Source organism: Nelusetta ayraudi, unplaced genomic scaffold, assembly GCF_046127955.1.
Source record: "Nelusetta ayraudi isolate G7.1 ecotype Tasmania unplaced genomic scaffold, CSIRO-AGI_Nayr_v1 ptg000160l, whole genome shotgun sequence".
Taxonomy (NCBI): domain Eukaryota; kingdom Metazoa; phylum Chordata; class Actinopteri; order Tetraodontiformes; family Monacanthidae; genus Nelusetta; species Nelusetta ayraudi.
In genome coordinates, this window is record NW_027466210.1 from 907,934 (window position 1) to 1,050,000 (window position 142,067).

Below are 142,067 nucleotides of genomic sequence, written 5' to 3' on the forward strand. Positions count from 1 at the left end.
CTGAGTGGAACTGTTTCGACGGCGAACCCCCCCCCCCCGCCGGTGCCTTCCCTGCCCTGACGTGCCTCCGTGCCCGTTGACAGACATCGACATTTCAACTCTGATGTTGACATTTCTGAAAAAAAGTAAAAAAATAAAAAATAAAAAAAATAAACGTGAACAAATAGACTTTTTTTTTAATTTATTAATTTTTTTTTACAAAATCTCAGATCTTTTGCAAACTCAAAAGAAAAAGTCTCCCAGCAGGACGTGCGGAGACGGTTTTAAAAATGTCTCCTCTGATTGGACGTCTCTTTGAGGAGACATCCGTTAGTTAGCCCTGTCACTCCAGCCGTCCAATTTAAAGGACCCACTGCGCTTCTGAAGGGCATCAAAAGGGTAATGTCTGACTTTGGCCTTCCCTCACTGGCTACTAGTCACTCACACATCCTGGATACTTTTGATCCTTTTTTTTTTTTTTTTTTTTTTTTTTTTAATAATTGCTTTCTTGCCAGTTCCTGACAAACTACACTCAACTATTGCAGCAGGTAAACTTTCAGCTACTTTCACATCTTTTTTAAAAAATTTTATTTATTTATTTATTTATTTTTACAATATAACGCGTCACACTTTGAACATTGTCAGAAATCGGAGATCTTACGGGTTTTTATTCCTTCTCGAGGCTTCAAAAACCTACATCAGACGGTCGATGCATCATTTGGCACGAGATAACATCCGGCCTTTAGCGCGGTAGATAAAATTACGAGGTGCAAGTGCACTTTCTTAAAGTGCAAGTAAACATAGTGCAAGCGCAAGCAGACCAGATCTATGAATCCTGATCCTACAGTACAGCTAAAATAAGTTTTGCCCCATTAAAAGAATACAAAAGACTTTTCTTGTCAGCCAGAAGCAGCAGAGCTACGCTAAACCCAGCTGCTGCACATTACTGCTAGCGACATTTCGCTAATAGCGCCTCATTTATATCCCTGAACTTTGAGTTCATGACTTCTGTTCATGTCTGCTTTTCCCTTCAGTTGCTCGTGCTCTCGCCGACTGCGCGCAGAGGCACTCATGCCTGAATGGAACACCTTGTTTCCCCATTGTAATAGCAAAACGCTCTACTGATAATGACCGGAGAAAAAGAGCATGAATATTAAAATAACGCAATTGCTGTGCTCACAGCGTATTATTCTTATCATACACGTGTACTTTACTTTGTTTTGTCAGACCTCATTAATTTAACAACTACGCCTTGGCCGTGTTTACAGCCAAAATATTTGCGGTTTCTTTTAAATTTGCTCATAAATAGCTGAACACTTGTTTGTTTGTTTTTCTCCTTTTAATGCATTTGCTCTCGGCAAACGTAACCTTTCCCAGCGGCGGCTTCGGTGTTTTCTTCTTGTTTTTGAACGGGCGGCACAGCAGGCCTTGAGAGGACGACGTGTGACTGTCAAATGAGGCTCCGACTATTTCATCACGCGAAAGCCCTCGCTGCACGGGATCGACATGCTTGCGGCAGATGTGTTGCCAGTCCGCTCACGTGACCCGTGCGACTTACCCGCCACAACACACTATACAGTATAGAAATTGGATGTGGAGAATTTTGGTGATTTTCTGCACTTAATGAGCCTTTTCATCATATTTATGATCCGTCTCTTTGCATCTTTTACGCAGCGCCTCAAACGTGACTAATTGGCGGTTTTGGGCGCGTTGAAAGCAACCCCAGAAGGACAAAAACAAGAATGAAGGGAGGTTGACACACTGGGGGGCCAAGTGGAGGATTTTTCTTTTAATGTGACTCAGATCTGATTTCCTAATGACAGTGTGAACGGCACAAGATTTGAGACGTAAAATCAGCTTTTTTTCTTTTATTTATTTATTTATTTATTTATTTTTTATCTCCGGGACACTTTGCCACAAATGAGGGAATAAGTCCCGAACGTAAACGAGAGGCTGGAAGTAATCTCCCAACACCACCACCACCGCCGCAACAGCCCTGATGACAATCTGAGTTTATGTTTGGATCATGGCCCATTACCGCTGAAACCACTCCAGCGCTGGGCACCAGTTCCGCTACTTGAATTATTAGCCTCTTAATGAAATTCATGATTTCCGCCCCGGCAAACGGATCATCCTCAAGTGGCATCGCTCACGTTGATTCCTTTTGATTTACATGGATTCTCACTGCGGTACAAACCAGCCACCAACGGTTATATTTATGCAAATGGGAGAGAAAAAAAAAAAAAAAAAACCCAAAACAAAGCCACTTTGTCTGTCCAAATCACTGCGAAAGCAGAGTTGCGACTGACCCACGAGCCTGCGTGGTCTCACCAAATGGTGTCTGCAAACGTGTCGGGATGACTCAGAGTTGCAAACGGCAAAACAAGCGCGACGCTTTAAGAGCTAGAAGCTGTCCTAACGCGAGCGCGGCGCTCGCAGACTTTCTTGAAAGCGCTCCAGACTGGAGTGGATATGAGCGCACACGGCGAGGACTTGAATACAAACCCTCCTGATGAGGAACTGGCGTGCAAGTAGGAGGAAATGGCAAAAGCAACTCAGGGGGAAGTGGCCCGGGAGGGGGGGGGGGGGGCGACCTGATTGGCTGGGAGACGGTGGAGAAGGGGGCATTGGCTGACGAGGAATATTTGGAGCAGGTGTGATGGCAAGTGGGGGAAGGAAGGAAGGAAGGAAGGAAGGAAGGAAGGGGCAAACAGGAAGTGTAAAGTCTGCGACATTAAAGGGACATTTCGGCCGTTCACGTGACATTTTTCGAAGGCAGGCGACTGTTCTGGAGTTTCACAGAGGTGAAGAATTCCACTCTTCACCAATAGAATGGAGGCAAAAAAAAATATAAAACAAGAACCAAACAATGTGACAGTGACAAACGTCAGCGGCTGTTGTTTCTCCGTTGCCTTCATCTCTGCAGCTGAACAGCAGGAAATGTATTTAAATAATAACAATTATCCTATTCATAAAAAAAAAACAAAAACAACTCGCTATTATCCAAAGCAACGCGAGCATGTTTCGCCGCTAATGCGTTGAAGCACAACGGCGTGAACCTCGCCAGGATCACTGGTGGCGGACACAAACACCTGCTGGGTTGAAAGTTAGCAGACGTAAAAAGGACAACATTAACAGCGCGCGACGACGCACTCACACCGTTCCGACTCTGCGTCAACTCCATTAGGAGTAATTCGGCGGGCGCTGCGCGCAATACCGCGCATGAATATTGCATGAAGTGGCCTTTTAAGCAGCGGCGCTCTTCCCTCCCCGCTAAGCTCCGAACTGCAGCTTGAAATGATAATGTTGCTCCGCAGCTCGACAAATCTCGGCCCCTCTGAGCTGAGGCGGAATTTGTCCAACTGCGGATCCGTCACAAGCGCGCTCGGCTGTCATGCAAATGTCGCCACTGCCAAGTTGAAGAGCACAAAGGAACGGACGAGAGGTAAGCCGACATGTCAGGCAGACCACGGAACGCGGTTATGGATGTCCTGTTATTGGAATGGACAAAAATGGCCTTGTGACTTCAGGACCGCCACTGGCCAATTGTGCTGCTGGTTGAATTCATTTCGAAATTTTCTAAATTCAAACTAATTAATAAAAAAGACGGACTTCCCGTTAAGCGAGGAAAACTTCGGTAAAAGTCACGTTTCCTTCAGACGCAGACGAATTGCGACAAAAACTTTATTACAGACAAAAAACACACCGTGCTCTGGTTTCCCCGAGGTTGGAGTAATTAGTTTATTATTTTGGCCTCCTTATAATCCCTTGTATGGCTTGACAGCAGCGTCCACTGAAAGTGACGTTTTAAATGCCCGCTAGCGTACAAAAAGGCTTCGCTTACGAAATTCGAAGGTCGTACCGGAGACGTTTATCATTTAGACAGTCACACACACACACACACACACACACACACACACACACTGTTTGGCTGAACGTCCGTGATAGAGGTAGAAATCCTGACCTGCGGCCCCTCCGAGAGCGAAAGGACTAAGTTGCTAACTAGGTTTGGATTGCAATTGACCGTCTTGAGGGGAGCGAAGAAAATCTGCATCGACGTAAACGCGACACAGTAAAGAGTTATTAATAGTCGTGATCCTGTGAAAAATATGGAGGAATATTATGCGGAATGAGAGACAGTTGTGAATTAATGCCACGGGTCTTTTTTTTTTGGGAACTAAAGCTGCTTCCTCCTCCTACTACATTTTTTTGTTTTTTTTTGAAGCGCACTTCCTCCTCCCCCCAGGGCCTCGGCCTAGGGGCAGGACGGCGGCAGGTTGAGGGCGATGTCCCTCAGACTGTCCCTCTCCTCCGTCATCTCCTGCAAGTCGCGCTCGATGCCCGACATCTGGCTCTGCTGCTCGCCGGCGGCCGAGCGCAGCCTCTCGATCTTGGCGGCCAGCGCCGGGCTCTCCACGCTGCCCCGGAGGACCCGCAGCCGCAGCGCCGTCTCGTTGAGGATCCGGTCGAACCTCTCCAGCGGCACGCTCCCGTCTGGAGGAGGAGGTGGAGGGGGAGGAGGAGGAGGAGGTGGAGGAGGAATAGGAGTCGGGGGATGTGGTGGGCGGGAGGGGGTGTCAGAACAGATGGATGAGAATCACGGAGAAGAATCGAGATACTTTATCGACCCCCGGAGTCCTGCAGCCTTCTGTTTATTTTTTTTAAAAAAAGAAAGAAAATAAGCAGCATCCATCAGCTGGAACTTCTACAGATGTAATTGAGGGCTAATTGGACCAATAGGATTCTTTACAGCTTACCAGTCCAGACCTGGTAGCATCATCCCCCCCCAGTCCTGACAAAACTGCCACTAGCATTAGCATGAGATTCTTTAGCCGTAGCTAGGCATGCATTAGCTTCCTCCGTTTTCTTCTACTTTATATCACTTTGACAGTTGGCATGCGACTTTTTGCCGCCCGACTGCCACCTGCTGGTGGAGAATCAGGGACGTAATCATCGGCAATTTCAATCAATGCAACGTTAACCCTAACAACAGGTGGTCATCAACCACCACCTCCTTTGGGTTTTCCTTCTGTTATTCTCATATGAAAAGTCGCCCTGGCAACGCATTTGCTTTTACAGGGCGGCGCGACTTCCTTTCTCGTTGATTCTCCGAGAGCATGGAAAATTGATCCGAGTTAACGAGGACGAGAAATGTTTAATTGAATTATTCCAAAACTAAACTGGGGCTTGGCAGAAGCGGCGCCTCGTCCAGCTCCGCCGCGGCCACGGTGTGTTTTCGGGTTAAACGAGGCATAAAAAGCCACCGAGCTCTTTCACTGGTCTGACATTTACGGTGTAATGAAGACGCACGACTTGCATTGATACGGAAGACTAAAAAAAGTGGCGGCGGTGAAAAATCCCCATGTCCGCGGGCCGAACCTACCGATTTTGCTGATTAGCTCGGTTAGCGTGTGAGAGTAGGCCTTCAGCTCCAGCTTGGCCGCCTCCATCTTCTCCTTTATGCTGGTCAGGGACACGCCAGACTGAAAAACGAGGGAGAGAGAGAGTTTTTTTGTCTTGGAAGTCGCTCACGGGATGTTGCAAATCACGATGCGAGGCGGAATGTGTCTTTGTTGGCCACCTCGGGTGGGATCTGCGAGTTTGCCGCGTCAGTTAGCATCTCCTGCTCGGTCAGCTGCAGCAAGGCCGAGTCGACGCGGGCGCCCAGGTGTGAGGATGCCGTCCTGGTGTGCTTGGCTTGGATCAGGACCGCTTTGGATTCCTGCGCACAGAGGAAAAAGACGGGCATCCCGTTTTTTTGTCCCGATTGGTCCCTCAGTACTCACCGGCTTGACAAAAGAGAAACTGCAGGAAGTCAGACTTGGACGCTGGGCGACTTGGCAGGATTTAGCTAATGCTCTCCGATTTGAGTAAAAAATTCAGACTGCCCCCAAAGTCCTCATCATCCTGAGCTGATACTTTACAAAAATCAAACTGTGAACACACACACACACACACACACACACACACACACACACACACACACCTTGGCCACACTGTCTGCCGTCTGCTTCAGCTCCTCGGTGTCGTTCCTGGAGACGCTGGAGTTCTCCAGCGCCGGTTTCAGCGTTTCCCGAATCTGCGAAACCCTTTTGCGGACTTCCGAGATGACCTTTTCCCTCAGGGGTCTTTCCTTCTTCGCCGCAGCCTTCGTCTGGGCCTGCCGACGAGGCCACTCCTTCACCATGGCTGCGTGGACATAAGCAGGGAGAGGAAATCGTCCGTCCAGAGACAGAACCTCAATCAACCGGCGAAATATACGGTAAAAAAAAAAAAAAAAACCCACCAGAAGACTTTGTTTTGATGTCTACGCTGTCAAGGTTGGATTTGGAGGGGATAAAAGCTCGCACAAAAGAACTTCTGAGGAATCTAAATGATTCATATGCAGCCAACATTTCATTATGGGCGGCGGCTTCAAAGCCTCTCAAAACATCCCACCTCACCGCATTTGTCATGCCGCGGCGCCATTCAAGGCACGCCGGGTGGGCTGAAACTTTACAGCGGCGACGGTACCTTTATTCAAATCGTAACCCCGAGCCGCCGGCGCTTCCTATTTGTTTTTCGGCGCGAGGGCTTGACACCTCCGTCGGAGGCGAGGAATTCCGCCGACGTGTTTCGACAGAGGGCGGGAAAAACAGAGAAGAGGCGCAAAGGAAAAAAAAAAAAAGACTCACAATCGAGTTCTCGGTGCAACGTGATCGCGTCCGATTCCACGTCTTTGCCCTCCACCACGGCTGACAGGGCGGCGACCTTTGCCCCCTCGGCCCGGGCTTGCAGCTCCAGGAGGTCGCTCTGGTGCTGGGCGAGCTCGTTGCCCGACGTGTTGAGGCTTCGGTCGAGTGCGAGCTGGGAGGACGGAGGAGGACAGTCGGTGGAAGCGCGAGCACACTTAATGCTAAACATCCATACGAGTGTGCTTTAAGTAGCGCAAATAGGATTTGTTACGTCTGCGTTCTGCATTATGTCGAGGTTTCACCATGTTTTGCATTCATGCGCCGTACAGTGCGGCGTGCTAGCATTTTGCTGGCAGCAAAAGTTATCGAGACTCAACCGGCGGAAGAAAGAAAAGGGTTGAAATTACAACCAACAAGAAAGCGCCGCGTTTCATTCGCTAATTGGCCACGTGGTGCCACTACAGTTGAGCGTGCCAGACTATGAAAGCATTTAAACGAAAATGTCAACCTGTTGACCTCGGAATAATTCCAAATATGTTCAAACGCTTCACCCTCGTAAGAGCTGCAGTCTTTCCACAAGAAGTCTTTCACAATTTTCTCAATAAGCTAGCTGATGCTACTTGAACAAACCCATACAGTGAAAGGTAAACACAATGAAGGTGGTCTTGTGCCAGTTAGTTTTGACAAACAACTCACAGTGGCTCTGAGATCTTTTTCTGGTTACAGTCTATACTGGTGAGCAGCCTAGTGAGAAGCTGGAGTGCATGCTAAGCAGTTTTTAGCTAATTAGCCCGTGGAGTTTTGGGACAATCTCGCAATTATTTCTTCAATTTGGGAATGCCTCGTTCCGTGGGGGAATACCCGATGAGTATTCTGACGCAAAACCACAGGTTCTGCACCGGGAACACCCGCGACTCTTCGGTATTCTCAGCAAGCCGTTTTAGACACTTTTGCCTCCCGCTGACCTTTGTGATGAGCTCGTCTCTGGCCTGGATTTGCAGATCGAGCTGCCCGGCCCGTTTCCGTAGGTCGTCACTCCGCTGGACAGAAAAAGCAGTAAGCAGAACAGAACAAATGTGGATCTCTTGTTAAAGACAATGCCAGACAATCCCCCCCCTCCCCCCCGGGGGCCCTAGCGCTAATTCGCCCCGTCCTGCACCATCCCGTGGCTGTTTAATCACTGCAAAATGCTAAAAACAAATCTCCCCAGTCACCTCGGCCATCCTTGCTGCTGGCCAAATGTTGAATCAAGTCGCGGGGTTTTAACAAGAGAGACGCCGGGATTTGAAACTCCGGGCCACTTTCAGTGACCTTTGATCAGGTCCACCCAGATTCGGTCCGTACCCGGGAGGCGGCGTCCACGCTGCCCTCCGCCGTGCGGTCGGACGGACGTGTCTGGTTGAGCGGCGGCGGCGTCAGGCCCAGCTGATGCAAGGATGATGTGATGTTGCCCAGGGCCAGCTGGAGAGCGGCCGACTCCTCCCGCAGGGCCCGCTGTTGGGCTGCGGTGCCGTTCACCTCTGCTGTCAAGTTCTCCTTCTGCTGCTGCATGTTTGCGATCCTGGAGGCGGCGGCGGGAGGGAAAAGGAGAAGGAATAAAAAGACGCGGTAAACACTTGCGATCGCGCCCGGGACTTCTTGTGTTTGCTGGACGCCCGGCAAAGGGTTGCAAGAGTGTCGTCGGTAATTCGACTCCTCGTGTTCCAGGATGGTTTTTTTGTCTTTTAATCATCTGCACAGCTGGAACAGCATTGATTGTGTTGATTTCGTCAAAGACAACAAAGTCATTCTGAGTATTACATGCATCTATCTACCTGTTAGAGGTGTGCGATTGACTGATTTTAAATCGAAATGGAATTTTATTAGTCAAGACAATGTTAAAAAAGGGAAAATCTTAAAATGTTCCTCTCGCACGCTCCAGACTTGCGCGCCTTTACTTTTTATTTTGAAAGTGATGTTTGGTGACAGACAGTTAAGGTTGTCACTTTATCCACAGGGGGATTAATTTGTGTTTGCTTGTTCTTTTAAAATGAGGACAAAATATTTGAAATAATTTATTTCATTGTCTTTTGTAGTTTTACCAAAAAAAAAAAAAAATTTACTCGAAAATCTAGTTTTTAGAGAAAAAAATAAATTGGGATTTTATTTTTGTCTAGAATCTATCTATCTATCTATCTATTTATCTGTCTGTCTATCTGTCTGTCTGTCTGTCTGTCTGTCTATCTATCTATCTATCTATCTATCTATCTATCTATCTGTCTGTCTGTCTATCTGTCTATCTATCTATTTATCTGTCTATCTATCGGTCTGTCTATCTATCTATCTATCTATCTATCTATCTATCTGTCTGTCTATCTATCTATCTATCTATTTATCTGTCTGTCTGTCTGTCTATCTGTCTATCTATCTATCTGTCTATCTATCTATTTATCTGTCTGTCTATCTATCTGTCTATCTATCTGTCTATCTATTCGGCAGTGGAGTTACAATCTTATTGCCGCCTCTCCTGCTGTCTGTGTGGCTCTGTGGAAGCAACAACCCGCTGAGTCACCTGATATCGGATGACTCGTCTCAAAAGGGACGGGAGGTGCAGCGGGGGGGGGGGGGGGGGGGGGGGGGGGTAATCAATTTTTAAGTTGCTTTGCTCTCGTTGTCTCGTTGTCGCCGGACGGGAAGCTTTTCTTTCTCCATTTGCTTTTTTTAAATTTTTTATTTGCATCATTCCCTCCGGCTTTTCCGGCAAGGGGGGGGGGGGATAATCCTCGGAGCAATCACACGCTCCGAGATACAGCCGGCGTGCGGCAAATCCGAGAAAGCAGACGGCTTAGAGCGACGGCGTCGCCCCCCTCCTCCGACACCGCCGGCTAAACGTCTCATTCCTTAAACGGCGGCCGTGCTTGAGGAGGGAGGCCTCCCTTCCTCCGCTGAGGAAGACGCCGACGGGGCTTTAATGCAGTCAGAGGCGCGACTCCGCTTTGAAAGGTACGGCGGTGCGGCAAAAAGGCTATAATGCGTGAGGGGTCTGGGTGGGGGGTGGGGTGGGGGGGTGGGGGTTGGTGGGCCGCTCCACTCCCTGACGCTCACCGCTCCGTTAGCTTCCCGATGTACTCCTCCGTGGAGTTGTCCCGCAGGAGATCCGTCAGGGCGTCCAGGGTCCGCCTGGAGGCGTTCAGCGCCCGGCCGGCGACGGCCTCCACCAGCTCCGCCGCCTCCCTGTGCCTGCGTGGGGGGGTGGGTGGGTGGGGAGAGACAGAAAAGCGTTAACTGAAGCGGAGGGGGCCGTTCCAGCGAGAGCCGCGTCGTCGTGACGGTCGCCGCCCGAGGTGAGAGCCAAAATGGATTTGGGAGTTGCTGTAGTTTGGCTTGGATTGGCAGCGACTGTAATTTGGGGCCGGGTGATAAAAAAGCGGCAAAGCAGGACGGAAGGAAAGCAGGAAGGAAGGAAAGCAGGAAGGAAGGAAAGCAGGACGGAAGGAAAGTGAACCGGACCAGATCCCCAGATCCCCTCCTTCTTCTGCTCTTTTTTTCCAGTCCCTTTATCTCCAAAGGTCATTCAACAATCAAATGATGCATTGCTGTGCGGTGGCTTTCGCGAGCAAAGGGTTTGGGACACACTTTTTATTGCACCCCTTGGCCTCAACGATACAAACCAGCCGGATGAGGAAAGACTCTTGCTCGTCCATCTTGCCAGCTTCCAATAGAAAGCGCCATCGATTTGGTTCTAAGGACGTTTTTTTTGTTTTTTTGTTGTTTTTTTTTCTTTTTCTTTCTGAGCGATGCTTTTAGTCTTGTTGCCGTCCACCAGGCTAAAACCTGCAGTGCGGAATCTGATTGGATGGTTTTGAAGGTGGCTACGCTAATCACCCTTTCTGTGGGCTCTTCACCTGCTGGCGATGGGACTCAGGAATACGGAGGAAAAACAAAACAAAACAAAACAGAAAAGGCTCAACTCTCACCTTCAGATTGCTATGAATTAAATAACAGCTGTTAGTACGTTGAATTTTTTTTTTTAACATTTCCCCCCATAAAACTTTCATAGAACTCGCACACACACAAAAAAAATGTTTTTTTTTTTTTTTTTTTCTTTTTTAAGAAAATGAATAAATTATTGAACAGATAAAAAGGACCATTGGCCTGACTCGCCTCTTCAACAGGACCTGCGAGTCATTGACCATCGTGTTCCACTTGTTCGGTCCCGATGCCAGCTCAAAAGGAATGACCTATCCGGAGAAAAAGAACAAAGACGGAGAAAGCAGCTCTGAGAAAAGAATGTTTAATTAAATGACAGTCCTGAATGCTGAGTGGAATTTCTTGGAGGCAGAGTGTCCATCTAATAATTCATTTCTCCTCACTGCTGCAGGACAGACTGTGCCCGCCCCCCCGCAGAACTGCTAGCAGTGTTGAATTTTTGCAGCCGCATGTAAAGCAGCTGCAAAAAATCTGCATGCAGCTCCTGAGCCGCCCTCCGGTTGGTTTGAATTCGGCCAACGGTGAGACTGGGCTAGCGAAGCTACGCAACTTGAGCGTCAGACATAGAAAAACCTCATTGTCCCTTGCAGCTCCCGGTTGCGTGGAGAACAGCTGCTCGCTTACAATATGTGGATGCAAAGGTCGACAGGACTCCAAGCGCATATTTTTTCATGTTCACATACTGTAAATGTCGGGGTGGGCGGGCATTCAATGCAAGCACAAAGAGCAGGAACGGGAGCGAAACCAGGGGACCCGGACCAAGACCAGGGGCAAAACCAGAACCAGGACCAAGAGCAGAACCAGGACCAGGACCAAGACCAAGACCAAGAGCAGAACCAGGACCAAGATAGATTTAAACGCTCTGTTTTTTCTTTTCTTTGAATTCTCCATGGTTTTTCCTGCCTGGGTTCAAAACATCAGCGGTGCAAGAGCGACTTTTCTTTTTTCCTTCACTTTGATTTTACAAGATCACCATCATTTTCAAATCCCGACTGGCATGGTAAAGATTAACCGACTACAATAAAGTACATTTCAATGAAATACTTCAGCGGCGGTACAAAAAGAACTGCGTGCGGCTCTGCAGCCGCGGGTTGCCGAACCCCTGGTTTGGCGGAGCTGCTGCGCAGGTAATGGGAAATTAAACAGGAAATGAAATTGCTGCTTGGGGCTTTGTCACGTGATTAGCTTCCGTGCTACGAAGTGGCCGCACACTGGCGAAGAAAAAAAGCACGCAAACAAACTATTTCACGTCTAAATGAGGGGTTATTAAGGCGTTACAACCATAATAGCTTCTTCCGGTCGCTGGTTTCTGCCTCCCTCTTTCTTCTTCGGGCTGATTCAATTCACCCCAACAGGTTGGCGACCTACCATGCTGTCCAGGTCCAGCGTGGCCTGCCGCAGCCGCCCCTGCGACCTCCTGGCCGTGGCGGCCGCCCGGGCCAGAGCCCGACACGTCGCCTGGCTGCCGCCGCCGTCGCCGCTCCACTCCTCCTCCTCTTCCTCCTCCTCCTCCTCCTCCTTCCTCTCCTCCTCCTCCTCCGTCACGTCGAGGCTGCAGTTCAGTGCCGACGCCACGCCGTGCAGCCGAGCCTGGAGTCCGCCGGTGGAGGCCTCCAGCGAGGAGAATTGTTTAATGAAGGCCTCCCGCGCTTCTGGAAGGACACAGGGAGCAAGCGGGAAAAAAAATAAAAAAATAAAAAAATAAATAAAAGCGCAGCTCGGTCCGTCACAGATTATACGCAGAGATATACACTGCATGTATACATTTTTTTCTCTCCTCCCCGATCTCGGTGGGCCGCGCCGCGTTAACGCATTACTCTCACTTACGGACTGGCGCTTGACTTTCATCCTGATTCCGTGTGTCTGTTTGTTTAAGGGAGAAATCAATACGCAATTCCGCCCACATTTCTTACAGTCTCATTTCGTGGCGTCGCGCCGCTTCTCTCCTGGAATACAATTACTTTCAAAACCTTAACTTATGCTCTGCTTGGCTCTCTCTCTCTCTCTCTCTCTCTCTCTCGCTCTCTCGCTCTCTCTTTAATTATTATTTTTTTTTTACATCTGTGCCGCCTAAACTGAGATCTAACCAGTGCACGGGAGTCCTGGTCGGTGATAGATTTTCTCCTCCACGCCCACACAGTGAGTCTGTCACTCCCACCTACTCTTTAAACTGCTAAATGTCTTTGAGCACACAGCTGGTAATTGGGCGTGTGCGTGTGTGTGTGTGTGTGTGAGGTTGTGAGTGTCGGGGAGGTAGATTGTTCGACAACTGTTATCTTGATTGGGGCTCTAATGGCGGCAAAGCGGGGATTAGCGGCGCGGCGCCTGTCATATAAAGGGGGATTAAGTTGGTAAAGCTGTGCCGCCTCCCATATTGTTATGATTTGTCTCCATTTGGCCCCCGCGCGGCTGAGCCCGTAAGCCCCCTTTTCTCTCCACCGCTAAAGATAATGAGGATGTATTGGCATTGTGTTTAGTAATTGGGAAAGGTTACGTCGTCCAAATGCCTCCTGATTGAACTGCTTCGCATTGCGACGTCTACTGCGGCGGCGGTGGCGGCGGCGGCGGCAGCCCGCAGAGGGAGACGCAGCAGACGCTGCAGCCGCGGCTCATGTCACGTTTTTGAAGCACGCATGAACCAGCAGTCAAAAAAAAAATTTTTTTTTTTGTTTTATCCATCTATTTATTTCACGGCAGGGGCTCTGGCAACGTTATTCAGTCAGCATAACAGTTCTGGGGTTTCACAGACCCGCCAGTGTCAATAGCCAGTGGTGGACAAGACACAATCTGGCCCCCTGCTGGCAGCATCGTCAGGTTACAGAGGATGTTGCAGTTCAATTCATCTCAACACCATTATTACTACTACACCGCACTGGCTGGGGGACGCAAACACAATTACATCACTTTTGCTACGTTACCAAATTTTACACAGTTTTGATGGAACTGGTTTGGGGGAGCACACTGCACACTTTAACATACTTCACTACTCCACTCTGCACGCGACAAAGCAGCCTTTTGTTTACAAGCTAAAAACTTGCCAAAGCTGATACACGCTGTATGTCTGCACAGGGACACAGTTGTCCCCGGAGGCTGCAGGAGATATTTGTGGCAAACAAACAGAACCAAAAGGCCTACCTTGAAATGCCAGGAAATCCTCCAAAGCGTTGGGGAGAGTGTCCTCCCGCTGGTCCTGGTGCTGCTGGTGAAGCCATGCCGTGTGATAGCCCAGTAGGTGGTGCTGTTGCTGCTGCTGCTGCTGCTGCTGCTGCTGCTGCTGCTGCTGCTGCTGCTGCTGCTGCTTCCTGGATCTGCCTCGACAATCAAAGCGAGCCAGGAGCTTCTCCAAATCCTGCAGGCGACTCCTCAGCCTCTCCGCCTGGAACGGCACAGAGATTTATGGAACACCCGCGCCGACTGCGGGAATACACAAAAAAGGACAAAGAAAAACCACAAAACAAACGGCGACGACCCGATAACCCAGAGCTGCAACGATAAACGCCCCAGGGAAAACAATTATATACATCTAAGATCTATTTACTTATTTATCCAGACAAGGGGATTGAGATGGGGCTTTGATTGGTGGAACGCCACGACATCCGAGGGTAGTCTCCCCTCAGAAGGCAATGAATAAATGAATAGCAACAACAAGGATAAGGCTAAAATAGGATTTTTCTGTCGGCGCTCGCTTACACTGCTCCGAGTCTTTTTTTATTTTATTTTTTTTTTAAAGAATCAGATAAGAAGCCTGCTGGTTGTAAAATGAGAAGAAAAAAAAAAAGTTCACGTGCAGAATCTCTCCGCCTGGCCTGGACGCCGTTAGTGTCGCTGGCCCACAGCGAAGAGGTGACGATTCCCCGCCGAGGCTTCTTTCCCCTGCGTCGAGCCTTCGGCTCCACAGGTGACCGCCGCTTTCTGTCGCAGGCCAAAGACGCGCACGCTGGGGCTGATAGGCAACTTGAAGCCGTGTCGCCGGTGCGGATGGTTGTTTGTCTCTGCGTGTGGCCGCGGTGCACCTCGGCGACCCCCCCACCCCCGGGTGCGAGGACGTGGAGGGAAAATGGCCAATAACAGGGGAGAAACCTCTAATTCTTTCTCTCTGTGCGCCTCTTCCCTGCTGCCGGCGGAGCAGAAAAGGAGGGCGGCGGGAGGGACGGAGCGGCCATCAGCGGGGACAAAAGAAAAGCGACCGGCGAGGCCGGGAGAAACCACAGCGTGCGACTCGGTTTCAGGTGCGCGGCGGCGAGGACGGAGGTGGAGGTGTGACGGCTGGAGCTGCGGGAGTCCAGAGGTTGGGTGGTGGTGGTGGGGGGGACACCTCCCAGCGCACGGCGCTCTAGAGGAGCTGTGCCGTGTGTTGATACGTGAACAATGTTCGAAAAAGGGGACGAAACTCGACAACATTTCACTCACTGACGAACGGCTTGGATTATTCGGGACTGAGGCCCAGTGATGAGACCAGCTCTGGAACCGTGCAGGTCATCGCAGGGCAAATGGACATGCGCGAAAAGTCACCAAATTTCGCACATAAATGAAGAGAAAATGGCAGAATTCGACTCTCTAGCGCCCCCTAGAGGCATCCAAAAATTAGAAATGGCCCCGAGTTGTTGTTGTTGCGACGTTTTTTCCATAACCTACATTACGCACTTATTTCATGCCTTTACAAAAACAGGCCAGCCTTGTTTGTTTTGCTAGCTGCAGCTCGCAGAGGCGGTTACGTCATATTTTCCCGGACGTTCAGACTACCAGACAGCGAGCCGACCCACCTGCTTCATGACCAGGCCGTAGCAGTCGGGGCACTCCTCGCACTGGTGCGTGGCCCTGTCGTGGAAGTAGTTCATCTCGCATTTGTCACACTTGTAGCCCACGAAGCCTTGGCGGCAGTGACAGGTGCCGTTGCCGCGGCACTGCATGGAGACGGAGCCCATCGGGTCGCAGTTGCAAGCTGGGGTGAGGTTGGGGGGTGAGGCAAACAGGAGTTAGTTCTTCTACCTTAAAATGATCATTTCACAATCGGGTTTTTGTATTACGGACTTGTAAGAGGGAGAATGACAGCACAGTGCCCCCTGCTGGCCTACTCTGGGATCATATAATTGTTAGGAATAATGGTAAAAGTTGCCTGCCGAGCAACTCGGCAAAACTGAGTTTCACTTTGAAAAGGGGGGAGGGGGGGTGTTCCATTTTGTTTCTGCACCATCATCTGCAAGCCGCCACTCTCCCTGTTACGCGTCAAGAGATGGCCGCTGATTTTCCGAAGTCCCGCACCTCTGCAACCGTGGGACGAGAAGCCGAAGAATCCCACCCGGCAGGAGTCGCACAGGGTCCCCTCCACCCCTGGGTGGCACACGCACTGACCCGTGAGCGGGTGACACGCCTCGGACGACGAGCCAATCGGGTTGCACCGGCACCTGAATGAGTCAGGGGGACACAGACTTTTTTTGTCATGGATGTATTATAAGAACTACAGAACAACTTTGTAGGGCGGGAATTATTATTTATTTTTTTCACACTAGTGGCCACTTCAGGTACTGCTCCCAAAATCAGAAAAAAACGGGAATCACCTCTCGCAGCCCACGGCAGGCTGCAGGTTGAAGAAACCGACTTCGCAGTAGCTGCAGTCCCGGCCCGTCACGTGACCGAGGCAGTGGCAGTGTCCGGTCTGCGGGTGGCACTGGCTGGTGAGGCCGGAGGTGCCCGAAGGATTGCACGCGCACGCTGGAGGAAGAAACAATTATTAAACACTGGTAGTAACAACATTCAGAGGTTCGATATCGGCGGAATAATTGGAATTGATTTTGTTGCAGAGGAGAGAAGTTTGGTTCGGGGCTGGGAGAGGATAAGAATTTCTTGTTTAGTCACTCGTTTAAGATGTTTAATCTTTCTTGGCGTGTAATTTGTCATTGTTTAGCTCCGCCTGAAAACACATCCCGTTAAAATTTGCCCCAAACGAGGATTTAAGGCGATATTGTCCAAATACAATCTTTCCTGAAGGGATTGGGTGGCCGCGTGGTGCTCGGCGCAGTGCAATATGTGAAAGTTTGGAGGATTAATTCCGTTTTCTAAACCTGTGTTGCACCGTCGGGGGTAAGAATCTGTGACGTGGGTGAAAAAAATGCAAGTTTTCATCCAAAGTTCTACAGGAAATCTCTGTGAAAAAGTTTCCCCACCGTGATCAAAACATTAATCTAAAGCTTCCCTGGTTCCTGCGAGGATGCAAAAAAAGAAAAAATCCATTTGATTAAATTATCGCCGATAACAGTTAATGACGCACTCACTCATCCCGGGTAAACAAATCACCAGACGCTGCTCGGCAAAGCGGCGTGGAGGCGGCGTGGAGGCGGCGTGGAGGCGTGACCGAAGGATCAAACGTGCCTTTTCTTCAAGGAGATAACAACATTTTCCCTTCATCTCTCTCTCTCTCTCTCTCTCTCTCTCTCTCTCGCTTACTCACGTTTGCACTTCTGTCCGGCCGTCTGGCTCCGGGCGTCGCCGTAGAAGCCGGCCCTGCAGCGCTGGCAGTGCTCGCCCTCGGTGTGGCCCAGGCACTTGAGGCATCGGCCGATCACGTGGTCGCACACGCCCAGGGAGTTGAAGTCCACGTTGCCGTTGCACTCGCACCTCGTGCACGGACGGACCTCCCCGGACTGTCCCAGCGGGTCGCCGTAGTGGCCGTCTTCGCACGTCTGACAGCGGGTCCCTGTTGCGGAGGGGGGGAGGGGGTGAGCGGTGAAGGGGAAGGCGTGTTAGGCTGAGCTGCGACGCCATTGGTTGGAGGTTGGCGACTGTCAACTGCAAACCCCCCCCCACCCCCTGGGTTTTGTAATTAACCCTGAAAGCATCGCTGTGTCGCTTCCCCCCCCCGCCCCCAACTTAAAATGGCAGTTTTATGAAGGAGCTTTAAGGCAGCGCTGCAGTTTTTCTGCCTCGATATTGCAGTTTCAGAAATGATTTGTACGATTCATTGGCTCAGAACGTGACACAGTGGCCTGATGCAGGACTGTGTTATTGCTGCCTGTCTGCCGTGAAAAGAAATGGTCTTGCTAGAGGTTGCTAGAGGTTGCTAGAGGTTGCTGGGCAGCCAGCTGTAATTACATTGTCCGATAGCAGGCCAGCTGGGGGCGCTGTGCATTGACGGCCCCTTATTCGGACAATTTTCAGATGTGAATTTGACCACTCGGGCAACCGTGCGCCATATTTCACCCATCACGGCCCTTTATTATGGTTTCGATAACAAGGTAGGCTCAGCTTTGGGTACAATTTTCAGAACAATGCGTTAAAAAAGCACAGTTTTCCGAACAGCAGAAGAAGTAAAAGAAGGAATTGGTGGTGGACTTTTCAACTTTCTGGATAAGGTCACTGAGCTGGGTGTGTGACACCGCGGCTGACTGGATGTTTTTCTTTACGTAGCGACTCCTACTAATCCTCCATGAAGCCCTCTGGCACGACGAGGTCATTACAAAACCTACTTAAGCTACTATTAAAGGGGCCCGAGGGACGATTAATCACAGAGCGGGCCGGCAAGAAGCAATCTTGGGACCTCAGGGAGACCAAACACCGCAACCCCTCCATCACTTCTGACTGACGCCGAGGCTCATTATTGGCTGTTGGCCGCCGCGCGCGGCCATTTGAGGCGGCCGGCCCATCTCTCACCTGTCTGTCCTCGCGGGCAGTTGGTGCACACCACCTGTCCCGTCTCTGCAATTTGAGCACAGCTGCTCCGGTCCGGGCAAGGGCAGGGCTGACAATCGACGGCAGTGCCAATCAAAGCGTTGCCGTGGTAACCGTCCTGGCAGCGCTCGCAGGTCGCGCCCGCCGTGAAGTCGGAGCACTCGCACACGCCTGGAACAGAGATGAGAGGTGGGGGGTGGGGTGTGGGGAGGGTGGGGAGTGGGGGAGAGCGAGCGGTGAGTGAGTGCAATTATGCGTAGCTTTTTTTTCTCCTTCTTCTTCTTCTGTTTTTTGGCGTACACCTGCCAGCCCTCTCACAGAGTGGAGTTCCCTCCACGACCAGCAGAGTGCGCTGTGCCTCCGAGCCACGCTGCAGGCTGCGCATGCAAATTCCAATGCTTCCAAGACCAATTATATTAACTAAAAAAAAATAGAAAATAAAAAAACACTAAAAAAAACATTTCCTACTGCCCACAATGGAGAGCGGAAGACAACTAAATTCGCCCAGAGTATAATTGCTTTGGGAAATATGAGCCAAATGAAGTTCGGAAGACCTTCAAGAAGAAAAGCAATTCCCCAGTCAAGTGAGGAGATTACCAATTCTATGATGTACTTGAAAACAAACTGTTACTTTGAAAGGCTGTGGGCACAAAATAAATAAATAAATAAATAAAATGAAATAAAAATAAAAATAAAACAACTCACAGCATGGTGCATTAACCCTCCCCTCAGCAAGGAACATTTCAAAGTGATCTACTGGCATGAAATTGAATATAAAACACACATACATATTCCGTTACATAAAGTTGCTGAAAATAACAAAAAAACAAAAACAAAAAAAAAAAACAACACTGTGTTTGTGCGCTTTTATATTTGCATTCAGAGCAGGTCAATGTAACCACGTATTTACATCAGCCCTGAATGTGGTGCTGTCTGCTTGGTGTTTGGTGATCCTAGTATGGCATCACAGCAGCGCTGACCTCTGATTTCCACCAGGAGGAGTGCGGTATTGTGGCGGTCTGCTGGAGTCACAAGACCAGTGAAGTCTCGCTGTAATTAAGGCTCTTCAATTAAAAGTAATTAAAAGTCATTTTCAAAATAATATTAATAATGACCGTTGGAAAATAGTCATTCCACCATATCAAGTGGTAATATGTAGTTCATGTAAGCAGAACCACAGAGCAATGAGCAGAAAAAGAACTGATCTCCTAATCAGAGAATTTGGCATTTACGACCATGAGGGAATTACTTTATTTTGAATTAAACACTTAAACGGCCTTTTAATTTAACAAGTCTTTGGTTGTTTGTGATCCCTTCCGAATGCAGTTGTCGTTGCTGTGTGTGAGCTGGGAATAGCTGGCAAAACAGCTTCTCTTTTCTTTTACTACGTTATAAATATTTTATTATAATATATTATAAAAAATACCAGACGCTTGGTTTTGTTTTATGTCTTTAGAGTCACTACGGGGGAGATAGATGGGTCATTAGCAAACAGAGGCAATGTTTGCAATACGATCTCTGACCACCAGAGGATGCTAAATCTTAGATACCGGACCTCTAAAAGATCTGCTCGTGCCAAACGTGCCAGCGTGGAGGTTACGTCGAATTCTTACAGCCAAACACACTCTTTATTTATTTGTAAAATGAATTTCTGGCGGGAGCTGGAAAATAAAAAGTAAAAAATGATTCCACAAGTGCCTCTCTCTGGCTGCGCATCAGTCAACCGCAGTCGCTCTAAGTCAAAATACTGAAGTGAGAGAATCCTCTGAGCCGTGTGTGTGTGTGTGTGTGCATGCTGGCTGTCTTGGTGCAGCAGCCACGTCTGAATCGAAGCAGTGGAAATCTGAGAAAACACGATGTGGACCTCCGATTCAAGAGCAGGCAAACCAAAAAAGGAGCTCCCAGTGTCAACATTCTTGGAGACCCCTGGAGGGGAGAAGCCGCTATTACAGCGGGCTCCTGCGGCTAACGAGCAGACCCGATCAATTATTTATCGATGGTAATGCATTAATATGGAAGAACGTAATATCCAATTTCTTTTTGTTATGCTCTCTGCATGTTTTTTTGCAACGGCGAGACGTTTCGGTATTCACAAAGCTTCTGGAAATCTGAGTTGCTGCAGTAGTTTAGATCTGAAATTACAGAAATTCTCAATTGACCTAATGGCTCGGCAACAACGTCGGCCACAATATTGGGAAGGAGGTGATAAGCTCCTAATGCACAGGACGTTATCCTGGTCCGGCCTCCTCATGAAACTTTCCCATCAGCCGCTCGCAGGCCGGCACATTTCCAAATCGGCTCACACGGCTGAATATTGCAGTCGAGCGGCTTCTTCTTCTTCTTCTTCTTCTTCTTCTTTCATTTTTTTTTTTTTTGCCTCCAGGTACGTGAGAGTCGATCACCAAAGTCCGGATGACGTCCCACAAAATCCATCACATGCAGCCATTCGCTTGGGGATCAGTTCTGGAGATGGCGAGGCGGAGACTTCCCGCAAAAAATAAATAAATAAATAAATAAAATAAAATCATTAGTTCCGAGCCGACGGACTCTGCGGCGTGTAATGCGAGTCGTGGTCGGGAAGCCGCAGCGCTTGGCCGTGATGACGCTTGGCGGCGTGAAGATGGGGGAATCCGTCTCGCGTTCCACGAGGCGTCGCAATGCCAAAGCGCCGCCGCTCCTCAACGAGCCGGCGGGACGTTAGATTTGATGGCGAGATGGAGGGAGGGAGGGAGGGGCTGACTTCAGCGAGTGTGAAGATGACGTGGTGTCATGTGAGCAGGTCACACTGCAACATAGCTGTCGACATACCCTCTGAAGTTCCACATGTTCAGTCACTTGAAATGAAAGTAAACAAAAGAATGGATATAGAAAAAAAACAACAACAAAACAAACACACTTAAAGTCCTGTAAGACTCAACACTGGCTCGGTGGTGTCCCCTAATAAAGTGGCCCCTGAGTGTATGTTCACACTATGGCACCGTCAGTGGTGTCGTCTCAACGTCCCTGCAGGATTGTCTTCCTTTGAAACCAACGCGTCGGAGGACGTCGCGTGCAAATCCGCACGCTCGCCGCTGTCTGGCGCCCCCTGTCGCTCCTCCGCACTTCACTTCACTTCACTCCGCCCGCCCGCCCGTCTCACTCCGTACCCGCTCATCTCCTCCATGATGCCAAAGCAACGGGAGCGGTGTGGAGTGCCCTCCATCCAATCCACATCAATCTCCCAAAAGCTCCTTTACGACCTGCCGCACCGCCCCCTCTATGCTCTCTGCACACACACGCACACGCACACACACACACACACACACCTTCATTACCCGGTGCACTCCAGCACGTCGCTGCCTCACATCTGCGGGGAGGGAGGCGGACGACGCGGCGGAGCGACATGAGAAAGTGGCTTTTCATCTTCCCCTTTTTTATTGCGCGCAGCGTTGCTTGCGCTCGTGCCTCGTTCGGCGTTCCTCCACAGCGACGGACGGACGACCCCCCCCCTTCAAAAGGCCGCCGTTATTGCTGCCCGTCCTGGCTCTCCACGAGCGGAAGGGAAATTCTGAGGGTTGATTTTGAACAAGTGCGTTGTTGTTTAGACTGCTTCTCCTCGCTCGGCTTCAGACCCTGATTTATTTATTTCTATTCATGAGAAAATCCCCCATTCCGCACCTGCACCTTGGGAGGTCTGTGGAAAGGGCCGACGCGTGGGGTCCCTTGATGACACGTGAGGCCAGAAAAACAGAAGTGAAGCAAACGCAATCCCGCGAAAGGCCGAGACTCCTGTTTTTGGCTTCGCCTCCCGCCCCCTGCAAACCAGCAAACCAACTGCCTTCTTTATTCTCACAAAACGAAGGCGACGTCAAGCGTCGAGACCTCTGCGCTTTTCCACTTTGCTCTCTCGCGCGTAAACACACTTAAGGGAGGATCGAGAGGAGCAAAAAAAAAAAAAAATTGGGGCAGAAGACGAAGAGATACACTGCCAGGCCTCAGGAACTGAAGCTGGGACGGAACCGGCGTGGGGCTGTTTTGATGGCGGTGGCGGGCCTCTAATTTCACACAAACTCTGCTAGCAGCGTCGGCCGCCGCCTCAGATGTGGCTTTTGTCGCCGGGGCTCGACCGAGTGCATTCCACTGCACCCCCTGCAGATGGTTGGAGAAATGCGTGAAGATTCACTTGCATCAGATGTTTGTGGCTGAGGTCTTTATGTGCAAAGGCTGATAAAAAAAATGCTTATTGAGTCATGAAAACTGACACTTATTTTGTTTCGCACTGTGAATTCCATTTTTTGATTTTGTGTATTTAACTTCTTGTAGTTACTCCTCCCAACACTAGGGGGAGGTAAAGCACGGATCAAGCACGGCCATGACATACATTGAACTCAACGTCATTGTTCACATGAGGACCTGCGAGAAGCTAGTAGAGTGACGTGTGTTCCATTTTCACTTTTCTCGAGAGCCCTTTCTGTGTTGACAATTCAAACTTGATAACGACAACAGTGGGCGGAGTTGTTGTTAACGCCGCTCTAAACACCGCAGAGCCGCCGCGACAAATGGCAAGAGTCTCGTACATACGGCGCGGGGCCGAAAACACTTTGTTATTGCTGGAAGACAGATTAGATTTTTTTTTTCTTCCTTTGTTTGTTTGCTTATTGAAGAGTCTTTGGACGTCTGAGGTGGTTCCCAGACAGTCTGACTTGTCTAAACTGAACCGCGTCGAGAAACCGTGTCGGGTCAGGGAGGGGGTCGGGTCGGGGGGTGTGGGGGGGGCGGGGTCTCTGACAGTTTATCTTGCCGTGTATTTCGGCGTAGAAAAAAAAAAAAAAAAAAAAAAAGCTCTGGGCACGCTGAAGAGGATCAGCGAGAGGAAGAAAAACACACAGCAAGAGTCATCCTAACAGACTACATCTGTCGCTTTTTTTCTCAGCTCCGACCCCCCCCCCCCGCCCTGCACTGCCTCTCATATTCCATCACGCCGGCGGCTCACGACTTAGCCTGCAACAAATACAGCCCCACCAGAGAGATTAGGAGGGGGGGCTGAATAAGCCGGCGCTAGCGCCAGCTTCCCCTCTCTATTAGCTCAACCCGCCTCAACTTCCTCCCATAGATTTTTCTAACTAATGACCTCTGAGAGCCGAAGATGGCATTTAAGGAGGCATTTGGGGGGTGGGGGTGGTGGGGGGTGGGGGGGGGGGGTGAGTCACGGCTCCCTCCGTCTCGCTCTAAAGCTCGGCCCTCGCTGTCCTTTTTTTTTTTTGTTGTTCGTTTGCTATTTTTTTTTCTGATGCCCCACTTTGTGCCCTAATTGATGAAACGAGACAGACACTCCGGGGTTACGGCCTTTATAAAGTTGACTTCAACGCATTTGGCTGCCGAGCCCCTGGTGGTCCGGAGGAGGAAAAAAACAACAACAAACAAAATAACCCTTCTGTTTCCCGACCTCCTCCACCAGGCTGCAGTGGGCGTGACATTTAGCTATGCAGAAAGAACAACAACACAACAACACACACACACACACACACACACACACACACAAAAAAAAACCCCAGTAGTGCATAATTCAAAAGTTTGGCCCTGCACAAATGTCAAACGGAGGAACAAGCATCTGCCGCTGCGAACCGCAGCCGGGCACAGGCAAGAAGCTCATTTGAGTCAGGATTTCAGCAGAGGTGCGTGCAGGTGCAGAGTTTTAGCTATGTTTTCCTTTATTCCACACGCGACGTCGCAAAGTGCACGTGCAGGTTGCCAAGGACGACCGGCGGGGTGTGTGGGGGGGATGGGGGAAGCGTGCGGAGAAGCGTCCCTGGGTGCTCCTCGCCGAGGCAGCCACCCACCGCGACGCCGAGCCGTTCGTTGGCCGCTTCGCTTCGTTCTGGTGATTAATGCCGAGGCGGCTGCGAAAGGAAATGGAGCGTCTCCACCTTCCTCTCAACGGAGCTGCCGGGCGACCCTGGTCTCTTGTTCGATCGGCTGCAAAAAGCACGTCCGAGATAAAAAAAAAAAACGAGCGATAGAGGGAGAAATAAAAAAAATATATATTTTCCCTCCTCCAATCTGAAGGACACATGTTTGAGTTCAGCGGTTCCGCAGCAAGCGCAGGCGGCGAGGCCGGGCAGGGATCTCAGTTGTGCTGGTGCTCCACCTCAAATATTAACATTTCCAATCTGTTGTTTTTGCACCACAGCAAATGTTTAGCAGCCCGACCCAGGCAGCGTAAATAAATCATGATTATGATGCACCGTTGGCTGCAGCCAGTGGAGGGAGGAAAAAAACAAAAAAAACCCAAAAGAAAAGCCAACACATACATTTTCCATTTTTTTTTTCCATGGGCACACCCTGCACGATGATACAAGTTGTTTGGTAATTATAAAGCAATTAGGATTCTGATAGGAGGAACAGCCGGTTGGACCGCCCGGCACTTGCAGTGACAAATGAAAAACAGTGCGTCCCTAATCGACTTCCTGTGATCCTTCCCCTTGACCAAAAGTTGGAGATTTATGTGGAGGCCCCGCAGCTTGTTTGCCTCCCACTTCTTCTTCTTCTTCTTCTTCTTCCCTTCTTTTTTTTTTTTATTTTTATTAAAGACTTGCCAGTGGGACAGAGCTGAAGAGAACGTTGCACCGAGGTGGGAAGCGCCATCATCGTTTGACAGAAGGACTCATTTTAACAAGCGTCGCTTCCGGATATTTGGCTGCAATTCCTGCCCGGAAGCTTCATATCAACCGTTTGACACACGGCTCATTTTTTTTTTTTTTTTTGATCCAGTGACTCACAGGACACGGCTGATTTATCAACTCATTCATTCCCTTTTTTTTTTTTTTTAAATAGCACTTGTATCGTGTGACTATTTTAAAAAATGTAACTACAAAAGCAGGATTTGGCAACGTGGTCAACTTCCAAAAAAGAATTCATTAAAAATAAATGCAGCCTCCAGGTTCCAACCTACACAAAGGAGCCAAGAGTTAGCAAGGTGGCAAGTTTCTTCAATTAGCTCAACTGTATGACTGCAACTGTGCACACGTCCATCTTACCAGTTTCTAATAAACAGCTTTATGAATTTTAGGACTCTAATCAACTTTCCTTTACGGATAAAGAGGCAGGAGATTTTTAAGCATTGGAAGCCACTGTGCTACCCCCCCCCAAAAAAAAAATAAAAGCCACCAGAAGTCCTAAACAGAGGCTTCAGCTAAAGACATTAGCCATGACCATAAACACGAGCTCTTGCGTGAGTAGCAAAATAATAATAATAAAAAACAAAACAAAAATAAAAAAAAAACAGCGCTGAAGGCTTTTCTCTGTGGACCGTGTGTTCGACTTTCCTCCAGGTTTTTGTTGGCAGCACAGAGTGGCCAGCCATGGGACAGTGAGGCGTAGCTGATGTCACATGATATTTGCACAAATCTGATTGGTCCCAAGTTTTAGTGTTTCACAAATCCTTTGTACAGGCTTGGTTGTTATGATGGATATCATATTGGTTAAGTCTACAGCCACAGGAAAAGGTTCCATCTGGGTGCACAGAGGCCCCAAATATTTTACAGCTTCCCCTGTGATTTCTTGCTTTATTGTATTTATTTTACATTGTGAGCACTTTAAGCAGAGCCTGAATACTGTATCTGCGTTATGGGGCGCGGGATGGGAAGGGGGAAAGTTGTGCGCAGAGGGAATCCAAGGACGCCGGCGACAAAAAGTTAGCAAAAGAAGTCGCAGGAAGAGCAGGTGCTACCCAAGCTGAGAGGCGGAAGGACGAGGAGGAGGAGGAGGAGGAAGAGGAGGAGGAGAAGAAGCGCAGGAGAGAACAAGCGTGTCAGTGGGAAAGACAGGAGGGGGACGAGACTGAGAGGAGGCACGAGAGACGAGAGAAAATCTGCGAGCTAATTAGACGTCATTAGCCAAGGGACGGCCAACAAGTCTAATTAGCGGGCCGGTGGCGATGATACCAGACTTGCTTTTGGAGCTGACGTGCACGCACGCCCCCCACACCCCGCCTTCCCCCCGCCACCAGCCAACAAAAAAAAAAAAGAAAAAAAAAAGATAGACGTTTGCGAACAGAGCACCGCCGATGCTTAAGGCGCCGTCTAACTGGGTCAGATGGCTGATACTTTCAGGCTGAGGGTACGGGGGGAGTGGGGGGGGAGAGCGGGGAGGGGCAAGAGATGTGGAGATGAAGAGGGAGATTGAGGGGGAGATAAAAGACGGGAGGGCGGGACTCTGGATGGGACAGCTGTCTGCTCTCGGCGGGACGGGTGGTCTCGTTTAAAGGCTGTGAGAGTGGAATATAGTTGTGGGGGGAGACTCGGGGAGGGGGAGGGGCAGGGCGGCGCAGTGCACGCCGGCCCATGTGTACAAATAACTGCAGAGGGAGTTTGGACTCTATTTACACGGCCACCGGCTGCTGTTTATGGGATGTTGCATTTAGATGTGAGTGTGACGTGGTCACAAGTCGGGTGTTTTGTTTTTGTTATTGCTACCATTATTTTTCATTATTTATCCGTACTGCCGTCATTATTGTTATCAGTTATTTGTCGATTCAATGAGGGAAGCAGTTGCTATGTGCCTCCGGGCCAGTGAGGGGCAGTGTGGGACCGTGTCGTGGTGTGAGTGGCTCGAATAGGCAGTGAAATGTCACCTATCCGGGCACGTCGTTCGGGGGTGGGTGGGATGTTTAATGCTAAAAGCCCATTCAAACAGCAGACGACATTCAGGTGGCAGTCACACAGCAGCGCTAGCAGGCTAGTGCACACATATACACGCTTATTTTATTCATTCGGGTATTTTGTTTTGATTTTTATCGCCAATGTGTATTGATTTAAACCATTCACATTCTAAGATGGCGTTGATTTAATGTTGTACGAGCTGGAACATTTTCAAGAGAAAGGGAAAATGCGTTGAGTTGTTTTTGCAAAACCATATAAGATGGAAATTGTTCCCACGTTTGTGTCGAACAGGCAAATGAATATTGTCGCATTGGAGAAAATTGGCCATTGCCTTTTTGGAAACCGCGGCCCATGTCACATCTCCGCCTCCTCTTTTACACTGTTCTACAGGACGGGGCGACAACATCATTAACTGTCATCAGGTCTTATTCATTGGGACCTGTAAACATGAGCAGAAAAAAAACGGAAGAAGAAGAACAACAACAACAATCACTTCTGGTGGAAGAGGAGAGCACAAAAACGCGGAAGCCGCTGTTTAGTATTTTCCCTTGCAGAAGTGACGTGCGCTCAATACAACCCGTCTAGCCGAGCTGCTTCTGTGAAGATTAGCGGTGTAAAACGAGGATATGGCCGTATTAGCGCAGCCGTCCAGCTCTGGGGTTTGAGTGATGGCTTGCCAAAAGCTCCTGAGGGACGTCTGAGACGCGTCCCCCCACCCCCCTCCCACCTCCCCCCCCCCACCCCTCCCTTGAAGTGGCGATGACTGGGTTTTTGGGGCCCCTGGAAAGAACACGTGAAAACGGTCCATTCGAACAGCCGGCATCGCTGTCTGTTCCCCCCCCCAACCCCCCCCCAACCCTGCTCCGGCTGAATGACGGTGCCAGCGCGAAAAAAAAAACGAAAAAAGAAAAAAAGACCCTCTGATGATCCTTCATGAGGCGTAACGCATGCCGAGGCCCTCAGAGGAACGGCTTCGCTGCCCAACTAGCCGCTTTGGATTGGTTTTTATCTTCCGTAATGATACAACACACACCGCCGTGTTCAACACTGGGCACAGCTCACAGCAGTGTTTTTTTGAGGAGCTTCCTCCTTTTTTTAAACGCAAAAATTATACATTTACAGAGATCTCGATTTTTGGGGGTTCTAAAATGTAAATGTCTTTAACTGTTTGGGATCCATTACGTCTTCACTACTAAGATTATTGCGTTTGCATTTGTCCCAGACGTGAGATATGGAGAGGTGTTGTTTCTTGCATAGCTTGACATGTTTCATCAGCACCCCTCCCATACCTTGGGTGGGGAGGGTGGGGCGGGCTGACAGCGGGAGGTGTGGCTTTCCCTGTCAAGACTGACGGGGAAAGCCACACCTCCGTAACACCGGCTGATGTCACGCAATTCTGTGTGACCTTCTGATGAAGACGAGGGCGCCATCGTCGCAGCGTGTCGAGGTATAAAGAATGGAATCCATGCACGGTGACAAATAATGGCAATACAATCACCGCATAATGATTCATTGTCACTCTCCCCCCCCCGAGATGCCTGCCTGTGATGTGGCGCAGTATCTCCTGACCCGTGAGTGAGACACGCACTGGACGTCACCTGGTTTATTCTAATGGAATGTTTTTCAATTCAATTTGCATTTGACAATTGATGGAAACTTCTTCAACAGTGCAACAAAGTCCGTATGTTGGCATGAGGCGGTTTTTAGTCCTTCTCTAATCGCCGCTAATGTGCAAAAATGTCTTATGTGAACAGGTTTTCGGGAAAGATTCCAGCCCAAGCTATTCACGACAGTGTTTCCTGAAATCCTCCCCGCGTCCCTTTGCTGGCTTTGTTCGCCTTTTGCTAGATTTGAGCTCAAGGAACATGAAAGTATTCCGATACAGTGAATCCCAACAAACACAGAGTCGAGCTGAATACAAGGGTTGAGAAGTGCAGTCACTGACTCTGGGGGGGGGAGAAACAACTCTTGTCATTTTTTTCCCCCTCACAAAGTGGTCTGAAAACATTTGTTATTTCACCTTTTTCGCTTTTGGAATATTCCCCCCCCTCGATGCTCACCAGAGCAGAACTACTGCAGAACGGCTCTCACCGCAGAGGCATAGAGAAAAAAAAGAAAAAAGAAAAGAAAGAAACACCTCTCCCTTTCTGACTACTTTCTGTTCTATTTCCTGCAAATGGCGTGAAAATTTCATGTCCTACCTGTCTCGGGGTGACAGGTCCCATGCTGGTGGCAGTTGCACGGCACACACGGTGACAGCGGCCCTTTGCTGGGGTCTTGCCGCGTGAATCCCGCCGAGCACTGCTCGCAAAACTGACCGGCAAAACCCGGCGGGCAGGAGCACAATTCCACCCACGGGGCAGCGACCGACCCGGCCGGACGGGAGGAGACGGAAGCGGAGGTCAGGGTCACACTTGCAAGCTGGGATGTATCTGGGAAGAAGAAGGAGCGAGAAACACACACACACACAAAAAAAAAACACAGCTCGGTTGCTCTGTCATGAAGCAGATGTTTATGGAGGCCTGGTTGAAATGATGGAGGCACCTGCTCTTCCTCAGGAATTAGGGGTTTGTGTGTGTGTGTGTGTGTGTGTGTGTGTGTGTGTGTGTGTGTGTGTGCGTGGGTGTGACTCTATCTTGTTAAGCAGTGGGTTATTAGCATTGATTGCAGAGCTGTCCCTCCCTCCCCCTCTCATTATGGGTTCTGCCCTATGTTTACTGTCACACACACACACACACACACACACACACACACACAATAACATGTTCGCCCGCCCACACGCCCATAAGTGACACACCAATTGCTCGCTCGCGCCCGCACGCAAACACTCGCCAGCGTGGGAATCTTTGATTTAGGCAAATGAATAAATTGCTGCAGTGGAGGAAAGGGAACGACGACGAGGAGACGAGAGCGCGGAGGCATGCGTCAGACACCCGGGGAGGGGTTCGGAGGTCCGCCTCTCTCCTTCCTCCATCTTCACGAATAGCGATGAGGACAGACCACCCTGAACCGAACCCTTCTGGCCTACCTGCAACCACAGGCGCAGAAGGCGAAATGACTTTTGTGCCTGCCGTAGTGAAGGAAAAAAAAAAAAGTGAAGGGGGGGGGGGGGATTGAGGGATCACGGAGGGTCTCAGTGAGGGATAAGCAGACATGCCGTAGTCGGCAAGAGGGTGGCAGGTGAGCTTGTAGGCAGTCAGACAAAGTAAAGGTACCTCGTGAGTACTGGATTTCAGACTTTGATACCATATTTTTGAAAAGTATTGATTTTCGATACGATTTTCAATACCAGCAACCGTGGAAGTTTCGCTGAGGGGCTCTGGGGAGGTAGCGGGGGGGGAGCGCTCGGAGGGTTGGCGTGCGTGTTGGCGGTGCCACACGTCGCCTGGATGTAGTACTGACATATTGACACTACGGACGGAGAGGTCATATCGTATCGTTTTAAATTTTCAGTATCGAAAAAATATTGATATATATCGATATTTTTGACAACACTACTCTAAGTCAACAGCGTGTGAGTGAAGACTAGGTCATAGTTTGGGTGCAATATCGCGAGATTTGAGTTGAGCTAAGTTGTTAGCTGGCAGGTAAGAAGTAACTGGAGGAGATAGTGGCTGTATGAAGAGGCAAGAAGGCTGGTTGGTAGGTAGCGGGTCAGAAGGGAGGTACAAGACTGGGTAGATCAGTCGGTCATAAGGATATGCAGTCGGTGGGCAATGAGGTACGCAGGTAGGACAGCAGGGGTCGTCCGACTTTGAACGAGCCTTGACGGAGCCGCCCCCTCGGCAGCGGTGAAGCCCAGCTCATTTGCAGGGGTGAGCGAGCGGCGAGCTGAGCGGCCCGCCGGCCCTTCCCGTCCCCTCCTCCGCACCACTGGCTCTGGCCTCGGTCCTTCGCCAAAACCCCCACCTCCTCACTCCCATTAGCACGTTGGCGCGGCGGGGAAGTAGTGCAATTAAAAGTGGTTTCTTCCGCTGCAGAGTGTAATTTGCTTGATTAAAAGGCGTTTATTTCAAAGTCAGCGCGCGGCGCGAGCTCTCCCCTCAGACCTCCCGGGAAGCCGTGTTGGACAAGAAGCGATTGTAATTCCGCTCAGGCCCTGTGGTCCGTCGGTGCGCGGCGGTTTAGCTCGATTAAGATACCTGTACCGTAAGCCGTTAATGCATCGGCTCGTCAAAGACTCTGACGCCTCTCCAGTCTCTTTTCTTTTTGGTGGCAGATGAAATGAAATGTCAACTCCGGCTGCTGTAATGGCACACTCAAAAGACAATGCTGTCATTAAAGTAATGCCTTTCCATTCTAAGAGACTATCTGCTGTGTGGAGAGTCATTAAAAGGCTAAAGGGACATGGAGGCGGGAGAGGGGCACTTTGAAATGAAAGTTTTCCACTCAAGCCTGAAGTAGCAGGGCACTCTAGCATCATTTGGGACTGGAGCTGGAGGCCCGGAACTGATCATCGGCTGCGCAATCTCCCACGTGACGTGCAAACAGAGCAGCGCCAACGCTGTGTTTGGCCGCTTGCCGAGAAGGTGATCCAAGCCAACGTGCAGATCCTCGCACAAAACTCACACTTACACTGGGCCAATCCGCGAAACATATGTGAGTGTCACTGATTTCAGGCAACTACTGTTGGGTATTCTCTGAGCTTTGCTTCACTTTAATGCCGCGCTGAATCTCCCAATTAACAGCTCAGACAACAACAATGTGAGAGACGTGATAAAAATTAGAAAGCGCTTTCAAAGAACTAGTGGCAAACATCTGGGATCAAATGCACTGCTGTTTTTCCTTGGCAGACTTGGAAGTGTTCCCTGTTGAGCGCCAAGTCCGATATTGTTTTCGCATCTGTTTTATTGCACTTTCAATCATTTTTTTTTTTGTCTTTTACGAAAGAAAAAAAAAATCAAAAAAAAAACAACATTTGCTGCTTATTATTGCGAGGCGAGCAAAGAATCACGGCGAAATGAATTTGCGCGCAGCATATCGACGCCAAAGGGGCGTCCGCCGTCTCTGATGCAGTCGGAGGCAAACTTACAGTTGTGTCCTCCGGCGTTGCTGATCTTCAGAGCCGTCAGGTTGTAAAGGAGGCGCTGGAAATCAAAGGCGGACAGCGCAGGTCTGAACCTCGGCTCTCTCTCGTGAAGCCTGTGAAGCGAAAAAAGACCAAAAAGCGCATCATCGTGCAGTCATCGTGCAGTCATCTTCAACCCCAAATAAACGACAGCATCAGACGGGTTTTTTTCTTTTTCTCTCCACATAGGCGTCTAATCATCTCCAACAACTTCCAAAATCCCGGAACTTCTCAGGTCGTGCCTGAGTTTTTTATTATTTTTTTTTATGTAAAGCAGTCGACACGCCGTGGGAGGACGGGGTAGGATCGCGCTGACTTTAACACTTGTTCGGGGGCCTTGATAGTTCAGGGCTCTGCCATCTGCTGAAGGAAATGTCGGAGGATGTTCAACGAAGCCGCCGATACACGGCTGACATCTGCCTGTTTTACACCGGGCGCCGCGCTCGCTCTCCGTTTTTTTTTCTTTTTCCCTTTCCCTTTTTTGACGACAGGTGCTGTGTCAGCGCCACGCGGGGGGGGACGACACATTATGTTACTTTTCCTGCTGTGTCTGCAGCCGCAGTGGAAGCAGCAACTGCCAGGACTGGTGTAATTACAGGTAACACAGTGTGTGACGCTAATCAGAAGAAGAATTTTGCCGTCAGCTGCTTGTCAGGGCCCTGCTTGCCTTTTTGGCTGAGGTGAGTCTCAGTGTCATTGGGACTCAATCTTCAGGGACTTCATCTACGATAAGTACAGCACAGTACGGGGACGCTTTTTTGCCAACAACAACAACAACAACCTGGCAGCGCAAAAGCCGATCACTGTTTGACCGCTTGACTGTCACTCACAGCCAGCATTCCAAATCAAAGCTGGTGGTAAAAGAAAAGCAGCCGGAGTCTGGGTTAAATGACATAATGACGTCAACCTTTGGCCATGGACAAGCCGGCGTATTCCCCGGGTTCGTCCCTGAGCCAACCCTTAGGGTCGTGCTCACAAATGTTGGATTCGTCTGTGGTGAATCGTTGCACAAACATGTTATAGCTCCCACAGGGTGAAGCAGCCTTGGTCTTTTTACGAGGCAGACGTTAAATCAGCCCTCCGATATGGCAACACTGCAAGGTTAAGAGGTTTTATTGCAACATGGTGACAGAAATGGCAACTGGGCATCATCAATAAGAGATACTGCGCATGCGCATGTGCATGTGCACGCGGGTTTGGTGCGTCTCTGTCTGCAAAGGCTTTCTCTTGCGTCACGAGTAAAGTCAAGACGAGCTCAGTCGTCGCCATTCAACGGTGGAGAAAACCACTTTTGCCGCAACACTTTAAAGTGCCCCCCATTCTGCTCAGTCCACACTGAAAATCAAGAAAGCTCAATATTGACTGGCCAACTTGTTCTTAATGGGAGTCCGCGGGATGAGGCAGTCTGTCTCGGATCATCCGAGGGACTCTGATTACACTTTAAGAATCCTTTATTTGATCTGGGATTAGCGCTAACGGGGTTTCGACTCCCTCCGAGACTTTATCATTCCAACATTTAACCAGCGCTTTCCAACAATAATAGCCTGCCGATTAACTCCCAGGGACTGATTTTTTTTTTCTTCTTTGTTTTCAACAAAAACAAGGTTGGTAGACCAGAACTTTTAGGAGGAAGTTTTTGCTGATGGCATCAAACAAGGTTTTTTTTTTTTTTTTTTTTGGTTTTTGCAGAACGTAGTAAATAATTAACGTTTTCTGCGTGTGTACGTGTACATATTTAAGTATGCAGTTTCTTTTTAAGATTCACCGAGGTTTATTTCATGTGTTATTATGAATGATGACACCTAAAAAACAATTGCTGTCACACCTTTTGTGTTTAGAGCAGCCAACAATATGCCTTTCCTCGCCATAGAAACACACTCCTTCACATCAGGTGAAGTTCTGCCTACGTATTTTCTGGCCTTCACAATGTTTTATCTCGCACTGCGGCTCTGCTTTAGCATCAAAACATGAACAGGTTTGCGTGACTTACTGCATTCACACGTACGCACGCACGCACACACACACACACACACAGAGGCAGTGGCCGTGGCAGGTCCTCGTTCCTTGGCCTGACACGCAGGCACAGTAATAAAGAGAGGCAATTACAAACTGGGCCTGGAAGCCACGGTAATGGAGCTGGTCAGACGGCGATAAGCACCAAGAGCGAACAAACTCCCGGTCAGGCTTTTTTTCCCCCCCAGTGGAGCTCCAGTGTCCCTTTTAATCAGCGCGCGAGCAGAGCGGAGCGGTAATTAAGGCCGCTCTGCCGAGGATGAGAGGAGATCATCGGGAGAGAGAGAGACAGAGAGAGAGAGAGGGAGAGAGAGGGAGCGAGAGAGGGAGAGAGAGAGAGGGAGACAAACACACAGACACGCAATGGCGGCGGCCCTGGCTGAGAGAGCACACAGAGAAACAAGGTGAACAAGAGGGCGTTAATTGTGCATGAGGGGGCTGCGAAAATACAACACGATATAATGAGGAAACATGGGGAAAAGTGATTAACTTGCACACCAAGGCAGCGTCGCACATTTGATGAAACATTACAGGGGCAAACGAACCGGAGGTGCAGCGAGGGGACAGTGCACACAGGGGGGCGCTGTCACGGTGAGTTCTGTGCGCGGGGAAGCCAAATGAAGCTGAACGTTGTGCAGAACCGCTTCAAGTGCCTGCTGGCCAGAAGGGTGAAAACACTGCCGCTGCAGGCTCGGTGCGAACACAACACAAAGAGACACAACAACAAAATCCAAACAGTCTCTCTCTCTCTCTCTCTCTCTCTCTCTCTCTCTCTCTCTCTCTCTCTCTCTCTCTCTCTCTCTCTCTCTCTCTCTCTCTCTCTCTCTCTCTCTCTCTCTCTCTCTCTCTCTCTCTCTCTCTCTCTCTCTCTCTCTCTCTGTGTGTGTGTGTGTGTACAGCTGACCCGGCGCTCAAAGTCAGTGAATTTTGCCAGAAACGGTCTCCCTCTCCAGGTGGAGGTCGTGACGCTGACGCTGCAGGAGCAACGGACAGGAAGTTTCCCGTTTGGCCGGCCAGCTGGAGAGTAGCTGCTGCCGCTGCTGCTGCCGCTGCCGCCGCTGCTGCTGCTGCTACCGTCACATTGTTCAAACACGCAGCAAGACAGTCGTCACACACCCCATTTAACTGGTTTCAAGGGAAATTGCGTGTTTTCATTTATTTTTTGAAGGGGTGTTTTCCACATTTTCCAACAATTTAGAGAGGAATTACATTCAAGAAATTAGTTTCAAATTAAAAAAACAAATTAAACAAATTAAAAAATGTATTTACAAAAGTATCAAAAAAAAACAAAACAACATACAGTGAGAAAAATATCAAACTAAGAATCACTGCAAAGAGGAAAAACCTTAATTCAACAAAACAATAAATTAGTCAGAGGAGGAAATGCAATCAAAAAGGTACAAAGGAGCATCAAAACTTGACTGACAAAAATACTAGACCTGATTTATGTCACGTGGCAGAGGGAAGCCTGGTCAGGGGAAGGGCGAGCTGACCGAAACACAAGGGAGCAGGGTTTCAAAATAAAACCGCAAGTCACAAGACAGGACAAAAATGACTGAGCGAAACACGCACAGCTTGACAGACGGATTCGTGACATCACACGTCTGGCTCCGCCTTCTCAGCGATGTGTACACCGGTAGTGGGGAATAGGGAAAGCTTGGTACTGAAAGGTACAGTGGGGTTCTACTGGAGGAAACCGCTCTTTTTAGCGAAATCAATAAAGTTCATCTTGCCAAAGTTGCCATGGTTATTGACGTGGTTTCAACAGGCACATTTGCGTAGAACTACGGAGGCGTCCCAGGAAGTGGATGCAGGCCCACTGAGAGTGGTGCTGACCGACAGCAGAACCCGCCCGCTCACACCGCTCCTCCCTCTCGTCCGACCATCCGTCCTCGTCGCTGTACCTCCATATGCTTCTCATTGGCGGGACGTGAAAATGATCTCCGTCGCCAGGTTGGGAACACGACGCCACTTAACAGGTTCAACCGATTTTGCGGCGGAACACCAGCCGCCGTCTGTCGCGAGCCACGTGCGCCTCCCTGCTCATGTTTATTGATGCAAGCGCAGAGGCCTGCGTCCACCCACGTTTTTCAACCCCCCCCCCCGCAACAACATGTGTTCCGCTTTTTTTTCTCGCCCCGTCCTTTTTTTTTTTTTTTCCCCCCTCCCCCCAACCGAATGTATAAATCGAGGCGGATTTGAGCGGATCACAGCGACAGATGGCCACGTTGGAATGCTCAGACACAAATTGGTGATGTGCGGCGGCGAATTGGGGCGGCGGGGTGGGATGCACGAGTGCGTGGCGGAGTGCATCTGAGCGTGCACCTGACGGGAGCGTAATGAGATCGGCGGAGGGGCCCCTCCAGAGAGGAAGACCAAGACTTGATGGCCGTCCCCCGCAAGTTCCAGACCGGGAACCAAAGAGCTTGTTTAGCTCCGACAGTGGGAGGGGGGGGGGTTAATTTACTGGTACCACGCAAAACATCAGAAAACGTCTTTTAAAAACACGAATACGGGAAAAAAAAAAAAAAAAAAAAAAGGACCCGATTCGCCGTGGACGTTCGTGTTTTGCAGGGTTCTCCTCCAGACGGCTGGAGCAGCTGCTGCTGCTGCTGCTGCTGCTGCTGCTGCTGCTGCTGCTGCGAGGACAGAGGAGAGCTCTCCAACGCCCACAAGCCCTGGAAATAAAAAAAAAAAAAAAAAAGCGGCGAGAGCCGAAAGAGATGAGAATGGAAGTCGAGGAGTCCCAGACAAAAGCAGGATAAAGTCGCAGCGAGTGGAGGAGCAGCCCGGCCGCCTCGGCACAAGGTCGCTCCGGCGTTTCTCGACGACTGAATGCTTCTCTTTACTTTGTCGGTGCAGGCGACGTATTTTTCTTTTTTTTTTTTTCTCCACATTTTTTTTTTTAAAAACAGGTCTCCAACCAGACGACGGTTTAATCTCTTTCGACTCACGGCCGCTCTTTTCAGAATCTCAAATTACTATCATTATTTGACAGGCGAGCACGAGCGACATTCTTGGTAAGAATGTTCAGAATAACATTTTTGTGTGCCCCCCCCCACCCCTCGTCCCCCCACCTTCTGTTCCCAGCCATTCATAACACCGGCTAGCGTGCCGGGGTTCACTCTTGCAAATGTTCCCATAAGTCATTCAGTGCACGAGCTTTGTTCCGCGAGGAGAAACACTTTTTATTTTTTATTTATTTTTATTTTGAAGAGTCGCCGTTCGCAAGGAACACGTTTAACCGCGCCGGCACCGGGGTCGCGCCGAACGCCGCCGCTGCGCCGCGACGAAGGCTCCGGCCGGCGCCATCTGGCAACCCCTGGCAACCCCTGGCAGCTGTGTGGCGGCAATTAAAGGATTTACGCCGACGTGACACCGCGTAGCTCGTATAAACAGAGCCACTAAACGTAATAAGGAGTCGTTGTTATTGCCCAACCGGAGCCGGCAGGCAGGAGGATTGAGCTGCTAATCTAGTCTTTGTTGTACTTGTAGCACGGGGAGCTACATTATCTCCTGTAATGGAAATGAGCTGTTCATGCTTAAGCGTTAATTAAACATGTTTTTTTTTTTTTTTTTTAATAGCTTAGCAAGTATCACAGGAACTTATTTTGTTTTATTTGGAAAATAAACAGCCTGCTTTATTGTGTCTGTGCCCTGTGCGCGATCTGATATGGGGTGAGTTGCTGCTCATTATAAACAACAAAACAAAACAATACAAACCAAAAAAAACCCAGTTTACAAAAGTTCCAGCCGCCATCAGGGCCACAACATCAGAATGGAACGGAATGGAAGACAGATTGCAGCAAATTAGGCGCTGGGAGTGCCATTAGGAGTGGGATTACATGAAAAAACAACAACAGAAAAAACCCATGGTGACATGGTGGCCGAACAAGGGAGGTGAACAAACAAGAAAAAGAGAAAAAAAAAAGTTTGCAAGTTGTGCAGTCCCCCCCCCCCCCCCCGCTGATTAGATCTCGTCCACAACAATGCAACAGATCGTCGGGCCGGGGCTCGTTTGTTCCACCTGCTCCTCGCCACCCGATCGGCCACTTAGCCCCCCCCCCCCAACCACCTCCCGAAAAAAGATAAAGGCCTCCGGGAGAGCGAAGAGGAGGACGTCTAATGAGAAATCGGAGAGTCGGAGGAGGACGATGGAGGACAGAAGTCCCGCAAATAGACCGGAATTGGAACGGTGCGAGAACACGGAGGCTCGAGAGGGGAGGAAGGAAGTGGAGAGCGTCGCAGCGGGAGGCGGGTCCGTTTTCTCCCGGAGCGCCGCTCACGAGTCGAGACAAGTTTAGCAAGAAGAGCGACTGCCAGAAATGCAGCTAATTAAAGCGACGGTCTCCTTCCTCCGAAACAAAACCCTGGCTCTTTTTGTGGCAAAAAAGCAAAAAAAAATATATATATATATATATTTTTTTTAAATTGCGTTTTCATGACTTTCAGGTTGGATTTTTGCTGGTGTTCTCTATGAACCCATCGCCTCGGCGGCGGCTGCAGCGGGAAGATACCCGGTTGGAAAAACATCATCAGGTCGCTGTGAGGGAGAAACATTCAAAAAAAATACAGCTGGCAAAGGAAAATCTCAATCAAGGCTCCGGTGTCGCCATCCAACACGGACGCCGCTAATTGATTTTCTTCCTGACAGGACGAGCTAGCGGGGAGGCAGGTGCACACACACACGCACGCACACGCACACGCACACACACACACACACACATACACACACACACACGCACACGCGCCATGAAATCACAAACAACAAGCTGTCGGCCGTCACCAGCAGGAAAAAGTGTCTGACCGCTGGTTTTTGATTGCTGCAATCTGGACCCACTTCCTGAGTGCCGCCACTGTCAGACAGGGGGCGCCGATGCAGAAATTTGATGGGCTTTTTTTTTTTTTTCGTGTCTGTGATTTCTTAATGTCGTAAGAATGAAGAGCACATGCGCTCTGGGACACGGTCCGCGTGTGGGAGGCTTTCGCTTTTCGTTAGCGTCGAAGCGTTGTGAAAAAAACGCCCCCCCCCAAAAAAGAAGAAGAAAATCTGCATAAAAAAAAGCCAGGAAAAAAGAATCCGGGCTCGACTCTGACATCAAATTAGAAAGCGAGCGACTGAAGCACGTGCGAGGCGACTGTCGGCGGAGCACAGATGGACCGTCATTCCCCCTCGGGATTCCGTCCCTCCTACCAATCAAACCGGCCGCTGACAACCACACAACGGCGAAAAAAAAAAACCCCACAACCTTTTTGCTACGACATCGACAGCAACGCTCGATGACGCGCGCAGCGAAATCTACCCAGCGTTGCTCGGTTTCTTTTTTCCTGCCGTCTGCCTCCCGCCCGCCGAAATAACCCAATTTCTCGTATCCGTCTGAAAAGACGTCCTTTGTGTCGGCTGCTAAACGCGCACTGCTGCGGCTGCGCTCGCACAAAGGTTCTAACGAGCAGAACGCAAAACTGTCGCGGGGGAGGGAAAAAAAAAAAAAAGAAAGCCCCGTATGATGCACATTTTCCGATCATTGCTTTACGTTTTCTGCTAACTGAGTGGCCAAGTGCCTTCACGAAAAAAAGGAATAATTGTGTTGGCACGTGTGTTTTATGAAATGTGGAGCAACAGAATGAAAGGGAGAGCCTTTTGATAAGGCAGGGAAAAAGAAAAATGCATTTTGCATCATGTGATAGAAGACGAAGTTCCATCGTGACAAAATTATTGGACTGGTGCGGAGAAAAGGCTTAATGGCGGCCTCGATTCCAGAACGGGAACCAAAGAGCTTGTTTAGCTCCGGGGGGGGGGGGGGGGGAGTTCATTTACTGGTGCTCACGCGGCCGACGCGAGCCGACAGCGAAACACCAGAAAAAGAAAAGAAAAACCGACACCCTTTGCTTTCGCCAAATTTCTCGCCGTATTTGTTTGCTGCTGAGGGAAATAAGAAAGGAACGGAAGGCGAAAGAGGAGAGACTGGAAGTTAAAGAGTCCCGGGGAAGAACGGGGGAAGACGCAAGAGGTCAGCCAGCGTTTTTCTAACTGATGAATGTTTCCCTTTGAGTCTTGGTCGGCGCAGGTGACATGCAAACCAGACTGTTTCATCTCTTTCCACTCCATGCGCGCAGCAGCCACGTGTTGCGTGTGCATGTGTGTTTTCTGGAACGTGCTGGGAGCAACAGAATGACAGGAAGTGTCTTTTTTTTTGACAAGGTAGTAAAAAGAATCTTGGAGAGATTTGGCACAGTGTGAGTTTCCCTTTGGCGGCGCAGCAGCAGCAGATCACGCGAGCACCCTCTCTCCTTCCTCCTCCGCCGTCTCCTCCAGATCATTAATCTCCCGCCCTCGTCCACCGGCTGTCCGCGTTGGCTCGAATCAAATTAACGGGCCGAGCCGGCCGGTTTGCCGCCGCCGCCCGAGGCCACGCGGCCGCTCCGTCATCTCGTGGCCTCGGCGCCGCCGCGTTCCTCTCAGCTCTCGCTCCCCGCCACGACCTAATCATCCGTCCGCGCTGGGCTGCTCTCCGGCGCCCCCTGGGGTGAAACGACCTAGCCAGCCACCGTCAGAAGCATCAAACCGCCACGCGTTTCATCTGCCGAAAAATAAAAAACCCTGCCTCCGCCGCCGCCGCCGCCGCCGCCGCCGCCGCCACCGCCGCCACCGCCACCGCCGGCCTCAGGGCTTCAGCAGGTTGCCACAAATTAAATTTGGGACTTTTTCGAGACCTTTTCAACGGTGTTACGGAGGCAATATGGAACCTATTTCAGGTCCTTATTGGCAGAGATGTAAGAAAAAAAAAAAAAAAAAAAACCTTTAACGAGTGTGTGCGTTTCTTTTATTTATTTTTCATCATGCGACTCTCTGCTCTAATCTTTGCAATTTCTTGCAAAACGAAAAAGAACTAATCCGCATTCCACACTTTCCTGGGGCGCCGACGTGCGGCCACGAGATACAGATCTGTTTGAACTTCTCCCTTTTTTCGCCTTTTTTAAGTGAGCGCGAAGAGTGAGGGCTCTGCTTTTTTTTTCTTCAAGTCGATTTTATGCAAAAGGGAATGGAAATCAAGGCTCCGGCGTGCAGCTAAAACCACCAGCGTAACCTGTTTGGCCCACTTTTCTTGTCTTACTTTCTCGTTTTTTTTCTTCCCCCCCCACCCCCTACAGCCCCCCCATTCCATGTCTGACAAACTTTTTCGTTATTCCGCACACATTTCAAACCACTGCGGGGCGAAACCATCTGCTAAATGTATAAAAATGTGAAAACGTAACTGCTGCTGCTGCTGCTGCTGCGCCAGGAAGACATGACAGCCGGCTGGCGGAAGAGCTGGCTTGTCGCCGCGTTCGCGTCCCCCCCCCCCCCCTCCCCCCTCCCCCCGGGTTCTGCTGGGACCGAGGAGTCGCTGTCAAAAGTGGGTGAGCCGTCCCGGTTTAGTTGGCACCCGGCGGATGGCGTGCGTTTTTTTTGTAAAAACCAAAACCACCCCCCCCCCCCCGCCCCAAAAAAAAACATGGCAGAGAAATCGCAGGGGACAGGGGAGACGTGGAGACAAACAAACGTGGAGCACGGTTGCGCAACTGTCTGCTAACCCGGAATTAACCCACGGAGCGTTTGGTAACCGCTTGGGGATTTGTCATGCGCATCCGTCTGGCTGAGGAGCCCGTGGAAGGAAGGCGTTTTGCGAAAAAAGGGGTGGTGGGTGGTGGGGGGGGGGCACGTCTTGCAAAAGCGACCGGGGTGATGCAACCGGCCTCCTCCGCAGCCCATCGGGTTGGCCTACCTGACTTGGAAGGAGTGGCGCGGCGGGAGTCGGGGGTCGTGCCGGAGAAGCGGCTGGGGCGAGAGGTCGGCGAACACGGCGACCCCGGAGCCTTCCAGCAGCACCGCCACGCCGTCGGGCAGCAGGTCGGTGGTCTCCGAGGTGAAGGTGACGGAGAGCAGCTGGCCGTAGCTGAAGATCTGAGTGCCCACGAATTTCTCTGTGGAGGGGAAGGAGGGAAGAAACAAGGAGATATCATTGTCATGGGACAGAAAGTATTTTGCTTTCAATTGTTTGCAACTAATTATATCATATTGTATTATCTTAACACTTCCAACAGGTTTATATATATATATACATTTTTGAACTTTTATAGAACTTATATTTAATTTTTTTTTTAATTATTTTGAAACTTTCTATATTCCTTGTCAATTGTGAATGAAATCTATTTATCTATCTAATGCACAATCACAAAAAAAAAAAATCTTTGAATGTTTGAGGTGAGCAGAGGCGTGCATGTGTACATGTGTGTACATGTGTGTACATGTGTGTACATGTGTGTGTGTGTGTGGCACAGTGTGAAACAATGCAGGGAGGCTGGACCTGGGCGCCAAGGACGGCAGCCGCCACCACACTTCCTCCTCATCCTCATCCATCACCGACATCCACACGAGGTCTTTCTCCATTAAAAAAAAAAAAAAAAACAAGAAAAAAAAACAAGAAAAAAAAAGGCAAAACCCGCCTTCCATCCATGTGCGAGTGTGTCTTCCTTCCCCTCCAACCGAATTCCCCCTGAAAACGAAAGCGCAAGACACCGTTTCCCAGCGCCGCGGCGTGTTTATCTGCCAGCGGCTTGGACAAAGGTAACAGGTTGCACGCTTGGTTTGCCCGCCTCGTTTCCAAAGCAAAGCAAAGCATAATGGTGTGTGAAGTACATCCTGACCTCCTCTGGGGGTAGTGGTGAGGGGGGAAAGGGGGGGGGGGTAGGGAATGGTTTGGCAAGTGCCGAGGAGACTTGAGTGGGTGATTTCGCCGTCGTTGAGGAGCCGTTGGCGTCCATCACGGCGAGTCAGACGCAGTCAGTCAAAGCTTCCGCGTTGTTCACCGATGGGTGTGGCTTCCGGTCAAAGTCCCGGATTCCTTTGTACGACCACTCATTTTTCAATAAATAAATAAATAAATAAATAAATAAATCATGATTTCTGTGCGCCTTTTAAAAGGAAAAAAAAAAGTTGAATTTGTTTGTTATAAAAAAAAAAAAAAAAAAAAAAAAGACTGCCAGGTGGCACTGCACGTACGCCCAAAACAAAGCGTCTGCGGCAGCTTCCGCTCTCTTTTGCACATAAGCGAGTGATCAGATGAGGCTATAATACTGCTGATGATATTGGCACCGTTCGCCCAGGCCGTACTTCCTTGAAGGTGTCGGAATGCGCTCTTTGTCTCGCCTTCACACACGCGACATCTGTTCACGTCTCTTTTTCCCAGCAAACCGCGAGATCCGTCAGGCGAGGCGAGGCGAGGCGAGGCGGCGCCGCCTCTTAAACGGAGCCGCGCATCCCGCCGCCGTGCTGGCGCCGCACAATCCCATTTGCCACGCCGCGCGCGCGCGCCGTTATTTATATTTATACAAGCAGATGGCTGCGGAGGTGTTTTGTAGGGAATGGGAAACAGTCGGGCGGGGAAAAGGCTGAAAGGACGTGAATAATAAATGGCCGCTCTCTGTTCGCGGTTCAATAAGCCATCGCTCACGTCGACCGCGCCGGCAGGAATCAATGGGAATAGATAATTGCAGCCAATCAGAAGCGGAGGGCGGCCGCCCAACGTGCGTAAATCATCATCCGCAAAGACAAAACACTTTGCCCCAGTGAAATGAGCTGCCACGCATGTCGGCGCCGTTTTCGGAGTCAATACGTATTGATGGCAAGAGGAGGGGGGGGCGGTGGGGGGGCAATCCGTCACTCCGGTTAGGAAAGCGGCTTGATTAATTCCATCAACTCTTAGAAAAGAAGCCGCCTTCAGTGAGTTCTTACTACACATCAGAACATCTCGACGACTCGAGCCCAGTGTGGTGAGAGGCCTCGACGAAGCAGCCAATCAACAGAGAGGCTCGAGTTCAATAAGATCGCTCACACTGGAGCAACGTCAGGCATCAATCAATTAACAAGCCAAGTAAAAACTGTAAGGTCGGTCTATCTATCAATCAATAAATCAATCAATCAATCAATCAATCAATCAATCAATCAATCAATCAATCAATCAATCTACCTACCTACCTACCTACCTATCTATCTATCTATCTATCTATCTATCTACCTATCTATCTACCTACCTACCTACCTATCTATCTATCTATCTATCTATCTATCTATCTATCTATCTATCTATCTATCTACCTACCTATCTATCTATCTATCTACTTACCTACCTACCTACCTACCTATCTATCTATCTATCTACCTACCTACCTACCTACCTACCTACCTATCTATCTACCTACCTACCTATCTACCTACCTACCTACCTACCTACCTACCTATCTATCTATCTATCTATCTATCTATCTACCTACCTACCTACCTACCTACTTACCTACCTACCTATCTATCTATCTATCTATCTACCTACCTATCTATCTACCTACCTACCTACCTACCTACCTACCTATCTATCTATCTATCTATCTATCTACCTACCTACCTACCTACCTACCTACCTACCTACCTATATATCTATCTATCTATCTAACACACATTAACAAGTATTGCTAGCACAAAATTACTGAAATAGTTTTAGTATTTTTTCTATCATGCAAATTGAGGCTGATGAAAATGTGACTTTTCCAAAGTGTCAAAGAAATGTTGGGGGTTGAGGTGCGACGGCTGATGATAAAAGTACCTGTGAACGTTTGAAAAAGCACATTTTTTTTTTCTACATACAAGCCCCCACAGTTGATGGAGAAAATGTGGTCTTTTTTATTTGGTAACATTCTCTCTCTCTCTCTCTCGCAAAAAAAAAAACAAAAAAAAAAAAAAAAAGGCGCATTCAAACCACACTCAATTGGGCAGCATCCGCCGACACACACAGGCCCATCGTTGCATTGCATTAATAAAAGAGCAGGATATGTCTCAGTGGAGCAAGAGTTCTGGGGAAATACAGAACAACCTATTAGCGATAGTTGCGGAGTGATGCTCTGCAAAAATGAATAATTCCACAGGCCCGTCCGTGTTCGCCAGGAAAATAAATGCCAACAGATAACGCCCTTAAAATGATTAACAAGCAGCACACAGCGTGCACCTCTTGCATAACGGCGGGTAATGAGTCCGCTAATGCTATTGTGTGACCAAGCTAATATTCTCTCCTGGAAGTACTCAGTGTTTCAGACGTCGCCTCTGTCTGCAATGACGGAGGAACCAAAGCGCAATTATTCACAACGTTAATAGACCATGCAGAAACGGCCCCGGTGGCGGAGCCGTTGCAAAAGTCATGAATCACCCTGAAATACAGTGAAAGGTTTATTCATGGGTGAGCACGATCCGTTGTCCGCGCATTAGCGTCAATTTGTATTCATTATTTTTCTGCACATGACCAATTCGAGTGAGTTGAAAGTGCAGCAATCTCTCATAGCCTGCAGCGTACATGCATTATTTATGTATTTATATGTCTATATATATATATGTCTATATACATATAGACATATATATATATATACACACACACACACATATAGGTATGTAGAGTATATACAAGTCAAACTAGATCTGACTTTCATCACATATCACCAGGGAAACCTTATCACACGTGACTTAAACACAAACCACAATGCCCCAACCCAGAGCGGTAACTCGGATTACGCTAGTTAGCAGATGCTAACATATACTATTCCTGTAGGCAAGTGGACTGTTTTTTTTTTTAACCGTTAAAACAGGTAAAAAGTCAAGATGACTTCACCTAACCTTCAAGGCTATATGTGGTGACCTGAATGACCGAGAGCCTTCCCGGACATGCTAACACAAGCTAACAAGTCTCTGTCGTAGTTTACAGCTTACTTGCGACTTGCACACGAGTAACTTTCAGAAACTGGACGGGCGGCTGAAGCCACGGGCGCCGGAGCAGCGCAGATCAAAGCTGCCCACTCTTCGCCGTGCTGACCCGCGATGATGGGTTTCTGCACGCGCAGTTTGTCGTCTGCCTTTTTTTTTTTTTTTTTCCGGGAGAAACACTCCACACTGTGTTTGGCAAAGGAGAGCTTGGCAGGTTTTCGGCAGTGCAGCTGGTTGTTTTCCCGGGCCTTTCTGTTTACAAAGCCCGTCTCGCTGAGAGCGTCAGACATTAAGCTTGAATGACTGAGCCACTCGGTGAGTCGAGAGGCCTGCGCTGCGTGTGTGCAGAGGGAGTGATTGACTCGGCGGCGGCGGCGGCGGCGGTGATTGACTCCTCGCCGCTCCGCTTCCTGGTTGTTGTTTTCGATCGGGCGTAATGGAGCCTCGCAAATTTCATGCATATAAAGGAGTTCAACCTTGGAGGGTTTTGCCTCCTGGAAGCCCCTTCCTGGCTGAGAGCCTCGGCAGTCGGCGCTGGTTAATTACAGTCAATCATGTGGCAGAGTCATCAAAGATGCCGACGTGGTGCAGTGACTCAGGACTGGTTGACTTTGGTTGTTTTCCAGAGATCCCCCCCCCCCCCCGCCCCCCCCCAACCCTTCACTTGTGGTTTTCATTGTTTAGACATGGAAACTAAGCAGGGTTTGGATATCTCAAGCAGCAGGCACAAAAATACTCACAATTTTGGGGGAATAAACGTCTCAAAAGAAAGAAGGTTTTAAGGATCAGCGTCTCCCAGAGGATCCCGGACCTGGACCCGGATTCACTGCACTCCAGCTCCGTTGCAAGGTGAACAAAAATATCCCGAAAACACGGACACCCAAAATAATGTAAAAAAAAACATCATATAAATAAATAAATAAATAAATAAATGATATAGCTACAAAGGTGGAAGAAAAAAACATATTTTTTTTATATTTCTGGGTTGTTTTGAAGTGTCTCACTAAATGTCACAGCTTTTCTTTTGAAGATTCGGTTCACAGGAGCGAGCCGACACCGAACCGCAGCTTCGCTTTCCGCCGGGAAGTTTCACCTTTTCACTTATTCCCTCTTTGTTAACTTTTCGGAAAAAACGAGTTGGCTGGTCCCGGCGGTGCTAATTCGAGGGATTTATTTATTTTTTTGTCGGAGGGAAGGCGCTGGAGATCCCGCAACTTTAAAAACGCGACTCCTGTCGCGGCATCTGATCTGAATAATAGCTTCCGTGATGAATCGGCGGCCGAGAAATGATGTATCCATTTAAATCAGCTGCGCGGGGTACAGATGGGGAAAACAAATCAACTGTATTCCACTCTGTTTCAAAATTGCTTGTCATGAGTGCGTGGCTCACACTCACACCCCCCCCCCCACCCCCCCAACCACTACAGTCATAATGCCAGATTAAATGCCCATATAATTTCTGGGGCAGTGACAGAGGAGCGCAACAATCAATCTGGAAGGCGAGACTTCAAAATTAAATCAAGCCCCGTTTCCGGGAAGTCGCAGCTGCTTTGCACGATAAACACCGACCTGATCGAAGCCATAACATTAACCGCCCAATAAAAGAGAGTGTGCGAGCGCAAAAAGGCGGGCGGCCAGCTGGCTGAGCAGTAAGCTGCATCACCTGGAGGTGCAATCTATTTGATCTGAGACCTCATAAAAGTTGGTGGAAGGTTTGTTGATATTCAGAGGGGGACACGCAGCAAAGCTAATATTGGATTAAAAAAAAAAAAAAAAAAAAAAAAAACCCACTGCTAATGTTAATGACGGACTTGCAATACTTTGCTATCGACCTTGCTGAAAGTTGGCTACTGCCAGTGTTGTACTTCTGCTGAATAAAACCAGAATGATCACAAAGCAGCTAGCATTTAGCTGGCACTGTTTAGCCGTTAGCGCTGTCGGGTCTCGTCATTATTTGTTAGTGCTCAAGAGGGCGCGTGACTGCGCTTGCACTAAAAATGCATTTCACACAGTTTAATTACAGTTTTTTTTTTTTGTTTTGTTTTTTTCGGAAGTAGACCATCAAGGTTTTAGCTTCAAAGCTAACTGTGGGCACTGCCACGGAAAATAATTGGTCTTGGTTTGATGCACCGCCATTGTGAGCTTGAACAGACAGCAGCCGTCCGTGTGACTCAGTGCTCTTCAACCGACGGGCGTCGGCGGGGTTAGAACAGGCGGGCTTTTTTTTCTCTTTTTTTTTTTTTTCTTTGGAAAACAGGCAGCGCTCAGATGAGCAGAGTGCAGCGGCGGGGTGGGCAGGGAGCACTTGAGAGAAATTAGCTAGCGGGACGGGGGTGAAGTCAGGACAGAGGGGGCGGTCCTTTGAGAGTGAGGGTATCGCGACTTTTAACCTCGCCCCTGCTGCCGAATGGGACACGGTGCAATTCAGGCTGTTTGGAGGACCCTGAACCCGTTGCTTTGCCACTCGGGAGCGTCGCTCGAGTGCTACTTTACTTTCCGAGTTGGTTGACTTTTTCTTTTCTTTTCCTGCCCCCCTCTCTCTCTCTCCTACTCTCTCTCTCTCTCTTTCCTCCTCACCGCCTTTTATTGAGTGTGTTTGTTCTCTCGCCCCGTCGCTCTACGTGGGGGCCTCTCATTTCCCTTGGCAACATCTCTCCTGTGTGTGTGTGTGTGTGTGTGTGTGTGTGTGTGTGTGTGTGTGCGCGCGCCCCCTCCCTCTACCCCTCACTCCCCGCCGCATGTTTCCCGACAACAACGCCACCGGGCTGCAATAGAGGCTGACCCGGGCGCAGGCGGCACTCAGGCTGTGTGAGGCTCTTACCTGAAATTGCAGTTTGAATCAAAGTGACAGCTCGCCCGGAGCTGCTCTCATGGATCTCTGCTCTCTTTCTCCCCCTCTCTCTGCCTTCATCCCCCTCGACTGAACCCCAGGAACAGCCGTCCTTCCATTAAAATTCTGTGTTCTGCCTCTCTGTATTTTTCTTTCTCTCTCTCCCCCCCCGCCCCCCCTCCTCCTCGTCTCTCCTTCCAGCCTCCCTCTCTCTGCCGCTTCAGGCTTAGCAGGTTGGCCTACCGCCGTGCATGCGGGAAGAGGGAAGAGTCGGCGGCGCTCGGCCCTCAACAGATGGTTGCGAGGACTTGCGTTGGATCGAGTCCGCCCTTCGGCGCGAAAGGCGCTCGTGCCAAGAGGGCAGGTTGCCGCTGTCCAGCACGTTCAAGTCGCCGCCGCCGCCGCCGTCGCCGCCGCTTGGAGGCGGGTCAAAGCCGCTGCTTAGAGTGTTTTGTCTGCAACGGTTCCTGGCAGCTGTGCTCGACTGTTCTTCCGGCCTGCCCGAGTCTCCGGAGGGAGGAGGGGGGCCTGTGTCACCCGCCGAGCAGATGTCCAGGATCAAGAGAAGGACGACGCACTCGCTTCAGAGGAAGAGGAGGAGGAAGAAGAGTTGAAAGAGGAGGAGGAGGAGGAAGAGTTGAAAGAGGAGGAGGAGGAGGAGGAGGAGAAAAGATGGACGGGTGATGATGAGGGAAACACCCCCCCACCCCCCGGAAAAACCACGATTAAAAGCTGTTCCGGCGTCCTCGGAGGAAACGACCAGAAGGTGTTTGTGCCAAATTGTTTCTCCGAGCTGAGAAAACTAAACTGCCTCCCGGCCACAGAAAATCCGCCGGGCTCCGCTGACAGATCCCGTCACCGATGTCTCGCCCGCCGTCTTGGCGTCCTCTGATTTAGTTTTTTTTTTTTTTTCTCTTCCCTTTTTAGCGCCGCCACTTAGATCCCAAGCACTCGTCTCTCGCCGCTAATTCAATTTGAAAAAATGCGCCCGCGATGATTGAATCCCGTCCCGGGCGGGTGACAAGCCGAAAGGGCCCCCGAGGCGAGGCGGAGGGCCGGGCTGCGTTCGCCGGGAATCACAGAAGACGCGTTTGCATACAAGAGTCGAAGCCGAGTTGTCACTCAGAATTATCGCTGGATTTGACGGCCGCAGAGAGAAGAGAGCGCGCGTGTTTTGTTTTTTTTTGTACATTAGAGGGTGACAGAAAAAAAACAAATTAAAAAGTAAAAGCGAGCAGTGGGGGTGTGGTGTGTGGGGGGTGTGGGGGGGGGCGGGGGGGGGGGAGAGATGGGGGTTTATTTTATTGAATATTTCCGCGCGGACACTTCCAAAGCCGCTGTCACGCCGGTCTAATCTTGAAAGTGACGGAGGGAGAGAGCAAGAGAGAGAGAGAGGGAGAGAGAGAGAGAGGGAGAGAGAGAGAGCGAGAGAGAGAGAGACGAAGGCGGGAGAAAATGAGATCATTAATAGCGGCCATAGATTTTGCGTGTTTATTATGCCGGGGAACAACATAAACAGGCGCTGCGCGGGGCAGATAAGCCGCAAAGCCGCACTCGGCCACTGGGGCCGCTAATCTGCGCTGCGGTGCACTGCGGTGCGCTGCGCGCCCCCCCCCACCGGGACCGACGACTTACCACAGAAGAAGAAAAGCATCTTCAAAAAGAATAAATAAAAGAATGAGCCGTCTATATTTACGATTCATTTGAAACGACCAATTTACATCGTTAATGCAATAATGCTCTGCACTTGCATGAGCACACAAACATATAAACTTAGAAATAGTCGTCAATGACATTCCGCGAGTTATGAGTGACCAGCCAGGCAGCCGGGTGTTTGGATTGGTCCTTCCGAGCGAAGACGCCTCCGGATGGAGCCGCTCTCTCTCTCTCTCTCTCTCGCTCTCTCTCTCGCTCTCTCTCTCCCCCACTGTGTGATTGTCGCGCATTGAGGGAACCTTGCAGGATGCGCCGCTAATGGGATTGCTCCTGTCTCGCCTCTGGCCGAGGACCCCCTCCGGCTCCCGGCGTCTTGACGGCTGAGAAGCGGCTGAGAAGCGGCTTAGCGGCGGCGGAGCCCGCGAGGCGGGAAACTGAGCCAATTTTCACTTTGTTGCCTCTCCAGCGCGGCCGAGACATCCAATTCCATCAGGGCCTCCGCTGCTGGGGCGGCCCTGATGGAAATGGCCTCCTGAGTCCTACGGCCAGGCCCGGCTTAGTCCCCTTATCTTCTAATGGCTGTGATAGTGGAGTGGAGGCAAAGCGTGTCCGGGTAACCGCTGCCAAACAGTCCGATAAATCTGACCGGGGAAACAACGGGAACACGGACGCGGTGGCTTTTTTTTTTTGCATGAGGAGCGACAAGCGGGAGAGGATTTACCGTCTCGTAGCGGCCAGTGATGATACCAAATGAACCCTCCCCCCTCCCTCCCGGGACTCGCATCCCTCTTGTTTTGTTCCCTCCCCCCCAACGTGGGGGTACTGATCCGTCGCGGAGAGGAACGAGCGGGAATCCTGGCCATTATTTGCGCTGACTCACCTGGAGCTTTGTAGAAGCCAATATCCTCCTCGCTGAGCGGCAGCAGGTAGACTTCGCCTTCCTTCCACAGCAGGGGGAACTCCCGCCCGCCGAAGAACTCCCCCGCCCAGCCGTCGTGATCTGCCGGAGGGGGAAAAAAAAAGTGGATTTTTTTTGGGGGGTGTATATATATATATATATATATATTGTGTGTGTGTGCGCATAAAACTAAAGTGTATTTATTGTATTTATTTGTGTGATTTTATTTTGAAATCAGCCAGGCAGGACGCCAGAAAACTGTTGTATTAGCGTCAGCATCTCTTGCTTGTCATGTGCTTTCCGCCCACTAGATGTCGCTCAATCTTAAACGCAGGGCCCTTTATGTGCATTTTCTTTCTCTTTATTTCCAGTCTTGCACATGCGAGTCGGGGGCCGAACCGTAACCTTCACACGCACATGTGCGCACATTTTCTCTCGAGCTGTTGAAAAGTCTGATGAACAGGTTCAGAATTATTTCAAGGCAACAAACGGGGAGCTTCGGGTGGAGAAATGACTGCGATGGAAAGATTGGCGGTGATTGGAGGAGCAAACAATCATGCAGATATCCGGCCGCGGTGATTGAGCCGCTGATGATACCTTCCATGAAGTCTGAAGTGATGCCCACGGCCGCGAAGTGATTGGAAGAGGAGCAGGCCGGCGAGTGTCCGAGGCAGAAGCAAGGCTGGCAGCCCTCGGGGTTGACCGGCTGCAGGTTGAAGAAGCCCGGCTTGCACCTGTTTGCCAACACACAGACACAGTTCCCAGAATGTTACAAAAAAAAAAAAAAAAAAAAAATTGTCATCATGCAAGGCTCATCATGGCTAATCAATACCATTTTTTCATTTTTTTTTATTTTTGAAACACTCCGGAGGTTTTTTTCTGTGCGCGCTGGGAGAGGATGACACCCTGAGCGCTGACCTGCAGACGCCGCCATATGGGTGGGACAGAGGACACGGCGAAGGAAGCACTCGCGACACGAGTCGCGTTACACAGGGGAGGCAGCCTGCGCAACGATCCGAGAAATCAAAAAAACGAAGAAAAAAAAAAAGCCAACATGCTAGCAGCGCAGACTTATTCGATACTTAGAGACCCCGAGCTGTGTGCATTACTAATGTCCCGATGAGTTTATCGGTGCTGGCCTGTCTCCTCCTGGAGCGATAAAGAAAAAAAAACAAAACCCAAAACGAAAAAAAACCTGTATTGAAACATACTGGGAGCAGCAGAGATCATCTATTGATGCGCTGAAAAGGAATGCTGTCTGTCCAAATAGTTCAAATGACAACAAACCCCAGAGCTCGTCGCGGGGAGGCCGCTCTTTTCCTTCTGAGCGCTCCGCTGCACTCGCGGGTGTCTGACAAACCGTCTCCCTGCTGAGCCGTGGCGGACTGCGCTGGTTTTTGTTTTACACCAGCAGATAAATAATGTTAAAACTGCTTCCTGCGTGGTTCTGGTGGCAGTCTCAAATGTTTCGCATGGATCAAAGTTCTTTTCGGCAGCTTCTGAATTGTGGCAAACCCTCCCTGCCACGCTACAGCACAAACTTTTTTGCGGCTAATTCACTTGGGACTACACCAGGAAACCGCTATTGCTAGCGCCTAAGCGCCCAGGAAAAGATAAATTACAAACACAGGAAGTCGCTGTGAGCCTAGCAAGGCGCTTCATTAGCACGAGCGCCGCAAAAATAACCGCGTTATTACAGGGCTAGCTGGTCGCTTTAACATTCAAACGGGGTTGGTGACGCACGCAACTCCTCAAGTGGCAGAGATTAGCATGCATGCTAACGGCGACAACAATTGCATCAGCACTATGCATTTCGCACTCAAAGAGGACGAAAGAAGAAGCGAAAGAGGGCATCTTCGGTTGACCTCTGACCTCACCTGCTGCAGCTCTGCCCCTCCACGTTTGCCCTGCAGTGACACCGTCCGTCCAGCGGGGAGCAGTCCGCCACGCTGCCGCTGGCCTCGCACTCGCACGGCCTGAACATGGGAGACACGAGAGGAAACTGTGTTACTGGGCTGTATTGTTCTGTTTTCTTTTTTTCTTTCTTTTTTTTAAAGAAACAAAGGCACGTTTTTTCTCAGATTTTTTTTTTTGTTGTTTCTTTTAGAATCACAGACGGTCGGATTCACATCTGCCGGGCCTGAAAGCAGAGGGGCGTCTCCCCGGGACAGCGGAGCAGCGGCTGTTACCAGTCAGGGGTCCTCCTACCTGCATCTCTCCAGCAGCTGGTCAGAGCTTCTCCTCACACGACTCTCGTTAAAAAACAATTCACTTGCAACTTAACGTGCAAAAATTCGGAAAAAATATTGGGGGGGTTTTGTTTGTTCGACCGCCGCCGGCGATCGATCACTTTCGTTGGAGGACGGCGGCGCGGAACCCCCACTTTTTTTTTTTTTTTTCTTATTTATTCTAACGAGGACCCATTACAAATAATTCAATTATCCAAAGTCGCGCCGTCCCCGCTAGTTTCTGCTTCAGCGGTCTGTGTAATTCACACCTCGGCTCCCCGGCCCGATCCCGCTGCCAGGATGCGGTGCCCGTGTTTGTCTTTGCGCACGTGCGCGCCGCGCCACTCGTTCATATTTGCGTTAATGGAATTTTCCTCCGTCGGAACGGCTCTCACCCGTCGTCCTCCTCTGCCAAGGCCCCCCCCCGCCCCACCCCCCCATTATCCGCGAGTTTGTCGCCGCCGAGACCAGGCGGTCGATGAGGAGGAAGTCGGTCCCGAAGGTTTGTGAAAATGCTAACGATTTTCCATAAATCCTCCCGGATCTCCGGCCAAATCTGCCCGCCGCTCTGACGCTCCCGATGGTTTGTTGGGGGAAATTAAAAAACAGCCGTAAAAAAAAAAAAAACGTTAAAAAAACCCAAAATAAAATAACCCACCGAAAAACAAAAGCCGTCTGCTTCCTTTTAATCACAGGCGTGGAAACGTACTCACTTATTTCCCTTCTCATCGGCGACACGTGGAGCCAAATTAGCATTTAGATTCGTCTCGTTAACGTACGGCAAATATTTGCCGTGTAATATTTCCTCCGCCGGCTCCTCGTGGCGACACAAGCGCTCATTCCCCCCCCCCACCCCCCACCTCCACCCCCACCCCCGTTATCGCGCGGCTACGCGCTGATTGAGGCGGTGCGCAACAAGGTCGACCCCCCCGAGCACCTCCATCGGAGGCTAAACAGCGCGGCTGCTATCGCCGACTCGCAGTGTCCGCACTCGGTGAGACTCGCCAGACTAATAACAACAACATCAAACAATCATTGATATTCGGTTCGGCGGCGGCCGGGCCGCTCAGCATTCCGTCGGCGTGTGCGTTGCCGGGGAGGGCGGGTAGGGAGGGAGGGGGGGAGGGTAGGGAGGGAGGGAGGGAGTCGGGACACGAGCTAGCGGAACAACACTTGGTGAATATAAATACGAAAAGGAGGAGAAAAAAAACACTCTCGCTTCTCAGTGGCCTCGGCTGCGTCCCGGGGGGGGAGTCGGTGGCTCGTGACGCGTTTCGGCCTCGGGCTGAGTGTTCGGCGGTGGGTCAGCGCGACCGACCGACTGGGCTGAGACAGGAGCGGCTGAGCTCGTTCCCCGCGATTTCCGAGGGTACGCGGACGACAATGACGCCGTCGAAGCCCTCAGAGAGCCGAGGAGCCAGAATGTGTGGCCGCCGACCTTCCCGTCCGCCATGGCAGCTCACAAAACCAACAAAGCCACAGTTTTGCTTTGGAAATCAGTTTTTTATTGAACCGTTCCAGGTCGCTGAAGCTGAGTGCCAGGCAAGGTGCGAGAAAGCGATTGCAAAAGGATGCCAACAGCAGGACCCGAGTGCTCTGAACCTCTGAACACTCTGAGATCATCACATCAGAATACAAGAGTGAGCTGCACTGTGTGCAGAGGTGTGTGTGTGTGTGTGTGTGTGTGTGTGTGTGCGTGTGTGTGCGTGTGTGTGATAAATTCTGCAAAACCTCTGGCAAAAAAGATATACACAGGTCATATGATTGGTCTTGTTGTTGGATTGATTGATTGATTGATTGATTGATTGATTGATTGATTGATTCAATCATCCAGATTGGTGCCTCTACTTTAAAACCACTTCACTACATTTAATGTGGCTGCACATCCAATCCCCTCTCTTAGACGTTTGCCAATACCATCGATAACATCGAGTAGCTAACGTGAAGAGGCGTCTCGGTGATGTTATGGCGAGACGCCACTTTGAGATAATACCGGTGACCCACCCGGTGACCCACCCACCTGGTGACCCACCTGGTGACCCACCTGGTGACCCACCCACCCGGTGACCCACCCGCTGGCCTGCGGTGTTTGCTGATGATCCCGATGTTACACGAGGAATCGCACAGTTCAGGCTGGCTGGACAACCGCAGATGCACACTGTCTGATAATGTTTGCAAATTATTAATTATTCAAAATTATGATTATTATTATTATCATTATTATTATTATTATTATTATTTTTTACTCTTTCCTCCCTGCGGGGTCCTGCATGTGTTGCTGGTCGGTTACTCATGCCTGCCACTGCAGGCCATCGGCTGATAAGCAAGTCGCGAGAAAATGAGAATCCTCTTGTTTACAGCTGCTTGCGTCACTGATAAATTCCTGCTGCGGGGGGGGGGTGTGTTCGATGGTTTATCTGCCACACAGGAAAGATTTATGAGGTCCGTTTCACCTGTTCATCACCCCCCCCCCCGCCCCGCCCCCTTCTCTCCTTCAAAGGCATTTCAAAGCCAAATGGCCTCGTTGATTTTATCGCCGCTTGCTTTGTCACTTGCTGTCGCCAATGTGTCTCCGTGCGTCTGTTTACTTGCATTTTATCCCCCCCCCACACACCCCCACACCCCCACCCCCCATCGCCTCGCTGCTCACCTGCAGCCGCCGGGGCCGAGAGAGTGAAATCCGGCCTGACACGCGTCACACTTGTCCCCCGTCACGCCACTTCGGCACTCGCATCTTCCCTCCACGTCGCACTGCAGACTCACCGAGCCTGGCGGAGAGGGAGGGGAAATTGAGCGAGAAAGCAAGAGAGAGAGAGTGAGAGAGAGAGAGAGAGAGAGAGAGAGAGAGAGAGAGAGAGAGAGAGAGAGAGAGAAAAGCCCAGGGGACGCAAAGTGCACGAGCGAGAGAAGGGGACAAGGGTTAAAGAAACATCAGCTTACTGGCAGCGTGGGGGGGTAGGGGGAGGGGGGGGGTGGTGGGGGGGAACACCCGCGGATGATATTTGCTCTGCAGCGAGGCGCGCATTCGGGGGGGGGGAGGGGGTCGTTTAATTTAATGAAGGGGAAAAAGTACAACAGCGGTGCGGACATTAGCGAGACGGAAGCTCGCTGGAGCCGCCCTAATTGTTTATCGATGAGATGGACTCCTCGAGCTCCGCACACGCTGAGGAAACATACGGCAGGTGCGCTTGGTTATTATTTGTTTGTTTGTTTGTTTGTTTGTCCGTTTCTTCCCCTTTAGTCATTCACCGTCGTCATCGCGGCTTAATGAAGTGGTACGGACATTTAACGGCCCCCTCGCCCCGTGGCGGCACTTCCAGTTTTTCTTTTTTTTTCTTTTTTTATTTAATGACCCCCCCCTCCCCCGAGTCCCTCCATCGCAAAGGTCCGGTGGGTTAACGGCATCGGGGTGGCTCAGTAAAGACAATCATAAGATAAGATAAACCTTTATTCGTCCCACGACGGGGAAATTTAGGACGTCTCTAATGGTCACTCAGGGGGCGCCGGTGAGGCCGGCTGCGGACAGAGACGTGCGGAACATAAGGACAAGGCTGTGTTAATTATGATTTAAAGGCCCACTGTGAGAGATTTAGCAGCATCCAGTGGCTGGAAAATATAATTGCCAAACTGTTACTGCCACATTAGCTTCAGCACCGTACTGGATTTGTTTTTTAAGTAAAAATGATTCTATTGACTGTAAAGGGAGGTGGGTGGAGTTCTAGTGATGTCACCCGTTGGTTAAAGCGAATGTCCGTTCCGAAGCAAAGAGGATGGTTACAGGGACAGCGCCATCTTGACTTCCCTCTTCGTTTTCCAATCAGAAGCCTCAGTATTTGGGCGTGCACCAATTTGAACCAGTTTGTAAAGGCTGGGATTTAATTGCAGCGCTCTTTTTTTTTTTTTTTAGCGTTTTTGCAACCGTTTGTGGTGGCTCCCTGCTGGCCAAATGACAAAACCCAGGTTTATTGGCACTTTTGCGTTGGCCCGCTTTCTGAGTCCGGGAGCTCCATTCATCTTTTTTCATGCAGATCCTCATTAGAAACTCTGTCAATGAATCCTGACCTCTCTTGTCCTCCACCGTCATCCATCCCACCCACACACCCATCGACCTGACTGCATGCCGACCTTCCTTTCCAGCCACTCGCGTGCTTTATTATCTCGATCTCGCATCTTTCTAATATTAACTGCTGTCCAAACTTGGTGGCTTCCTACAGCTGCCTCTTTACAAGTTGAATTCTTTTTTGTTTTTTTGTTTGTTTTGTGAATTAACAAACTAAAGTAATTAAATCCAATTGACCCTTTCTAACCAAAACAGACAATGTTATGCCATTCTTTTTCTTTTTAGCAAGTGGGTCTTTAAATTTTGCACAAATTAATCCTATTAGTCCCTATTTGTGTCTGTAGCTGAATGTGTCATCTTGCCAAACAAACAAACTAATTGAGCCACTAATTGATTTCCCCAGTCAAGGAAAACAATAATGGTAATAATAGCACTTTTCATTAGTTACAAAAAAGAGTTTAAAAACACATGCTCATCAGAATAAAAAGTGAATTTCCGGGCCCTCTAATCTGCGGATTACCGTTGACGTTGCAGTTGCAGGGCAGGCAGGGCTCCTCGGCAGACCTCCTGTAGTGGTCGGCCCTGCAGCGCTCACAGTGGGGCCCGTCCGTGTTGTCTCTGCAGTTCACGCAGTGCCCCCCGCTGCCGGTGCTGCGGTACTGCTCCACGTCAAAGACGCAGCTGTCTGACCTCCCGCTGCAGTTGCACTCTGCGGATCGTTGGGGAGGGGGAGGTGGGGGGGCAAAAAAAAAAAGAAGGAGAAGAAGAAGGACAAGATCAGGTAAAGTCAAACGTGAAGCACCGGACGAAACAACCTGGAAGAAGCGGAGAAGGGTAGGAAATAAAAAAAAAAAAGGAAGCGAGCCGCAGGGAAGAGACAGACGAGGGCGGGGTGGTGAGGGGTGAGGGGGGGGGGGGGGGGGTATATGTGCGAGAGATTATGTGTTCCGTGTTTGAAACATAATTTAGAGGCTCGTTGCTAATCTCATTTCACAGAGGCCTAATGAGGAGCCAATCGGCTGTCAGGGGGCACTTAGATAACAGTAATTCATGTTTATACAAGAGCAAATTACTCAGCTGATAGCGCAGCATCGCAGCTCTGGTGTCGGATCCCTCCATAGTTCAGCAGCCACCCTGAGGGGGGGATTTAGGTGAAATAGCCCATTTTATTATGAACCCCAGCTCTCGGCTGAGGTGGCAATAACCGCCTGATTATCGCCTCTCATTGACAGGGAGTCTCTCAGGTGCTCACCTCACTGTCAGAGATAAAGGTTATAGCCGAAAGCGCGCTCGGCACGAACCTGGAAAATGCTGCTTAAAAAAAAAAAAAAAAAAAAAAAAGATTTAATAAAAAGGTCTGTTTGGCGCAGCTCCGGGTAAACGTCGCGCCGTGAAATTGTGACGACTTAATGAGTCCACAGCAAGATTAGAAAATGTTTCTTTTGTGTTTGAAAAAACAAATAAATAATAAACTGGTCAGCGCTTGCGCTAAATAAAAACCCCCCCGAGAACGGCGTCACCGCAGAGGTTCTTTCAGTTCGTTCCTCGCAGCGGTTTTGGGGAAACCGAACGCTAGCTAGCGTCGCCGCTAACAAGGGGCACATTCGATCCAAGCGTCCATCACAGGCCGCCGCAGTTCTGACAGCTGGGACCGAAAGCCCGCAGGAGGAATCGTCGGCCTTTTGGAACGCTTCTCAATGTGCCTTGTTAAGCCAGAACTTTACTCAAGACAAAAAACAAAACTCGGCTAAATTTTTAGCCCTTTGTTTGCAGCCGCCGGCAAGAACACAACCACACTGAGGATTTTGGTCGACCTGCTGCGCGGGCTTAACAAAAATAAATAAATAACTAAATAAATAAATAAATTAAAAAAAAGTTCACACAGTTTAATGAAGCAACTAGGTCGGGACAGAAGCAGGCAGTAAAAATAGACACTGGGATCCAAATCAATGAGCCTTGTGAGGACGGTGGAAAAATATGAGCGAACGAAAAAAAAAAAAAAAAAAAAAAAAAAGAGTGTCACACTTAGCGACACAAGGACGCGCGAGAAGTGCCGACTCAGGAATCGGAGACGGAGGGAGACGATGGGATGGGGGAAGCAACAGAACCTGAAGTGGGTGGGGGGTGTTGGGGGAGGCGAGGGGGGGGGGGGGGGGGTGGATGTGAGGAAAGAGAGCGGGACCCGTCAGAACAAGGGGGCTGAGATAAAAGACGAGCGATATCGAGTCGGACTCTCTTCGATCGGCTCGGCCGTCGTGACACTGGCAGAGATTAAAAAGGTGTGTTTTCCTCTTGAAAGTGAAAGTCTACGTCGCGTTAAAGTGCACGGCGGGCCGGTGCGCGTCTCTGGTTTTTTTGACCCACAGAGTGACGACTCTCTCAACAAAACAAAAAAAACACGAGTCTCCTTTGATACCTCGGCCCATAACTGTTAAACACAGCGCCGTGACTGTCCATGACAAGGAGAGGTCTCCAATGAAACACCTGCTTGTAAACAGGGTTTCTTTCCCTTGTTGTTGTTGTTGTTGTTGTTGTTGTTGTTGTTGAGGAAAGTCGCTGGAAAGATCTAACGCAGCGGGGAAGCCGGAGGGGAGGAGTGGAGTCGTTCTCGGGCTGAGAGTGACCCCCCTCAGACCGGGTCACTGAGTGCCACTGACCCCCCCCCGCCCCCCGAGACCCACAATGATGAGCCGAAGAGTCCTCAGAGGAATGAAGACGCCGAAAGCGTCCGAAAAGTCAAAGACGTTTCCTGAAATCGCAAAGCCGCAGACTGGAAGCTTGCTGGAACGCACAGTATTGCAGTATATACAGTACCTGGCCCGGTGTGTTTCTGGAAATCTTTAATCTTTAAAACAAAAACTCATGTCTTTAATTATTCTTCTGGGCTACTTTGCAGAGTTAATCTTTTATTTGACAATGCATTTTACACGCCACCACTCTAGAGCTACCGCTACGAAAAAAAAAAAAAAATTGTGGCATTTTATTTTGAAAATCGTCCAGGGCCCTTCTGCGACTCGTGTCTGGCAGCTTTTATAGGGTGAATTATCTCTTTGAAACAGAAAGTCAGGAACATTTTATCACAGTAACTCAGAGAAATGGCACCTCGGCTCCTCTTTGTGAAAATCATCACCCGCGCTCTCCAGGCTAAACAAGGTCGGCCTCTCTGGCGGGGGGGGGGGGGGGGCGGTTCGCCGTCTCATTGTCTCCTGCCCTTTAAAAGAATAATTTCTCACCTCTGTTTTGGAATGCGACGCGGAGAGGGGGGGCGGGAGCACCGTGATCGCCGCGGGCAAAGTAATTACTCATTTTTACATCTAATTTGGTGGAAAAATGAGATGTCCGGAGCAGCCGGGACAATAGAGCACCGGCAGTGATAAGAGAGTCTTGCAAGGACCCCAGGCTCACGCTCCACTGCGCTGTGTATCGATTTGCAGCTTCTGCTTCTTTTTTTTTTTTTTTTTTTTTTTTTTTCTTTTTTTTCTATGACGCCTTTCAATTTAATAGCGACCAATGTTGCATATTTTATATATGCTATTAGCCGTTTCTCCCTGCTGCATTACTCCTGCGTCCACAAACGTTGATTGATATTTGCAGAAGTCAGTCAGACTCTCATTCCTGAGACGTTGGCACATTCATAACTCCAAGATTCACACGGGAGGATTGCGACTCACTCGAGTCTACCAGAGCGCAATTTTACACATCACTGCATTAATGCGCAGGCGTTTAAAAGAACAACTGGAGGCATGAACGCCCTGCATACATATTTTCCCCCTCGACGAGAGTCGTGCACCTCGGACTTAAGATGGTTCGCGTCTTCGCGAATTTTCTCTCTCTTATCTTTCCATCCAACCCCGACCTTCGTCAGTTGCCGTGTAACGGGCCCGAGGCTCGTCTCCGCGCCGTCTCCAGCTATTTAATTACCTCCGTGGGTCTCACATCGCACAAACACTTGGAGCACATACACTGAATATGCCAACCAGCGGACGTTTCCAAGGCTCCTCGGCTCTCTTTACCCCGTAATTGCTGCAAATTACAAAAGCCTGCACGTCTAAACTGTCTAATTTAACGAGACGTATCAGATGTTACTGTTTACATCAATATATATTGATATCATAGGCAGCCCAGACCGCGTGTGGCCATGTGCTAATTACAGGCTTTGGTTGTCCCCATGGTGATGAGGAAAGGTACTACATCCACGTCCATTAAGCGTCTATTGATGAGGCCCAGCGCTCGAGTCCCTGGCCGTCTGTTCCAATTTCCTGCCCACTTCCTGTGAGCGGTTAAGCTAGCGCGCCGCACCCCGCCAGACTCCCCTTCCACTGAGTGCGCTCGAGAAAAACGCCGGGGCGATGTAACAGCCCAGGCAGAAAGGACTCAGAATGAAATTAAGTGGAAGGATGTTGACAGGTGGCAATTTATATTTTTGGACAGGGGGAGGAAGTTTTTGTTTAAGGCGCCAACCGGGGGAAAAAAAAAAAAAAGCCCAATGCGGCCTCAGGAGGTATATAAAGAGGAGTGTATTATTCTCCCCCCCAGTCAGAAGAATGGATGGACAGAAGAAGGCTGGAAAGGGACTGGAAACATTTCATAAAGGAAAAACAATAACATTTAAACATTGAGGAATGTTGTACAAATAATTTTGAAAATATATTTCGTTATTTGACTAATATTTCTTTTGTGGGGGCGTTTTTTTTTAAAGCCTTTCCTTGATAGTGTTTTTTTTTTATTTTTATCTTTCATATTGTATCTCAATATTCTTGCTTTTTTTCACTTTTGGGGTTCTGTAGAACATTTTTTCAGCTTTTCCTATACAAGTCACACAGTTTTATGAACAGTTGCCACAGTTGTAAAGTTTCATAATTTCGGACGATGGACCGTAAAGTCCCAAATAAACACTTAATTTTAATGTGAAATCTTTTCAAAGGACAATTATCATGATCATTATGGGGGGGGGAGGCACACACCATACTTTGTCCTTTAAAGGCCCCCGCCCGGGGGGGGCACAAGATTCAGAGCCCTCTAGTGGCCATACAGTATAATACAAACCCTGATAGCACAAATAGGACAATGTTATTCCACAACCAAATAGATTTTTTTTTTCTCATTGTGTTTATATCATGTGCCATGCATCCCGTACGTCGTCTTGACAAAGTCGTTCCGGGCCATTAGATCTACACACGCACTGCGCTCCTAAATCACTCCGCTGCTACGTATCAAACACCGCGACCGGGATCTGAGCGTTTGGCTCAGTGTGAGCCTGCAAGCCGAGAGGAAATAGTTGTGTTCCCCCCCCCCCCCCGGTACACCTGCTGCGCCACGCAGAGAAAGAGAACATAACAGAGATTAAACAGATTTGGGGGCTTGTGCCCGGAGTGCCGCCGTATCTGCTAACTTTCCATTCTTTCGCCAAACAAAATGATTGTCAAAGCGAGGCCCCGGCTGATAAATCTCTTTGAATTGCCACAGTTGGAAGGGACTTTAATGTGCAAATTTCTTTTTTTTTTTTTTTTCTTCCCACAATAGCATCTGCAGCGGGAGGATATGGGATGATGAGTGTTTCCCCCCCGCCTCCCCCCCTCCTTTTTCTTTTAAACACGTCTGAAGGAGGAAAGGATCGCACTTGCCGAAAAACAGGCCTCAGCCTTAAATCAGAGGCACAAAAGGATTTAAAGACGCTCGCAGCTGGAAGACCCTCCGGCGCAGCGCTGATGACAACATCAAACAAACGACGAGAGCGGCGGAGACCCGCAGCAAGATGTTCCGCGCGGTAAATTATTTGGCTCGCGAGACACGGCGAGGGCGGGGCGTTAGGGGGAGGAGTGGGGGGGGGAGCGGGGAGCACGCGTGGGAAAATGAGTATATTCCTCCTCAGTTCAGGGAGACAAAAGCAAGCAAAGAGCAGGCAGATGAACAAGGTGACGTGGTTGAAGTGGGAGGGAGGAAATAAATAAATAAATAAATAAATAAATTAATAAATAAATAAATGCTGTTTCTATTAGCCGCCTGCTGCTACAGTCCAACCGCAGCTAATGTGCTAATCCAACGATCGCTGCCTCTTTTCCGGCGTTTCGCTAATCAGCTGGAGTAGCGCTCGGAAATGTCCACAACTTTGCTACTCTATTCGTATAAAAAAGACGCAAAAAAAAAAAAAAAAAAATGCCGCAAGCTAGCGACGACTTCCCAAATCAAGAGCAGTGTTTTCCAACCGTTTTCGAGCCACGGCTCATTTTTTTTTTTACACTGAAAAAAAAAAAAAAAAAAAATCCCAAAGCGCACCACCAACCAACAATATTATAAAATGATACTTTGTCGCCAAACAATGACAATGTAGCCTCTTCATTTATTTATACTCACTCAGCGTGAAACCTATTTACATGCACGTAGCTGATATCCTTGGAGTAATTGAGGGAGGAAAATATGCCCATGTTCCTTTTTAAAGCACAGTCTCTCCACGATGGATTGTTATTTATTTATTTTTTTTCAGACTAATAAAGTGAAATTTCATAATTTTTTTCACACTGGTTTGCCGCGACGCAGAAGTTGGAAAAACAGTGATCGAGAGGATACTTTTCCAATTTGTGCCCAGAGGCGACGGATTGGAACTGGGCGAGCACCAAGAGCGACTGGATGACACTGCACACCGGCACTCCTTCCAGGGTCAACAGCTCCAACAACAAGTTCCACTCTGCCGCAGACCCGCAGCCGCAGCCGCCGTTCCCTTCCTCCGGACGTGAGGAAGACTTTTGAGAAATGCGACGGCGCGTCCACGCTCGTTTGCGCAACATGCGCACGTTTGAGGCCAACCCCCATAATTGGATCTTGCAGGATCTCGGCGTTTGTGATGTAAGCCCCGCCAGTTAATTATTCAAAAACGCCGGCGATAACAACAAATCTGAGTAACACGTTTGAAAAATTCCCCCCGCGGTCGCATTCCCGGCATGCGGTGCAGGGGGGGGGGGGGGGGGGGGGGGGGGAGCGAGGAAGACGGAGAGGAGAGAAATTTAAAGAGACGAAAAAGACACAAATTATGGAGTTTAAGAGCCGCCTCTCGCTCCCCGTTTCCTCTCCTTTGTGTCGACTCTCAGCTGCCGTCCGACTGTTTGGGTCGGCGGCTTCACTTCGGAGCGTCAGGCGGCCTTGACCCTGTTGTTTTCTCTCTCTCCCCTCCCTTGCTTACACATTATTTCTCATCACGCAGCCCGAAAGAGGCACTTGACATTTTTTGCCTCATTTGTTTGAGACCGCCGGCCTTTAGCTGCAGCCGCAGTAAATAGTCGCCGTAATTGCCCTCCCATATGTCTTTCTCACAGCAGAACGACTGTAGCCGACGCTGCAAAAATGTTTTTGTTTTATTTTACTAACCTGCTGCTTCTCTTTGGCATTAATGCACTATAAATATATATATATATATATATATATATATATGTATACATATATATATATGTATATATATATATATATATATATATATATGTATATATATATATATATATATGTATATATATATATATATATATATATGTATACATATATATATATGTATGTATATATATATATATGACTGTCTCAGTTTTTATTTGCTCTTTTTCCCAGGCTTTCATAAATGGCTCTCATAACTCTATCTGGCCAACCGATAACACCCTCTAAAGACTGTTTGGATATTCGGACGCTATTATTACAACATTATTTCATTTCCAATGAAAAATACAAAGTTGGTCAGAGGAGTGCAAAGACTGCTTTGATATACATGTATAGCTTTGGAAGGAATAAAGTCCAGTCACTCTCAGCCAGAAATGGGAAAACTCTCAACCTTTACTTCTTTTTATAGCTAGCTAGAGTTTTTTTTTTTCTTTTTTTTTTTTAAGTCTGTGTGAAAACACACTGTTGTGAAAATCTGCCCTTTGACCTCCCGACAGCCGCCTGGTTGCTCCCTCTGACCGCCTCGTTTCTGCCTCGTGTTCGTCCCCTTGCAAACACGTGGAAGGTCCAACAGGAGCCAGCAGGAAACTCGAGCTTTAGTTTTTCCCGGATGAAAAAAAAAATAAAATAAAATAAAGATGACAGCAAAGAAAACGGCAGCGTTTTCCATTTCCAAAAAGCGGTCCTGCGCGGCGGGCCTGTTTACTGACACGGGTGAGAATGTGTTTTGTATATTTCTAGATATAAAGTGTTTTATTGCAACGATTTATTTGAAAAAAAAAAAAGAAAAAAAAAGATTCCCTGTCTTCTCCCTCATACAAGTAAAAGCATGAGCAAACACTCTACAGTGCACACATACCCCGCAAATCAATGCAATTCCTGCTTCTCTATTCTGTTCAAGCGCCACTGTGCTCTCTCTCTCTCTCTCTCTCTCTCTCTCTCTCTCTCTCTCTCTCTCTCTCTCTCTCTGAAATGCCACCCCATCCCTTTCACCTTATTTTCGCAGCAGAACCCAAATGATTCCCTGGCTGGCGCCGCCGCGCTGCAAATGGCACCGCCGCCCGTTCCCCGAATCGTGACATTGGCTCTGACAAAAGAGTCTCGGCCCTCTCAAGCCTGAGAGTGCGTCAGACCTTCAGACCTCTGAGAGCTCGGCCCTGTGTTTGTCAGAACGGAGACATCTGTCCTCCAACCCGCTGCTGCTGCTGCTGCTGCTGCTGCTGCTGCTGCTGCTGCTGCTGCTGCTGCTGCACCGGCTGAGTCACAGTGTGTGGACGCCGCTTGCAAAGCTGCAGCACGGCGCGGCGGACGAACACGACGGAAAATATTGATGTTCGGACTTGAACTGCTCCATAAATCCAGTTCATCAATCTGGCTAAATTCTAAGAGACAACGTTTTCCCATTGATTCTATGGAGTGTGATACCAGAGAGATTTCTATCTATCTATCTATCTATCTATCTATCCATCTAAGGGCTATAAGGCTGAATAAGAGTGCAATTAACAATCTAATGGCAAATAATTCGGGAACGAGCATCGTTGACACCAATATCAATATTTTTACCTATTAAAGTACGACTGAGATGATAAATATTATAATCATTTTAATAATAACTCAGATTATGGTCTGATCCCCCCCCCCCCCACCCCCTCTGCTTCAAGCTGCAGAACAAGAACCTCAGCGAATGCTGCCCCCTATCTGCTAATTCAACTCACTACGCCACCACAACAGACGAGCTTGACCCCGATACCTGGTTGACCCGCCCACCACTCTTCCACAGCCATATTCCATCATTAATGTTATATTTAGACACGTTTTTATGGAGGGCCGTCACCCCCCCGCGCACAAAACTATCCTTCGAGGATCTTGTCAAAGTAGTTTTTCAACACAAGAGCTAAATATTCGGGCCGTCATGAGGTTATTATGCTTACAAAATCCATCTAATATTAAGCGCGTCGCACTGCAATGATTACGCCAGGCTTGCAGCAGTTTATCTGCCGGCGCCATCTGCTCGCAAACCAAGAACAAGAAGTAATTAAAAGGAGCCCGTCGCTTAATTGAATTTGCTGTAAAAAAAAAAAAAGAAGAAAAAAAGCGAAAAAAAAAGAACAAAAACAAACAACATATTTGAGCGCCGCAAGGAGAGCAAAACCAGCGAGACGGAGCTGGAGCTGGGCCCGTGCAGGGCCGCGCTCAGACCTGTTCAGGCCAGAAGTCCAAAGTTCCCCGGGACTTCGCCACCTTTCGATGGCATCGCGTCAACCTCCGGCGTTTGCGGCACGCGCCGCTCATGCAGCAAAGAGTTCAACGATGCGGGGTGAGAAAAATCGAATTCCTCCGATCTATCGGACGTTGACGCCGCGTCCCCCCCCCCCCCCCCTCCCCAATTGATTTGACTCGTCGCTTGAACTCCTCACCCCCGCAGGACTTTGGATTTCCATTCGCGCCAGGCTGCACACTGCGGGTCTGTTGACAGCGGACCCGGAAGGCGACCGTACTCACTCAAACACTCGTGGGCCGAGTCCCACGTGGCCCTGGCCCACGGCCGGTCCCGGTAGAAGGCTCCACACCGCTGGCAGTCCTCTCCAGCCGTGTTGTGCTGGCAGACGCACGCCAGTCTCCCGTCCTCGCCCTCCGAGCACTCGCTGGCGTGGCCGTTGCACTTGCATCTGACGGGTTGAGGAAACAACATTGAAAAGGGTCTGCCGCTGGCTTTCGGTCTCGGGGCGAAGCAGATCGTCTGAGAGTTGGCGGTTTTCCGTCAAGTGCCGATTTCAACGGAGAGACGGCGGCAATGGCGTGACTGGAATGAACAATAGGTGGAGGTTTCAAACAGGAAGCGCAGGAACTGGCGGCCGCCGTGGCACAGCTGGCATTGGACGTATTCCACAAGACTGGAAAGCGTCGTTGGCTGTGCTGGACAGATCACAGGTAATTTGTAAAATGCATCACATAAATTTCCCAAATCCTCTCGCCAAATCCAATATTATTCCTCCGGTTTTTGGCGTTTTTGTGATTTTTAGAGTGGCTGAGTGGCTCTTGCTGACTGTTTTTTTTTTTTTTTTTATGGCTGGCATTTTGACACATTAGAAGGAAGACTGGGGTGGAGGGGGGACGGGGACGGGTGGGGGGGGGGGCAGAAGGGCTTTCCAGTGTTAGGAGGTAATGGCTAGATGGTATCAAAGATTCGTAAGGAAGTGACGTTGATTCTAAGAAAGTCTCGAGGGTGGCTAACATTGATAGAGAAAGGCAATGATTTTACCCTATGTAACATCCTTAGCCTCCAAAACTGTATTCTTGACCGGTACCGTAACTTGAACTCTGATCCTAACCGTGACTCGGACCCCAATGCTGAACCTAACCGTATTTTATTGGATTCTTGCTTGCAGTGGAGCCTGGGCTACTCGGACCCTCCATCTCTTCCGACGTCACTTCCTTACGAATCTTTGATACCATCCGGCCATTACCGTCTAAGGAGTTGTCACTTCCTCTTCCTCACAGTTTTACTCCTAGGAAATCATCATTGCTTCCATGGTAACAACGAGCACTCAGCGCCGACACGATTTTTTGAAACAAAGGCGTGGTGCCGTTTAAACTTTCTCACTCAGGTAAGTGATTGCTGAGGCGATGAGGGAAGATTTATGAGGTCCACCCCCCCCCCCCTCGAAAAAAGAAACTAGCGTCTGCCAATTTCCTCTTGGTGGCATCTGTTTTTCCCCTCTGAAGCGGCCGAGCGCGCTACGCCTTGCCGCGGCTACTTTAAAAAAAATAATAATAATTTCCCTGGCAGTGTCGACGGGCGCGCGGGGACTCGTCAGATTTGGCCAGCTGTCCCCGGTCGGGCCGTCCTCTCGCCCGAGGCCCGGACCCACTCGCTCCCTCTCTCCGTGTGTCTCTCTCTCTCGCCGAGACGTCCACCTCCGTGTAACTCGTCGAGCGGCGTACACGTATCGCATTTCTCCGGCGATTATTCTAACTGAATACGTTATGAGTTGAGCGGTCATTTTTCATTTGATTCGAGTCATTCGAGCATTTTAATGAATCCCCCGCGGGGTGGGGGGGGCGTGGATTTAGCCGAGCCAGATCTCGGGAACCGCTCGCGAGGGGTCGGAGTTCGGCGCTGAGGTGGAAAGGCAACGTGGCAGGGGAAAAAAATAAATAAAACAAAAATACCCACAGGAAGCGGAGCGGGCCCGGCGGCGCGCTGGCGTCGCAAGGCTAATTTGTCACGCCCTCGTGGTGATCCTGAGCGTTTATGACAGGTGTCAGATCAAATTCCGAGTGGCTCCGAAGGCTTCATCTGAAGCGGCTAATGGTCCGCTCCTGTCCGCAGCCAGGTCCTCGCCGCCGCGTCGCATCTCATTAGCTTGAATAACAAGGCGGGAGGAGTGCGTGGTATCGGCGGACCGCCTCGCCCCTCCAATTCGGCCCTGACGGCGACGGCGGGGCCCGAGCGGGGCGACGGCCGCTCCTATTAGCTTTTCGCAAATGGCTACAAGATTGCTTGTCTTGCTTCGTAATTTAAGTCCGAGTCGTCAAACTGCGTTTGCGTGGGACGTTTTTTTTTTTCAATTAGAATGGCAATCAAGCAAATAGCACCCGTGTGAGGCCAGGCTACCAAAATACTTCATGGGTTGAAATAAAAAATGAAATATTCAAGACAGGCCGGATGGTTTTTCCTCGCCGTTAACAAATGATTTTTTTTTTTAATGAAAACTGCTCGATAAAGGACATGAATTCCGCTACCCACTCTCACCTCTGTGTTTCCACCAGGGCTCGTTTGGCAACAGCCCGTTAGTATCGAGGCTCGTCTCCATGTCATGTTCTGATCCGTCAGGACTCCACTGCGAGTCCTTCACAGGCTAATTTTCTTCCGAGTTTTTGTCCGTCTTCGTCTCTCGAATGCGCCAGCGAGCGGTTGAACGTTTCGCCGTCTGGCCACCGGTGGCGCACTTCAGCTCTCCGGACGCTGATTCTTTGTGTCGTCCCTGCGACTCCCGCAATCCGTCCCCCGCCGCAGCTTGGTGACAAAAAAATGACGCGTCGGCGCGATCTGAGCAACGCGCAGCGTGCGGCCACGGCTGGGAATTCAGAAAATACACAAGCGCATGCTTGGTGGAGCCGCGCGGCGCCGCGTCCGGAGCGGTTACAGTCAGCGCTGGGGGCTTCTCGTTGGAATGTGACACACCGATGCAGACGAAATCAAGCGAGTTATATAAGTGTGTTACGTAGAGGATGGAGGTTCGCGTTAGCTCGAAGGCAGCTATAGCAGCTGGAGGTTCTTTAGCAGAGGCAATCTTGTTTTTTTTTTCCACCTGAAGTGCTTCTGCACTCTCCTCAAGGACAGAGTTCAACGTGAACTGGGAGCCGGCGAGTGTCTTCTTACCTGCCGCCCACGGAGAGGTCAGAGATGGCGTAAAAGTAGGAGCGCAACACCTTGGGCTCTTTGAACAACTCGTCTCCGAAAGTGTTGAGTCTGTCCAGCGAGATGAGCAGGTCGGTGGCGGTCACCCATTCCTGAAGGAGAGACGGGTGAGAGGGATGATGTCGGAGGACGCCGTGCAAGGTCACCTACCTACGGAAGCGGCAGGTGGCGATGCCAATCCTGGAGGTTTGTGAAGAAAGTGGGAGAAGAGGAGGAAAAATGAGGCTTTCAGGGAAGGAAGCAACGGCGGAGGTGGCGAAAGTTGACGGCAAAGGAGAGAAGAGGTTGGAATGAGGGGTTTGCGCCTGGAGGAAAGGTGAAGGTTGGTGGTGTGGCGGCCGGGGGAGAGGAGAGATGTAATGGGAAATAATGAGGATGGTGGAGGAAATTCAGTGGATGTTAGAAAGAGAGAGAGAGAGAGAGAGAGAGAGAGAGAGAGAGAGAGAGAAAAATACAGGCTGAGAAGGGCGGCAAAAAAAAAAAAAAAAAAAAAAAATCCCTTTTCCAAGAAAGTGAATAAAACTGACAGTAGTGCAGCTCCGCTGCAGTGTTATGGATGGAGTGAGGCGAAAGCACCCCGCTTCTGATATGATTTAAGCTCCTCCGGCGGAGCAACAGCGAGAAGGTGGCGCTAAAAAAAAAAAAAAACAACAAAAAAAAACACAGGAGGTGGGGAGAAAGAAAACTGTAAGTCAAAAAAAGAACAAAACAAAAAAAACGCAAAAGGAGATAAAAGTCGGGGAAGAGGGAGAACTAACGGAAACGTCTTTGCAGTGAGCAAAAACAACTTTTAAACAAATAGCCGGGGAGAAACTTTCTTGACTGTGACTGCGAGACTTTCCAATGTGTATGTGTATATATACAATATATATATATATATGTATATATATATATATATATATATGTATACATAAACACCTGTAATGCTTTACTTTTCAGGCTTCTCCCATGTGGGCTCTGTGGTGGGGAAAGGATGGGGGGGGGGGAATGGGGGAGGGGGAGACATCGGAACGGATGCGCCTCAGACAGACAACATGATGAGTTTATTCATTCACGTTTTTTCCTCAGGCGGTACATGTCCACTGTCTAAACATTAAATTGCGCCGGAACGCAAAGCAGGACGGCGGTTTAGTCTGCACAGGCCCCCCGATATGTTTTGGGAAACCGTCTGAGGGAGTCGCTGCAAGCGAACGAGCTAACGAGAGAGCGCGGCGCACTGACATACTGATAAGGCATCCTCGGAGCACCTTGGAAATAAACCAATTAGATCCAAGTGCAGCTCCAAAATGCCAATTATTGGCGTGTTTGAACGCGCTGTAAACAAACTATTTACAAACACAAACGTAAAGAGTAACGGAGAGAAGCAGGCCGCTCAACAACAACAACAACAACAACAACAACGTGGGTCTTTGCACACACACACACACACACACACACACACACACGCGCGCACGCGCACCCGCGCACGTATATCTACGAGACCCCGCAAACAAACAGCTATTTGCCTTGCGTCACAAAACAATGAGAGGATAATTCATCACTGGGAGATCTCTGAGGGAGCTCTGATGGAAAAGTGTTGCTATTAAAATGCAGTCAAAGCAGGGATGGATTATTCTGCCAATGGATAGCCCGAGGCAGAGTGGGACGCTCTGACTTCACGATGAACCGACGTTGTTTTGCTGAAAAAGAAAATAAAAAGTGAAAAAAAAAAAAAAGTGAAGAAGAAGAAGAAGAAGAAGAAGAAGAAAAAAGGTTGTCTCCTGTAATAATAATCATAAAAAAAAAAGAACCAAACAAACCCCGTTGTTACTGCCTCTACTGGGCACACGGCCTGTTTTGCATGTTTATCTCGCTGCCTTTGTCCTCCGTGACCTGTTACGTTTTATTATTTTCTTATTTATGTATTTTTTGCACCTGTACCTTTCCCACCGTGAGGACAAATGAGCCGTGTAACGATCAAAAAGTTTTGTTGAAGGACAACAACAACAACAACAACAACTATAAAATGTATATTGTTAAACAGATATCTTTAAGACCTGAGCAGAGCAACTGACTGTGTGGTTTCGAGCATCATAATGTGTTTCCGCTCTGATAAACAGTCAACTTGACTTGTATTTTAAATCCAACAGCTCTGGGACAGTGTTTTTCTGGTGATCTGGTGATCTCCCCCCCACTCCCCCCCACCCCCCCCACCCCCGTCCATTGCTTTTGATGGAAGAAGGTCTCGGGGATATTGGACCACCTGCACGATGCCACATGCCTGCAGCCTCAGGAGACATACCTCCGGGGTGTTCGGAGGTCGCGACCCCTCATTGGAACATCTGGTGCTAATGGGTAACACGTGTTCCTGATTGGTTTAACCCTTTGCTTGCGTGGCGGCAGCAGGACTACTGGGCTTCACAGTGGCACGGTTTGCGTTGGTGTCGTCAGCTCAGAAGGCTGCGGCGTGTGGTGCAGTACCAGAACGGCCAGTAGGACGTCCTGACCTTGCCATGCAGCCGCAGGGCCACTGATGTTTCATGTCTCAAGTCTCGCTATTGCATTTTGACAGGCTGTAATTTAAAGTCCTGAAAACAATCAGCCTTTTCTTTGGAAGTTGTGAATTTTTTATTTTTTATTTTTTCAAATCTTTAGAATGAATCGAAAGCAAAGACTGACAACAAGCAGGACGGTGGCTATAAGAGCTCTCACACAGGGACACCTGCAGAGGTGCAGCCGTGACGATCAGCTCCAAATCCAAACAACTGCTTTCGGCGCAGTCACACACCAAAAGCCAGTCTGCGCAGATGTCGCTGGAAAACTGAACACTAACATGAGAGCAACAGCGGAACGCAGAGGAGCCGCCGACAGACCCTCTGTTTTTATGGTAGCCGTGAGTACAATGCCGCGGAATTGAGCAGAGCCGGCTGCCTCGCCCGGGCCCCCGAACCTTATCGACTTTTTCTCCGACTTGACACAGCTCTGTGTGTAATGGGAATTGGACAATATTGAATGACCCTGATGCACTGCATGGGAAAAAAAAAATGAAAAAAAAAAAATGAACGGAATTCTTCATTTTGTCTTACACCGAGTGGACTTGGCTACGCTTCCATTCATAGTTTATGAGTTTGGGGTTTTGGCGGGGGGGGGGGGGGTAGGGGGAGGAGGGAGTACTTCTACTCTGCGAGGTAACTTATCATGGGATGAAGTGAGAGGCAGAGAGGTTGAGAAATACATGTTCGAGGTGTGACCAAAAAACAAGAAAGGAAAAAAAGGTGTGAATACCCAATCTATTTCAATCAATAGAAAACACCTCAATGGGAAAACACGTTAATGTCTCTATCAGGACAACACAGAACACAGGAGCTCGAGTCTGGGAAGAAGAAGAAGAAGAAGAGCTGCTTTTCTGTGTGTGTGTTGTTGGGTTTGTTTGTTTTGTTTTTTTTTTTAAATCAACTTTAAACGTGAAATATAGTTCATGTCCAAAGTTGAAAAATATATGTGTATTGAGTGTTCCCCCTCTACGATCAATACACACAGGACAAGCGGGAACCTTTGATCGTTAACGTTTGAATGCACTGACCATTTCATCGTGGACATCCTGAAGTCTGACCTTTAAACTCTTTACACCGACTTCCACTGACCTTCCAAATGAATCTCCACTTTAGTAATCTCAACCATATGTATATGTGGGTGGGAGACAATAGAAGTCCTGAGGTGAGAGTACACGCCGAAATACGAGTTCCAACACCCTGAAGCCTCGGTTAAAACGAGGTCTAATGTCTCTGGCTTTGGTTTGGTGAAAGAACAGACTGCTGCATGGGAATCACTGACGACAACAACAACAACAACAACAACAACAACAAGTTCACCTTAAATCTCTCCGCAAGGCCTAACCTTAAACTTAAACCCCAACTCCAACCCATACACTTGGCGGCATTAACTTAACGTTAGCCTAATGAACATTTTCGCCGAAAGCATCACCAAGTTCCACCAATCACAATTTACCATCATTATTTGACTGGTTCCACGAGGCTCACCACTGCTAATGCTGCTGCTGTCAGTGCTGGCTACATGGCTAAACTCGGTCCCGAACCACCACCAGATGGTCGTAACTGTCGTTTTTTTTTTTTAAACTGGTTTCTGCAAATTCCTCGAGGGATTTCTTTTGTAAACCCCTGAGCTTTTCAACACCACCTTTGCGATTTTGCCCTTGTTTTCAACGCTCCATCTTCCCAGGAAGCGCTAACTCTCAATCCCCTACGTAAGCTGTCAAGCGCCGTTATAACAGCGTGATTGACAAGCCACAGGTGCAACAGGCCCTTTTCTCCCCCCCCCCCCCCCCCCTTTCCTTTTCTCTTTTCTCATGGTCCGGCCCACCGGCCCAACAACCCACCGCCACACCGGGGAAATCATCGACATCCCCCGTATGCCAGTGCTGGGCAAAACTAATTACACACAAATGAACACAAGTGAAGTGATGCATTCCAGCACATTTCCTGGGTTCCTAATTTTGCTAAAAAAAATGATAATCAAATAATGCTAATGTGCCAATTATTTATCACGTGGAAATTTACAGGCATTGCAGTGAAAACATGGAATTAATGGTAAAGTTGTGAGGAAATGTGAGGCCTCTCGCTTTGAACAAACGTCCCCACTCCACCCTCCAGGTTGGAAGCGAGGGTCCTGAAAATGGCATATTTCTGGCACGGCAATACACACACACATACACAAACACTCAGCGCTAACGTATTTAACGCGCCGTTAGCATTTCAGGCCCGTGCCCCACCAAAACAACCGCTCGGCTCCATTCATCATACTGTATGAAGCCATTATCATGTGAAGGAGTCATTAGTTATGCTCCGTGGGACGGCGCTAATTGTGAAGAGAGAAGTAGACATGGCTCCAAATATCACTTACTGCAGTGAAAGGAAGCAGTTTCTAAGGGTTAATTAGCAGGCAGCCCATTACTTACTATTTGTGCAAAGCGCAGCAGAAGCTTAATTAACTTTGATTCTCAGTGCCTGGGATGGTTTTTTTTTTTGGCTCACAATGCCACGGCGACGCCGACCCCGGGAGAGTGGGCTGCGGCCAGCCCGGGACAAGCGCGACGAGTCGGAATCTGGTCGCGAAACAGAGAGCAAGTCGCTGCGCGGAGGTGTCAAACAGCGCTCCGGAGGAAGATTCTGCTTTAGGTGTGACAACCTGCGCCTCCCAAATCCCTCTTGTGTCTTCCTCCCTATCACACACGAACACACTGGAACACACAGTCGCGCTGTCTCGCAGCTTTCTCCTCCTCCTGCGCCTCCCGTCCCAGCGTGTTTTTCCTTGAACTGTCAAAGCCTCTGGCTGCAGGCAGTGACTTGGAAAGAGAGTCGCAGAGTCCCTCATTCCGGAGTTAATAACTTTTTAATTTAATTGCTTAAGTTCACTGTGCCCTCAATATTCCCCCACCCCATTTTTTTTTTTTTTTTTTTTTTTTTTTACCCCCCCCCCCCTTCATTGTGATTCAACAGCGGAGCCACAATTTGCCACACGGCTTTCCGGAGGCAGAGGAGGAGGAGGAGGATGGACAGGGGAGGCTGGGGTTGGGTGGGCCGCCAGGGGAAGCGGGTGCAGACAAAAAGCGTTTTAATGGATGGCTGAACAAATTAAATTTGTATTCGCGCGGCAGCTTTCATCTTTGCCGCGATTATTGGGGAGCAAGAAAAAAAAAAAAAGAAGAAGAAGAAGAAGAAGAAGAAGGAGGAGGAGGAGGAGGAAGAGAGCTCCACAACAAGGCTTCCGCTGCGGAGGGGTGACAATGGCAAGGTGAGCGGCGTTCGCCCCGCGGAAGAAATCACTTTCACTGTACAGAAATGCATTTGACGGCGCAGTGAGCAGGAAGAAATAAAAAAAAAAAAATGAATAAACACAAAAATAAATAAAATAAAAGGCCGGGTGGCACATGCGAAGCAAAACACCTTTGCGCTTAAGTGTCACTGATGTGTTTTTTGTTTCCCCTCCGATTAATTTTTATTTTTTTTCCCCCCCTCTCTGACCTCTCGGCGGCGTGACAAGGAGAGATGCGTCGTCGAGGAGAGCGGCGCCGTGTCGGAGCCACGCTGGCGCTCAGGACCGAGGTACAAGCGGCGAATCAGCAAAGGGATTAAAATGCTAATAATACAGGCGGGGATGCGCGTCCTGTTTTAAGCCTCATGAAATATGCATGGCCCAGTGTGAGCCATATTGGAGGGTGGATAGTGGAGCTGACATTCCACAGAGAGGAACAGGGGGATGATTTTATGCTCTGCTGAAGTGCGTGTGGTTTTAAACCCCCCCCCACCACCCTTCAAAAAATAAAAAATAAAAAAAACTCCCAGCCATCACCCCCGCCGCATTAAAAGCCAATTGTTAAATGTGACTTCTATGAATAAAAATTCCTTGAGAGGCCTTCCCGCACTATCTGCCACTTAAGCAGACAGAGGAGGAAAAATAAACGGCGCCTCTCGGAGAAGTGGCTTTTTTGACAGGCGCGCTTTAATGTACGCTACGTGTCAGGACTTTCTGAAGGCGGCCCGACTCGGAGTGCGTAACCCGCTAGTTTGATACGCCGCTTAAAACGTCATGTCGGCGTGTGAAAGAAATATGTACTTTTATATATTAGATATATATACAAAAAAAAAAAAACAAAACCATGCCAGCGTTCCTGGTCCAAAGTTTTATTTGCTTGCGTCTTAAATAAAGAGAGAAGAAAGCCCAACAACACTTGCAGTGAAATCTTCAGAGGCGGGCAGGAGTTTCCCAGCAGTCATACCTCTGTTGCGGATCAAAAAGAGTCAAATGACAGAATCAACAAGGCTGAGGTCAAACACGTGGCTCTCAGAGGTCCTGAAAACACGACCTCCCTCCACCCTTTAGCGCTGTTTAACCCACATCTCTGCATTCTCGAGGCTTCCAGTCGGCCGTCAGTCTGTTTTAAGCCGCATTCTTCAAGGACGGCACATCAGGAGACATGCTCACCACTTATGAACAGAAACACCGGGTGATTCTGCGGTGAAAACTACACCAGAATTATTAAAGGGAAAGTTTTTGGAAGTTGTTTTCATGAGAAAAGTAGATTTTCCAACTCCGACTAAACAGCTGCAACAAAGGAGCCCGTCTAACACAGTATGTCGGTGTTGACCTGAAGACCAAGGAAAAAGTTTGGGGCTCACTCAACATAAAAAACAGCAACTTTTCAGCCATTTTAATGTGATACACCGGCCCTTTAAGGTGCATCGATGCACAGCATTTGCAGCCATCGCGGGCATGACTGTATGTCACCATTAGAGAAACGAATTCTCGCCGGCGTTCAAGACATTTTTCACCCTCTAATGACGAGCTGCTGCGCTTTGTTTCAGCACCGGGGACGCTTATGGCCTGTTCGGCTCTCCGCGTCACACCCATCCGTTCCATCAGCCTCAAAGCGAAGGGGGGAAGGGAGGGGAAGGGGGGGGGGGGGGGAGCGACGCGCCGCCAGAGACGGCGCAATTGATCCGCCTTTTTATTCAAATGCGACATGGCTCACAGTCAATTACCAGCCTTCCCGTCTTGTTGTTTAAGGTGTGGGTGTGGGTGGGGGGGTAGGGGGGCAGGCAGGGCCCATGGGAAGATTTGCCGCCCAATCTGCGTATTCTTGCCTCGTATCGATTCCCCCGCGCAGTCTTCTAATCAGCGGGTCGATGTCACCCCGGAGGCGCGCTGGGATATGATCTGGGCGAGACATCAGCGGCCGTGCTTTAACGCGACACCGGTGCGCGTCCTCTCAAAGCCCAAACATCTGAGGGTTGAACGGGTTCATCGAAATGGAATCACGGCCGTCTCCCGTCGAGGAAAGGCGCGTTAGCCGTTTGAACGGGAGCGACCACCACGTCGGGTAATGGCACGCACGCGGCAATCAAGGGCTTAGCTGGTTACAGCGACGGTCATCTGATTAATATGCATCGAGGGGTGCGGAAATACGCTCTCCTGGTCCTGGTGCCCTGGACTGGTTACATTCATTTCTTTTTTTTCCAATCTCTAATCCCCCCTTCCTTCAATTTGTCTCTAATTGCCCATCTTCAAATTGGCCTCACCTGTGGAGCGTATCGGCTCCTTGAGGACGTGCACTGCACGTGCAAAAATCGATCCTGGCGCACGCCAGAGACAAAAAATAGGAATAAACGTTTTTCGCCAATGCGGTCATGATTTACTTTGGATGAAGGGGATGCAGTTAGTTTTCCGCCAGCTGAGACGAGATAGAAATGCACTTGAGGAAGCCGCACGACACAAATCAATAAGAAGGGCTCTGACACGGACCCCGCAAGACAGGGAGTACACGTTGTGTGTGAAGGACTGTGTCAGTTCGGTCAAAAAGGAGAATCTGATCCAACATAGAGGCTGATTTCCATTTTTCCCCCACTGGCTCTGCCCTTTAAATCGCAAGGGATTTTGCTTGTGTAAAACCTGAATTTGCAAGACACCATCAATCTCACAGCTCCATGTGGAAATGCTGTCTGGAATGGCCAAAGTTTATCAGGACCGGGAAAGCATTTACTCAGTATTGATATGGGTCCCGACGGGGCTTTGACAAGAGTTCATTCAAATTGTTGGTGAAGAAATGTGACTGGCCCCGAGTAAAATGTTACCAACTGCAACTTTGTCCGAAGGCATCGGAAGGTCCAATAAACCCAACAAATCTTAAAAAAAATGAATCTTTTTATTATCTTTGCCAACAGCTGTGATATTGGTGCTGGTTGGGACAACCAACAGCCGGGTTCCGGTTCAGATCCAGGCCAGAATTGAGCTTTTTTTTTAGACGGGGGGTTGGGGGGGTTATTTGGAAATACTAGCACGTGCTCGCCGAGGTAACATACTTCCATGCCCGTTTGGTTACGAGCCGGAATGCCGGGGCTTGAGAAAACACCCCAAAAAGCTTTCATTTTGTATTGTCGAGCTGTTCCCAGACATTAAAAGAGTCATTTCATCCAGCCGCTCCCCACTGGTCCTGATTATACAAGACCACGAGGGCTTATTACAGAGGCGCCGGGGGGACAAGGGCAGACACACAAAATCAAAGTGCCTGTTGCCGTTTCCCTCCCCGTCTGGGATTGACAGCTGCGATGCTGCTGACCTGGACAGCGAGGACGAGCAGGAGCTTCGGGAGGACGCGTCTGGGAATCAAACGCTCTCCGACAATCAAACAGACCCGACGCTCTCAAGGCGAGCCCTTTCGTCAGCAAAGCCGATTCCACAGGCAGAGTCACAGGGTTAATTGTTGCCGCAGAACAAATGTGGGATGTGTGGTGTTGTTGTTTCTGTTTTTTTTCCACACTCCAGAAAGACGGAGAAGGCTTGACAGGTATCATTTAAATGTTTTCTTGGTCATTCGAATACGGCCTCATACGTTTCCTGGGGAGATTTCCGTCTCTGCTGTAAAGCTTAGCGGACATTGACGAAGAAAAGGCTAGCGAGAATGTAGAAGTGGAAAAAGAAATGCAGTTCTCAACCCACTGAGACAGTTTTGCATTCAGCCCCACTGCCACTCGCAAGGTGGCAGAATAACTCAAGCGCTAACAGCCAGCGTGACACAATCTACTTGAAAGTAGCACCGAATCTATTACCTCCTCGTCTCATTCCGACTCGGGAAAATCCTGCACGTGTGCTCCTCTCCACTTTCCCGCCTATGTTGCCTCGCCGACGGCAGCCTACAACGCATCATCCCCAAACACAGAGGCAACTTAGGAGCTAATCCAATAGAAACGAAAGGCACGTTTTGCCACTCGGGGTAGGGAGGTACAAGCCGATTGCCAATTGGAGGCACGTGAGGGAAACGGCCTTATCCCAACGCTCAGCGCAGCTTAGCTGATGATTGCCTCGCCGCCGCCGCCGCCGCCACCGCCACCGCCGCCGCCGCCGCCGCCACCATCCCTCCTCCATCTTCCTGCTGTTTGAATCATGAGAAAGGCGAATTTCTTTCTTCTTCGTAGGAGGTTGCAGAGATTTGGTGCTCTCCCAGCAAAGCACTCGATGAGAACAGAGGCACCACCTCTGAGCCCAGCAGTCAGCTGGGTTTGGCGAGGCAGGTTTGGGCGAAAAGCAAATACACACAAAGTGCTTCAGTGTTTAAAGAGCGTTCATCAGATTTCCCGATCCATATTATGACAATTTCGAGTTTGCCAGTGTTTTCTAAAAATAACAACGTATAGCTATAGCCTGGCACCGAACAGGAATCGGATTACCTCCGCGGACCGTCTTTCCTGTCGGTTCTCTGCATTCCTTCCTACACATATCCCGGAAGCTTACGGTTCAAACACAGTGGAGGCCCCAGAGCAGCGTCGCCCCAAAGACTGCGAGCAGGAAAGCACGTCAAAGAAACAGGAATTCGTCCAACTCTTTGCAGAATGATAAGCAAGTGGCTGTAAAAAGAAAAGATAAACATATTCCAGGGAATGGAGAGAAACAGAGAGAGAGAGAGAGAGCGAGCACAGCTGGATGGGGATAAGAGGCGAGTCGGACGTCATCAAAGAAGCGGTTGATTCCTGTGCAAGACCTGCTCCTTTCAGCGCTCTCATTGGTAAACATCCCCATTTGAAGGACATGTGGGAGTAAGTGGGCTACGACGCTTTGAAGGAGACGAAAACCATTTCAGCTCCATCGTTGCTGTTCACTCATTCTGGGCTGCAGTGGAGCAGCTGCACACGGATAGCTCTGCAGGAACTCTGGAGCTATGTAGATCCCCAGCAGCTCATTTAGCCCTCTGTTTGCAGCGTCCCAATGCTCAGCAGAGGCGTTTGCTCAGCGCCCTTTGCGACGTCAGAAAAGGCAGATTTCCACCACCGCGTGTTATGTCATGATGGAGTTTTCCACATTCGTAGACGTTCCCTAACAGTGTACAGTCACATATTCCTGTGCCAATCCCGCAATGCGGCCTTTAACTCTTACGCATCTTGGCTTTTTCCCATTTTAAGTGAATGACGTGTAAATAAGTCGTCGGCTTGACATCGCAGCAAAGTCCCAGTTGTCTTTTGAAAGACTTCCCGACCGAGCTGAGACAAACTGAGACAGAATTAATTTTGCACCGCATCATTAAAAATGAAAGAATCTCGAAGTTCATGAGTGTGGTGTAGTGCGGCATTAACGCGCACCGCGGCACTGCTGCGGTTGCAACGAGGGCTCCTCTCTCATCTTGCAGGGGCGGCTCCTCTCGCACTGATGAATCGCTCCCTCCTCTCATTTAATGACGCAAAGGAGGAAGGCTCCCTCCCCGCCTCGGATATTTCTCCGGTGGGTGGGTGGGAGGGAGGGGTCAGCGGGGCATGTTGTCATCGTTATTGGCCCCCCCCTCCCCCCCGTCGTTATTGCAGAGGATGCCGAGGCAACAAGGTTAGCGACACTGTAAGCTATTGCAAGGACTGAGAATGCAAACGACCCGGTGGGAGGAGGGAGGACTGTATGGGCCCCTGCATCCTGTGAATCAGGTTACAGCTGATTTAGCAGTTTTTTGTTTTTTTTTAATCTTTTTCACTGTTCCTATGGAGTTTACACCTCGGCAGCGGTGCCTGTTTTTCCACCATATGAATCTGTTGGAGCTGTTTTGCTGCCCCAAGCATGCCACTAGAGTTCCATCAATTCAATCAAACCCGGTTATTTTTTTATTTCCACGTATAGTTCAATTGTTGTTCGTTAAAACAACGTGTGTCATTTGTATAGTCAACAGCACGGACTAAATTGTACTCTGCCGGGTCTTAAAATGCCGTTTTTGATTGCTTTGACTGTTTGTCTTTCCCGGGGCACAACACAACAGCTCAAAATGTCCCGACATCTTTTAGCCGTGATATCAGTTGACACAACCGCAGCCGCCTCCTCATGTTTTTTCCAAGCCTGGTCAAATAACAATATTTGCTCTTCTCCACACAAAGACGGCAGCAAAGACGTCACGGAGTGGTCTGGAAGCCGTCACGTGCTCCCGCAGGACTAACAGCTTTTTTCCGCGTCTGTCGGTATTGATTTATTCTCAGGAAGGAAAAAAAAAAAGAAAAAATAATTGACCAAGTCTTCTGAAAATAGCCTCACACAAATGAACTTCCCTTCCCAGTTCAGGGCCCAGTTTTGGATCCTATTTTTGGCTCTGCGGTGAAGCCTTAAAGTGCTTTTCTTCAGAGAGAAAAGCCTATTTATTCCTCTCGCTTCATTCGATGCAGCACACCTGTGAGTGCTCAATTGGCTCAACCCCTAATTGATCCTCGAGTCACTTTTTCTTTCTGCCATTACCCTCTGGTGTTTCTCCATTAACCTCCTTCGTGCTCCTTCTTCATGCAAATTCACCGGAAGCGCCTTCCACGCACGCAGCTCCGCCTCCCTCGGCGAATTGACGGCCGGCGCAACGCGCAGTCGGGCTGCCTCGGGGCCGGCGGTGGGCGACGGGGTGCAATCCCAGTCCATGATCAGACTCACAATCTCTTAATCTCCTACCAAACACCAGTTAACCGTGTCAAAGGTGAAGGCATCTCCGTTACTGCAGAGCTCCTTGTGCTCGGCTGTGGGCCTGGCTTCCTGCCAGACGGTGAGCAGGCTGGTGGGAGTGTTTAGTCTGAAATTTTCAGGAGACACTTCTTTAACGACGCAGAGTGAAGCATGAAATTTGTGCAGTTGCCATGCAACGCCTTGGGACCAGATCTGGATCTACTTCATTGTTCCCATCAGAAGGCCCTGAAAGCGTTAGGGAGAGATCCTATTGTTGGCGTCCAATCAGGATAAGCTATACCGTCTCGGAGGCTTTACTGTATTTTTTTTTTTTTTTTTTTGTAGGTTTGTTCCATTAGAGTGCCAACTAAGTGATGTTCCACTCCCATCTGAAAAGCAGTGGGTGTAGCCTCAGAGAGCACTAAACCCAGTGCACTCAGGTAGCTGTAGGTTGATTCCGTCGGGGCATAAAAGTCGTGTTCTGAAGTTTTTTACCAATTATCTTTTTTTTTTCTTTTTTTTTTTTTATTCATGGGCGGTCCAGCAACACCGTGCAGCATCTGCCTCAAAACAAAATATTAGGCTCTTTGATGCCGGATCCGAAGGAGAGCTGGTGAAAACCTGAATTCCGATCAGTTTCACGAAGCACAGGTGAGCAAAATCTGCACATTTTCAGGTATTCTCTTGGCCGAACCATCCGTCTTTCTATCTCCTCCACTCAGGTTGCCGAGGTGTTGCAGATTCGTCTGAGGGTGAAGGTCACCGGTTCATAACAGGGAGAGACAAACGCCAACACACAGTCTCAGAAACGCAACGGAGCCCTTGGGTGTGAATCCAGCCGCTCTCAGTCCTGTCTGGCGCGAGGGAGCGGCTGCATTAATGACTTAATTTAGTCCAATTCAGCCGCGCTTTGCTGTTCCCACCCCTCCAAGGCTCCGTCTCGGGAGTCCCCTTATTAATTCAGCGCTGCTTCCTCGGAGTTTGACCGGAGCTAAAAACCTGACACTCCTTTTGCCGTCTGCGCGCTAAAAAGTGTGGAATATGTGGCTGGGTTACGTGCGCGGTCCAGATTAGTCTGCCGAGGTGAAAAGTGTTGATCGCGAACGCGCTCACTCGCTCTTTTCCATGCCTCCAGTGGGGGCCGGCGTTAAGGGGAGTATTAATATTTCACACAGAGACTGAATCTTAGTAATTCTGAGCAACAGCCTTTGCGTTTTTATGTGTTATGTTGTATTTCCTCCACTTGGGACGTGAGATTTGCATCATTAAACGGAAACAAACTGCACACCAAGTGGCTAGTTTGTCATCGTTACGCTTATTGTAACAGATGCGCGGCTACAATAGAGTCTTGTGTCTGTGTCTGGTGAGAGGCCTACGCACAATACGTGTTTGTAATAGTGAACTGAAAGTCGGAAGGCGGCTGGACAGTCGCAGTCGTGAGCAGTCACGCATTCATACATTTGTTTTCTACATTTTCCCCCCCCGAATTAAATAACTCAAGATCTTTCCCAAAACAAGTGAAATTCACATGTTATCTTGTGAAAACAGAGGAAGGGGAAAAAAAAAAATATGTGAATGCATGACCGCTCAGGGCTTCTGTACTGTCACGTTCAAGCGGAAAAATCAGATTTGTTGGAGCTACTTTAGCCAAGGCGCTAAGACTCTGTCACTGCCTCGTGGCTAGCCGCTATACGCACCAGATAAACTCTTGCCAAAGCCAGACGTGAGTGAACACATGTTGTTGTTGACACGGCCGCACTGTCTATGCTAGTCTTCTTTTTTTTTTTTTTTTAGCATCAATTAGGCTCAGAGCAGTTTTTTTTTTTGGTCATCTTCCTCCTCCTCTTCTGGGGATTTTAAGAATAGCTCAGCAGCATCTACTTCCCGCTTTCGTCACGGCTAAGAAAGAACCTGATTTCTTATGAAATTCAGTGCAACTGCACAAACAAATGTCGCTGTTGCGATCGATGTGCAGGCTTTCTCGTTTTGAAATCTCAGGGTCATACAGAGCGCGGAACGTGAGCGAGAAGCGGCTCTCACCTGCAGCACCAGGCTCTGGTCGTAGTTGTAGGCGCTGGGTCGTCCCTCCAGGGTGGAGAAGGCCACGTTCCCTCCGGTCAGGGGAGAGATGTCGCTGAACTCGTCCGTGCACAGGGCGGTCTGCTCGTCATCTCCCGGCCGGATGAAGGTCTTCAAGTCGTTGCCGTAGGTCTTCCTGCAGGTGCTGCTGTAATACTGGTAGGGCAGCCAGGGGCCGTCCCGCTCCGTGCGCTTGTAGACGGCGAAGCTTTCCGGCCGGCTGGTGTAGAACTTCAGTCGGATGTAGGTTATCTCGAACGCCTTGCCTGGGGACGACACGCAGCACTGGGTTTTTTGTTTTGTCTCCAAATCTGACCTGAAGCTGGAATCCGGAACCGCTCGGCCTGCGCGGCGACATGGCCGCTTGTTATGTAAGAGACAAATATGTTGGGGGTGACAGTGTGGTGCCCCCGGAGCATAATTGCATTACAGAGGGAAGGAAAACAATGGCAGGCGGGCTTAATTTCCCGTGCCTGTGTGCAGGCTAAATGAATGTCATCCCTGCAGGAAAAGAAGAATCCCCAGGATTATTTTCTCATTATCCCGATCATAATGGAAACCTTGAAAAGAAACATAGGTCATAAGGCATAAGAAATGATTATTCCTCCACTTATATGAACTGCAGGGCCCAAACAAGCCAATAAATCACTGGCTACAATGAGGTCCAATCTGACTTCTGGACATCACAAACAAACCTATTTGTGTTTCCATTGAAATGTCTGTTACGCAGGTTTTTGTTTTTTTGTTTTTTTTTTCTTCAAATTCAACAAAATAGCAAAATAAGTTTTTTCTTTTTTCCTCCACAAATCAGTGCGGGATGCCCATGACCCCAATCTCCCTCGTTGCGATTTGTAAGGCGAGTAAGATGTGCCCAGATTTCCATCTGAGTCGGTGATTGGGGGCGGATTTAGCAGATCTGACGGAGGTGTGCGGTAATAGGTGTTGCATTGTAAAGCGCGGTTGAGGGGGCTGTGGGTGGGGGATAAAAGTGCAAAAGTAATATCCAAAGCTGAGCGGTAAGAAAAGCGGATTTAGCTCCGGGATATCTGCTAAAGTAAATGAGGGGTGGTGGTGCAGGAGGTAAAGCAATGAGTTTTCTCCAAAATGAGAAATGTTTTTGCGCGGACGGCGATTTCTAGGAGGAAAACGGGACGTTTTCTTCTCTTGCTTTCACTAATAGGGAAATGGAAACCAAGGCAAACTGAGGAGCGCAACACACATGTGACAATGCAGACCAAAACACGTCAGTTACAGCCTTTTCTGAGGAAAATAGCATTGTCTCGACGGCACACCACACTGTCACCAGTTGATTGCACTACGGAGCGACACACACACACACACACAGGTGGCCTTTTGGACCTATGAGTCACTCTGCGTCTCTCTGCTTTACCTCCCGGTTGATCAAATTCAGCTCAAATGAGGATTTCTAGCAGCGTCTGGCTCGGAAACAGGCGACGCAAACGCTTTTTGTCTTCGTCTTCTTAGTCTGGTTGACCACAGAGACATTTGGACTCTCAACTTCCTGAACCCAGGCACACATTAAGGAAAAGAAAATCACTGCAAAGTGCTGCTATGGTGTTCACGCTAGTGGAGTCATATTGGGAATAGGGCGAGATGAAAACTTGCAGAAAACCTTCTTAACAGGCCCGTTCACGGCACTCACGGGGCTCGCTTCTTCTTCTTCTTTTTCTCGACATCATTAAATACCATGTCTTTGACGCCCGGCGTGTTCACAGAGAGGGGGGAGAGAGAGAGAGAGAGAGAGAGAGAGGCAGGGAGGGAGGGAGAGAGAGAAGGCATCCACTGCTGCACCCCTAATGGCAATGTGTTGCTCGCCTCGGCCAAGTGAGAGAGACGCTCTCTCGCCTCCGCAGCGATCTCTAATGGTATCGGTCCTTGAGGAGAACTGAGATCATTTAGCTTTCATTTACTCCCTGCATGAGGTGAACCCCGGCCCTGCGGAGACTGATGCAAAAGGGGCGGAAACGCGAGAAAAAAAAAAAAAAAAACAACAAAAAACCCCAAAAGATAAAAGAGGCAGAAGATGAAACATTTTGCTGGATATCCCCCGCGATGAAATGAAGGCTAATTGCGAAGGGTTTAATTTGTTTAATGACGCGCCCGTTAAATGCAGACTCCATTCATTTAAAGTTATACAAAAAAAAAAAGAAAAAAAAAAAGAGCCACTTTCTCAGCTGGTGTGTCGACGTCCAAGCGGAAATCTTCTTTGGTTCAACGTCAACTCTAACAGCTACCTGAAGAAAACATTGAAATTGAATTTCCTCTCACGTCCCACAGTGAAAATTAAGAAAAAAAACAAAAAACAAAAACTGCAATACACGCAGAATTAAAAAAGTATACAACTAAAATGAAAGCTTTCTCGTCCTCAGTGTGGTTGATTCGCTTGCTCTGTTGTGTCTGCACTTCATCGGTGCTTGATTTAGGCGGCAAGGTCGCAAAAAATAAAAAGACATCATCCAATTAAAGAGACAAACTGAAAACAAAACAAAAGTTTTTTTTTAAAATCTTGGCTCTGGACAAAAGAAAATTGAAGCAGAAAATTGAAAAAAAACAAAACAAAAAAAAACCTTGTTGCTTTCAGCACTTAAACGATCATTTTATTTTGTCTTATATATATATAAAAAAAAAAAGAAATGCCTGGTGCGAGTCTGCACACCTGAGTCTCGTGGCTGACGATGACACGTACGGACGACTCGTTGGCAGGCTTCGTGAGAGAGGTTGGGTTTGGGGGGGGCGAGGGGGGGGAGGGGGGGGGCGCACGGAGAGCGTCTGCTGACTCCCACTCTGAGTCATCGGTGTCAAGTCAACACAGCTGCTCCGGCCGGCACACCGGGCGACCGACAGACAGGAGAAGAGAGAGAGAGAGGGGGAGAGAGGGAGAGAGAGAGAGAGAGAGAGAGAGAGAGAGAGAGAGAGGGAGAGAGAGAGAGAGAGAGAGAGAGAGAGAGAGAGTGGCTCATCGCTGGGCAAAATATTTACAATCCACTTAACGGGGCGCAGACGAGATCGCCGCAATTAGGAAAATGCAAAGTTAATTACGACTTGTAATCGCCCAGCCCGTTCAAACTGATGAATTATATAGAATTTGGTTGTCTGTGTGTGTGTGTGTGTGTGTGTGTGTGTGTGTGTGTGTCTGTGTGTGTGTGTGTGTGTGTCCTGCCAGCGACAGGCTGAGAGGAGCCGCGTGCGTGGCCAGACGTTTAGGAGCGAGGCAGGATGTTGCTTCTCTCCGGCTGCGCTAAACAAGAACCAGCTGCGGACGACTCTGGGTTGCTCGTGTGTCTGTTGTGTGTGTGTGTGTGTGTGTGTGTGTGTGTGTGTGTGTGTGTGTGTGTGTGGTGTCATCGTGGGAACGGCCTGACCCCGATTCCTCACCGGCAAACCGCTGGGCATTTTCATTTTCTCTCCTAGATCCTCCGAGAGCAACGCCGGCCACCTCCGTCTCCCTCCTCATTGGCTTTTGTTTAGATTCCCCCCCCACCTCCCACCCCCGCCCCCCCCATACATCTCAGCCTCTGCAAGAGTCTGGCGCCCGCGACATCCATCCCTCCCTCCATCCATCCCTCCCTCCAGCCGCTGTGTTTATCGTCCCAGCATTTGCCTGTTTTCTCTCCCGAGGCGGCGAGACGGCTTGTGTTGTTTGGAGAGTGGAAGGAAAACAGTGAAGTCGAGGTTATGCCCCTCCCCCCACCCACCCACGCACACACACACACACACACACACACACACACACACAGACACTCGCACGCACCCCACATCTTTCCTGCGAAACAAAGAGATGCCGCACATGCAAAATCTAAGGCCGTTGCGAAAGCCATTATTTATTTATTTATTTATTTATTCATTTATAGAGAAAATTTCCCGGAAATCATCTTTTATCGGAGGCTGTGGGGATTATTTCATGGGAAACGAACAAACCTCCCCTAAAGCGGCGGCAGCGGCGGCATTAGCGGAAGCTAAAGCTAAAGATTAACGACAACAAACGGCCTAAAAAAAACAAACAAACAAAAACAAAAAAACCCTGCCAGACTTCTACGCTGTATTGGAAATCAATACTCTTTATTTGATGAAAGCACTCCCCCCCCCCCATAAGACTTCCTGAGAGTAGCCCGAGCGCTGACATTTTCAGCTCCTGTCATCATTCTGTCCCTGCCTCTTGCCGCTTTGAACCGCGGGGTCTTTTTTTTTTTTTTCTGGCCACTCCGCCCACAGAGGAGGAGGGGGAGGGGGAGGGGGAGGGGTGCGGAGGTTGGGGGAGGCAGGAAACCTGACCTGCCAAGAAAAATGTCTCCTTTCAACTGTCCTTGCGGCCCAGAGGCTGCGCAGGAGAGGACGCTTTGGTGGCTGAAAACCTTCCGGCGCGGACGAGACATGAAAACAGCGCTGCGTCCGCGGGAAATTAGAGCCGACCAATGAGAGAAAGAGGAGGAGAGAAAAGCGCCGCCCGCGTCCAAAAACCCGACGCCGCTGCTTTTGCGGCTGTTTCGGGTCGGTAAAACCCGGTTCCGACATGCATGACAATCCCGGCCGAAGTTTGAAACCACAATGAGAGTTGACTTATTGAAAGATCCGCTATCCGCGTGGTGGAGTCAGCCGGTGACTGGCTGCCATGTTGTCCAAGATTAAAGTCCAAACCGGCTCGGATCTTTTTTTTCCGACCCCCCTTGAACGCGCCGTGGAAGCAGCTCTGCGAGCTTTGTTTTTGTTTTTAACGTGCAGAGCCACGGTTGTATCTCCTGAGTGCTAAGACAGGATCCCCCCCGCCCCCCCGCCAACCCCCCACACACTCACTCCCTCACCCCCAAAGCAGGAAGCAAAACAATCCCTACACCCCCCCACCACCACCACCGCGTCGCCAATTCATTTCCACTTATTGGATGAATTGCAGGAATTCACAGTGTATTTTCATTCTTCTTTCTCGCTCCACTTCAATAATAAATGAACTGCCAGAGGAAGAAAAGAAAAGAAAAGAAAAAAAAAAAAACCTTTCCAAATTCCCAAACTCCTGTCATCTGGCTGAGACCGCGCACAAACACGGTGCGGCAATTAAAATGGAAGTTACAGGGGGGAAGGTAATTTCGTAGAGGGATTTTGAACGCTTTTGTGCCATTAATCGCCACAATTAAATTTTGGACAAAGTGACAAATGCAGTCTGTTAGTCATTTCTGCCGTGTTACGCAGCACAGTAATGGGATCACGGCGCTAATGGCTCCAGCGGGTCCCCGAGAAGTTGGTGAAAATTAGGCAGATTTGCGAAAAAGAATAAAAAGGGGGAAAAAAAAAAAAAAAAAGAGCACGGGCAATTGTGTTCCGACAACTTGAACGCAGCGAGATGCACTGCCCCCCCCCGCAAGCTTCCCGCAAACTGTAACAAATTTAGCTCCGCTGGAACTCCACAGGTTTCAATTAAAGGTGGCGACAGTTTGTGTGAGTAATAACAGGTGTTATTTTTCTCGTTATTATTACTGCGCAGACCTTGACTCCTGATGTCCAGGGAGGGGCTTTTCTCGGAAAAATTCTGTCCCCCCCCCACCCCAAAGAAAAAAAAAAACATCTGGCAGAATTTGCATAATGTAAAATGAGGGCTGACACAGACTCGCTGACACAGTCCCCTGGTTGTGACTCCGGCTGTGGGGTTAATGGAAGTTACCCCACCTCAGAGGTCGGGCGCGTCTTCTTTAAATTCCAAAAAACGCTTTATATGTAAATCCCCTTCCACTTATCACAGCCTGCTTTTGCCTTAAAGCCAAAGCAGGTTTTTTCTTTTTTTTTTTTTAATTTTTTTGTACGGCTTTTCAATTGTTTACCACCAAGAATTCCTCTCGAGATGGAACAACGCGGTGTTACAACCCAGTAATAGTCGGAATGAAAGCAACGGCTTTGGCGTTCGACTTTTGATGTCGTGTCGACCTGAAGAGAAACTCCAGCGCTATTTAACGAGGCATTTCTGCATGTTTTATATCTCAATGAGGCTGTGATATTTTCCAATCTGTGTCCCTCCCACCTCCCACCAATCTCTTCTTCCTGACAACGAGCAGACGCACAAACGCTGTGGTCGTAATTACAAGCACGCCAGCGATTCAAGATGCTCTCCCGACATCAATCACCCCCCCCCCCAAAAAAAAAATAAAAATAAATAAATAAAGTTTTGCATGAAAGCGTCACCAAGATGTTTCATGCCTCAGTCGCAACCGCAGACATAGACAAGGCTGCCGCTGTTGTGTTGTGACACTGGTCGCGGGGTGGGGGTGGGGGTGGGGGTGGGGGGGCGTCGGCCGAAACGCTGACCCATCACTCAGCCGCTATCTCCGCTCGTCAGGCGGCGTCGACGGCGTGTCCCCCTTTAAACCCTTGCTAAGCACTTACAGACGGCGCGCACCCCCCCTCCCCCCCAACCCCCCGAGCTGAAACCGTGTCTGTGCTGCAGTGTTTCTCATTAGGATGGAGGTGCGCAGAGAGAGAGAGAGAGAGAGAGAGAGAGAGAGAGAGAGAGAGAGAGAGAGAGAGAGAGGAGAAACCCAACAAAAACAAGTGCAGCTGCTTTGTATTAAAGATTTCCACATCGGCTGGACGTCAGTACAAAGACATATTTTTGTGATTGAGTATTTTTTTTTTCTTATGTGCCGAGATGAAAAGCGCAAGGGGGGTTGGGGGGTTGGGGGGGGGGGGGGGGGGGGGGGAGAAAAAAAACAAGAAACAAATTTGGAGTGGTGTTAGGAAATCCATCAAACTCTCACACAAAAGAAAGGAACATTTGAGCACTGCAGGGAAAATGCAAAACATTCAAGGGAGTCCAAGAGGATAACACGGTTTAGGTTGAGTTAAGTCAATGCTAACCCGGATCAATAGCTAACTGCATCCTGCGTGGTGCTGCTTACCCAGGTGCAGGGTGAGGTTGACGGAGTTGGGGTGCTGGACCCGGTAGAACATGGACTGGCTCTGCCACCAGGTGTTCTCCTCGCTGCTGTGGAAGTCCGTCAGGAGGCCGGCGCCGTGGCTCAGCGCCGGCTCGGAGGCGTCGCAGCGGTGGCAGGAGCGCGTCGTGCCCATCTGCGTGCAGTACTCCTCCGCCGGCGAGCCGCACGTGTTGGACGCCGCCACGCTGCGGTTGAAGGCCACGTTCTCGAACTTGGGCATGCAGCGCGCGGGGGCCCCCTCCTCGCCGTAGCAGGAGTCCATGGCGGCCCGGGCCTGGCGGAGCTGCAGCAGCAGCAGCAGCAGCAGCGCCGGGAGGAGACTTGTGCGGGAATACATGTCGCCAGAAAAATAAAAAAAAAAGAAAAAAGTCTGAAGATGCGAACCGGGAGGCCGAGACCCAGACAAGAGAGGAGAGCGAGACGTCCTCCTCCTCCTCCTCCTGCTTTGCTCTGCGAGCTCCCTCTGCTTTTCCCCCCCCTTTACCCGCTTGTTAAATCTCCAACATATGTTCTCCCTCCCCCCCCCCCACCCGCAAAGTGGAGTGAAGTTTGTGCAGGAAGTCCTCTCATCAGGGGCAACATGAGAGCGACAGAGGAGGGATCAGTTGCAGCAGAGGGGGGGGCCGGAGGTCGCAGAATCTCCCCCGTGAAAACCTCTCCACCTGCTGGCCGCAGCCAAACAGCGCAGCGCGGCGCAAGGCGGACACCCCCCCCCCCACCCCCACCCCCCGGCTAAAAGCTTCTCGGCCGACGGCGGGGGGAAGGGGGGAGGGGGGGGTAATAGAGCCCACTCTTTAAACATTCTAAATAATGCAGCAGGGGGCGACGCTGGGACGGAGCCAGTGGGGAAAACAAAGTGGTGGCACTCGCCACTCATGGGAGGGCGGCAACAACAACAACAAAAAAAAAAAATATATCATCAATATGGTGATAAATGCACTTGGCAGTCGGCCCCCGGAGCGAAGTGTCGCGGTTAAACGCTGACACCAGTGATTCACAGGCCGGCAGCGGAGGTGCTAAAACTGTTGGAGCCGTTTCAGCCGGCAAGGGTCATCTCCATAAAAGGGGACGTCACTCTGGGGAGCTTTTTTTTTTTTTTTTTTTTTTTTGACCTAAAGGGACAATTTATTCACAAAAACAGTGTGAGAAGGAACACAGCTTTTCTATTAGCATTTTTACAGCCGGATCTGTCGGGAAGGCCTCCGTCCGCGACGAGCCGCCGGGCTCCTCGTGGCCCAGCGACGCCTCACGGAGCCCGTAAAAATACTGGGACTCGTAAAAACTGCCCAAAGTCCAGATGCGTTTATTCAAAGACTGAAGAAAGGCCAAAAAAATTGCAGATTGTTCATTTTGTTATTATCACCGCCGCCGACGCCAAAGCAATGGCAAACCGTCTGCGCGGGTCACACCACGACAAAGTGGGATTTGTTGTATGATCTCTAGAATCTCTGGAAGTCCTGACTTGGAAGATATCACTGGAACACAATGGGGTGGTGGTGGTGGTGGTGGGTTGGGGGGGGGGAGGATGGTAGCCGGTTAGTTGCTTGAATGATGTGAAAGGAATCGATGCGCTCTGATGCTTTTTGTTTGCCGCTGCCTGGACTAAATGCCCACAGCTGAGAGAAAACGCAACAGCGGGCAACTTTGCTTTTTGGTCTTTGCACGTTTCCATAAGCGAATCCCGCAGGTGCGAGCTTATTAAAATTCTATCGCAGGGAGAAACAATAAAGAAGCTCAGTGTGGATGCTGAAGCAAGTTTTCTCTGCGGGCGCTAAATGCTGGTGTCGGCGCTCAGACGAGGCTGTACTGTCTAAGCCGTCTATGCAAGAATTGATGCCTGGGTATTTTGTGAATGGGGCTCTCAGAGGTGCTTTGCCAGCAGCAGGTATATTAGTAGCTGGGGACGTTTGCCACATCTGCCCGTGGCTGACACTTCCCAATGGTGATGGAAATGACAAGCTCGCTTTAAAAAACGCCACAACAGCCCTTTCATGTTGACCGGACCCCGGTCCTTTTCTCACTATCAAATCTCCCAACAAAGTCCATTGAGCTCGCGTTTTATTTTTGGTGGAGATGTTGTGAATGTCAAGGTTAGGTCAGTGAACTGCGACGCTATTCGTTGGCGTTTTTCAAGCCAGTGGGGCAGCGACGTGCACCTTGCCTGTTGCAACCTGGTTTCGACCTGCCGAAGGGGAAAAAAAAAAAAAAAAAAACCCAACTGGCCCACTCTGAATATGTCAACGTAACATTTCCTACGTCCGCATTCACCCCCGAAAGAAATCAAGCGACGCAGTTCTGAAAAATGAACGGTACTGAACGAGAGGTTCGCGTGCAGTCTGTGCACGGCGCACCGGCAACTGTGTAAATTTGAAAGCAAAAATGGCAAGTCAAACAAGTGCTCTGCACCACCACCCCCCTCCCCCCCCCCCGCTCTTCTACGAACGCGTCCCTGCTGCCATTGAATTCCGTTTAAACCTCGGCACAATCAAGCGGCAACCGATTAAAGCGCGGAAATCTCTTTGTGCGGGTGAGATGACGGCGGGGATCAATGTCGACACGGGGATGTTTGAAATGAAAGTCTGCGGAGGGAAAAGAGGGACGAGGCAGCGGATGTGGGGGGGTGGTGGTGGTGGTGGGGGGGTGATATATGGATACGGCGAAATGAAAAGCGACAGGTGGCGCGAACGGATGTATTTGTATTTTGATGCAGTTACGATTCTGGCGGGATTTACGGCAAAAGTCTCTGACGGCGCCTCGTGCGACCGCCGTGATTTATTAACGGCCTCCGTCAGTTTTCGGGGGGGGGCGGGGACGGTGAATAAAAGACCCAAATCAATCTGCAGTCAAATCCGGCCCCGCCTTGGGAATCGGCGCGTCAGCCACCGGGACCGAAACAATCCAATGTTCCCGAGAAGAGAACTGCATCAACCGGGAGAATTCATTATCACGTCTTCGTATCGCAGCAGGCGAGCAGCCCGAGAGACGTGACCAGTGGCGTGTTGCCTTTTCCTACACGCCACAAGTAACACAAGACGGCGGGCAAAGTTGTTATGAGTTCCATCGCGCGCAGGTGGGAGCGAGTCCGGAAGGGCAGTTTTCCCTGGACGGCACCTTGTTTGCCCCCCCGCCCGACTGTCAGCAGAATCGGGGGACGATATCAGCAATGTGCAGAAGCAATTTACGGCGGGGAGGAAATATATATAAATCAGCCAGCGGATGGTGGACACGCACTTCGGAAACTCCGGCGAGGAGTTTGGCACCCCCCCACCCCCTACCCCACCCCCCCCACCCGGCTGAGTGAGCTCAGCGTGCAGTCGGCTGAAACTGGAGGCGAAAGATCCCGCCAGGGCTCCCGCGGGAGCGCCTATTGCCCGGGACTCCCCGCCGCTCCGCCGTCACTCAGGCAGGTCGACCACGTCGCCGGGAGGAGACGGGTGAGTCGGCGCACGGCCGGGAGCGGCTCGTCAAAAACGGCTCGCTCGACTTTGCGCCAAACGGGCTGCCTTTTTCTGAAAGATCACAAAGGCGCTACTTAAACCTTGCTACTTGATTTTTGTACCCAAACACACTGAGAGAAAAAAGACTGATGCGTAGCATGTCCCACGACCACCTGCACTCCTCTGCTCCTCTGTTATCGCTCGTCCCCACGCGGCATTTCTCCGGTTGTGGCGAATGACCTTAATTTAAGAGTTGGGATCGGCCGGAGGGGAGACACAGTGGCGCAGGCAGCGCTCAGCGCTGTCGCCTCTTGGTGGGGAGGTTGCAGGTTTCATTCCGAAACACCCCCCCCCCCGGGGCCTTACCTCGTTTGCACATTGTCCCTGCGTCCGTGTGGGTTCTACCCAGGTCCTCCAACGAGCCCTCGACATGCACATCAGGCTGTTTGCTAGCCTGCAACTGGCCGTAGCTGTAGAGCTTCGCTGTTGATAGCTCTTTGTCTTTCAACGGAGCCCTGCGATGGAACTCGCTGGGCTCCATCGAACGATCCCCTTGAATTTTCCGCCTTTTAAAAGGCAGGTTTTTTTTGTGTGTGGCAGTTCTCGAGGGAAACAATCATACAACAATTATTCATAAAAATGAAGCTAATCTAATCTGATTCGATATGATGCGATGGAAAACTTGTTTTATTGCGAGTTCACGCACAAATTATCTGGCAAACCATCATCCATTCCTGTTTATTCAAAGCACTTTGTGCATGACTTGATGAAGACACGCAGCACGAATTAAAGCATTAATTTATGCCACGGCGTCTCATGCCTGAAAACACGCAGGGATTCATTTTGATTCATGAAGCCTCGAAAGCAGGCTGGCAGAATGTCTTTACTTTCCCAGTTATTCTTTCGGTAACTTTGATAACTTCAGCGTAATGTTGACGCTAAACAGTGTTTAACCCACAGGCAAACAATATAGATCCGTCTGATTTCCCCCTGAATGAAAAAGCGTTGCCGGAAAAAACAATCTTCCTTCCAAAAACGCTGCAGAAATTGGAGGCCAAGAAACTCATATATAAATATATATATATATCCTGTGCTGGGTATGAATGCTCTCTCTCTCTCTCTCTCTCTCTCTCTCTCTCTCTCTCTCTCTCTCTCTCATGCGCTAACTTTTCATGTAAATTTGACACCTCGTGCGTGATCAAAACAGGAATAAAGCTCGCCGTCCAGATGTGGAGCCAGCGCCCAGAATGTAAAGCGGTTGGCCTGTGCCTCAGGTATTTAGGGAGAGAAAGTGAAGCCTTGTTGTGAGATTTGGCAGGGATTTGTTTGTGCTTTTCAAGCAGACTTCCTTTTTTCCCTCTTTACCGCTGCGCTTTTCCTCCCCTCTCCGCCTTTGTTTTTCCCTCGCCGTTCTCCCCTGAGCTCCTCGTAACTTCTCCAGCTCCGCCGCCGTCGCCCTCCCACACATAATTTCCCTCCGCGCCGCGCCGCGTCTCTCATTCTCATTCATCCCTTGTCCCCCCCACCCCGAGCCGCAGATCCTTTAGCCTCCTCCTGCCACCGACTCCCCTTTCATGCGGCAGATTGCCGCGGCTGGCTGTCAGCCGTCGTGAGGCTTGTTGCTTACGCGAGAGACGCGCAGGTATGGCCTCCTTTCTCACGATGGCACCGCCGTGTCGCCCCCCCCCCCCTCGCTCTTAAACAGTGAACCGGTGTCACGGCTGTCGACGCGCCACCCGGCGACGCGGGAGACAGCCGAGGTGCGCCCCCGCCGGGGAGGGGTGGGTGGGTGGGTGGGGGGGGCGTTATCCGGCTAATGAGCGCCGCTTCATCTTCAGCTCTGCCGAGGAATCCAGCAGGAGCCGTGCCGGTTGAACCGCAGCGACGAGAGAAGGTTTTGAACGGCACAGGTTCTGTGCCCGCACAGTGAAAAACGCACGGGGGGGGGGGGGGTTGATTTCAAGTCTTAGATATGGCAGAATTATTAGATTAATGGAGCAATCTGGAAAAAAGGACATAATTATTAGTAATGGTGAATTCCTTACACTCCATCCACTCCACCTCCTCCTCCTCCTCCTCCACCTCCTCCTCCTCCTCCTCCTCCTCCTCCTGCTACTACTACTAAAAAGGAAATGAAGAAGTTTTTCAGGCTGAACGTTACAGTCCTTCTCCGCAGCCGCTGGCAAACTCTTTAAAGTGCAATTGCTCAATGGCATTGCCCCACTGTACAATCCCTCAGCACTTTCGTACTCTAGTTAGCTAGCCAGCGAGCTGCGGAATTATTTTTTAACCTTCAACCCTATTTGCACGGGATTAGTATTACCTCGGGACCTCTGGTAATTTGTAATGATCTGGATCCCGTGCGAACGCCCCATGTCTGTGATTTATAACGTAACAATTCCACCGCAAATCACCGACCAGCATTTCGCCAAACGCAGACGTCCTGTGACAATACGAGTCCCGTGCGAATCTGCACCTCGGTGATTGGGGTGTATTTTTGGCTTTTATTGCACGCCTTTTCTACTTCTTTCCCAGTTTGAAAAAATGGTGCCAATAGGGCTTTGCTCATGTAAACTCGTATATATTTTTTAGACAGATCTGTTTTTATTTTCTGTTTGTCCAACAAACAAATGAATGAACGGATATCTGAATGCACAGCTGCTGCAACAATTGCAATTTCTTGTGAAAGACCAAAGCATCTATCCGATCCTATCCTATGCTAGGCCTGACGTCTTTATGCGCATGTGGTACGAGGATACCAGTCCCTTAAGGCAAGACATACTGTTAAGGAAACAGCAGCTACACCAGCATTAAGGTGTCTATAAATCTGCTCAACGCACCAGGACACAATGTGGGAGACAAGCGGTGACCCGCGTCTCGCCTGTACCCGTGACAGTGATGGCTGCCGTTCTGACGGCCCGTCGTGTTTTGGCTGTAATCGAGGGTGAAGGCACCTCCTCCTCATCCTCCTCCTCCTCCTCCGCTCGCCGCCTGGTGTGCGAGGGTACCGCTCTGCAAACTCAGCGCCACCGTGACGTGTGCGACTTGTCTGCGGTTGTGCGCCAGAGCCTCAGGTGACGCCCGACGGGAATCGCTGCTCAGCCGAAGCAGAGACGTGGCCTCAGGGGTTGGTGATCCTCTGCACCCAGCTCTGACCCAGCCGCCGCAAGTCCTCTGTCCTCTTTGTTTTAAATAGCTACCCTCCTTCTTTTCCTTTTTTTTCTTTTTTTGGCGCCTGGAAGCACAGACAGCTCCATCATTATGCCTGTGTGATTTTTGCAGTTAGCCACCCTGTTAGGAGTACAGCAGGCTTTGCAAGTGATTGAGATAACCTTTTTCTAAAAGTTTATCGAGGTGACATTCAGTGCAGCTGTAAATGTTATAGTGAATTTTAGCTGCATTCTGAAATTCCGTCCAAATTAGTTATCTCTGCATTTGCTAAGAATTTATCTCATGTATCCCAAAAATCCCCTTTGAAAATCCAAAAGGAGAGGAAAGGAACCGACTCCATGTGACATTCAACAGGACTCTTAGTTTTTGTCCACCAGTTTCAAAGGCAGCTACATCTTGACACTTCCTGCAACACTTCACAGTGTTCTTTAATTTGAAAATACACAACCGTTAGCTTGTTTGGGGAAGTAACGTCCAGGAAGACCTGAATGGAAATATTGCCACTGGTTCCCATTGTCCATTTATGACTTGGAATATGTCTGACTTCTAGGACTTCACTTCAACGCTCAGTGTGAACAAGCAGAATCCTTCGAGGATGGACTTCTCTGGGCAGTTCCCTGACAGGATAGAGGAATACATCCTGTTAGTAAAACATTGGTCTGGTGATTTTTACATAATCTGCGACCTTTAAAAGCCTCTTGTGTTCCAAGCCTGCCCAGGTCTCATTACATGAACATCCTGGGTTATACCAGGATGTTCGTCAAGGCTTTCACATGTCCTATTAGTCCTTCCTCGTGTAAATTTTAGTGAGTGGACCTGAGATGGGGGTGGAAGGGCGGCATTACTCTGAGGATCCAGTTGAGTCTCCTGCCTGATCTCATTACCCGCCAGCTACAACACCTCCATCTTCAGTTTTCTCACACGGTCCACTTAAATAACTTCTCAAAAGTCAGTTTGTCCTCTGGTGCCTTTGGATAACCTTGCACGGCAGCATTTCCCTTCCCAATCAGCCTCTAGGTTTCCCTTTTTTTTTTAGTTGCTGTCAGAAACCTGGAAAGTTCAAAATAAGACAAAAAAGAAATACAGGAAGTGAATGTGAGCCTAGCTAATACTAAAGAGATTAGCAAGTGTTGCAGTGAGGGCTCTTTAATTAGAACCAGTTGAGTATTTTGACTCGAAATAAGGAACAAAAAAAGTTTACAATATTTCCTCCCAACTGGCCTTGGCAATCGTTATGTCAGACTCTGCTACGTATAGCTGCTAGCCTCTCGCGCCATTTGGGGCCCTTCAGACGGGCTACAGAGAATGTGTCGGACAGACAAATTCAGCCAGAATGTTTCGGACAGCCAGCGGATCTTCTAGAAAGATGGCGGCAGAAGATGTGTCAAAAAAATGTACTTTTATTTCTTTTTCGTTTCCACTTTGGTTAGCGACAAAGGGGCGGGACATCTTTTGAGCCACTGGCGGCACAGTTGTAGGGACCCAGAGGCGTAGCGCGTCTTAAGCTATCGTCAAATGCCAAGTGTTTGCCGCCTCAGTCATCACGTGCACGGGAGGATTAACGCTGTTGCTGTTGTGTTCAACACATTTCGGCTTTCGTGGACAACGGGGGTCGGCCTCCTTCGCTAATCTCGCTGTCCGCACACCTTCTTAAAACTGACGGCTTTCGCTGGACACGCCCCTGCGTTCGGTAATTAGTTTGCTGTTGATTAATAAAAGAAGCTTTAAGAGGAGGATAAGAGGATCCGACAATTACCCCGCATATTAATCCCCTTCCACGGCTTCATTAGAATGCGCCACACAGGCTGGTTTGGAGTTTAACATTTAAATTTGACTGGGAGATTTTTACGCCGCGGTTTGCAACTTTTAATTCGTGCCGGCCATAATTGGACAGAGCTCTTTTGTGCTTCACTCGGCTTGTAAGTGGGGACAAACACTCTGAGCCTTTTCATTCCAACGCGAGCGAAGCGAGGAGCCACAGGTTCGCAAAGTTTTCGACGCGCCGCCATCGGCACGTTGGACCTCATTTATCGAACGAGCGCACAGCAGAACAGTTGATTCCACACACTGATCGGCATTAATCAAGTCGGATGTGACGGTGGGGTACAGCTAAATGGTCTCTTGTTTGTGCACCAGAGTTTGAAATCAGCCAGGAGAAAGAGAGGAATGAAGAAGAGAAATATTAAATCACAGCTGCTGTTCAAAAACAAAGAATAGCAGAGATTCAGGGATGCAGTGATTGAGTTTAGCATCTAAACTGTCCTTTAAATTACCGTTGACTCGCTACTTTATATGGCAACCACTTTGAAGTTCAAAGTCATGCATATCTACTGCTGTCCTGATTAATTTTACTTTTAACACCAGCAAGGCTTTTTTCACTTATCATATAACACACAAATGCCGAGGCGGAAAAGCAGTCGTTCTTAAAGTGAGACATTAAAAGTACAGCTTGTGAAAATGGATGTTTCTCGGGAAAGTTGTTAAACTCAGCTTTGTGAGGAAAAAAGCTCAATATGTCTCTGCGCTGTCACTCTTGCCTGAATTGACACTGAAATGACTGAAATCCAGACTGTGGTGGCTATCTGTGTCTCAAAATATTTTTTGTATTAAATATAATCAAAGCTTTAAGAAGAACTGAGACTCTACAGTACAGACTTAGTGGCAAAAAAAAAATCTAATCTTTTAAAAACCACTTGAAGATACAGTCTTAAATCCTCACAGACTGAGCTCAAAGTAAAGCAGCACAGATGTAGAAATAGTTAAGAAATAAGGGGAATAAATCAATCTGAAGCAGAGTGAGGAGGTTGAACACAGGTGCAGCAAACAAAGGAAAAGTAGGTCAATTACACAGCGGGGTTAACCTGGCAGGAGCAGGTGAGACTGATGAGGCTAATCAAAAAAGGCGGGAAAAGGGATCAGGAGGTCGAAAGTCAGAAAAAAAGAAGTAAAACTGAACATGATGAACAGACGTTGAAAATAAGACACAATTAAAACACAATTGACCACAAACTGTAACACGTGATAAAAGTGGTTTGGATGAAGCACTGAAACTGGAGCCTGAATGCGTGGAAATAACGTTTCTTTAGCTTCATACTATCTTATCTTTTCACAGAGCACAATTTTTGACAAGACTTCTTAATTCATAAAAAGCAAATTCTGTGGGATCTCTTGGGTGTTTCACGGCTTTAGAGGGGACGCCGGCTTAGGCCGTGGTGTTTTCTCGCTGGGATTTCAAACTGGGACTTCAACTACGGCTGCAGCTGAATCTATATAGGACCTTCAGTTTTCATTGTTGATGATTAATGCTCAAAGAACGGAAATATGGTGCGGCCACCTGTTTGTCCCGCCTCTTGAGACCACCTGACCTTGTTTTGTCCCCTTACAAAACATGTCCAACAAAGTGTGACTGCAGGTTGCCATGAACAGAGGGCGAAATATGCTTTTTTATTTTTTTTCCAGAGCTGCAGTTTTTTTTTTCTTTTTTCTAATGATTCATCGTCTGAGCCGACTTTCATAACAAAAATGAAAAATTAGGATAAGACTTTTAAAGAAGTCTCACAGAAAATGAAATGTGGGCAGACGGAGAAGTTCACCCCCCCCAAAAAACGAGACGAGTTGAAAAGCAAATGTCTCCACTTCATTATTGTTGGCTTCTTAATCAGAACACAGACACTCTCCTCGGCTGCTCACAAAGGACCCCAACTGTCAGTTTGAAAAGTAGAAACGGAAAAAACCAAAACCAAAAAGAACAGTGGCGGCGCTGCTTTGGAAAGACTCCCTTCTTGATCTTGCCAGACATTCACCGGAATGAAAATAAGCTCATTATGACGCTGATTATCATGGATCATCTACTCAGTCTATAATTTAGCCATTTGAAAAAGTCTCAACAAGTAATCTAACAATCAACAAATCCCGAAATAATCTTTGCAAGCCAATTGAACCACGCCAAAATCTATCAGCTAACATATTGCGCCACACCACAGTTAGATGGCGCTATCACATCGGCGCCGCTGACCTCGGTGCGTTTAAGAAAAAGCTACAAACTAATCACGTTTACCAGCGACGCAGCTGCGACTGTGGATTGATGACGCCGCTCCTGTTCAACGCTCTCCCAACGTGCCGCGCACGTTATTGACTCAGACGTGGGCTCGCACGCAGGTGCACGTGGGACGATGAGGTCATCACTTAACCGGCTGACATCTCGGATGAATGACTCAAAATGATATCTTTGTTCCTTTGTTCCTTGTTTCTTCATTGTTATTTTTTATGTATTTGTATGACCTCAGTGAGATATATATACACACACACACACACACACACGTATATATTGTATAAATGTACACATATTACACATATATATGTACACACACACTCATACATATATGTGTGTATGTAGATAATTGCATGTCTGTACATATATATATATATATATATATATATATATATATATGTATACATAACTGCAGTCCACCCACATGCATTTAATCCAAGCACAACACGTTTGCGTGTTGCACATTTGGCCTAACTCCACCTTTTGTTCTTTCCCCCCATTGTCCAATACGTGTGTGTGTGTGTGTGTGTGTGTGTGTGTGTGTGTGCGTGCGTGCACACTGGACTCATACACCGGCCGGCCCCTTTAGGCTAACTCTGTCCTCTTAATAGAGATGGCGATGCATCCGCCGGGCGCCTCGCTCATTTAAAAGTCAGCGGAGGGAGGACGCAGGAGCTGGCAGGGTGATTAGGGGCCGGGGGCTACAGAGGAGACGGCAGCACGAGCGGGACCGGACGGCGGGCGGCAGGAATGGAAGGCGAGGAGGGCGCAGACGGCGGTAATCACAGTACACGGCCCCGTTTGCCTCGCGAGGTGGGAGCTTGAAAACTCACTTCCTCTGTGAGTCTGACAAGCGAGACGGGCGGACGCGCGCCTGTTGTTGTTAGCTTAAGCACACTGACCATGCAGCAGCGCATTAAGATCTATCGGTGAAAAGGCACAAACAATAGGTACAGAGACAGCAGTTGGCTGAAGAATTCTCTGGGTTCAACTTTTTAATGGTTCAACTTTTTTAACGAAGCACAAATACTGCCAGATCTGGTGGTAAATAATGGGCGAATTGCAAACTTGTTTCTGGCGTAGTTCCTCCCCAAAATTTCAAGGTTTCAAAATTCGATAAGGCCTCTAAAATTGGTAAAATGTGGCTTTTGAGTCACGATGGCATGATGCCAACTTCAAGCATGTGGTAAGGTTGGAGAATCGTGATGAACGTCCTCCAATTTATCCTGTCTGCGTGCCGCTCAGAAACTGAAGCAATGGAACGAGCATTCCAGCATCAGATCTTGGGATCTTCCAGCAATGTGCACTGTTTGATGTAAAAGCACTGGTTGACTGAGTGCTTTTTTTACCAAATGTTGCACAAATTCATCGCCAACTTTAAGGCGCAACCATGCTAAAGTTCATTTGAGGCAACTTTTTCCCAATAAAACAATTTTCTGAAGCTCTGACAGGGAAAAATGACGAGAACCAACCTGAACCAGCTTGGTGGCTTAGAAGAAATCCCAATTTTGCTGCTTCCATAAAATTTAGAATGTGAATTTCTGAATGCACATTAAAGGGTTTCGTGGAAAGGCATTACTATCGCTGACACTCCCTCAGCATATGTGCTGCCACCCTATCCTGGCTTTAGTGCTACCTCGGAAGGTGGAATATGAGCAGAGCCTGACGCGAAGACCAGCGGGAAGGAATCAAGACTGAGCAAATCCGCCTCCGCCTGCCAGGGTGCGAGGAACTATAACGGCACACAGCAACAATGGGCATCATCAGCCCGCCTGCTGTGATGTGGGAAAAGTGTAAACAAGGCCACAGAGGTGCACAGAGTCAACCGATCGCAGCGTTCGCGCTTACTTATCTCACTATTCTGCACATCCCAGACGGTTGATACGTCTCGAGCCAGAGATGAAAGGCTGCGAGGCAGAAGCAGAAAGAAAGTGGCTCGGCCTGCCCGTGGCCTCATCCAAGCGGCTAGCGAGCCCCTGTGTGAGAGATACCGCCGGAGCGCCGCGTCTGATCGGCGCAAAGGATGAAGAAGCTCAAAGCGGCGCTGACCGAAACGTCCTATTTACATCTGCAGCAAGTGTCACCGGACTTAATGATCATTTCCTAGGCAGACATAAAGGATTATCACTGTGGGGGGGGGGAGGCATTGCCCTTAACGTCTGCACTGTTGTGGCTCCTTTTTAATGCCCCGATACGCGCCGCCTGATTCCCATAAGCACGGCGTGTAATTACATTAGAGTGGCGGCCGTCGGCCACCTAATGGTTCTCCTTTATTGACCTCTCCTCGGCTTATATCAGCGTGGCGGCTGGCCATCGCTCCCGAGGCAAAGTGCCTCCCGCTAACTTTCCCTCCTCTCCGCGGCAAACGGAAAACAGCTTTACAGCTGTGGCCCCCGAGGGATTCGGTGAAGGCGTAAATACCCTCCCCTGTGTGTGTGTCTGTGGCAGCGGTGGCATTACGGCTGAACTCAAAGGGCAGGTTGTGCAAGAAAATTATTGATGTCACCGGTGTTGTCCAGGTTTGCATAGATGCCATATATATATATATATATATATATGTAAGCATATATTGTGATTCAAAAATAGTGGTAGGTAGGTAGATACCTTATTCATCCCTCACACACAATACGTATACCATAAAAAGAAAGCTAATACACACAACCATAAAAAGACAGCCATTCAATCAATAAAAGAATAACAATGTGAGCCTGATGGTATGTTAAGTGCATGGTATTAATAAATAGAAGAGTCTAAAAGAGTCAGCAGGCGGCTGGCTACAAGAAAATTGCAAGAAGGTCAGGGGCGAGGGTGTAGCGATGGGGGGGTGGGAATGGGCCACCATAGCCTAGGTCAGCGGCTCCTGTCCACCACTGAACCCAAAGGGATGAGGGACCTCCCGTGGCGCTCAGTCCTTGAGCGCTGCTCCATCAGGGTGTGGTGGAGGGGGGTGGTTGGTATTGTCCATGATGTCGGAGAGCTTGGTCCACGTCCTCATCTCCCAAACGGCCCTCAGTGAGTCCAGGCACGGCTTCAGGCTCAGCTGGGATCAGCTTATCAAGTCCTCTGGTGGTCACAAATGTAAAAAAAAAAAGCAAAATAAATGTACAAGAGTGTTTTAACGTTAGCTGTATGATTATGTGGGCTAGCAAAACGGCGTGACCACACGTACACACAGTTTGCACCAAACACCCACGCAATGCCATAGGTAATATTTTCTTTCCTCCTGAAATGCAGTTAATACTGCAAAACAAAGCTGAAGTCACTCCCTCTGTGTGTCACATATCCGTCAAGCCACTCAAGCTTAACACTACAACACCTGAGTCTCTATGGTGGAACCGCCCGGGATGTTTTCGGCCCAAAATTGCTTTAATTGGTCACCGCCCTGTTTCGATTGCGCCACATGCCTTGTTTACCTCAGAGGAGGCAGCACACTGATTTATGCAAGTGACTGGCTTACTGCACGTCCGTTTAACTCCTCTTCCATACTTAATTAATGTGGCTAAATGCTTTGGACACCGGAGCCGCTGAGGATACGTCGCTGGCGAAGCTCCCCAAACTCTGCAATTAGTGACTTTTCTGGAGGAGAGAGGGACTTTGCACGCGGCCGCCTGAGCTCCTTATCACGGGGGCCTCACTGGTGATCCTGCGCCTCGTGAAGGTATAAAGGGAGTCATTTCAGGAATAAATATCAGTCGTAATGTACTCAAGGCCTCAAGGAGAGCAAAGCGAGCCAAGCCTGGGAGTGAAGTCTATCTCCAGGTGACCCACAGGACTGAAAATGTGCTCTCTGAGACGGCCTCATGGATCAATAAACATGCAAATCCGGTTCTTCTCATTAAAACACGGTGTGTTGATGGAGATGACCCGGGCCTGGAGTAGCTCAACTAGAAATTAGCCGTTCGCAGTCGCGACCCCATCGAATATGCATGTTGATCCAATCGTACTTTTGAAAACGTACCCATTTTCATGTCTATTTCTTTTTTCAATCCAAGATTACTGTTGGTTAGCTTTGATCTCATGATGAAATATCCTAACAACACCTTTGATCTCCCCCCCCCAAAAAAAAAAACCCAGCATATTTTGTCCTCTCTTGACAGCCTCTTGCACTCACTATGCTTCCTTCGACGGCTGTTGCTTTCTTTTACCTTCAATGTGTTTGAATGAGAATCAAAACTCAAGGTGGCCTCAAGGCTGCTGGAGAGGTATCATGTCACAAAAGGCAGGTTTCTAGAAGTGGATTTTTCAGTGCAAACTTTCTGTAAAAATGGAGAGCCAATATATTAAGGGCACCCTTCAGTTGAGCCTGCAGAGCCAAGTGCAGAGCCTGTCTCCTCTCTTTACATATTTGAGCTCTTATGCCCTCACACCATTCATCCTGTTTGCTGACAATTCATGACTCAACCCAAGGTAAGTATAAAAAAAAAAAAATAAAAAAATGCCTGTACGTCCGTACGTTGTGGACTCACTCACCCTGTGGGTTGTTGTGGGTGACTTTTATTTCTTTTTTTAACTGGTGAAAACTTTGGATAAGTGTGTTGTGTAAAGCACACTTGTGATGATCCAAGCACTTCTGCAGTTTGAATCATTAAGGATGCGGCGGTGAACCGGAGGAAAAAGCCATCCTGAGCCGAGGACAGTGCATGCCCGGGCATACATCAGTGTGCATCCCAGACTTGGCAATACGCAGACATAAAACATTGTCATTCTTCACTTCAGTTTCTAAGGTGACATGTACATTCTCCAACAGTTCCTATTATTCAGGGTATAACCTTTATGGAAATGATGCGTATTTCCAGGTATTTTACCCATTCATTGCATACAAAAAAAAAAAAATCATCGACCTTGGTTAATCTCCAAATGTTGTTAGCGACAAAACTTTGAATGATTGACAGATTTTTCTGTGTGCAGTGAATCCAAAATATCGGGCAGTCCAGACCTTTCGACAATTGTGATTCAGAGTTTGAGAGCGATGTTTGTTTCTGTGTTTTCTGTCGAGTTAACAGGCGGAGGGGAAAAAACATTACAATATAACACAACAAGTGGGCAAAATCCACGACAGCATAGTTCTCAACCACCGCAGTGATTGATGAGGGAAGACTGTCTTGAGCGGTCCATACCTTAAAAAAAAAATCACTTAAATTACATTACAATTTAATTACAGCTTGTTGGTCCAGTTTGCCGACCTCTGCTTACAAGCATATTTTCAGTTCATTATGATTTTCCTTTGAATCCGCTGCCAGTTTCCTTGTATTAAGTGCTGGGTGGACAAAAGCAAATGCAAGCTGTTCCACTAAAGAAGAAGCAGGGGGGCGTGGGGGGGGGGGGCTACTGCTAGCTGTAGACGGTGGCTGCTGCTTAAGAGATTAGCATGGATGCTTCAATAGCAGCTGCTATGCCAGTAGTGAATGACATTTTCACATTAAAAGAACAGAAAGTGGTACTGATGACTGTTCTCGGTGGACAACATCTTTTGGATTTCATTCCTTGACGGCTACCAACAGGGCAGTGATGTGCAGCTAAAAAAAAAAGCCTCGAGCTGGTGGAACTAACAGGAAGTAATCTCAGGGCTCCATGATTTGTCTACTCGCCCTCCAAGCTTTTTCAAATGCTTTTTATGGGCTCTCTGCCAGCTGGTTTGTGCCCTCCCAAAAATTTAAGAAAACATTCCATCTGGCATACTGGGCTAGCCTGTGTTCATAATGAACTCAAGTCCGTATTGTCACCAATTTGATTCACAACCTCCAGTTTAAATCACAAGCAATACATTGAGTCAATAATGAGCAAATCAAACATCACAGAAAAACCTTCAAAGTTAATGAGGCAATCTCAAGGGACCAAGAGACGAACGGCGGCAAAAGAGAGAGGCCTGGCAGGATTCCACTGCCCCACTTCTTCACGAGCATTGTTTGGTGGCTGCAGCCCAGAGAGGAGATTCTTAGGTTTGTCTTATTTTCATTCACATGGATCCCTGGTGTTCCGGTTTACCCTTGGCCATAGGATACATTTCAACTGTGCCGCACAACATCGGCTGTACCTGGGAATTGTTCGACATTTTAGGCTCAGGGGTGAGGTGAAAGACTCTACCAGGAATGATCCGAACATTACTTACAATATGCTGTCAACATTTCTACATCAGTGAGGTGTCGCAGAGCGACACCTGTCGCCCCGTAGAGTGGTTCAGTCCACTTGATTTGATGTTGGACATACCAAACACTGATCGGAGCCCAGGGGGTATGAATGAACGCCGACGTTAAAATTTGACTGAGCGGGTCACGCCAACCTGTGTAACCAAGTGCGCAATGAGTCATCTGCTCACCGGGCCGATCGCTCTCAAGAGCCAGAGGCAGCCGAGCCACAGCACTTTGAGCGGGATGAATCAGAATTCCAGCCCACGGCAGGGACGAAACAGCCACTGGAATAGTAGAAATTTGCACCTGCCCAGAATTGAAGACGAACAAGCACCTCAGCCCTGCCTCCCTGTGAGCCTCCACTAGTTCCTCATTGTATTCAGAGATCCTTCAATGAGATTCCTGACGTGAGCATACCTCCCTGGTCCTGTACCTACCCTCCCTGTGAGCCTCCACTAGTTCCTCATTGTGTTCAGAGATCCTTCAATGAGATTCCTGACGTGAGCATACCTCCCTGGTCCTGTACCTACCCTCCCTGTGAGCCTCCACTAGTTCCTCATTGTGTTCAGAGATCCTTCAATGAGATTCCTGACGTGAGCATACCTCCCTGGTCCTGTACCTACGCTCCCTTCCTTGCTTCCCGCTGGTCGTCTGTTCTGCTCAAGCAGCGGCGCCAACAAAAGCCTACATGAGGGGTGTAAAAGATGAATTAATCCGCTCTACCATATTTTGTTCCCCGAGCTGCGGCTTGGCACCGTCATAGACGGCTTGGCATGAGACGAGCACCTCGGGCAGTGAGAGAAGATAATTGACATTTTTCTCCCTCGGTAAGTCGTCAACGCCGAACCCCTTCCCACACTCCACTGGACTAATGTATCGCTTACCTGCCAGTTCCGCTCAACTTTCACCTTTCCACATAATATGATTTTTTTTTTTCTTCAGAGAAAACGCTTTTATTTCACAAAACAAATATTGCTGCAACTGCGAGGCCTCACTGCCCTTGATTGGTTCGCTTTTTCTCAGATTGCGGCTCTACCAAATGACACGGACGTTCAAATTCTACATGCCCTTTGATTCGCCTGACAGTAAAATAATATGCCATCAGACAGAGCCGGACACGCCACCTGCATCTGCTTCCAACTTCTACGCCATGTGAGGTACTGACAAGTGGGCTGCGATCCTCAGCTACTGTCAAATAATCCCTCCCAATGCAAACCGGTTGCATTAAATCAAACTTGCAGCATTTATTATATTTCTGCATATTATATGTAGGTTCCTGCACAGTCTGCATTCCAAGTAAGGGAAGGTATTCTATATTTAAATGCCTGCCGCAAGGGCTGGACTGCATCAGCTGCAGTCTGAATGCGCCACCGTACATCCATTTATATATTTGGGCTTTCGAGTGCAGAGCGCAATTACGGCTACATTTCAGTTCGACGTCGGCTGCTTCACAGTAAAATACCTTTTTGTCTCCCGACTCTGTCTCCACTGAGTTGTTGAAGCGGGATTGAAGGAACAAAATCAGAAGTGAGGCTCTGATAATAATTCCGGTCCGGCACCACTTCTCACCTAAAACTATCCCCGCCTTCCTGCTAGCGCACAATACCGCTCTGTCTCCCATAATGTGCTGCCCCCGCCGCCCTTGCCACCCTCACCCATTACCTCCTTCCTCACCTCTCAAATCCTCTCATCTCCCGCTGTAGGCCCCCTGCCGCTCCTCTGCTCTCAGGTTGTCAGATGAAGGTGGAGATGCTCTGAAGAGTGCTTGGCTCCGCTTTCCTCCGTCTTTGTTCCCTCCGACTTTTGTAGCCCCCGACCACACCCCCACAAACCAACCATCTCCAAACTGTAGAACGTTCTCCTTTTTTGTGCGCCAGCGGTGGCATTTTCTGATTGGGCCAAAGCAAAGAGGGAGATCTTTGCTGCGTGTGACCTTTCTGGATTTCTTAAGGCTCATTATTCCTTATTGGGCTCAGCTGCACCACCGCGGGGGGTGGAACAAAGTCCAGTGATGGCGGCTTGCTGGGTCGCTGCTGATCTTGGTGAATCTTCTTCCTTTCTTTATCCTTTCTTGTTCTTATTCCCTCTGCCTCTTCCTCTGACCTTTTTACAGCCATTTCACAGAGTCTCTTTGTGCTCCTATTTCAATAAAGCTTTTTTCCACCCCTCCCTCTTTCTATTCTTAGTCCAAGCAGTGCGGCTTCTTCGAAGACCCAAACCAGTGTTGACAAAAATGTAAAAAAGAGGAATTTTCATGAACATATTTGCCATTCAAATTGTATTTTTAGACGCTCTAGACGAAATAGCCCGAGGGTGCCATGCTTGGAAACCATCTGTCCATCCATTAGCGGCAACCCAAGACTTGCTTGGCCTTACCTTAGGGAAGCATCACTGATGCAAGCCTTTCAACTACCTGCCCAAGTCCCTATAATTGTTGAGGACAAAGTGTTCTGGATTCTAGCTCTAGTCCTAGCAGCATTTTCTGTTTTGTTTTGGGGAAATGCATAAACCTTTGAAACACTTTCTGTCCAGTAAGCCCTACCGTACCCAAGTTGCTAGTGATGAAATTTTAGATACTGATTTATATCCGTGCTTGCTTTTCAAACTTTCGAGAGGCCAACATCTCTCCGGCGTTCCTATATCCTGCTACAGTACATCTACCAGGATGATCCTGTTTTTTTTGGCTTAAATAAGAAGCTCTCGCACTTCAACAGCCGACTCCGTTCTTGATTCCACTGAATCGTGTTCAGGTACAGGCGAGAAGTGTCCAGCGCCATATTTCTAAGTGTTAGAAGAATCCAAATGGCTTCGACTTCGACCATCAGAATAAGTTATCATAGTTAATCAAATACATTTCAGCAGGCCAGAGGCAGTTTGTGTCACACGACCGGACATAAAACGAACTGGACTTTGGCGGTCAGGTGTGTTCACACCCAACCCCAAATGTTGGAAAAGATCCTTACTGAAGCGCCACTGAGCATGATATACATTCAGCTAAGGAAGTGGAACCTAATTTTCTGGATGGCAGCCGGTTGCATACACAAGTTGAGATCCAGACGTCAGTTTGGCACACTAGATAGGCTTCAAGGCAGAACGCCTAGCGCACATGGTTTTTGGTGAAACAGCTCAAAGCCTCGTGCGACATTCGTCACCGCAGTTTGTGCCTGCTAAACACCCTCTTTGTATTCATTGCCGGTTGAGGTCAAAGGGAATTTTGCAACCCTGAATTTTAATGGCAGTTCTCACATGCGGAGTAATCAAGAAGAAGAGACTCAAAGGTTAGCAGGGCAGCGGCAGGAGGGAAGAATGAATAAGTCACACAGGCTGCGGTAGGTGGGTGAATGAAGCCGCTGTGGACCAGAAGTCAAGTTTATGCCACTAACAATGACTGAGATACATTTTTAATCAATGAAGAAAGAAACAGAATGCAGCTCAAAGCTGTGACTAAAGTTAATCTTAATGTCAAATTTGTCTTTGACATTCACTATTGTGAAAAATTGCCACTGCCAAGTGTCTAAAGTTTCTTGTGAAAGTCCAATAATCTTAATGACTCTGATAAACAAAGGAAAGAAAGGAGAGATTATTTTGAAGAGAACTAAAGACAGGCAGTTAGCAGCCAGAAGGATAATGTAAATGAGCCAGTGGTGGCAGTAAGTAGCTTAATGGCACAACGTCTTCTGGTATCTTCTACTACTGCGTAGGTATAAATTATTCACCTGGTTTGTCCGGCGGTGCTTTGTTCAGTCCATACAGCTGAAAAAGTGAAGACAAATTCTCACACAATTGCTGAGTTTTGTATTTTTGTTGAAAGTTTGCCTAGAAAATGAGATAAAAAAAAAAAATGAAGTAAGTGACTCATTGAAAACTTAATTATTATATTGGATTTTTTTTTCCAAACTTTCACCATAGATTTGTAGTGCAATAATCTTTTTTTTTTTTTTTTTTTTGTGATGCTTTATGTACACACTGGTGTCTCTGACCCGAATCCTAACCCTTAGCGCTCGGTCCCACATATTTGAGTGGTGGGGGGTTTGAGTGAGTGCGCCCCCTTATTTCAGCGGGATCGATAATGACCCGACCGCCTGAGGAAAGGCTCCACCAACAGCCTCTTCACCCCGGCACGCTCGCCGGCTGTAATTGGCCGTCATTAGCATTCAGGGGACGGCCTCCATCCGCAATACCTGAAAATCCATACTGAAGTGCCTTCAGTGCCGCTCCGACCTCGCAGGACTTTAATTAACGCATTTGTTTATATAAAGTTCACACATGAGACGCCTCCCGTCAACAAGCTGCCCGAGAGGCGCCCGCCACACTCGACAGGGCCTTGAGCAACGGACTAATTGAGACGAGAGCAACACCAAGCTATCAGTCAGGCGCAAATGAGACAAGGCGGCGCGTTTTGACTCGGACGCAGCGTCGGGTTAAACAGGCGATAATATTTTTCGCCCACCACATTCAGTTTGACAAGTAATCTGTCTTTTTTTTTTTTTTTTTTTTTTTTTTTTTTTTTTTTCAAAACAAGGATAAATAACCAGCGGCTCAAATTACCAGCGAAATGGTGAAAATGAAGTATTGCAATTAATTCACGCCAACTCGACTCAATCAACGAGAGATCTTAAAAAAAAAAAAATGACATGACATCATTTGCGTTTGCTGCTCGCGCGATAGCACGTGCAATGGTGGGGGGGTGGGGGGGGGGGGGGGCAGGAGCGCTCTCTTCCGTGGGATCACTCACCACCATCCACCGAGCGGCATCTCTGGATTCCACGTCTCTTCCATTGACACTTGACCGGAAGCACGTGACCCGGCGTCTCGCCGCGACACCTCGCGTCGACAGGAAGCCTCTTGAATTGGAGCCGCGCGGGTTTGCATTCTCGAGACCGTTTCGTTCATTGCGGAGGAATTGGTGCGCGTATATGTTTTCTTTTAATTAATTTTTCAGAGGCTGAAAAGCAATTTCACAATTGGCTGATGACAAGCCTCTTAACCAGCTGCGGCTTGCTCCCGTGTTGGTCCACAACTCATTTGACGGGCAAATGTTGTTGGGTTAAATTAAAGGTTTGAATTTGGAATTAGTTGAATTCTCGTTTTTTCTTTCTTTCTTTTTCTTTTTCTTTTTTTTTTTTGGAAAATGCCTAAAAGTAAACCTGGACAAAGGGATGACAGACAACTTAAGACACATTCTTCTTTTGTTGGAGAAGGAGAGGAAAAGAAGTCCAAACTTTCCTCTCGGATTTGGTCATCTCGAGGACTGGTGCGTCAAAGTGCAAACCGACAAGTGAAGTGAAAAGCCACTGCAGAAAAATTCTTGCCAGGAAGAAAAGAAAAGAAAAAAAAATCAATCGGAAGGAATGAAGGGAACCCTAGATATGTTTCTCTGTCTCTGTCTCTCCTGAGTTTGTCTGGGTTTGTTTGTTTATCCAAACACACAACTCCCTGAAATCGGGAGACTCGACATCGGGAGAGTTCCAATGGCCGACTATTAAAACATATGATTGAGGGCTCAGAAGAGCTTTAAAGAGTACCCAGATAATGCCGCGTAAATACATCGTTGCTGCGTGTAGGTTTTAAACAATCAAATTTTCAAATTAGTCAATGACAAGTTTTTTTTTTTTTTTTGTTTGAAAAACAAACAAACCCTGTTTTGTTGACACAACTAACAGACTTCCTTGGTTCATAGGTGAACCATTTTGTTGAGGTCGCTGAGGGCGTGGATGCTTTTAGTGTTTTTCTGCCAGTGGGGAAAAACAAAAAGCACTCAAATGTTGGTGCGTCAATTTATTTTCGATGGACTTGGACGGCAAATTGGTGACGTGACATTTGCTTGATTTTTGCTTTCACAAAGCCTTCGACCGCTGTTAATGCAGAAAGGCTCAGCGTGGCTTTGGTCAGTTAGGCGGCGCCAGCTAAAACTAGCCAAAGTTAGCACCCGCTGGCACCAACGTCACTTCGTTTTTGTTTTTATTTTCAAAAGCAAATAATTAAGTTTTTCCCCGCAGGCAATTTATCATCTGTGTGTGTGTGTGTGTGTGTGTGTGTGTTCACAATGGGAGCAGTTGAATAATATTATCCTAGCTCGGGTTTGGATTTGCCTCATTGGAATCAATTAAATAAGTCGAATTGGAAATGGTCTCTGAAGACCTTCCTAGCCACATTAATTGAATAAAATAATTTGATAGTTCCTGCAAATAGAGACGATGTTGTGAATAACGACTCAATGTGCAACATACATAAATTATTATTTTGTTCCGTCTGCTAATTTCTTTATGTCACCACGATGCATTGGCCGGTGTTATACTGTACCACTCACACCGGACTCTTGCTGCATTCCCCACGCCCCCCCCCCCCTCTCCTCCAACTCTGATCGATCGCTCTGTTTGGGCTTTTCTCCGCGCACGCCGTCTCATATTTCATGCCGCACCGTGCCGCCAGGGACACGGGAGAGGAGAGAGAGAGAGAGAGAGAGAGAGAGAGAGAGAGAGAGAGAGAGAGAGAGAGAGAGAGAGAGAGAGAGAGGCACGGTGAGCTGGATGCACATGGAGGAAATAAGGTCAACAGCCGTGATGCGAACGGACTAGGGGAAGACAGAGGAGCGAAACTTCCCATCTGGGGGAAAAAAAAACCAAAAAAAAAAAAACCAGGAGCGCTGCCAGGGACAACACACGTGTTCGCCGTTGAGCTACCCGGTCGTGTGCGACGTTTAAAAATATCGTCCCCGTGTTAAAGCACCGCATCGCGCATCAATGCCTCTCATCCATCTCTGCCGTTTGCCCTGCCAAAATGTAAGCTTAATGAATATCCCGGAGTGGGCGGGCATTAGATGCAAAACAGATGGAAACCGTTGGCCGGGAGGGGGGGGGGGGTGTGGGGGGGTTGCTATTAACCGGCCTCTCGCGGTTAAAACACATCCGGTTTATGCGGCCAACAATTTTGTTTTCATTAGGTAAAAAAAAAAAAGGTAAAAAAATGAAACGCGTTACTCACCTCAGCACTCGAGGCGAAATAGCTGTGCTGCGATATGGCAGGAAATTGCATGAATACGCTGGAAATAATTGCACGGCGGCGGCGGCGGCAACAGCAGCAGCAGCTTCAATAAAATGTGGTGGGTTTGATTGCAAAAGGTAGCGCCCCCCCCCCCCTCCCCCCATCTACTGCCTCTACACACACACACACACACACACACACACACACACGCTTGTATAAGTCGGCACATTTAAAGCTGAGCTCTTCAAAAGGCTGCTTTCATGCTTCTCCACCGTGTTCGCAGAACTGGCCGCCCGCGTACCTTCACGTCACTCGCACCTCCTTCCCCGGGCGTGCCGAGCGGCCTGCGACGCGCGCGGCGACAATTTCCACTCTTTTGTCTTTTCCAACAAAGCGGAAGAGCGCGAGCGGCCGCTCCGGGAGCAAGAGCGAGGAGGGGCGGGAGGGAGCGTATCTCCGCCGTTCGATAAAAGGCTGAACGTGGCGGAGATAGCGGGATGAGAAACATTTGGAGAGCCAAGGAGGAGGAGAATAAGTATGTAATTCAGATAGTTAGTGGAGGAGCCACGAGATAGGGCCGAGTGGGAAGGAGGGGGTTACCAGAGAGGGAGGGAGGGCAGGGGAGGGGAGGGGGGGGAAAGTAAATGTCCTGCATTGATAAGCAGAGGAGCCAATCTCGGCAAACACATGGAGCGGCGGTGGAGAAGCAGCTCCTTCAGCAGCGACGGCCTTATCAGCCGGAGGACTCTTCCTCCTCCTCCTCCCCGGCCTGGTTGAATGACTAATCTCCCCATGTGGCAGCAAAACAGGGCTGGAAGCAGATGAAGGAGCGGTGGGGAGGAGGAGGAGGAGGAGGGAAGGGGAGAGGTGCATCGACCGGCCAGGGGGCGCTGCAGGGTACGTAGCGCGAGGGTGCGTGGAGACGTCGCGTGACGGAGGGGCAGCAGTGAACTGAGGCTTTTGAAAAGAGATGAGGTGAAGGTTTTTGATAAAAAAAAACAAACCAAAAAAACAGGAAAACGTATGTTTTACAATCACTATCTCGTCTCGACGAGCTGGCCTCGCCTGAGTCGCACCGGCACAGGGGATGAAAACCAACAGGATACCATAAAGCACTCATGATAGTTGTATGCTGTTTTCCAGCAAAGGTTGGATGTCTCAGGTTGGCGATGTTTTGAATTCGGTGGCATTAGCACAAGCTAGCTAGCGCCACTAGCACCCAACGGCACACGATCCGTATTGCTGGCCGACGAAATCCCTCAACTCTTGTCCTGCAGGTGATTTCTTCTGTCTCTGTGTTCTGTTGTCAAGGTCCTTTCATTCTAAACCTCATGCCAACCTACTGCTAACCGAGTTCACGCTAGGTCTTGAGATAGTTCACCTCCTGGGCTTCAAGATGTTCCCTTAAAATTTGCAGGGATTTTTTACAAAAAAGAAGGAAAAAAAATAAATAAAGCACTGGTAGGTGAAAGCCATCTACCTGTTTAACTCTGGATACGTGAACATGAAAATGAAGTCGTTTGTCAGAGAAATTTCCCCAAGGACGCTCCCTTGCAGGGAGCCTGAGCTCTTCCCTTCCCCGCCGTTGCTTTTCTCATTTAGACCTCCACAAGTAATTAGAGTTCATTATAAGCATTCCTGATGCAATTACTCAGCTAATAGAATCTAATTAAAAACCTCAAGTCCAGCGCCGCTCCTCTTGTTTTTCGCCTCACGCGGCGGCGTTGGCGCCTGTTATTGTCAAGACCTATTTAAAGTCGCTGGTGGAGAAACAGGTGGCGGCGATGACGGTCGCATGCAAGGCGACGCTCCCCAGCGTTTCATTTCATTTGGATCTTAGAAAAAAGAAGAAAAAAAAAAGAACTGATGGCAGTGGGAACATACGCTGACAGCTCTTTAACGGGAAACAATAACTAAAGCCTTCTTACAATGGCGCCCTGATGGGAAATCTAATGAATTTTGATAAACACGTCACAGTCGCTTCGGCGCACCATCTATCTGGCAGAAATCACTTCCACCGCTCGCCATCGCTGATGAATGATATATAAGCTCCTCAGGAAAAACCCTGAGACTTTTGCTGGATCGCATCCACGCCGTCACCTTCCAGTCGGCGCCGAATCTGCCGTCGTTTGAGGGCGTATTCGTTTCCCTCCCCCCGTAAGAGGCAGCGTGCATTTGTTGGAGAGCGGGATCCCTGAGAAGGAGAATGGCAGAGATTCCAAGTCTCGGTCCCAGGTTGTGGGACATCCGTCATGAAAAGCTCCGATCGATAAAGGTTTGCCGTTGGCATCGGTACCGAGAATCAGAGTCATTTTGGCAGGAGGAGAGACCCGCTCCATACCATCCTTGACATCGATGGATTAAATATCAAATAGAAAAGAAACAATTGGTGGTTATTAGCATTTCCACGACTGAAGAAATTGGAGTGGGTTTTGCAGCAGCCCCGGTTTGATTTTTATTGTGATGAAATAATCAAATCAATCAAATCAAATTGTGATGAGCTTTAGGCTCGTTCCCGATTGGCTGTGGCAGAGTTGAGTACAACGGCGGCGTCGGACTACCGCGGCAACACGATTGCAGGATAAGCCGAAGATTTACCTCATCGGGTTGTTCCTTCCTCTTACCGACTGCTTTTCCCAAAAGTTTACGGCGAATCCTTCCAGATGGAAACACACGAAATCAATCCAGCAGATTTTGGGGAACGTTCCATCTGGCGTTTCAGGCTAATCAGTCTGTCCCCCCCTGCTGGAAGCGCAGGACACAGCCATAATTAACACAACAGTTGGCAAAGTCATTAAAACCAAAGATGTTGGCATGCGGCAATTGTTTAGAATCTGTTCCCACTATGGAAGTGCAGTTTGATATTTTGTCTAATATCTTTTTTCCAATAAAGAGTGTTATATTTATTGTGAAGACCAAGGAGGATAAGAAGTCCAACTTTCCTTGTTTCGTGCTCGCAGAACAAGCGCTCGGAATTGTGAATAAACTCAAAGATCTTGGCCAGAAGTAAACAGACAGTAACGACGACGCATTCGGGATTCTACTCAGGCATCCAGGATGGACGAGTACAAGCCATACGTTTGTCCGCAGTAATGTGCCCACTTTTCACGCTGTCCATAGAACGCTTGTTTAGAGTTTTACATGTGGACTTAGCCGGTCAAAGAATGGAGTCTTCATGGCCCCAAGGTTGCCTGCTCAAAGCGACACAAGATATCTGTCATACCGCTAGAAGCACTGGGAAACAAGCCTGTGTGTGTGTTTTAAACTGACTTGTTGTGTTGTTATGTATGTCTGTGTTTTTTGTGTTTTGTTTTGTTTTTTTGTTTGTTTTTTTTTAATATACCGACCCGAGTCTGGAATAAAAGTTTATTTAAAAAAAAGATGGAAAGAATTGACTCGGCTTTAATGTTCAGATACACAATGGCTGTTCTTAGAACTGCACGGAAAGAAAAAAACAACCCCGAAAAAAAAAAAAACCCAAACACTTCTCTTCTGTCGGTGGTTTCAACGGCACCAATCAACACTGCGAACTCTTCCTGGTGTAAGGAGCGCAGCTGATGGTTCCGCGCGTCAAGAAATTCACGCCTGGAGGTGATAATGAAATGAAAATCCTCTTTGCTTCATCGCTAATAACTCATTATCCCCCTAACGACCCCTCCCCACCCCCCCCACCACCCTAAGAAAGAAAAGAAAACACAACGAGGCCACAGTGTTTGCTGCGGAACTGTGTGATCTCCTCCCTCCCTCTCTCCCTCTCTCCTTCCCTCACATCTGTTTATATCTTTTGATGAAGATATGCATTCCACGTACGTAGCGGTGTGGGGGAAGGGGGAGGGGAGGGCGACTACACAACACAAACATTTATTTTTAATCTTTTTAAGTCAGTATTTCACAGACTTGCAATACGGTGATGAGTGATTTTTTTTATTTTTTTTATTTTTTACTTTTATGTCTTTATTTATTTATTTGTTTTTAAAAAATCTTTTTTTTTAAGGAAAATTCCGCCCCGCCCGAGGCCCAACGAGCGCGGCTCCTTTAAACAGTGAACCCGAGCGACGCAGTGGCTCCAGTGACGGCGCTGTGACGGCGCTCTTGCATCACGTCGCCTCCCAAAAGCCCCAAAAACACAACACGATGCCCCCCCCCACCACCACCAACAACATTCGATACGCACACGTTCGGATTCCCGCTCGGGGAGCGTTATACCATATATACCGTATATACCGCGCGGCCTATGGCGGTCCGGCATGAATCACAAAGGGAAATATCGATTCCTGCGGGGAGGCAACATTAAAAGAGCATAAAACCGGGGGGGCCCCCGTCAGTCGTTTATTATGAAGCCGACGCTCCGGGTCCCGCCGATGCCGCACGAATCTGCCTGATGACGCACAGGTTGCAGGCGCAGAGGAGAGACGTGAGCGATGCTCCCCGGGACGCAGGGGTTCCGTGAGGACGAAACTGAGTGTACCGCCACCCGTCCGGAGGCGTCAACAAGCGCGCTTTTGCATAATATTTACTCTCTCTCTCCCTCTCCTTTTTTTTTCTTTCCGTCCGCGGCGTCGCAGGAGTGGATTTGTTTGAGGGATTTCGCAGATAGTGACTCGCGCTGAACACAGACGTGCGAAGAGTGCGAAGAGTGCGAAGGCGTTTGGTCTGATAACTCGGTGTCCGAGCGGGGGGGTGAGGCTGTCGGAACCTTGTGGCTTCATTTCTGTGCTTTTCTTGAACAGGAAGTTTCAAGAATAATATCAGTTTGCTTGTGTGCCCTCCGACTCAAAAAACAACAACAACAACAAAAAAAAAAGAGATTCAATAATCAGGACTGAGTGTCTTTTTTTCCACCACTGTACATTAAGACATTAACGGTGATTGGCGGCGAGGTTCATGACTGGCGAGGTACAAATATATCAACCCAAATCAGACTCATCAGACCTGTAATTGTAACATTTTGTCAGGAAGTGAGCGTGGAGGCAAGAGCCAGGAATTTCCGATTTGTTTTAACTCTAAACAAAACTAAACTAAGGGTGTCCCATGAGGGGAACTAACAACAAGAACACACTGGAAGACTTCACCCAAAAAAGACAAGGCAGGAAACCAAGGAGAGACCTGCCTGAGAAGACTTGGGCGTCAACCTCAACAGAAGACAGCTGACACACTGGAGCACAGGTGAAAGCAATCAAGGGGCAGTGCTCACAATGAGACACAGGTGAAATAAACACAGGAAGTAAAGACGCTGACAACAGGATAAACAGGCTTCAAAATAAAACAGGAAATACACAGACACATGACACTTGACACAAGATTTTAATCTTGCTTGAATGAATTCCATACTGTTCAATAATACGATAGCAAAAGAATGTTTTGCATATGGTCAAATTCTCTCTCTCTCTCTTTTTTTTTTTTTTTTTTTAATTAAAATTATAAGCGGTGTAATGTCGCACCTTTATTTGTATTTGAAGTCCATGCGCCTGTTCCCTCCAGTGAGTCAAAGTGAAATTTCATTTTCTCTTATCACTCATTGTTTGCATTTTTACCTCGCGACAGCCGAGGCCCTGCTTTCAACCCGCTTCCCCTGATGACCTGGCACGTCACTGAATATTAATACACACCACATCCAAAAGTCATAAAAAATCATTAGAACTCTAAAATAAATTACTTTCCAACACACTCTAATCATTTCCAAAACGCCGCAGCCTTCATCATTTTCCCCTTCCAACCGGGGAATCGTATTTGATTTAGAATATGAAAAAAAAAAAAAAAAAAAAGGATTTTTTTTTTTTTTTTTAATATCTGAAACATACCTGCTGTATGTGTGTGTGTGTGGGAACTACCGGTCGCCTTGTTCTCCCTGCGTCTCCCTGCGTCTCCCTGCGTCTCCCTCCTCTCTCAGCCCTGCATGTGCGGCAGGGTTAATTAACGGCGAATCGAGCCGCGCCGCTCCGATTGTGCGTCCCGGCCCGTTAACCGGCAACGTGGGGGGCGGGGGGGCCGCTGTGTCGCCGGCTTGCTAATGAGGCGATCGCTCTCGACGGCTACGGGCTACGACGCTACTTCCTGAGTAGCGGAGTGACGGCGAGGGAGCGAGGGAGGGAGGGAGGGAGGGAGGGGGGGGGCGATGAAATAGGACATGACAAGACTCTTGGATCTGCACTTATTCTCTCCAGCTGAGCTGCGGTTTGATGGCAGTGCTGGGACTAATTTCTCGCCACTTTCCAGGAGCTCCGTCTTTGTAGGCGAGCTGAAGGTTCAGACGGAGGAGCCGGAGCTCGTTTCCACCGTCACGGCCCCCGGGCCCCGAGCCCTGGGGGCGAGGGCGGCCGCTAATTGACTCAGTTAGCACGCGTGAGGGACAGCTGAGCGGTCGCCCCCCCACTTACTTTACTGTTTTTTTTTTTTCCTTCAACACGCAGGCGACAAACTTTGCGACACATCAGAGTCAGACTCGGGTCGCCCGTCTTGCACAAGCTGTTCGCTAGATGACGTTAGCTTGGCGACACCGCTGCTGCAGCTTTAGTGGCAATAAAGCAAAGGGGGGAAAAAAACAAGAAACCCCCGTTAAAAAGAAAGAAACACTGCGTGATTTATGAAGTGCCCGGAGGCTTCCAGCCCCTGACTGAGGTTTGATATTAGATATGTTTTCCCACGGCCCACAGGGAACCCGCAGACGCTCGCTAATGGACTATAATGAGCTTAATTTGCTGCAGGATGCGCGATAAGGCGCCGGGCCGTGTCGTAAGACTTCTTCTTTCTTCTTCTTTTTTTAACGATGATATTCGACACGAGGGAAGGGAGCGAGGGAGGCGTCGAGAAAAGAAAAAAAAAACTGAGCGATGACCTGACAAGAGCAGGAGAAATCTGGAATCTGCTGGCATGTCGTTCGCCGTTTCCCCCCCCCCGTCGGGTTTCCTCGCCGCCTCTGGAGTCACGACTTCAGCGTGTCTGATTTTATATTGTCGCGAGCTCAAGTGACCTTGACTGTTTCGCTTGAGGTCGGGGGTAAAACTGTGTCTGGACGTTTAATAATATCTCAGGTCTGCGAGCCTGGCGGAGAACTTTGACCGCGAGCAAACAGGACGACGTTGAAAAGAAGTTGAAATAAAAGAAACAAAAAAAAAATGGTTTGATCTTTGCTTATTCCACAGACCCCTTCACTGTTTCTCTCTTTTTTTTGTTGTTGAAAATTCTATTAAAATTCTTTTTTTTTTTTTCGGGGGCGACCCAGTGCCATACTTTGCACTTTCAAAATTTTTTTGTGTTTGTTTTATTCTTCTGATTTTTTTTTAATGCACGACACTTAGTTTCAGCTGTGGCTGTTTTACAAAAAGTGCTCTGTAAAGCTCTCGGGAAAAGCAGGACAAACGGCGGGGGCTAATGTTAGCATGATGGCTATTAGCGCATTTGCCCGCATCTTGTAATCCAACGGTACTTTCCGATTGAAGATTGCAGGTAAACGTATTTGCACATATCGTCGCTGCACTGCCACAGCATCGGTGATGCCGGCGCACCTCTTGTTGTACCGGTCTGTGTGTTTCATATTCTTGTTTGACCTGATTTCATAAATGCGGCGAGAGAGAGGTAGAGAGAGAGAGAGAGGTAGAGAGAGAGAGAGAGGTAGAGAGAGAGAGAGAGAGGTAGAGAGAGAGAGAGAGAGAGAGAGAGAGAGGTAGAGAGAGAGAGTGAAAAAAAAAAAATCAATCCTGAAGGAAACAGGACCAGCTGTTATTTGCGCTTATTAAGCGCTTCCAAGATACGACGCGCGTTGAAAACTGCCGAGCGTGTTGTCGGATCAACCGTCTTGCCTGGGATCAGTCGCTCCAGGGCAAATGCGGCGCATCAGCCGGTGGCCTTGGGCTCCCGACTCGGAGAGGTCTCCCTCCCGCGGATCGTCAATAGTGGGGGTTGAGGGTCGAAGGTGTCGAGTTCTCGCCCACCCGCGATCTGCCGGGTCTCGGGGGATGTTGTTGTTTTTTTTTTTTTATTTATCTTTTTTTTTATTGAGAACATCTGTTTCTGTTTTATTTGTATTTTCTTTCGAAGAACCACCGACGGAGAGCAATAAACCGAGGAGAGATAAAAGTTTTACGAGAGGCGAGTCGAGGGGGCGGAGAGGGGAGCGCAAGGACAAAACGTATCAAGCTGTTTATTATCACCGCATTGAAATTATATTAAACCTGATGAAACGGCTTAACACACACACGCACGCTGAGATTCACAGGGCAGAAACGAGTCGGCGCTCGGGAAGGGAAAAAAACAAACAAACAAAAAAAAGGCGATCAGTCACATTCCGCAACAAGGTCCCTTTGAAATGCTAATGGCGAATGACGGAAGTACATCATTTTTAATCAGATTGTCTTTGGATTGTTGGAGTTGCTCTTTTGTCACCGCTCTCCAGCGCTGAGAATTCATTAATTGGTCTTTTGGCTACGGCCGCGGACGTATTTAATTACAATCCGCGCGGGAATGAAAAGACTTTACCGCCGGAGCCTCTCCGGGTTTTCACCGATACGCGGACGGTGACGAGGTGCCCGCGTGACATTCCACGTTTTTTTTTTTTTTTTTTTTTTTTTCAATGTGTCAAAGAGGGGCGGCGGCCTTGGAGATTTGGCACGCTGCATCGTTTTCTGTTGGTTTTAGCATCCATTAAGTCCATTCATGTCTATACTGCTTGGGTAATGTTTGTGCACCTCAACATTCGCTGACGATACATTCATTACAGACTCCTGGGCCTCACACTGGTCTGGTGGATGTATTTCTTTCTTTCTTTTCTTTTCTTTTTTTTTAAAGTTGCAACAAAACGAGAGGACAACGCCAAACGCAACATGTCCAAACTGCAAAAGAGGACTCGGTTGAAAGAAAAGTGGAAGTCGGTTGGAGAACGGCTGGTGCCTGACTCGTCACTTTTTAAAGTTGAACCCATCAAAGACGCCGAAATGTCAGCCGGTCGTCTCCGCAGTGGCGCGGCTGAAGGGGGGAACTGATTGGACGGAGGCAGTTTGTTCGTCTGTGCACTTTAATTCTTCGTCCAGATTATTTATTTTCTACTGCGTTTCAGTTTCAGGGTTTTCCGGTTTTTCTCACTATTTTCCGAGTGTGAGTGTATCTGTATGAAAGGGTCATTGAAGAAGGCTGTTACCCTGATAGCGTCCACCTCAATCTTCACCTCACACGGTGTTTAGAAGTCGGGATGTACTTGCGTGAGGCCTCCACCTCTCCGCTGGGGAAGAAGCAGCTGTCACATCCGATCAGGAAGCACATCACTCATGTTTCCCGGATTTAATTAGCGCAGCCTGGGCGAAGTCGCCCTTGGGAAGTCAGTTTTCCTTTCTCTTAATTGGCGCATTAATTAGATCAGGGGGGGGAAGAAAAAAAAAAGCACATTGTATTTGCCCACTTGAAAGCTTGACACCGCCGAAGCGTCCCTCCCGCCAGTGTGGGTGCGTTTCTGCATGTGAAAGGATGGGGAATCAGGAGAGGGGAGGAAAGAAAAGAAAAGAAAAAAAAAATCATAATTGCATCCTTGAAGGAGTTTTCGCGCGTGGGATGGAGGTTAAACGCCCGGATTTGAGCTCAATCCACAGCTACAGGTGGCAACGTAAAATATTAGACCCGCAACAGTCAGTTCTTTTCCGTTTTAGACATCAATTTTACCAGCTAACCGAATGGCCATGACGTGAAAGACTTTCGGGAATGGTGAGAGACGGAAATTGAGGGATTTTCAGTGGCTCGGCATAGATTTACATTGAGGCCGTGTCTCTTTATAGAACTGGCAGGTGGAAATAAATGTGGGCACATGCACTTCTTTTTTTTTTAACTTGTGTAATTAGAAAAAAAAAAAAAAAAAAAAAGGCAAAAAAAAAACCCCAAAGGTTCTTTGGAGTCAAATTATTTTTGTTCCACAGCCGTCTGCGCTGAGCAACGTGTTAGAAAACTGGTGTTCCGTGAAAGTGCGGGGAACGATTAATTCCTTGGCTGTTATAATCTTAGAAGATTTAATCGCGCATGGCTGCCGGGTCGCCGAGATTTCTAGTCGGAATTCGTGCAACTTCCCATCTTAATTGTTTTCTCGAAAGAAAAAAAAATCCCGCAGATGTCGACTGAACATCTGGACGTAATTCTCTCCCAAATAGACAAACGCACGTTTCCGCATTTCCTCTGCAAAACCTCCAAGATCCGCTACCACATAAGCACACCATAAGCACATTGGGCGACAGCTACTGATTCCTAATTAAAACTGTTTTTGTCGAGGTCGTGAGGAGTATTTCAAGGGGGGAAGAAGAAAAAGAATCAGACAGACTCAAATTCTGGGTGTTCCTGAAGCGGTGCGCGGTTCTCTGGATCGCCGCTGCCTTGCTTATGTGTCAATAAAATGTTTGAGTGCGCAGTAAAGCCTCTCCTCAATTTATACGGTTGACAATTAGCTGCGCTGCTACTACTACCATAGCTCTACGCGCCAAGGTGCCCCGAAGATTATGGTATCAAAACCTCGGGGTGGAAATGTTTTCTCGAGGCGAGATGCCCCCCCCCCCCCCCCCTGTTCTCTCTCTTTGCGTCGCTGATGTAAACACTCCCAGCTCCGTTTCCCTCTGAGGTACTTGAATCATGCACACCGGGGTTTCTCTCCTTTTATCCACGCTACAATGCGTCTCCAGGAAAGACAGACGCTCACCTGTCTTTCCTGGAGTTCTGCTGTGTCGTGCCGCCGATCGTTGTTCCTGGTGCCACTCGTCTTCTTTAGCAGAATGGTTTGCCGGCCAACCTTGAAGGTAAGTGTCATTACTTGAAGACTTGATGAGATAAATCCACCTTCGACCTGCCATTTGCGTTGTTTTTCCGTCCGCCAGCTCAAGGCTGCCTAGATGGATCGGCAGAAGAAGAAGAAGAAGAAGAAGAAGAAGAAGAAGAAGAAGAGGTTGTACAGGATGTACTGGTTGTCAATGTTTTGAGAGACAACGTAATTCAAATCCAGTAAGCTTGTCGATTTTGTTTTTGTTTTTTTCCATACAGCAACATAGAAATGGACCGTGCAATCAATATTGGATGGTGCCGCTAGCAGCAAATATTGGACATGCAAACATCTCAGCTGCAATTTTTGATCATAAACGAAAAAGATGCCAGTCCATTTAACTACACGATGCTTTCAGATACACCCATCTGGCCATCTGTGCGTTGGAAGTACGACCTGCTAAAGAAGACAGGATGTTAGTCTGGGACTCCAGAACACGGACCATGTCAGACAGGAAGCTGTGAAAGATGGCACTCGGTTCCCGCCGTGTACTGTGACTGGACAAGAGGCATTCCTTGCAACCTTTGACGACTTAGTGAAAACGTTGACTTTGACCGTCTACATTTCAATCATCTGATTTTTTTTTTTTGCAGGTGGCCAAGTCAGCGGGAAAAACTGGTTGTGCTGGTGACGGAGTGTCCATCCGCCCTGACACTGGCTATACAGTCTTACCTAGACTATAAATACAGTACCCATTGGATCCATGCTTGGCACTCAGTATTTGGGGGTAGGATATCACCCAAGTGATTCCCAAGTGTGGCACCCCTGCTGCTGACAGCCCCCTCAGTGGATGTGGACAATCAGTGGGACATTAGGCCAACATGAAGTCTAGCTTGGCTAATTAGCAAACTAACAAACTCACTAAATAAAGAAATAAATGAATAAATCCCATTGGCTGGACCACTGAACTAGTTAAGGGGAAACTTGATTTTTTTTCCAGTTACCTGAAGGTTCTGTACTGCTCTGTTTGTCCGTGACATGGCAACGTTTCACCCGGCGATGTTATCGGCTTTGCGCCGCAACCCCCTCAAAGCTAACTAGCATGACGCCGCTAGTTGAGCGCTCGTCAAAATACGCTTTTCCTGGCTGGAGGAAATCTGTCCGCAGTCCCTTTAATTAACATCGTTCTCCGCTCTTCAGTGCTCTCTGTCTAAAAGTCGAAGTAACACGTGTGCTAAATGGGCCGTCGGCCATTAAAACGCGTCGAGCGGAACGGAGCCCCAGCCTGTATTCTGGGCCCAAACTGTCAGTTTTTCCTTTGTACCTGGTTTCTTTACAAAGAAAAAGAAAAGAAAAAGGAATGGCCTAGATGCAACAATGGGGTGGGGTTCGGGGGTGGGGGTTAATGCCGCCTCTGATCTTGAATACAAACAAGGCTCCACACGCAAGCAGAGGGCTTGTTCCCCTATTGTCCATTTTTATGCCACCATTACAGAAGGAAATAGGACGCATATTGTGCAGGTATAAAAAAAAAATAAATAAGAGGGAGGCTGAGGGTGAGGGTGAGATAAGGCGCCGGGGCAAAAATGCCCTTGATCTTTTTATTTTCTTCTCAGCAGCCCGACGCAAACATTAAGCCGCCAGACGTCTGCGTCGCCGCTTTTAAACTCAAGGTTTGTCTGAATTTTTGTTGTCCTTCTTTTTTTCCCCGCCCGTGGCAGCGTCCACACCTGCCAGTCAGCTGATAAAGGCTCAATTACCAGCGAGCGACGTCACGCCGTTTTGCATGTTTGCGTACCCCCTGTGTTTTCTCGTCCTCCCCTGAAAGGTATTGCCACACGCAAAGCCGTTATTTAGCGACCCGGGGTAAATTCCAGCCTTTGGGCAGTGTCTTGCAACGACTCTTGTCAAACGTATCGATATATTGACATTTTTTCGATACGGGAAAATGAAAAACCATACGATATGACTTCTCCGTAGTATCGATATATCGGTAGTACATTGAGGCGACGTGCGGCGCCACCAACACACACACACACACACACACACACACACACACACACACACACACACTCCGCTACCTTCCTCGACAAAACGAAACTTCGTGGGACTTCAGCCCGATCTCCTACCGTCCCGCCCCCAATCCCCGCCCCCCCGGTGGCTAGTATCCAAAATCAATACTTTCCCAAATATCGTGTCGACGTCTGAACTCCAGCATCGTGACAACACGACTTGCAGCTTTTCATATCAAAACAATCCAGGAAAAAGGAGCCACAGACTACACAACTAAAAACTAAAAAGGTCTTGGGATTGTAGAAGATCGTGGGGTCCCTGAAAACAGCACAGATGAAGCGACACGCAATTTGAAAACCTAAACAACAACAACAACAACAACAACAAAAAGTGCCCTATCTAAATATTCGGACGCAGTTTTTTTTGGAAAGCGTCGCCACAGACCACACGAGAAAAACGCCGTACGAAGACTTCGAAGGGAGGGCGGGCGGGGGAAAAAAAAAGCGCTGACAGCAGAAACAATCGCTTCAGATTTCACGATCCGAATGGAGACGTTGTCGGCGTGAAACTCCCTCCACAGTATGTTTTATTTTGGCGTGCCAACACGACGGACGTGTGAAGAATTTCAAGGGGCGAGGCACGTCTTTCACGGCTCGTGATGGGGGGGGGGGGGCTCCTCCTCACGCGGAATTGCAAATACGTTGAGGGCGAGAGCCTCATTAGAAAAGCTCCCAGCCTGACGGAGGTGTTGGGGTGCTGCCACTCACCTCGGCTAATTATTCAAAGTGTTCTCTGAAGGGATACAGTTTGCCTCCGAGCAAACCAACTCTGACAAATGCTGCAATTATACAGCTTCTCTCTGCCCACCCCCACAACCGCTCTGATATTTTGCGTGACAAATAGCTTTTAGCGGAGGCGCGTACCAGAATCTCATAACGCAAAAAAAAAAAAAAAAAAAAACTCCACCCGTCTAAAAGTATGATATTCTAAAAAGTTTTTTAGAAATGCTTTTTGAGCGCTGCCACGTGTTCACGTTCAGGACCTGGAAAAACAAAAACATCGAAAAGAAAGACCATCGGCAGGAGTTCACTTCGATCTCCTTGTTGTTGCTCCGGGATTGTGACTGCCTTTCACCCCCTCTCCTCCCTTTCCCCCCCCGCCTGACACGATAGAGAATCGCCCTGTTTTGAAGTGGCAAAGCGTCGCATTACGAAAAAAAACGGAGGGGCGGAGGTAAAAAAGAAAAAAAAAGAAAGGAACGGTGGGGAAGCTCTTTTCAATGCGGATTCCTTAAAGAGCTAAAGTCTGACTGACACTGTTATGCCGCCCCCCCCTTAATCATTTCTGCAAGATAAGTCAAGTATGACACGGGTTCCCGCGGCAGGGAAATAAATATAATAAATAAATGAATGAATGAACGATTAAAGAAAAAAAAAATAAAGGGTTTCATAAGCGGATCGGGAGCCTCTCTGGAAAATGACAACAAAAGGAGGGAGACGTTACGAGGAGGCATCGAAAAAATTAGAAGAATGCAACACCTGATGGTGTTTGTGCAGACTTCAGCATGTTGTGGCTTCACGGTGAGGGGGGGTGGGGGGGTGGTGGAGACGACAGTCGGCTGCACCGCTGCTGTTGTGTGCTGCAGCGGTATGGCAACATTTGTGTTGAACATCACCACCACATTTCATCCGTCTCCGGGGGAAAAAAACAAAACAAAACATGTGCTGTATGTAGAAAGCCTGGTGTTGCGGGGACCGGGTGGAATACTCCTTTTTTTTTTTTATTTGTTGCTTTTATAGAAATTTGGCAAGAAGCCACAAAACTTTCTTCATTGGATGACAAAATTGGTTTGGCAACCTACTAACAGCTCCCTGACTCATTCCATCCTCCCTCTCCCCTACATGTACATGCCCATATACATCCCACATATATACATCCATTCATCCATGTTTCCTATTTGGTTTTTCTGCCAGCTTCAACCTACTGTGGTTTGATATAAATATATTTCTTATCATTCTCCCTGCTCTGCGTCCAGCCCGTAGCCATTGCCTTAACTCGTGTCGTGGCTAATTGGCTTCCCGTTGAGCGAGGATGGCTGCTGGGCCTCACATGGCAAGTGAAATAGAAAAGAGCCTGTCCTAATTAGCAATTAGAGGGAAACACTTGTGTATGTGTGTGTGTGTGTGTGTGTGTGTGTTAAGTTGTGAAACCTACGTGGAGGTACACTTCATCCTCCTGTTTCATTGGTCCATGGTGTGGTGATGGCCATAAAGGGCGCAGGTCTTGACGTTAGACGTCGGTGGTCGGTCCTGCGACAGCAGCTAACCCAGGTCCAGTTCTGGTGATAGCGAGAGCTAGTTGCACGGTTTGCCACGACTCAACAAAGTTCAGTTCAGCAGTGTGCGGTGCGTTCGCATTGTCGCCCTCAGACGGCCGTGCAGCTGGAAAGAGGCCGAGGCGACAGATGATGCGCGCCGGCAGACAATAACTCCCGACGTCTCGTTAAGGACGATCCCAGCTGGACGTGCTCAAGGAGCTCTCTTGAATTTGCTCCGATTCGCTTGTGCAAGCGCCTCCCCGATGCCTCCTCGCAGGCTCTGCGTGGCGGGCTCAGGCGGATGTACTGTAGTTGTTTATTTATTTTTGTTTGCTTGTTTGCTCTCGGGCCGAGACGCAGCTGATCCCGCTATGTTTCGGGATTATAAACCGAGATACATCCTGCTTGCGCCGTTGATTCTGACTTGAAAAACAAAACAAAAACTACTCCGACACATACTGCGGGGTGAGGGGCCTCTCGTAAGGGGGGGGGGGGGGGGGGGGGGGCGTCGCTGGCTGGAGCGCTCGGCAACGTGTGTTTTCCCTGGACGAGTGGCGGAACAATGGAAGCGGCTCCCGCAGGCGAGCTCTTTTAAGGGGCTGAAAGGAACACGCGACATCCATTCGACTGGGCCGAGACCGGCTACAATCAACGCACGATTGCGCGACGCTTTACTGCCAATTTCGGAGAACATTCGGAGCCTGCGGGACGAAAGGTAGTCGTAGCGCTCAGCACTCGGGACGGAACTTGTCGTGCGCGGTGGAGGGCGGCGAGGAGCCAGAGGTGAGCCAATCGCGTCGCTCCCTGCCCGGCGCAGTTATCACCAGTGCGCTCGATGAGGTGTGACGGCGCTTAAACCCCAGCCTCATTAGGCGGCTGGACAGCGCACGTGGTCTCAAATTCCACTTTTTCTTTCTCGGGATCTGCTCAGGGACGGATGTGACAGCATGAATTCCTGGAATAATAACTGCTATCATGATCACTTTTTGAACGAAAAAAAAAACAGAAACCCCCCGTATGTCCACTAAGCCAATTAAGTTTTATGGAGAGGCCGTAAAATATGCAGCACAGTTGGTTCTGAGTGAGCAAAGAGAGGGCTGCTAAAGGGGTAGTGTGTGCGCGTGCCAACAGAATTTGAAAATAGAAATGTTGAAAATAAGCAAATGACTGAGAAGCAAAAATGCCCGACTTACCAGATTTCTTTCAAAGGACTTTCAAGATACTTGGAGTCAAAATAAATGTTGGGGGGGAAAAATAGCTCAATTCTACGAGTAAGAATTGTCTTCCTTCAGGAACAAGAACAAGAACGAAAGGAGGAAAATAGCAGGCTAGTTAGCAGGTGTCATGAATTGTTTTTCCTTAGTGGTGTCCTCTGCTGGAGCACCGTGTGAAGTCTTAACATTCTGTACCGCTTGATGTATTTTTTCCCCCCTCGCTGCTGACTATAAAATGTCGCCGTTTCGGGACGAGCTAGCATGACAAATGATCGCTGCGTCGCATCTCGCTGCGAGAAAAAGGCACATCAGAGGATCGTTTGTCTCCATTCTGGAGGTTTTTAAATCATTTGTTTTTACATTTACCGCGAGAGACATTCGTAAAAAAAAATAAATAAATAAGAAATGACACAAAATACGCAAACGCATCAAGAAGACGCGGTGAGTTACGAAAGGAGATATAGCCTCGCTGAACAAGGCCAGAGCGAGAGAGCGAGCGAGAGAGCGAGAGAGAGAGAGAGCGAGCAAGCGAGCACACGCCATTGTGGAAATACCATAGTTTGTTTTTTTTGTTTTTTTAAAAAATGTTTCTGTGTGTAAATAAAAAAAAAAAAAATAATAATAATGGCTGCGAGGAGATTTTTGAAATACTGATCTGGCCGGTGTTGATAAACAGCCGACGTGATATAAAGGCAGAAGACCCTGAGCGAGGCCCCGCTCAGCTCGCCACCTCCGCACACTGCTCTCGCAGGCGCGAGTCCCCGTGTCACCCCAAGCCCAGCACACAACATTTAATAGATCTGTTTTCTGCAATGACTTGTAGATATATATATATATATATATATATATATATATATATATATATATATATATATATATATATACATATATATATCCTACATATATATATACTGAATTGCTTGTGTTTGTTTTCAGCTGTCTAACAGTTGTGTTTGATTTTCAAGCCCTGAACTATATTCCATATTTCTCGGTTTTATGTTTTTTTTTTTATTTCACTCTGACCCCCCCCCCCCACCCCCCAACCCCCCCAAATCCCATTTCCCTCCTTTTCTTTGATTGGCCTCGTCAGCCTGCACCTGTGCACAACCCCCTCACTCTGCCTCTGATTACGTAATTTCTCCACCTGGTGCTGCGTTTTGAAGTTTAGTCTTTATAATTTTAAGAGCGTTTCCCTATCCATTAGCAGCCCCGGTTCAAATTATTTACAAACCAACCATTTTTCATAGCCTTTTTCTAGGACTCTCTGCTTCTTCCCCCTGAGTCTTAGTTCTCAATTAAATATGAATAAAAACATTTTCAGGCCTCAGAAGATTCGAAGGAGAAACTGCCTAGTAGCTATAACAAAACTGTATTGTTTCATTCCTTTTAAAAGGTGGAGGATTTACACCCATATGGATCAACTTGTCTTCGATTCGTAAATGTTCATTCCAGATTAAACACTCGTCAATATTAAAGAATGAACAAAGCCACTCGCAGTTCTGTGTTTTTCAAAAAAAAAAAAAAAAAGAAAAACAGATTTAAAAAATAAATGCAAGCACTGATACGGAGATAAAAAATTAACTGGTGCCGAGTCTGCTCGACAGTCATCACATGATGAACCAGTTCATGATTCAGCCTCTCACTTATGCAATAGATTTATTACTGTGTTTATCTTCAATTATTAATGAATGCTGTCTGGCAGCCGGAAATGTGGAGATACAGTTTGGAGGTGTTCAGCGATACTTTGGTTTGCCAGTTGTGGTTGTCTTGAGTTCCTTGAGTGTATTTTACCTCTCAGTTTCCGTTGTGATGCGCGTCAAATACACCGCTGTCAGTTAGCAGGGAACAGGCAATCAGCTTCTTTTCCGACATTTCATTCAACAAAAAAAAGCCTCATAAAGTCCACAGACCTCGAGTGAGTGAGCTTATCACACTGCTCTGTGCACCTGCAGAATTTGAATAGACGGACCTTAAAGCAGCAGGGACGTGTTCCGCACAGGGCACAACTCTGCAGCAGAGGGTGACAAAAAAGAGAGAGGAGCGTGGCGGTGCAAAATAAAGCGGCCGCTGTGCGCTAGCGCGGCTAGCGCGGCGCTCCACCCCGGCAGGCTTGGGTGAAAATGAAATTGGGCGGCCGAGGATGCGGGCCGCGTGTAATCAGGTTTGACCGGCCTTCAGTATTGACTGCTGGTAGGAGATCATATGATCCACGCTGCATCGTCTTCCGGCATTCCAGCTAGCCTCCGTCAGCAAGGCGCTCCCCACCACTGGACTGCTGCACGTCTCGTTTCCCTTCCACGCAGCAGTCAATGGAGACGCTGCAGTTTCAGGCAGGAAGAAAAAAAAACAAACAAACAAACAAAAAACATACAGTACATGCAGCGCATTGTGGCATCACGATGGCTACGACAAATCTCCAAAATGACCTCGTAAAAAACCAGGACGTTTCTGGAAGGCCCTCCTGGAGGGGGCGCTCTGCTCACTCAGCAGGATCACTATCGACGTCACTCAGACACATACTGATACATACAGCCATGGAGACTCAATAACAAAAAATACTGCGTGTTGAACGATGCAAAAGTGTTCCTCGCCATTCATTGATTCACGTCTCAACAAAACGACAAAAATGTCTTTGTCAACTGCAAAAGTTGTCTCACCGCCGTCCACTTGCGGGGCATGAAAACATCTCGACAAATGGAAACAAGGTTTCAGGCGTGGTCGCCGCGCGATGAGGCAGCAGCCGTGCGGCCGATCAATAATTGTGCCGGGAAAACAGACGGACAAAAGAAAACGTGTAAGTCGTATCTCGCTGAAAATGTCAAATGGACAATTTACTGTTTCAAAGTTGTGTCGTTGATATCTGTCTTTTTTTTTTTTCTTTTTTTCTTTTTCTTTTGCCGGAGACTGAGCTCGCGTTAAGATCTGCGGCTGCCGAAATGAGCTGGGAGTGTCGGCGCGGCTCCGGAACCTCTCCTAAACAGTCTCTCTCTCTCTCTCTCTCTCTCTCTCTCTCTCTCTCTCTCTCTCTCTCTCTCTCCCCCTCCTCGACTGGCCGTCTACCTGTCACCTGCTGCGGCGTCAGGCAGCCGCTGACAAACTGACGCGAGGAGCATCTGGAAGCCGTCCCCGCCGTCAGACAGACGCGTCGTCTTATCCCGCGCCGGTGTCGCATTGAGGGAACCGCCGGGGGGGGGGGGGGATTAAATCCGGCCGTTAACGTCGGCGGGCAGAGGGGGGGAAGAGGACGAAAGAAGAAGAAGAAGAAGAAGAAGAAGAAGGAAAGAAGAAAAAAACCTCCAAAGGCGGCTTTGCATGATGAGACAAGCTCGCGACAACCAGTGTCGCTTGGTGCGCCGCAGCCGTATCAGCTGACATTGTTGGATCAAAAGCCGCTTACAAGTGTGGAGGCGAGGCTCCTTCTTCTTTTTCTTCTTCTTCTTCTTCTTCTTCTTCTTCCTTCCTGTTTTTTTTTTATGACTAGCGCTTCACAGGGTTCGCCGGTGTGAGGGAGGGGCCTCACACTTTCCTGACTCGCAGAACGATCCTGACAGCATACTGGCAATGTGCAAAGCAGGGTAGCTATTACAGAGATGGGAGCAGAGGGGGGGGGGACGCAGGGCTGGAGGTGGAGCAGCATGAGTGTGCAACCTCACACTTGCATGTGTCAGGCTTTAAAACTTCATTCTAACTGCCGCCAGGGCTGAGAACTTCCTGCACTGTGAAGGTTGCAGTTTGGCGGCTCCAGGAGAACTCCAGGAGAACTCCAGGAGTTTAACATCGCGCAGTAATAGCAATGAAAGGATGATAACTACAACGGGATTCAGTCAGCATAGCCTACGCTGATTCATTTGATTGAAGAATTACGCAATCGGGAGCGCATCCATGGCTACGCAGTAAACAGCTTTCAACACCTTGATGTTTAGTTCCACTGGCTGCATGTAAAGATGGGCGGAGCTTGTGGTGTCAAAGTACTTCCGCTAACGCGGAAAGTACCAAAAAACCTGGTTTCTTTATCTTTCCTAAAAGTTGTGGGCGTGGCTACAGCAGTGCAGCACAACTGCAGTCGTCTTAACCAGCTATTGGGCGGGGCTTGGGGGCCGTCCAAATACGGAATTCCCCACACTCAGAAACAAACTCTAGGTGGCGCTCTCCTTCCACCTTCAAGCAATCCTATATTTCCGATCTGCAGTGCGGTTCCACCGCTGCGCTCATGAATATGATAAATCAAATGTTAACAGTGAGTCTCACTGGACTCCGCCCTCGCGGCTCCTCTCCAACTCGGACGTCGCTTCCAGCCGTGACTCAAAGAGAGTTTTTAATCCCGCGCAGCCGAGTGTCGGGCACCGTTTCCCGGACACGGCCAGGAGCCGCCGTGCTGGAGGATGGAGGGGGATGAGGGACGTCCGGCCTGGCATTTCCCTCCAATTTCTTGTCATCTTCCATCTCCACTCCCCACTCCACTTAACCGCGCTGACAACAAACACTCCTAAGCCTCTCAAAATTCATTGGACCTAAACAAATTATCCCGGTGGCCCGTCCTCCCGCTGCTTCCAGCCGCTCGTATCAAACTCCCAAACCCTGGTGCTTGCACGTAGCGCGTCGTAGCGGGTTTTTCTTGGCTGTCACTCTCGTCTCCGCGGGACTTTTTCCTTGTTGTTCATCGGAGCGGGAAGAATATTCTCTTTCTTCCAATTAATTATTATCATTATCATGATTATTATTATTATTGTTTATTGCATCCCAGAGGTATTTTTTTTACGGAGCATGTCTGGTGACCTGAAAACGAAATGATTCGTGTTGCACAGATGAGTCAAACGGCAGCAGCAGTGGATTATGTCCCATCTCCATGAGAAACAACGTGTGTGGCCGTTGCTCCGCATCTTTGCAGGACCTTGAAGGTCCAGTGGGTAAAATTTAGCCTGATTTATGAGTTTCATATTGGTAAAAGCTTAATGTACTGCCCATAAATACATTAATGAAAGCGATTGCTCCCAGTTAGCTGCCATCTTGCACTGCCACGTTTCGAAGGCAGCCGCTGTGTACAGCCCAGCCTGCCTGACAGCACATTTCGTACTTAGGGTGAATGCTCGTGTCCAAACAACAACAACAACAACGAGAAAAACAGAGAAAAAAAAAAAAGGTAGTCGAGGTATCCAGGTGTGCGTGTGCAAGCCACCGCAGTTCACCGGCAAACTCAGGAGAGGTGGGGCGAGCGCTGTAATCTAATATGTAACCTCTCGATGTCGCTGTTTGGATATCACACACTTGACCTTCAACTGGGGTTTGGCTAACCGGGACTCGCTCCAGACTGGCAGCATGTTTGTCGACCGAATTCTTGTTTGTTTTGTTTTGTTTCCCCCCCCCCCCCCACAAGCTCGCCCCCTGGTGATTAAAACTTCCCGTTCGCACCAACATGACAACTGTGTAAAAAGGCAGCAACAGTCGGAGGAGGAATCTTTTTCACAAACTGGCCGATTTAAGCCAATGAAAAATGCAACAAGACGCAGACCTTCCAGCACAGATTGTTAATTATTAAGTCGTCCAGACGAACGTGAAGTGTCAGTTTTCGGAGGTTTGCTTGTCAGTCTTTCGCCCTGATGTGCCATTGAAATATTTAAGCCTGTCCAGATACTTTGTGTCCATTTATTCAAATTCCCTCTGCTGAGTAAGAAAAAAAAAAACCAAACTTTTAACCAAACGCTCTCAATTTCTGCTTTGGACCGATCAACTATTCATCCATCCGCCTGGCCTACTATTATTATCAAAGGCTTGATGCAGCAGTTGCACAAGGCCTCAATAACTGAGGATTGTAAATTCATTTCCACAAAGAGCCGGCACCTCATTTCTCCTGCCTGATTCTTCACACGTCTGTCTTCCGCAAGCCTCTGTGGAATTTCCTTTCTCCCATTGCACCAAATTTGCTTTTTTTCTTATTCATTCTCTCTCTCTCTCTCTCTCTCTCTCTCTCTCTCTCTCTCTCTCTCTCTCCCTCTCTCTCTCCTCTCTCGGTGTGTTGCATCAATCATCCAAGCCAATGACATAATAAATAACCCCAGACTCTTCCCTCTTCCTCCACCTCTTGTTCCTGTGAATGACGGTTCTTTGCTTTTGCGCCTTGCGAAACTGCTTTCTTGTCGCCGTCGGCGCACGTCACCCATGAAAGCAACCAATTATGATTGGGGCTTTTACCGGCTGCGCTCCTTGTTGTTCAAAACGTTAATGCAATAATTCACGGCGTGGCCGGGTGTGGATTTGGGTGTGACTCTCTCTGGCTTTTTTTCTTTTTTTATTGTTGGGAGAGAGATACGGCGCCCGGCCTGCCGCCTCCTTCTCCTCCGCTTTTCTCCGGCTTTCACTCCTTCTGAGCGCCGCTCCAAAAATCCCCCTCGCCTCACCTTGTTCCACCCTTAATCCACCCGCTTCTCTGCGTCGCCAAAATTCTATGACTGCATTCGGAGGCAGAAGCCCGCACGCTTTTGCCTGGGTTTGTTTGTTTGTGTGCATCTTTCTCTCTCTCTCCAGTTTCCCTCGCATTCCTCCAAGAAAGGTGCAAAGAAGGTCACACGGAGGGACGCGCAGGCTGCCTGGGAGAAACTGCATCCTAACTTGCTGCCAGCGCCATTCCGAGACGGTATGCGCCTCGGCAACACAAGGGGGCGTCGCCGCTGTTTGTTTCGTTGCCGACGAACGTTTGATGTTATTTCGCCCTCGTCGCAATGTTAAGTCGTCGGTGTCTCGTCAAACCCGAAAGCACCGGACTGATCACGGCGATACGAAAAAGCACATTTTCCGAGGGTGACATATGTTTCCCGTGACACAAAAAGAGTATTTTGACAATTTTAAATAAAGCACATCACTGTCAGATGACTGCACGGGTGTCTGTCTGATTTGAAATGTGTCCTTGCTCAGCGTTATTGGGGCCGGTAGGCATTAAACCTTCTTCCGCGTTCGGCGATCTGACAGCACGTGCATTATACATATATATATATATGTATATATGTATATATACCGAAACGCCCGTGACTAAATAATGTGACATTGTGTTGAACGCTCAGTCATTGGAATAAACTAAGAAATATGCAGCATCCTATTTGCCGCCGAAGCTGCAGCCGCCGCTCCCCGTAAATCTGGGCGGGGCCCCGCAGATGGGGACGCGGCACGGGTCCAGTGGCGCGCAAGCCATCCATCAAAGGACAATACGCGGAGGCTCTGGAGTTAGAAACGAAGTAGCGCATTTCCTCGCCTCTGACTAGAACCCTGCGTGTGATGCATCACGGCCGGTGTTGTACATTACCTCACGAGAGCCTGTCGCAACGTGGACGGATGGAGCTAATTTATTCTCAGCGTGCGCGACGAGATAGGCGCATAGAATGAAGTTGCAGTTCGGCCGCTGGTGTAAAAAAAAAAAAAGAAAGTTTCTTTTCTTTTGAAACGGCTCCGCAAATGGGCAGCTCCTCAAGCTAATTGGCTGGCTCAAAGACGGTGTGAACATGATTTAACTGTGCACGTGGCCTGTGCCTACAGTCTGTCAATATAAATGACACTGTGTAATCCATATTGAGCAAATAATTTCATCATGGCCGTAGCGCCGCGTCGCACCGTAGCTTGAATTGAAACAACTCGCAATGTCAAGGCCGCTTGCATCCCGCAAATTATTCTGCTCTGTGAACACACACTCACACACACACACACACACACACAGAGTCAGTAATGTAAATCTAATTATACCTAATAGGTTATTCATTATTTGTGAGGGTTATGTTCATGTTTTAGTAATGCGCAGAGTTAAGCCAAAAGATTTCAATGACTTTTTAACGGTGGAAAAAAAGAAAAGTTTTGAGCTGATTTTCTGTGTGTGTGTGTGTGTGTGTGTGTGTGTGTGTGTGTGTGTTGGTAACTCACGCTGACATGAGTTAGAATGAATTTCACATTTGCGTCGATTCGAGAGCAAACAAACGCAAATTAATAATTTATGTTTCAAGTTGTTATTTTTTGGGCTTGTTCATAAGACCGCTGGGTGTTCCCTCCCTTCCACTGAATTCCGTCTGTTTATCGACAAAGTCAACCCGCAGCCAGCGAGTCCTCAATCTGCTTCTAATGTATTCAGGGAACCGCGAGCCAACAGATTTGCGTTTTCATTTCAACAGCAGCCGATTTCCGTTTCGGACTTATTGCCAGCCGCACTGACAATGTTTTTAAAATAAATCTAAAATTGTGTTAAACGCGGCACAATTTCCTCTTCTCTTAACTCAACGGCCAGTTTATTTTATTTATTTATTTATTTATCTTTTAACACGAAACAATGTAACACCAGGCTAACAGTCCCGCGTTAGCTTCTGTCGCTGCCCATTTCTCAACTCATTCCTCAACTCCATTTTTCTTTTTTCCCCCCACAGCTCAAGTCCACCTGACTTTGGCTAAGCCCAAACTTCCAGGTGGAGGCTGGTGCCGGGAACAGCCAAACGGATTCGGGGTCAGGCTGCCCCTCCCCCACTCTGCTGCCACTCCAAGCCTGTGGGCTGAGGCTGAGGAGTGATTGTGCGAGGCTGAGCTTCTGCCCCGTTGCCGCGGCAATGCTGCACTGTTATTGATGAAGTTGATAAAGAAATGCCTGGGCATGCACCTGACAGATTAGAGCCTAAATCCCCTGGCTGGGTGATCAGCAGCAGACAGACAGACAGACAGACAGACGGACAGACAGACAGACAGGAGGGGAGGGAGCGACGCTAAGTCGTCTCCGAGTTTGGCCGGGGCTGGGAGGAATGTCGTTTTCTGTAGATTTGCTTGTTTGTCTTCTTAGTTTGTTTTGCCGCTTTATGGCAGACGCCCAGCGAGAAAATGAGAGAGGGAGAGAGAGAGAGAGTTGTTTTTTTTTTTTGTTGCTGCTTTGTTTATTTTGCTCTCAACGCCGAGACAACGCTGCGTACCAACGCTGTCTCTGCGGCTAAAGCAGCTCCCGACATTTCAAAAGACTTCTTCTCGGCTCGTCACAGTGAGACTCAATGACGGTCGAGCCGTACCCATTGTACGCTTAATTAAAGACAGCTGGTGGGCTTTTCGGCGTCCGCCTCGGTGGGATCATCTGCGGGAACAACAGTTTTTTTTTTACTGCCAATGAACCAAAACAAAACGTCGTCAACAGGCCGCAGAAAATGAGGGAAATGGTGCACTTACACTTAGTTTGGCGTATTAAATTCCGCCTCCCGTCTCATCGTGCTCTCTATGTACACATTATCAGTTTTCCTGACGGCGTCTGAATGAAATCGTGCTTTTAATTTCTTGCTAATGTGTCTGTTAAACGTTGTCGGGAGCCAAGCTAAGGTCGACTCTTTAAACATCTTGTCAGAAGATGACAGTAAACATGTTTACAGCATGTGAGCGCGCTGAATTGAATAGAAAGAGCGAGAGAGCGAGAGAGAATTAAAGTGTTTGCCACTCTGGGCGACGGCAGAAACAAGCTGTTTCTTTATCAGGGAAGAAAAGACGCCGGCAAACTGCGCCGCGACCGTCGTCCTCCTCCCTCCAATTGTGAGACGTGTGCATTAATCATGATGTCACAACACCGTCGACAGGTCATGTATACCGTTTATGAAAACACACACACACACACGCACGCACATATACATTTTTTTGCCTTTTCAGCCGTGACAGCCTCAGTGGCAGCGTCTTATTTACGGGACAGGCCGTCAATCGACCCTTTCACAGTAAAGCGCTCGTCAAGCTTCAAAGTCTGCAAAACTCCCGAACCCGGAAAACCTCACGCGCGCTGAATTTACGCAGGACGTCAGCCGGTTTCCTCTCGACTTGCGCTTTCGCCGGCAGCGAAGTAAAGCCAAAAAAAAACAACACAAAACAAAAAAAAAACTGCAAGTGAGGCCAAGTGGCGGGCGTGAGGTGGTGGCAGCTGTCGTTTGTGGTTTTGGCAGGAAGGACCTGCCACCGCCGCCGCCGCCGCCGCCGCCGCCTGTGGGCGCTGACTGACAGATGGCTAAAACAGTGAACTCTGTCTGGAGGATCCCTGCCGCGTGATGGATGGAGGTGTGACCGAGAGTCGCTCGGGCATCTCGGGCCGCCGTGTTATTAATCTAGCGCGACGGCGGAGGAGCCGAGCACTCAGGCCTCACCCAGCACTGCTTCTTAAGAGGGCCTCTTTATTTTATTTTTTGTTTTTTATCTTTCTCTCCCCCTGTGTTTACGTGCGAGATTATCGATCCGTGCCCCAGGAAAAACAAGACGTCACCGGAGCTATAACAGGAAATA

At 48.8% G+C, this 142,067-nt stretch overlaps 1 protein-coding gene across 1 annotated transcript; it reads right to left on the minus strand.

The window, feature by feature from the left end:
• Positions 1 to 3,704: 3,704 nt before the first annotated feature.
• Positions 3,705 to 92,226, minus strand: lamc3 (laminin, gamma 3). The gene is made up of 28 exons (XM_076013920.1): positions 91,731 to 92,226; positions 84,793 to 85,097; positions 70,270 to 70,400; positions 67,386 to 67,552; positions 57,985 to 58,173; positions 56,055 to 56,172; positions 53,054 to 53,152; positions 51,774 to 51,910; positions 51,159 to 51,278; positions 41,774 to 41,972; positions 31,959 to 32,068; positions 29,128 to 29,358; positions 18,270 to 18,458; positions 17,071 to 17,316; positions 16,181 to 16,334; positions 15,885 to 16,027; positions 15,386 to 15,564; positions 13,758 to 13,998; positions 11,991 to 12,274; positions 10,797 to 10,873; positions 9,738 to 9,872; positions 7,998 to 8,214; positions 7,619 to 7,693; positions 6,654 to 6,825; positions 5,966 to 6,168; positions 5,561 to 5,701; positions 5,363 to 5,462; positions 3,705 to 4,473 (listed from the first exon to the last, which is right to left on the minus strand). The coding sequence occupies exons 1-28, from the start codon at positions 92,104 to 92,106 to the stop codon at positions 4,235 to 4,237; spliced, it is 4,977 nt and encodes a 1,658-aa protein (XP_075870035.1). The 5' UTR covers positions 92,107 to 92,226; the 3' UTR covers positions 3,705 to 4,234.
• Positions 92,227 to 142,067: the final 49,841 nt, after the last annotated feature.

What these genes read in the sequence shown, in the direction of transcription:
- lamc3 (XM_076013920.1), bottom strand. Translation starts at nt 92,106, where the DNA reads ATGTATTCCCGCACAAGTCTCCTCCCGGCGCTGCTGCTGCTGCTGCTG. An exon ending in CTCGGCCCCGGCGGCTGCAG is followed by an intron (nt 53,153 to 56,054) that starts GTGAGCAGCGAG and finishes TCCCATGTTCAG; the next exon opens with GCCGTGCGAGTGCGAGGCCA. An exon ending in CGAGCTAATCAGCAAAATCG is followed by an intron (nt 4,474 to 5,362) that starts GTAGGTTCGGCC and finishes CTCCTCCTCCAG; the next exon opens with ACGGGAGCGTGCCGCTGGAG.